Raw genomic sequence first — 144,179 nt, 5'->3', positions numbered from 1 at the left:
TTTGGGTTTTTTGTTTGTTTGTTTGTTTTTTTAAGATTCAGATTTGAATCTGTTGTCTTGCTAAGCTTCTGTCTACAATGCCAGCATCCAATTTGGGTGCCAGTTTGAGTCCCAGTTTGAGTCCCAGTTGTTCCACGTAGATCCAGTTCCCTGTTTATGGCATGGAAAATCAGCGAAAAATGGCTCAAGTTCCTGGGCCCCTGCTTTCACATGAAGGATCCAAAAGAAGCTCCTGGCTCCTGGCTGCAGATCAACTCAGCCTCGGCCACTGAAACCATTTGAACTAGCAAATGAAAGAGCTCTCTCACTCTTTTTTTCTGTCTCTCATTCTCTCTGTAACTCTGCCTTTCAAAAAAAAAAATGAGGCCCCAGTGCAATAGTATAGTGGCTAAATTCTTGCCTTGCACACACTGGGATCCCATATGGGCACCAATTCATGTCCCAGCTGCTCCACGTCCCATCCGGCTCTCTGCTTGTGGCCTGGGAAAGCAGTAGAGGATGATCCAAAGCCTTGGGACCTTGCATGAGAGATATGGAAGAAGCTCTAGGCTCTTGGCTTCAGACTGGGTCAGCTCTGGCTGTTGCATCTACTTGGGGAGTGAGCCAGCAGACAGAAAAACTTTCTGTCTCTCCTTCTCTCTATAAATCTTTCAAGAAGAAAATAAATAAACAAATCTTTTTAAAAATTAAATAGGTTTCTAAAAAATTAAAGTTTGGAGTATATTAACCCTGAGGTGCCTATGAAATATCCATGAATAGATACAAAGAAAGCAACTATATGTTAAGAATAGAGTCTATGCTAAAGGTACAAATTTGAGACTATTCAACAAAGATCTTACATAAAGTCTTAAGAATGGATGAATTAATCTGCAAGGAAAATATTTGGAGAACAGAAGGGGGCAGTTCAAAGACAATCTTTTGAAACTCCAAGACTTGAAAGACACATTAAAAGAAAAGCCATCAAGAAAGAAAGAGATCAGAACTCCCAAAAGGTAGAAGCTGATTGATTGGTCAATCTCAGAAAGTGCCTTTATGGCTGTCTTGTTCCTGATCAACATTACTTCATGTTGTACAAGTCAAGCTATTCCACCTAGACGTGGGGATCTACCCATGCCAGGTAGGTTCAGGAAGCAAGTTGCCTGAATCTGCTGATATCTTGAGTGAGATTAGTTCCATTTGCTTCCTTCCTTTCCTCCTCTCCCCAGTGTGACCCCTCCCTTCCATCATGATCACTTGGGCTCCCAGTTACTTTCCCAATTCCATTTCCCCCCACAACTTCATACCTCAAAGAACCAATACAAACCTAATATGTACAGTGTGACCCAATGTTTTTACAGCAAAACATTTTAAATTCACATGGGAATCATGCAGAAGTCTGAACACACACACACACACACACACAAAGATAAGTAGCAATTATCTCCAGGGATATGATGATGAGTGATTTTATTCCTTTTTTGGAGTAAGGTTTCCCACAATAATACCACTTTTTTAATCAGAGCATTGTTTTATAGTTACAAAGAGCAGTGTGGCTAATAAAATGCTACCAATTCCACTACTAGCAATTATAGTTTATAATACCTTGCACATATTAATTTATTTAATTGTCATACAACCATCAGGAGTGGCACTATCATTACTCTCTGTTTTACAAATTAGGAAATGAAAGCAGAGGAAAATGACTTGTTTGTTCAGAAAGTGGATCGGAGAGTGGAGAGGCAGATACTGAACTCTGTCTGGCTTCAGAGTCCAGTGCTATTAACAATTATTCTACATACACTATAAATCACAGAGTCTATTGGTCTATTATTATATACAAAGCAGTCATTAGTTATAGGTAAGATTTTTGTGTGTTTATTTAAACATCAAAATGAGAAATAGCCTAATTCACATTATTTGGCTAGCAACCCAGAATTTCTCTTCCATGACTGCTACAGTTCCAAAACCAGTCATAGTCCTCATGTGTTCCAATAATAGAGTTGAAAGTGGTTAAAGGCTAAAAGCACTTCACAAACATAAACTATTATTGTTTTAAAACTGTTTCATTTACAGTGCTCAACACACTTTACTATGCCATTTAGCCTCATTGCATCCTGTATATTTACAGAATATACTTATAAAAATACTATGCAGTTTTTTCACTTTATATGCCTTCAATTTTTTTGTCCCATGCAGTAAAAGTGCTTTAGACACACTTTTAGATCTAACAGTTCTAGTCAAATCATGTATACATGGGTTCTTATCACAGCATGAAAAACCTGCTTTGTATTGTCCTTAATCCATGCCAGACAGTATACTAAGCCATATATGATGAGCTTTTCAAGATCACACACTTGCTAAGTAGTGAAAGCAAAATTAAAATCTCCCAAATTTAACGTAGAAGTAGATATTTCAACAATAGCTGGAGACTGCAGCATCCCACATTCAATACAACAAAGAAATCAAAGGTTGAACAACTTTGTAAACTCACTAGTAGCAGAATATTCATTTTGTGCAAATACATAGGGAGTGTTATTCATGAAAGACCATATGCTATGTCATGTAATAGTCCCAATAAATTTTGAGAGACTGAAATCATACAAAGAATATTTTTACAGTGACAGTCAAGTGAACTGGAAAATTCCACACAGAAGGAAGTTGGGGAAAATAAGAAATCTGTGGATATTAATGCATGCAGTCTTAAGCAACCAATGTGTAAAAGAAATATCAAAAAGATCAGATCACGTGGTGAGTACTTGGCACAGCAGTTAAGACATTCCCTGTCTGAGTTCCCATATACAGATAGCAGTACCTGAGTAGAACTCTAGCTCCAAACCCAACTCCAGCTTCCAGCTGCCACATACCATGGGAGATGGTCAATGATAGCTCCAATGGTCCCTGTACCCCACACTGGAAATCTATAGTGAATGTCTGCCTGCAAGCTTCAGACTGAACCACTCTGAGCATTTAGAAAGGAAAGCAACAGATAGGAATTTGATTCTCTCTGTCTCTCTCTCCCTCTCTCCACTCTTTTTCTCCTTCTTTCCACCACTCCCCTTTTAACTCTTTCAAGTACATAAAAATAAATAAATGCATACTTTTCCTTAAAAATTGTAAATACTTTGAGAGCAATAAAAATGAATATGCAGGCCTGGCATGGTGGTCTAGCGGCTAAAGTCCTTGCCTTGAACACGCCAGGATTCCATATGAGCACCGGTTCTAATCCTGGCAGCTCCACTTCCCATCCAACTCCTTGCATGTAGCCTGGGAAAGCAGTCGAGGACAGCCCAATGCTTTGGGACCCTGTACCCGCGTGGGAGACCCGGAAGAAACTCCTGGCTCCTGACTTCAGATTAGTGTAGTTCCGGCCGTTGCAGTCACTTGGGGAGTGAATCATCAGACGGAAGATCTTCCTCTCTGTCTCTCCTCCTCTCTATATATCTGACTTTCCAATACAAATAAATAAATATAGAAAAAAACAAAAAAAATATGCAACATACCAACATCTATAGAATGTCACCATGGCAGTTCTCAAAGGGAAATTTCCATCTGGGCAGGTAAAGGCAGCAGCACCCGAAAGTGCATCCTAACACAGGGTTTGGGGTGGACCAGGCTGCAACATTCACCAGTTCATACAAGGCCACAATGGATGGGGAGACTATGCAGGGCGCTGGCCTTAACACCCACTGGCATGTATGAGATCTGGGTTTGGGGGTGGTTCAAGTGGGGGAACTTGGGAAACTCCCCTACTGGGTTACAACTCTCACTGATGATCACATGGTCCAGGCCTGGGGGTTGGGCAAGCTGAGCAGAGTAGCTCCAATGACTGGCTAATGTGTGGATTGGTTATTGAAGGGGGCAGACTAGACAGGGCTGAGCAAACCTTGGCTCACAAGCAAGTACAGCAATCAGGCTGGAGCACAGGCCATGCCAAGTTAGGCTCTTACACATACTGGTCCGCATGAGCCAGGGACGCCAGGACACAGTATTGAAAGCAAAGGCCAAGACAGGCAAGGGGCTATGTCAAACTGGGTCAGAACAACCACTAGCATGTGCACAATTCATCGCTGGGAACAGGCCTGTTTGGGGAGCTAAGAGGAAAGCCTGGCTGGATTAGGGTTCCCAATGGTGAGTGCAGGGACTGGAGTTGGGGCTGTGTTCTGGTCTGGATATGGCTGCAGTCTCCCTTGGCACAAGTGTGGACTGGAACTGGGCACACCAAGCCAGGCTAATCTCCAGCATCATTTGGTGCTCTGGAGGGACCAGGTTAGATGTAGGATTGACTAGCTGGGACTCTGCTCCTACTTAGCCATGTGTGAGCTGTGTCTGGGTATGGACAAGCCTTGGCTGGGCTGAAACATCCAACAGTAAGAACCGGAATGGGTTGAGGGCCAGTCAGGGAAGGCCACTGTTTCCACCAGGACAGGAGGTAGACTAAGTAGGGCTGGCCCAGGGACCCACCAGTATGCACAAGATCTGGCAGTGGGAGAGGTTCTGATGAAAGAGGCTGGGAAACTCCTCTGTCAGGACACAATCCATGTAGGTGAGTGCAAGAACCATAATAGGGAGCAGCCCAGACCAGCCTAGGGAAAGGTACCCAGTGGCATACATTTGGCACAGGTAAGGGCAGACCGGGCTGAACCAGTTCACATCGCCCGCAGGCAAATTCGAGCACCAGAACAGATGTGGGTCAGGCCAGGTTCGGTCGCAACACATACCAGTACACATTATGGCTGGGATTGGGTGCCTGCTGGGCTGGGCTAGGCTGTAACCCCCACCAGCAGCAGCTGGAATTGGGGATGGGCCATGCCAAGCCTGGCCGGGCCAGGCTACAGCACCCACTGGCAAATGCTGAGGTGAGGGAGGCCATGCCAGACTGGGCCGAAGCGCCCAACCAGACTGGGCTGCAACATCCAACCAGCACACGTTGAGAACCACAGAGGGAAGCGGCAAAGCCTGTAGGGGGAATGTGGAGGGCTCCCCTGCTGGACAGCCTCTCCCACTGAAGAGCATGAGTCGGATTAGGGGCAGATTAGATCCTATCCTACCTGTGGGCCTCATGAGGACTAGATCAGGAAAAGCCAGGCTGCACTGACTGTTCATACTGGTGCAAGCATAAATCAGAGTGGGTGAAGACTGGTTGGACTTTGACGCAGCATTAGCTGGCAGAGGCTGGCACCGGGGGCTAATTCTGTCAAGTTAAACTGCTGAACCACCTGGAGAGTGCATAACCCGGGAGTGGGAGAGGACTGGGAGAGAAAGAGTGGGCTCCTCCCTCTTGGGTTACCACTTCCACTGGAGAGCATGAAAACCAGGACTGGCGCAGTGGTGGTTAGACAGAAGGGCACCCGCCAGCACGTGTGTGGACTGGATAGTAGGACTAGTTGGGTTGAACTAGACTTCAATGCCCACTGACATGTAGGAGAGCTGAATGGGATGTGGGACAGACTGGACTAGTCTGCGGTACATTCTGGCAAGCATGGGAAGCAGGGCAGGGGGTAGGCTTGGTGGGGGTTATTGTGGGTCACTCCCAATAGGCTGCAGCTCCCACTGATTTATGTGAGGGCCGAGTGTGTGCTGGGCAGAATCAGGCTGGACTGTAACACCCATTGGTTCACATGGAAGACAGGGCTGGAAATTGAACTGACCCAGCAATTGCAACCACCAGTATATGCATAAACTGATTGGGGCAACAGACTGTGTCAAACCCTGTACTGGCAAGCACATACAAGAATCTGGTCTGGAATCGTCACCTCAGAAGTTTCTTTGGGGATCCCTCCAACTGAACTGCTGATCTTTAGAACCATTGAGTGCAACTGTCAGAGCCACGCCTCTTCAGAGGCTCAGATGGAGCAGTGGACAGCATATCCAGGTGCACATGGAGGATATGGCAGTCCATCAGAACCTGCAGAGGACACCTGGTACCACAACAGGACAGAGGACAGAACAAATTGATCAACTACCCCAGCCAAGTGCTGGCAGTGAAAATCTGGGCTAACAAAGACAAAGGTAAACTGTGTCAGCGAATTCTGGAGAGATTTCATCGTCCTTGGAATGGCGAGATTGGCAAAAATTCAGAACTGCTGGACTATCAAAACCACTTGAGCAGTGTCCTTGGAGCATGCCCACATTGGGGACCTGGGATGAGTGGGAGGCTGGATGGGACTTCTCCCTTTGTTTCTCCCATGACCTAAGATACAGGGGGAAAAATTGATGATATTAGTGTAGAAACAATGGTCTTACCCACTTTCCTGCAGACCTTGACCCCTTGTGCCCTAATCAACTACGTAAGATTATAAAAAAAATTTAAGAAAAAAAGAAAAAAACAAATAATAATAATGTAGAAACAATGGTCTTACCCACTTTCCTGTAGACCTTGACCCTTTGTGCTCTAATCAACATGTAAAGATTATCAAAATAAAATATAAAAAATGGAAATTCCCAGTTCTAAATGCTTACAAGAAAAAAGAGAAGCCTCAAATTACTTATCTAATTATAAAAATTACACTTAACATTTTCAAATGAATTAATAACAGAGAAATTGATTAAATCAAAGGTTAGTTCTGTGAAGAGATAAAATTGGCAAGCCTTTAGGAAGACTGATTTTAAAAAGGAGGAAGACTCAGATTCCTGAAATCATATTTGAAAGAAGAAGCATTGCTACTAAACATACATAAATATAAGATTATAAGAAAGTATAATCAATGAAATGGATAAATTCTTTTTTTTTAATTATTTATTATTTAACTTCAGTAATTACATTGTATTATGTGACACGATTACATAGATACTTGGGTTCTCCCCACCCCTCCCCAAACCCTCCCACCATGGTGGATTCCTCCACCTAGTTGCATAACCACAGCTCAAGTTCAGTTGAGATTCCCCCATTGCAAGTGTATACCAAACATAAATTCTTAGAAAGAAACAAACTACAAAATTCACTAAAGAAGAATTCCAAAAGCTGAATAGACCTACAACAAACAAAGAAATTGAGTTATCAGGAAACAGTGCTGTGAGAATCAGATCTGGGAGTAGAATCTGCAGGGGAATATGTGGACATACCCATGTGGAACAGCAATCTCCGTTGGCACGCTAAAGAACTGTGGTTGGGAATAGGCCTGGATGGGGTGCTAAGGGAATGCCCCAGCTGAGCTGGAATTCCCATCAGTGAATGCAATGGCCAGAATTGGTGCTTTTTCCTGAACTGAACATGGCTACAGTCTCCCTCGGCATGGGTGTGGCCTGGGTCTGGGCTAGACTCCAACACCCACTGGTACTCATGAGAGTCAGGGTGGGTGTAGAACAGGCTGGTCTAGGTGTTCGCTCCTGTTGAACCATGTGAGAGCTGTGTTGGGGTACAGACCAGGTATGGATGGGATGTAACACCGAACAGTAAGAACCAGAAAGTATATGAGCCAATTGGGCAAGGAAACCATTCGTTCCTGCCAGAACAAGAGGTGGAAAAAGTCAACCTGAGCAGGGACCCACCAGTATGTGCAATACCTGCCACTGGAAGGAGACCAGATAGAGGAGTTTGATTAACTCCTTTGTCAGGCTGCAGTCCCTGCAGGTAAGCAGCGAGCAGCCCTAACCAGATCAGGTTACAGTACCCATTGGCATACATGTAGGTCATGTCAGGGAGCAGGCCAGGCCAGGCCAGGCCAGTTCATAACATCCACTGGCAGATCCAAGAACCAGGATGAGGGATAGAAGGGGCCAAGGTGGGCCGCATCACCAGCCAGTTCACACTCAAGCCAGGACTGGGGATTGACTGGGAAAGGCTAGGCTGCAGCACCAATTATTACAAGCTGGAATTGGGGGCAGGTTGTATCGGATTAGGTTGAAGCACACACCGGTGAATGTCAAGGAATTAGCCATGTCAGTCTGATGGTGGTTGGTATTGGGTCCATAAGTCCCAGGGGTGGGAGGTTCAGCCTGGCCCTGGGTCTCCTGGCCCACATCCTAGGGCCCACCTACACAGTGGGTATTGGGTCCTTGAGCCCTGGAGGTGAGGGGTCTGGTGGGTTCTAGGTCCCAAGGCCGGGGCCATAGGCCTGCCTGCAAGGTGGTTGCTAGATCTGTGAGCCCCAGAGGTAGAAGGCCTGGAGAAGCCTGAGTCTCCTGGCCCATGTTCTAGTGCCCACCTACATGGTGGGTGTTGGGTCCATGAGCCCTGGGGTTGGGGGTCCAGTGGAGCTTGGGTCTCCTTGCCAAGATCCTAGAGTCCAACTATGTAGTAGGTGTTGGTCCGAGAGCCCCAGAGGCTACAGCAGAGTCTGGGTCCCCTGACCCAGGTGATTGGGCCTGACTAGGGGGGTGGCTGGTCTGTCAACTCCAGTGGTGGGGGCTCCCAGTAGAGCCTGGGTCCTCTGGCCAGGCCTGTCTGTGTGGTGGGGGCCAGGTCTGTGAGCCCCAGGCATAGGAAGTCCGGCATGTCCTAAGTTGCATGGCCCAGGGACTTGGATCCACCTACACAGTGGGTCCTAGATCCACAAGTCCCAGGGGTGAGGGGCCAGGAGGGACCTGGGTCTCCTGGTCCAGGTCACTGAGCCCACCTGCATGGTGGGGGCCAGGGCCATGAGCCCTGGAGGTGGGGAGTCTGGTGGGTCTCAGGTCTCATGGCCTGGGGTCTAGGGACTGCCTGCAAAGTGGGTGCTAAACCCATGAACCTCAGCAGTGGGGAGAACTGCCTGGCCCTGGGTCTCCTGACCCAGCTCCTAGGGCCCACCTACATGGTAGCTGTCGGGTCTGTTAGCCCCAGGAGTGGGAGGGTCCAATGGGTCCCAAGTCGCATGGCCCAGGGCCAGGGGCCTGCCTGAGAGGTAGTCGCTGCATCCGTGAACCCCAGGGCATGGCAATGCATGCTGCTTCCTCACAGCATGTCCCAGGTCACCTGGCTCAGGTCCATTAGCCCAACTAGGAGAATTGGTCCTCCTCAGTATAGAGGATGGAGTACTAGACAGCAGACCATGGTGCATATGGAGGACATGGTGGCTTACTGGGGAGTGTAGAGAATATCTGGTACCATAGCAGAGAATGGAGAACAGAACATATGAACAACTACCCCAGCCAAATGATGACAGCAAATATCTAGGTTATTGGAGACTTTTATAAGGTCAATGGTGTCAGCCAATGCACAATGGAAGGGATTCCTTATCCACAGAACAGTGACACATTTTGAAACTATCAAATCTACCTGGGCAGAACCTTCAGACCATGCATCATTGTGACCCTGGGTGATATCGGGTGGCCCTTTCCCATCCTTGGGTACTGGGATGGTTAGGAGGCCGGGTAAGGCCTATCCTCCTATATAACCCATCCCACCAGAAATGGGGAGAAGAAATAGAAAACTTGGAAACAATGATCACATCCGCTTTTCCCTAACCCTTGATCCTTCCCACTCTGATCAATTATGTAAATATCATTTAAAATATATTTTTTAAAAGAAATTTTTCAATTGATAAAGATCTTATGAAAAGCCTGTGATAAAAGATTGAGAGTTTGTCCTAGATAAAGAGTAGGACAGGCTGTACACACGTTACACCAGTACCCAACACTGTAGTAAATTATCTGCTCAGAAGCACCTGCATTGCGAAGGATGGAATGAAATACCTTATGTTTCTATGTACAAGCAAAGAACAACCTAAAAACAAAATGAATAAAACAAAGCCATTCACAAAAGAATCAAACACAAATAAAACACAGATAAAACAAAAGACATGTAATGGGCCCGGTGCCGTGGCATAGCAGCCAAAGTCCTTGCCTTGAACGCGCCAGGATCCCATATGGGCGCCGGTTCTAATCCCAGCAGCCCCGCTTCTCATCCAGCTCCCTGCTTGTGGCCTGGGAAAGCAGTCAAGGACGGCCCAAAGACTTGGGACCCTACACCCATGTGGGAGACCTGGAAGAAGATCCTAGCTCTTGGCATCGGATTGGCACGGCACCGGCCATTGCAGTCACTTGTGGAGTGAATCATCAGACGGAAGATCTTCCTCTCTGTCTCTCCTCCTTTCTGTGTATCTGACTTTACATATCTGACTTTGTATATCTGGTACTCTGGAGGACCAGGGTAGATGTGGGATGGACTAGGCTAGGTCTCTGCCCCTACTTAGCCATGTGTACGCTATATGTGGGTATGGATGAGCCTTGGCTGGGCTAAAACATCTAACAGTAAGAACCAGTTCGGGTTGAAAGCCAGTCAGGAAAAGCCACTGTTCCCACTAGGACAGGTGAACTGAGTAGGGCTGGCATATGGTCCCGCTGGAATGTGCAAAATCTGGCCATTGGGAGAGGTTCTGATGGAGCAGCCTGGACAACTCCTCTGGCAGGACACCGACCCTGCAGGTAAGCACAAGAAACAAGATAGGAAACAGCCCAGAACAGGCCATGGAAAGTTCCTCACTGGTAAATATTTGGCATGGGTCGGGGGCAGACCAGGCTGAATCAGTTCACGTTATCCACTGGCGAATCTGAGCACTAGAACAGAGTGTGGGTGTCAAGCTAGGTTCGGTCGCAACAAAACACCAGTGCACATTACAGAATGCTGAGATGAGGTTGCCTGTACCAGAGGTGACTGCAGAGCCCAACCAGCACACATGAGAACCAGGAAGGGAGGGGGCAGAGCCAGCAGGGGGAATGTGGGGGTGCTCCCCTGCTGGGTGGCTACTCCCACTGGAGAGCATGAGCTGGGATGGGTGAAGACCAGACTAGGCAGAGCTACAACACCTGTGCACCTCATGAGGACTAGATCAGGAAAAGCCAGGCTGGGCTGACCTACCGGTACAAACAAAAATTAGAGTGGGTGAGGGGTGTTTGGGCTTAGCCACAGCATCAGCTGGCAGAAGTTGGCACTGGGGGCTAATTTTGTTAAGTCAAACCACAGACCACCTGGAGAGTGCATAATCCGGGAGTGGGAGTGGCCTGGGAGGGAAATGGTGGGCTCCTCCCTCTTGGGTTACCACTTCCACTGGAGAGCTTGAAAACCAGGACTGGGGCTGGGTGGCTAGACAAAAAGGCACCCAACAACATCTGTGTGTGCTGCATAGTGGAGCTGGTTAGATGGAACTAAGCTTCAATGCCCACTGACATATAGGAGAGCTGAATGGGATGTGGGACAGACTGGACTAGTCTGCTGCACACACTAGCAAGCACGGGAAGCAGGGCAGGGGGCGAGCCTGGTGGGGGTTACTGTGGGTCGCTCCCAATAGGCTGCAGCTCCCACTGGTTTATGTGAGGGCCTAGTGTGTGCTGGGCAGAATCAGGCTGGACTGCAACACCCATTGGTTCACATGGAAGACGGGGCTGGAAACAGAACGGACCCAGCAATTGCAACCACCACCTGATCGGGATGATGGACTATGCTGGACCCTGTACTTGCTAGTACACACAAGAATCTGGTCTGGGAACACCTCAGACAAAGTTTCTTTGGGGATCTCCCCAGTCAAACTGCTGGACTCAGAACCCTAACCATGAAAAGACAGGGGACAGAACAAGTCCATCAACTACCTCAGCCACATGTTGGCAGTAAAAAACAGGGCAAATGGAGACTCTTAAGATGGACTATGTCAATCAGTGGATTCTTCAACGACCTCATCGTGCTTGGAGTGGCAAGATTGGCAGCAATTCATAACCGTTGAACTATCAAAACCACTTGAGCAAGAATCTCGGAGCATGCCCCACATCAGGAACCTGGGGGGGGGGGGGTGGGAAATTGGCTTGGGCTTCTCCCTCATAACCCCCTTTTCCTCAAATACATGAAGGAAACAATGTGGAAATAATAGTCTTACCCACTTTCCTGTAGCCCTTGAACCTTTTTACCCTAATTAACTATGTAAAGATTGCCAAAAATATAATAAAAAATGGAAAAGTTAAAAAAGAAACCTGTCCAAAAAAATAAATAAATCTTAAAAAAAGACTTATAAGAACTGTATATGGAAAACACTAAAATTTCATCAAAATTAATGCAGATATGAATAAATGCATTCACAACATATGTTTATGGATTAGAAGAGTTAAACTGTTAAATCAGCAACACTTCCTGAATTGATCCAAAGATTCAGTTAAGTTACTACGAAATTTCCAAGTATCTGTTTTCACAGAAATGGACAGTTGATCTGAAAATTCTTGTGTAATTAATGGACGTAGAAAAGAAAGAAAAATTATTTGAAAAAGAAGAACAAAGTTGAAAAACATACACTTCCTGACCTTAAGTCCTACTACGAAGCTCCAGCAGCCAACATAATGTATATGTTTGCAAGGAAAGAATCTTGATTGAATTTGAACTGTAATACTGCATCAAGGTGGAGGAATCCACCAGGGGGGAGGAGAGAGGGAGGGGGAGGGGTGGGGGGATTCCCAGAGCCTATGAAACTGTCACATAATGCAAAATAATTAATTAAAAAAAAAAAGACAGATACAGATCAGTGGAATAGAATTGCAAGTCCAAAAATAGTCAATTGGTTTTAGATGACAGTGTCAAGATCATTCAAAGGGTAGAGTACTTTTGTGAACAAATGGCACTGAGACAACTAATGAACTTGAACCTGTACCTCACATTATATACAAACGTAAAAATGGATCAAAGATCAATGTAAGAGATAAAAGTATAAAATGTTTATTCAGGGGGCTATAGCAAAAAATAACAGACTGGATGGCTTTAAATAGTGACCTTTTATTTCTTACAGTTCTAGGGGATTGGAAGTAAAATCAAGGTACCAAGAGATTCAAGGTTTGGACAGAGTTCACTTCCCAGCTCATATACTGCCTTCTTGTTGCTATGCTTTCTCATGGTGGTAGGGGTAAAGGAGTTCTCTGGGTTTTTTTTTTTTATGAGGACACTAAGTTTGCTCATGACCCACCCTACTGTCACGACCCACTCATATCCCAAAGGCCACACTCCCTAAATATCATCACAATGGGATTTAGGATCTCGACATTTAAATTATTATGATCCTGGATGAAACAGATATATTGAACTAGACACTTAGGCTTGATCAAACATTATGCTTTCACTCATTGCAGGACATGATGGGGTGAGCACCTCATGTCACTGCTAAGATGCTGCATGGGATACTTGGATCCATTATCACAGCATGTAAGATCAAGCTCTGGCTCTGCTTCAGACCCTGCTTCCAAAGGAAGCAGCATGTAATGGCTCAAGTACCTGAGTCTGCCACCTACATGGGAAACCAGAACTGAGTTCTAGGCTCCTGGATTCGGTAAGATCCAGCCCCTGCTATGGCTGACTTTGGGAAGCAAACCTGTGGATGAAGAATATCCAGCTTTCTACTCAATATCATGTCAACTAATTCCATAACGTTATAAACTGTTACTGATGTAATGTCGGGGCTTTAATTGATTGGGATGATACTCTGCCGATTCTACCTTCAGACCAGAGATGGTCTCCCCAAGAAACTAATGAACTTATCTGGACAATAAGATGCTAGACTTTATGCTTGGTAGATGCTTGCAATGGAAGAATCTCAACTGATTTTGAACTGTGGTACTGTAATAAGGTTTAGGAATCCACCATGGCGGGGGGGAGGCATGGGGGGGAAACCCAGTGCCTATAAAACTGTGTCACATAATGAAATGTAATCAATAAAAAAAATTGAAGAGGAAAAAAAAAGAATATCCAGCTTTCACACTCTTTTTATAAGATTTATTTATTTTTATTGGAAAGGCAAATTTATAGAAAGGGAAACAGAGAAAAAGAGATCTTCCATCTGCTGGTTCACTCCCCAAACAGACACAATAGCCAAAGCTGAACTGATCTGAAGCCAAGAGCCAGGAGTTTCTTCTGGATTTCCCACATGGGTGCAGGGGCCCAAGGACCTCAGCCAACCTTCACTGCTTTCTCAGGTCATAAACAGGGAACTGGAAGGGAAGTGGAGCAGCCAAGGAGATGAATCAATACCCATATCAGATGCCGACACTTGCAGGTATAGAGTTAGTCTGCTGAGCCACTATGCTGGCCCCATCTCTTTGTTTCTTTTTCTTTCTTTGTCTTTGAATACATTTTGCTTTATTTTATAATCAAGAAAGTAAAGGCACAATCAACAGAATGGGAGAAAATACTTCAAACACTATATTTGATAAGGGTCTAAAATCTAGAAAGAATCTTACAACACAGCAAGACAAATAACCCAACTAAAATTAGGTAAGGAAGTTCAACAGATACTTGTCCAATGAAGATATGTAAGTAGCTAACAACAATGTGAAAATATATAGAATATTACTAATCACCATGGCAATGCAAGTCAAAATTTTAATGGGACATCACTTTATAGATACTAGGGTGGCAAAAGTTGAGAAATAAAGCTGGACAACAAAAATATCTAAGAAAGTTCTTAAGTCAAAAAGAAAAACAGAACAAAAATCACTGAGAATAATAACTATGTAGTAAATATAAAGGAACTATTCCAAGTTCAATTTGTTTTTATTAATAATTTTTCTGTTACTTTTAATATTGATAACATAGTTGAGAGGAATGTACGCCCATGTGGACCTTTGATTAGGGTAGAGGTATGAAGGAAGATGGGTCAGATAAACGTTTCAATTTTATTTTCCTTCAGTGTCCACAGTGGGGAAGGATGGGAAAGAGGTAGGGACGGCACATTCCTTCATATCAAACTATATCAGCAAAGAAAGTTACAAGGGAAAACTTTTCTTAGAGATTTATTTATTTGAATGGCAGAGTTATAGAGAGAGTCAGACAGAAAGAGATCTTCCATCTTTTGATGGACTCCCTAGATGGCTGCACGGACCAGAGTTGGGATTGGCCAAAGCCAAAAGCCAGGAGCTTCTTCCAGCTCTCCCAAGGGGGTGGCTTGAACTGTCTTCCACCATTTCTGCTTCAAGCATTAGCACAGAGGTATATCAGAAGTGGATCAGCAGATACACAAACAAGGCTGCTGGTATTACAGGCAGCTGCTTTACCAGCTATGCCAAAATGCCAGCATAAATAAGACATTTTAAACTAAAAGAAAATTAGAATAGTGCATTAAAACTTGTAAGATAATCCAAAGTAACATTTGGAGGTAAATTTGTAGTTTAAATTTTTGTATTAAAAAAGAAAGTTTCTTATCTTAATTGTCCAGAATTAATTGTTTAAGAACACAACTTTAGGACCCAGAAAAAGAACAAATTAAAAAGTAAATAGGAGGGGAAAAAATAAAGGAAAGCAAAGTAAAATACCAATAAACAAAATTAACAAATGAATCTTTTTTAAAAGGTTCTCAGAACATCAGGATTCCTGAAAATAAGGGATCATATTTAACTTTATGACATCAGTGGCCAGTCCTACATCTGGAATACGTTTCTGTTCAAATGCTTATTAATGTGAACACTGAGACTTAGCCTGTTCATGTATTAACATTCTCAAAAAATAACATGACTTGGGATGACTCTAATACTGAACGGAAAAATTTTTCACAAAGTTTAAAAGAACAAGGAGGTTTCTGAAAAAGCTTTTAAAAAGAAACGAATCCAGTAATTCAATGCCAAACGAATTAAAAAGTGGGACTTGAACTAGAATTTACATACCAATATTCATGGTAGCATTAATTATGAGAGGCAAAATGTGAAAACAAACCACATACTCATCAATAAATGAATGGTCAAGCAAAACATGGAATATTCACGCAAAAGAGTATTACAGGCATTTGGGGAGTAAAGCGGAAGATAGATAATTCATTCTCTCTCTCTCTCCCCTCTTTCTCTTTGAATTTTCAAATTACCTTTCAAATATTTTTTAAAATATTGTAAATCACAACTTTAAACAGCTTTAAATGTTTCATAAAGTATATTCTACAACTTTGAACTCTCCAACTATGCATGCTGAATAAGTTAAATATCTGATTTATCCCATATAGGAAAGTCAGATACACAGAGAGGAGGAGAGAAAAAGAGGAAAATCCTACATCCATTGATTCACTCCTCCAGCAGCCGCAGTGGCTAGAACTGCAACGATGCAAAATCAGGAGCCCAGAGCCTCCCCCATGTTTCCCATGCAGGTGCAGGGTCCCAAGGCTTTCAACCGTCCTCAACTCTTTCCTAGGCCACAAGCAGGGAACTGGATGGGAAGTTGGGATGCCAGTATTAGAACCTGTGCCCGTGCAAGGTGAGGACTTTAGCCCCTAGGCTACCATGCTGGACCTAATTTACCTCAATATAAGCAAAGGCTAATTAGTTACTGCATAAACATATAAAACAGCAAAATAACTAAAATAAAAATCAATGCTGAGTCCTGTATCAATAGTCTATCACGTTACAAAGCATTTGGAGGGCATTGTACATATTGCTCATATTTAGAAGTACTCTGAGTAAGATAAAACTATGTTCTAATAGAATTTGGAATAGCCAAAGAACATATTTGAAAAACACATGCTAGCTTGGCAAGCAAATGAGTATTTGCAAAGCGCATCGAGTCATCCTCTTAAAAGAAACATAATAATGTTAAGAAATATATGAAAAGAAAAATATGAAATATATAATGAAAATTGCAAGTTAGAAGATTAAGTTCTCTAAAGAGTTAAAAAGAAAAAGCTGTAGTCTTTGAGCTTCTACCCTCCACAGCCGTGTCTTCATAAATTTGATTCATTTATAGAGTGTTTTTGATGATAGGCAATTCTTTGTTGAAAGTTAAGTGCTCTTTTATATGAATAAATAAAGAAGGCTTTGGTTTGGACTAATATATTATTCTGACAAATGTTTATTGGAAACCCAATTATGGGTTCATAAATCAAGGTTCTTTGTGATCCATCAGGTGAGCTCACCCATGCCACCAGATGTCACAGTGAATATCAATAGGGTAATTAAAACAAGTCAATGGAATGCTGTTCTTGCTACATAATGTCAGTAGTTAAACAGGAAGAAAAAAGCTAATTATTTTAAATGCACCTTACTGAAAATACTTCTGCAAGATGTGATAACTATATCTTCAAAGAAACAAAAGCATTTTTTAATTCATTATTAGCTTAAAATGGCAAGACCACCTTGGCACACAATCTTCCAAGATAGATGATGTTCAAACATGTCTCACACAAAGCAGAAAATCATCTGTGTATATCCCCTGAGTGAACTATGTCATTACCAGAAGTGAGCATTTCTCTTTATTTTTAGGCTGGCTTTCTTTTCTTTCTTTCTTTCTTTCTTTCTTTTCTTTTCTTCCTTCCTTCCTTTCTTTCTTTCTTTCTTTCTTTCACTTGAAAGGCAGAGTTAAAAAGAGAGAGAGGAAGGAAGAGGGAGATAGGTAAGTCTTCTACCAGCTGGTTTACTCCCCCAAATGGCCACAATGGCTGGAACTGTGCCAGTCTGAAACCAGGAGCCAGAAGCTGTTTCCAGGTCTCCCTCTCAGGTGCACAGGCCTAAGGGTGTTGATCATCCTCCCATTCTGACTGACCTCATCTGCTTGGAAAACTCTATACTGAAAGCTTCATCGTTTACTGCTAAAATTAAAACTGCTGGCAAGACATTTTTGGCAAAAAAACAAATTCATTTTCAAGTGAAAATCAGACTTTTTACTCTATAAAAATGTTTAACTCCCTATATAGTCTTAGTACCACTAACCATGAAGAAGAAACACAGTAAGTCACTTAAAGAAAATAAGCATTCAGGTGTTATAACAAACAGTCAGAAATTTTCTTGACATATGATTATTTAAACCCAGTAAAAGAGAAAAATAAAATCTGAGTGGCTGTAAAACTTAAGAATAGTCTTTTACCAGCACTGCCAAAATGACTAAAATTATCTCATTTTAGACATTTCCGTGTCTATCCCTGACTTAATTTTGCCTTTTATGTAGACAAAGTATCCTTTCCTTTACACAGATAATAGTTTCTTTAAAAAAATCTTAAAAGATTTCTTTAAGATATTTGAGTGCATTTTGCATTGGAAATAGAAACCTTATTTTTCCTGTACAGGAAAGTTCTAAAGGGCTTTTGCTGTTTTTGTTTACACATTACTATTTAGCAATGGGAATTGAAGGATCCCTGCCTGTCAAATTTCTAGACAGACCTCTGGATAATCCATCCCAAACAATCATAAGTAACACAGGCCAGTCCCATTAGAGACTTGTTACTAAGCCAGTCAGGTTAAGAGCTAGTAGAGTAAGGCCACACAAGCAGAGCTCTGCTATTACTCTGTAACTGCACTGCCCAAGACTGCTGGCTTGGCTACAGATGGTAATATAAACAGAGGGTGAATGACAACTTAAAATGCTAGGTGTTGAGCTACCCTAATCTCAAACTAAAGAAATTATGTCATCAAGACTGACTTAAAAGAATAGTGTCCAAATACAGCTGTTGTTAGTGAATGACAAAAATGTTGCTATTGTATCATAGGGCAACATTTACAAGAACTGAACTGGTTCTGAGTTTCCCAGGGCACCTCCCATTCCAAATCATCTGACCATCTTATATAAAAAGGAATTTTGTTTAATTGGGTGCTAAAAGGGTCCTGAATTCCCACAATGACTAAAGAAACTCTCCTGCTGTCTTGCACTGTATAAATCCCCATACTGCAGGCTAGTGAACTGTAGTCAACAACCACTATAAGAAGTGTCCTGACATGATGAAGGGCTCCACTGAGCCACTCTCCAAGGAAACTAGTAAAAGCTATTAAAAAGCAAGTATGTAACGCCTCCATAAATGGAGAAATACCCATTTAACAACAAACAAACAATACTACAAGAGATGATTATTAAGTCAAGCGGTAAGGGTGCTAGTACATCAGAGTACTTGGGTTCAAGGCCAAGCCAGTTTCCTGCTAATGTGGATTCATTTTGTGTAATAAGATACAACAGACATGACCACATTTAAATCACTGGGAATGGGCCAAAGTCCTTGCCTGTATGTGTCAGGATCCATGTCCAGCTGTTCTACTTCTCTTCCAGCTCCCTGCTTATGGCCTGCGAGTGTAACAGAGGACTGCCCAAAGCCTTGGTACCCTGTGCACGCACAGGAGAGCTGGACAAAGAAGCTTCTGGCTTGGAAACAAATCAGTGGACAGATCTTTATCTCCTTCTCACTGTAAATCTGACTTTCCAATCAAAATAAATAAATCTTTTAATTTTTTTTAAAAAATCACTGAGAACTACAAAGAAAACTTGTCACAAACTCTAATAGACATATGTCCATAAAAATGTTCCCAGTCTTTACTACAATATCGTACAGTGTAATTGCTACATGGTAAACTAGTGTAGTGATAACAGTAAAACAAACCAAAGAAATTCTAAAATGATTAGAAAGTGCATAGCTCAGACTTAATAATCATACATATAACACTGGTAAGTTCACACCCTCTTATCACTATTAAATTATAACTTTGAGATTTCAAACTCTACTTGAATTTAGGAACCAAATTATATTCATACCATAGCAGTGACACATGCAAAGACCATTTAATTCAGCATACAAATTACTGAAACAACAAAACTGATATGATCTTCTCAATAGATGCAGAAAATAATTTCATAGCCATTTCATGATAAAACTAATTACTAAATTAGCAATAAGATGGAAAATTTTCAACCTGATAAATGGCCTCTATAAAAAATCTGCAATTAGAGAGCCAGCACCATGGCATAGTGGGTTAAGCTCCTGCCTGAGCACCAGCATCTCATGTGGGTGCTGGCTCCAGTCCCAACTGCTCCACATCTGATCCAACTGCCTGCTTATGGTGGTAGAAGATGTCTCAAGTCCTTGAGCAGTACACCCAATTGGGAGAACCAGAGGAAGCTTGGGGCTCCTGGCTGCAGTTCAGCCCAGCTCCAGCCTGTGCAGCTGTTTGGAAAGTGAACCAGCAAATGGAAGATTCTGTTTTTCCCTCTCTCTGAAACTCGGTCTTTTAAATAAAAATAAATACATATATTTTAAATCTGAATCTGCTATTAGCCACTTAATGAAAAAATGGCTAGTTTTCCTTAAGGCAAGGCACTAGACAGGGATTATCTGTTCTCAACATTCCATTTGACATTGTAATAGAAAAAGAAATGGCTAGTGCTATGGCATAGAGGTAAAACTACCACCTGCAGCACTGGCACCCCATCAAGTTAAGCATTGCTGTACACCTAATCCAGCTCCTTGCTAATATGCCTCATAGAGCAGCAGAAGATGGTACAAGTACTCAGGCCCCTGTATCCACATGGGAGACATGGAAGAAGCTCCTGGCTTCAGATAGGCTCAGCTCCAGGCATTGTAGTCAGCTGGGAAGTGAATCAGCAGATGCAAGATGTCTCTCCCTCTATGTAACTCTGCTTTTCAGATAAAATGAAAATGAAACGTTTTAACAAAGAAAAAACAGAACAGTGTCAAAACTGGACAGAAAGGAGTCAAATAATCTCATTTACAGATGTGATCTTCTATGTAGAAGTCCCAGAGCATAGCTACAAAACTAGTCAAAAATATATAGATAGATATATATATAATAAGTTCAGCAAGATTGAAGGACACTAGCCAAGCTACTGATGTCAGTTTCCAATTCTACTGATATACACAGTATTGAACAATTTGAAAACAAAATTAAAAAAACAAGTCTGTTCAAAAAAGCATCAAAGGGAATAAATACTAAGTATGTTTAACAAAAGTAAAAACTTGAAATTAAAAGGATTATTAAAAGAAATTCTGAAAGTCAAAATGAATGAGCAAACATTCCATTTTCACGAGCTGGAAGAACAATGCTAAGATGATGATACCATCCCTGCTGAGCCACACATTAAGGATCTGCCTACCAGACCCTCAGCTGACTTCTCTATCAAAAGCAATGTGCTAATCTTAAAAGTCATATGAGATTGCAAGGGATTAATACCAGTCCAAATGATCTGATCCTGAAAAAGAAAACAAACCCCTCTACTCTATTTCAAAACTTACTACAAACCAACAATGTAATCAAGACAACACCACCAACACAAGGACAGGCATAGACAACAGTGTGAAATAGAATTACAATTCAAGAAATAAATTCACGTATCTGTGGTCCAGGAAGGGTGTCAGGACCTATTTGCTTTACTCCAAGTCCATGCACTTCAACAATCTCATTCAAAGGCTTATTCACAGAAAGGTCTAGAATAATATTTGACCACATATCTGGACACCATGATCCAGTCAAGTTGATACATAAAATCAGTCATCACAGCAGTGATCCCTAAAGGTGTGGATTTACCCTTGAGGTGATGAAATGTTTTAAAACTGACTGTGGTGATGGTTGAAGTTCAGGAAAAGTTTGATGGTCTTTAGCCTATTTTACATAACATACAAAATATTCAATTGTATACTTTAAAGATAAATTATACAGTATGTAAACTGTATTTCAACAAATTCATTTTCTAAAAAAGAATGGTAGATTACTACCATGGGAATCTATTTACCCACAATTTTCTAAATAACACTCCTCATGTACAGAGCTCTGGAAAAATACAAATCATTCCCTGAGGTGGTGATCAATCAACTAAGCAACAGGTATTTATTAAGACATCCTCGCTCAGTGCTGAATGCATAGACAGCTCTCGGAGGTGCATGCTGACGGACTTGTTCCCTGTCTTCAAAGCGGAATCTGGTGAAAGAGGATTTCCTAAGGAATAATACATACCATATAGACCAAATTCGCTTTCCTATGAGTTCAGAAACAGTAACAGTACTCTGCTGCTAATAGAAACCCTTGGAAACTAAGCAAAGTCCTCTGAAACACAAAGGAATATAATTCTTGTTCCATAAAGGGTTCATACTCTGGTAGCAAGACATACAACCAGATGAAATAAGAATTCTACATAACATTAATATTTAACCTTAAAGCAACCAAAGCTAAGGGGTATTATAGTCTGGAAAAAAAGAAGATAAATAGAATATATCAATAAATATTTAATGTGATGTACCATGCATATAAGTGCATTCATGCATATATACCACATACACATATATACACACACATTCATGCATACTTCCAAAGTCCAGAACACAAACCGTAATTTAAATTTCCTGACCTCACTAATTGGTTACCTTCAACAGCCTGTACAGATTATGTATTCTACATATCAGGAGTAATAGACAGCCATTTTATAAAGAGCTTAGATGTCAGATTTGAATTAATTAAACTCCTTTGCCTCATAATTCCAAATGTTTCATATTATTACTACTTCATACATTTACAATTTTATAAATATCAAATGATATCAAAATAAAGTTTTAAACATTACCTATTCATAAAAGAATGTCAATAACAGAAATTTTCAAGGACACGTAGCAACCTGGCAAACACTACGACACATAGTATCTCACTATCTTTTAACAACAGCTTAAGGAGACTTCATTATACTACTAAAACTATAATCATTATTCTGTACATGCAGAAACTGACTTAGATTACATGGCTCATTAAGGTGACTCAGGTAGTCACGGCAAGTTCACAAATCAAATTTGGGTCTTCGAACTTCGGATAAAAATCTGTACAGCATTATTGAAAATAATTTCTGGGTCAAACCAAGAATTAAGAACACTCAAAAAGACTCTACTGATTGAGAGGGAATTTTTTCAAAAGCAACACTAGCAGCAAAGGCAGCTTTCACGTTCATGCAGGCTGGGCAAAAAAAGAAAAAAATACAATAACGTTCCTGCCAAGCTACATCTTTTGATTTTCCTCTAGTCTAAAGGAATTGGACATCTCTATACTCTGATCATTATATTCTGTGATTTTCTATACTAAATGGATACTCTAAAGAATACTTAAATCCCAATTTCACAAAATAAGAGACAGAAGTATTAAAAAATAGATACTACTTAATAAGTATGGGATTATCTTCATAATAAACTAGATATAATATCAAAACAAAGACCACAAATAGCTCACATCAACACCCCAAACACTTCTGTGTGCAAATGCTCACCTAGAATCCAATTTTGAATTCACTATCATCACTAAGTGAGGTATCAACCAGAGCTAAAGACACATTACTTATCTCTGACCCTCGCATTCCCCAGGACAAGTTTTGCAGTATGTTACAATGGGACCCAGAGTGGTTAGCAAGAACCTAGAAACCCATAAAGTTGCATTTCCAATTGTCTAAGGTTCCATTGCCCTCTAGTGGTTAGTTTGAAATTAGTTATTAACAGGGAGGCTATTCTTCAGAAGTCTAAATTAGCAGTATCAACATCTGTGGATATTCTTAGACATACAAATTTAAAGCACCAACTAAGACCTAATGAAAAGAAACTCTAGGGTTAGGGTCCAGAAACATGTTCCAATGGGTCCTCCACACAATTTCAATGCACGCTGCAGAATGAGGGCCAACAACCTAAAGGAACGTACAGTGTTCATATCTAAAGTAGATGTGAAAGCATAGAGGTGCTTGTGAGTGCTCTTTTAATCAAGATTTATTTATCTATTTTATTTGAAAGGCAGATTTTTAGAAGGAGGAGAGTCAAAGAGAGATCATCCATCTACCGGTTCATTCCTCAAATGGCAGCAATAGCCAGAGGTGAGCTCTGATCTGAAGCAAGGAAACAGAAGCTTCTTTCTAGTCTCCCACATGGGTGCTAGGGTCCAAGGCCTTGGGCCATCCTCTGATGCTTTCCCAGGCCTTAAGCAGAAAGCTGGGTTGGTAGTGAAGCAGCCAGAACACAAATCAGTGCTCATATGCAGTGCTGCCACCTGCAGGCCAAGGATCAGCCAGTTACATCACCACTCCAACTCCTTTATGTATGTCCGTTCATGGTAATATCCCTTACACTTATCCTGTTGTCTTTTCTAAATTTCAAAAGGCATACAGGATAATCTAGAAAAAGATTACAATTTAGTTGGGCAGATTGATAAGCACTATAATACGAAAATTGAAGAATACAAAAATTAAATAGGTAAAAACCAATTAATAAATATCAAAATTCATTTTAGCAGCCCACCAAGACCTATGTACTTATTATTTGGCTATAAAATCAAGTCCGTGTTTATTGGCTGCATGAATATAATAGGATATTCATTATTCAGATCCTGTAGTAATTATTTTCTACCCATTTTTCTGACTCTATATAGTAGATATTATTTTCCACACATTTTTTTCTATCACATAAATTGCTATTTATCACTGCATATATTGTTAAGTATTCAAATTATTGCTGATACACTCACAGCCTACCTTGAAATAAAGTCGAAAAATAACTGGGCAAGAATTTTTAATTGTATTGTGGGAAAATAAAAATAATTTTTAAATCATGCATAAATTTGTATTAGCTCTACGTTGGTTATGATCACTTAACCACTCATCAGATAGTAAAGTATCATCAGATACTATCCACAGAAAGTAAACTGGACTTGAGCTGAAAAAGTCTGAAAGTTGATCTATGTGAACTTTGGCAAGTTGCTTAAAATCTAGGGTCTCAGTTTCCCAGATGAGGAATTGTGATAATAGCAACATCTACATTTCATGGTTTTTGTGAGGATCAAATAAGTAGTGATTAGACAGGATTCAGAGTTAAATAAAAGCAGTTTTACACATCTTACTTAAGCAAACATTGCAGAAAGAATGACAAATATTGCAAAGATCATTAGAAATGGTGTGTATAAAAAAAGGTAGACATCAACCCTTCTGCAAAAAAAAATCTCACAATCACCCACTAATAATACTAGACAAAATATATACAAATTATACAAGATCCTGTAAAGAGGTCAATACATAGAATAGCACTGAATGAGATCAAACACCAGTCAACCTTAGTAGTTTTAAGTCTAGAGGATGGAATGTAGAGTGGTACCGGGAAAATCTCAGTCAGATAACCTAGAGAGCACACTCCATTCGATATATTATCTGCCCAAATCTTTATCCTAAACCTGGCATTTGAAAGGCAAATGTCAGGCAGTCCACTGAGGTCTAAACGGACTATTTATACTTCAGATAAGTCCAAGAAAATAGGCTTATAAATGCAGAAAAGATGAAAATTTAAGAGACAGACCATTAAAAATGAAAGTTCTGGACCATAAAGGATATAGAATCTGAAATAATTTTTGAAATATTGTGATTAAAGATGAAGGAAAAAGTCAACAAACTTAAAAACAAACTCAATCTGAAGGACAGAGAAAACAAATTTGGAAAAAAGCAATCAGCCTCTTGTATCTGTACGATAATATCAATAGATCTAATGCAGATGTAATAGAGTCTGGAAAGAAAATTAAGGGAAAAACAACAGATTAGATGGGAAAAATTATTTGAGTGATCAATAATTCTTTAAAACAAGAAATGCTGAACATAGTCAGTGTTGGGTCCAGGCTGAAGCTGGAAGCTGCAAATTCAATCCAGCTCTCACCCATGGATGACAGGAACCCAATTACTTGAACTCCCATCAGTGCTTCCCAGTATCCACATTTGTGAAAAACTGTAGAACTGGGAATCCAACCCAACTAGTATGATATGCAACGTTGAGAACCTGCTCCCTTTGCTCATTGTTCATTATGTTACTAGAAAATTTATCGCTATTGTTGAGTGGTAAAAGTTCTTTATAAATTCTGGAATAACACCTTATCAAATATAGACAGTGCTCCAAAGTATACAAAAGGCCAATAAGCACATGAAAAGGTGTCCTATTTCACTAATAACTAGGGAAACGCTAAGCCAATCTACAGAGATTCAACCTTACATTCATTTTGGTGGACATTGTATTTTCTTTCTAAAAATGAAATAGTAAGTGTTGGTAACTATATAAAAAAAATAAAACTTTCATGCACTCTAGGGAAAACTGTAAAATGGTATCATCACTGTGGAAAACAGAACAAAGATTCTTCAAAAGATTAAAAATAGGATTATTACATAACCCAGAAATTCCCCTTCTGGGTATAAGAGTAAATCCAAGAGAGTTTAAACAGAATGTCAAAGAGAGAGTTCTCGGGGTTTATTCCTGCCAGCAGGCCCTGAAGACAACCAAGGGGTGAAGTAACAGTGGTCTTTGGCAGCAGAACCACCGGAGACAAACTGGTGAAGGATGTCCAGTCATTGTGAAAAACCACAAGCTTACAGCATTGGAAAAAGAGGAAGGCAGAAGGGCAGTCCCGACAGCACTCCCACCCAACAACGACATTGTAAGTGGCCAGTAGGCATGTCTGGAAGCTGCGCCTCAGGAAATGGGCAGACAGACCATGACTCATGTGAGTACATAAACTAGCACATAAGCTGGAAGCCATGCCTCCGCTGAGTGTGGCCGGCAAATAGGATGTGGGTCGCATTTGCCTTCTTAGAATTGCTGATCAGAAAAGCCCTAGTACAGCCATCCAAAGACAGAGAGACTGGGGTACAGCCCACTGCTCTTGCTGCATGTCCAGTGACAGGCCAGGCTGAAGTCTGTCAGGGATCCCCCAGGGACACTGTGTGCCTATGACCTCTCACATACGCTAAGCAGACAGAGATCCAGGGGTAATCTCCCACAGAGAGTTGCAACTCAGATTCTTTACTGGCTATTCACAATAGCCAAGAAGCAGAAATAACCAAATGCTCAGCGATGGATGAATGGATAAAGAAAATGTGGCATATACATACAATGGAATAATTATCCAGCTTTGAAAAGTATAAAATACTATCACCCACTACAGTGTCTATGAATCTTGTGGATAAAAATAAGAAAAATAACCCAGAACAAAAAAAAAAAGACAAATACTTCATGATTCCACTTCTCTGGGGTATCTAAAGTCATCCAACTCATGGAAGTAGAAGGTAGACTTGTCGCCGATGGGGATAAAGGAAGGAAAAAACAGAGTAGCTGTTCTATGCATAGAGTCTCAATTTCACAAGATGAAAATAGTCTGTTGCACAAATATGAATGTAATTAATACTAAACTGTACACTTAAAAATTATAAGGATGATAACTATATATGGTTTAATAATTTTTAAAACAATGATTGTGATAACTATTTTAGCATAAATATAATATTTATGTATGTATCAGGGATGCATGAATGAGCAAATGTAGAAAACAAGTAAATGATGAAATGTTCAGTCTCTCAAATGCACAATATTCTCTTTTTATTTAACTGAATTGAGTAGTTGATGCAAAGCAGCATAGTAGGTATTCACTAAGAACTGTTTTCTTCTCTCTCCTTTCTCTTTTCTCTCCTTAACCTGTCCTCAAATCAAAATCCATTCACTGAATCAAGACAACAGTGTAAAGAATGAAGTGTTGTGCTCTTCTGTTCCATTTACAGTTCTCTACAACAGGTACAGAAGTGTTAGTTCAGGAACAATGAAAGAAAAGTTGGATAGAAGCTCAATGACAGCCTTCTTTGGGAACCAGATCACTTCTTCTAGTTCAGGCCCAAGATGGCTGCTCTGCCACTCACTCAGTAAGCAAATATCTCAGTACCCAAAGACCTTCAAAATCAAACAAGATTTTTATTTTAACAAAATAAATTAACACTACAATTACTGTATCAGATTTGATCCCAAAGTAAATAAATAAAAAGAAGATAGAACATATATGTACAACATGCATTGTCTTTGCTAATCAGTGAAGTAAATTTTTTTTAATCTTATAAATGAACAGCTTATTCCATCAGGAAATACCTCATTCTACAATATCTTTGAATTGATTTTCCATCAATTTCATCAAATTGTGTTTCTTCAACTCTGTTTGGGTGAAAAATCCCATAATAAACAATAAGACAGGTAATTCCAAGGAGTAGAGAAAGAATTATGGTGATACTAATAGGTATAAAATACTCTGAACTAAAACCATGGAGTGGATAAACCCAGAACACAATCAGTATCCCCAAGGTGGTCAGTACCCTTACACTATAATAACAGGACATTGGACATTTGGTATTCTGTCCCTTAATATTAAAAAATGTAGCAGTAAGAATGAATCCAACAACAATCCTATATAAGAATTCCATACTTAAAGAAGTACAAAACTGAGTTTGCTGCTTAAATGCCCACATTACACCTAAAAGCCAGAGAAGCAGCAATAAAAATAAAGCAATTTTAACATTTAAGAATAGAAGAAGTACAACACTAAGCATCCATGATAACAATGTAAATAACTTGTAAAAGAGATATGTGGCTTTGGCACAGTTTCCCTTAAGCAGATTTTTATCAGGCAAGGACTTTCTTAAAGCTATTTGATAATCAACAGTTGACCAAGACACAGCACAGCAAGAGACCATGATGGACAAATCTACAAAACAAAAAAGAAATGATATGTTACCATGGGAATAGTAACAGCAATGTTGAGCCATTAGATGCAACATATGCCTTATCTGTGTACACATACTCACACGTGTCAGACACTTTAAATTCTTTACCCTTCTAGTCCTCTGAAGTTGGGCTTGAAGAGATATAGTACTTAACCCAAGTCACAGAGCTAGAAAATTACAGATGAGTTTGAAGCTACAACTTTCTGATTCCAAATTTGAAGTACTTAACCACTATATTAGATTGTTTTATAATTATTCTAAATAAACTCACAGCATAAATTTATTGAGCAACTGATAAACTGGAAACTGAATACTCTGGGAGTGAAGAGATAATAGCTTTTCTAGCTATTTTGGCTTTTTACCCCTACTCCAATTAGGTTAGTGTAGGGGTAAAAAGAAAAAAGTTTAAATGAAAATTTGATGTATTAGGCATGAAATGTCAGCAAGCTGAATTTCCCAAACAACAAGATGGAATAACAAAGGAACAAGTGTGTTCTGAAACTTAAAGATTTCTAGGTTTATTTTTCCCCAACAAGTAACATAGAAACAAGTTCATTACCATTCTGATAATGCCAAGTCATTATCAGCCCTACTACCAAGAGGGGGAATATTCAAAAAAAAAGTGGAAGACATTAGAGAATGAGAACAATTTTAGAACAGAATACAGTGGTACTCATTCTGCATTAAGCCTTATTGGAGATCAACGTAATAGGAAAGGCAGTCTTACAATTACTTTTCTATCATTGAAGCTAACAAAGACAGGGGCTTATCAATGGATATTAATGGATATCAAAGTGTATCAGTGGAAATACTTTCTTCATTTTAGTGGTAACACTGGTCTCACTATCTGGATTTCTTTCTTTTATTCATTGATATAAAAATACTTGAAACAAAACATCTATTTGCTTCAAATTATGTTTTTCATGTAACTGGTTTTAATTTATACAAAATTAACATACATAGTTTTTTTTAATAAGACAGTTCTATAAAGCCTGTAAGAAAAATTATGGTTTGCTTTACTGTTCCCCATCCCTCAGTTAGAAATCACTATCAACTCTTACAGCTTTTCTTGACATTTTTGTCATATTTCTAGATAAAGCACACATTATTCTTAATTTAGCAGTTTAGATACTGTTTATCAATTGGCTGTTTGGAAAGAGGAAGACTCCACATATAAACACATAAGTGCATCCTCTTTCCCCTTTGTCTCTCCTCTTATCACCCTAAGAGTAACATCAGTTCTTGATAACATCAATAGTCAATATTTTCTCATCATAATCACCAAAGTACAGCTTCTTTTTAACTGCTAAGCTGCTGACTACAGTGTTTCCTTTAAAAATTCCCAGTTTTCCTGAGGTTAATTGCCTTGTTTCCTAACTTTCTTAGTTGTTTTTCAGTGATACAATCACTATTCGCAAATTTAAATTAACTAATAAATCTAGGTATACATGGGTACATCTATGAGCTTTGTGGCTTTTTCCCTGATAGAATGAAATCTAGGTGCTATAAACCTATTGCTCTTAAGCTTTACTTTTTGGATGTTATCTTTTTAAAAAGGTCTGTTTCATTTTCTTGGAAAGCCTGATTTATACAGAGAAGGAGAGATAGAAGGAAAGATCTTCCTTCCTCTGGTTCACTCCTCAAGTGATTACAACGGCTGGAGCTGGGCCAATCTAAAGCCAGGAGCCAGGAATTTCTTCCAGGTCTCCCACACAGGTGCAGGGTCCCAAGGCTTTGGGTCATCCTCGACTGCTTTCCCAGGCCACAAGCTGGGAGCTGGATGGGAAGCATACATGACACAAGCCAACGCACATATGGGATCCTGGTGAATGCAAGGCCAGGACTTTAGCCACTAGACTACCATACCAGGCCCTATTTTTTTTTTTTCAGGACTTCCCTTCAGCTCTCTTCTGTACTGATTTCTATTTCCTAACTAGCATCTTTCTTTCTTTCTCTGTTCTCATGTTTTGATTAAGACCTCAAGGATAAGCAAAGTTACAAAGAAGTTGCATTTATTTATATTCTTAGATGTTGGGCCCAGTGCAGTGGCCTAGCAGCTAAAGTCCTCACCTTGAACACATCAGGATCCCATATGGGTGCCTGTTCTAATCCCAGCAGTCCCGCTTCCCATCCAGCTCCCTACTTGTGGCCTAGGAAAGCAGTGGACGGCTCAAAGCCTTGGGACGCTACAACCCTACAATTCTTACACTGGGAGACCCAGAGGGGACTCCCTGTTCTTGGCATCGGATCAGCTCAGCTCCGGCCGTTGCAGCTGCTTGGGGAGTGAACCAGAGGATGGAAGATCTTCTTCTCCATCTCTCTCTCCATATATCTGACTTTCCAATAAAAATAAAATAAATCTTAAAAAAATAATAAATACTTAGATGATTTTAAATTATCTTATGTTCTACCTCTTTCATTTTCACATAGAAATTCATTTTTATAGTTTTCTGTATCATTTTCAACTTCAGTATTTATTTCTTTAAAGTAACAGAACAGCTGTTCTGTACTTTGCATCTGGTGATTCCAAAAATCTAAATTCAAAGGGTTCTTTTCTATTTTTACTGGCTATTACTTATATTATCTTATGCTTTTGGCACTGTAAACTACAGTTAACCATTCATCTTCCTTGGAAAATTAGTTGTGAAAATTATTTGAGGACAAAGATAATGTGAGTTCTTCCAGGAGAATTACTGTTTCTAAGGGACATTTCTCCACCTACCACTAAACTGTACACACAGCTTGATTTTTTTGTTAGTTTTTGCCTTCTTTTTGAGATTAACCAGTAAATATGAATTTTTCTTACAAATCTTAGTGTAACTTTTCAAGGACATTTTTTTCCTATCCTATTCTGCCTTAATGCAACATTTCTTGCAGTCTCTTTGAAGTTGAGACTGAGGTAGGTGACACAGAAGAAGTTCCCACATGGGAGGCGCAGAAGAAGTTCCTGGCTCCTGGCCTCAGCCTGGCCCAGCTCCAGCCATTATAGTCATTTGTGGAGTGAACCAGCAGATGAAAGACCTTTTCCTCTTTGTTTCTTCTTCTCTCGGCAACTCAGCCTTTCAAATAAATAAATTAAAAAAAAAAAAACATACCAGAAAGGGTCCAGCACAATGGCTTAACTAGTAATCCTCTATTTGCAAGCACTAGCATCCCATATGAGCAGTGGTTCCTGTACCAGCTGCTCCACTTCCCATCCAGCTTCCTGCCTAAGGCCTGGGAAAGCAGCTGAGGACGGCCCAAAGCCTTGGGATCCTTGCACCCACATGGGGAACCCAGAGGAGGCTCCTTACTCCTGGCCTCAGAACAGCTCAGCTCTGGCCGGTGCTGCCATTTGGGGAGAGAATTAGCAGACAGATGTTTCTCTCTGTATCTCCTTCTCTCCGTAAATCTCCTTTACAATGAAAATAAATATTTTTTGACATAATATGAATAAAAATAAACTCTTTTGACGAAAAAAAAAAAAAAAGGTTTCATTTTAGGGGCAGGCATGTTACACAGACGGTAAGACACTGCGTGGGAAGCCTGCACCCTATGCCAGAGTGCTTGAGTTAATCCTGAGTGTACTTCCATTTCAACTTTCTTCTAATGTATCAGCAGTAACAGTTCAAATATCTAGTGACCCAGATTGAGTTTGGGTTCTTGGCTATTGCAATATTTGGGAAACAAACCAGCAAATGAAATACTTTTTTTTCTCTCTCTCTCCCATTCTCTTCCCCTATGTGTTTCTACCTTTAAAATAAGCAAAACTAAATAAATTAAAATTAAAAAGAAATTCTTACACTGACTGAAGTTTGCTTGATCATGTTCTAGAAAGATGTAGAGCTGAAGAACAAGTTGAGGGCAGCCTTCCAGGTAGGTCTCAAACAGCCTAAGCATGCTCAAATCTGTCACTCTGTCTATAACTTCTTTAAGTGGATCAATTTGTTCTTCCATGGCATTATTAGCTTTGTTGCTATATTTGAAAGCTATGTGGTAACCATTCTTCAAAGCAAACCAATACCTATAAACATGAAAATAAATCTTCAGTCATACGTTCTTTAGAATATCTATGTGATATACCTTACGAGGTAGGACACAAAGATTAGTTACTCCTCACTAAGGTATTGAAGATTTATCCGCACACCCCTCCTAAAACTGTTCTGCACCTCAACTGTTGACATATGCCTTGTTAGAGTTGTAAGTCAATTTAGACTATCCCAAAATCTACCAAGTACAGCAAAATTATCCGTCAACACAATAAACTGCTGAATGCTAAAATGAAAACAGACACAAGACAGCTGAATAGTACCCTATAGCCACTTTAAGGTGTATAGCAGCCAGTTCTGTGTACAAACAAACATTGAAGGGTCAATGAAGTAGTCACAGGATGTGGTTAAGAACTTGCATTTTTTAACATATTTGTTACTCAATACCAAGTCAATTAATTCCAAAATGTTGTAAATTGATGTTGATGTTATGTTGTGGCTTTTAATTGATCAGGATGATATTCTGCCAGCTCTGCTTTCAGACCAGAGATGGTCTCCCCAAGAAACTGTTGAAATTATCTGGACAATAAGATGCTGGACTCTATGCTTGGTATATGGTTGCAACGAAAGAATCTTGACTTAATTTGAACTGTAATACTGCAACAAGGTGGAGGAATCCACCAAGGGGGGAGGGCACAGGGAGGAGTTGGGGGAATCCCAGAGCCAATGAGACAGTGTCACATAATGCAATGTAATCAATAAAAAAAAAAAAAACTACCCCTGATGAACAAAATGCAAAAATCCTTGTCAAAATACTAGAAAACAGAATTCAACAATACATCAGACAGGACCAGGAAGGATTTATCCCTGCCAGGTGTGGATGGTTTAATACACACAAACCATTAAATGCAATATGCCACATTAACAAAATAAACAATAAAAACCACATGATCATCTCAATAGATGCAGAGAAGGCATCTGATAAAATTCAACACCACTTCATGCTAAAAACCCTAGCAAAACCATGAAGAGACTATGTCAGCCACTGGATTCTGAATAGTTTTCATCATGCTTGGAATGGCGAGATTGGCAGCAATACAGTACACTTGAACTATCAAAACTGCTTGAGCAGGACCCTCGGAGCATGCTCCACATCAGGGACCTGGGATGAGTAGGAGGCTGGAGGGGGCTACTCCCTTTGTTTCTCCACTGACCCCAGATACAGGGGGAAAATGATGACAATAGTGTGGAAATAATGGTCTTACCCACTTTTCTATAGCCCTAAACCCTTTGTACCCTAATCAACTAAGTAAGACCATTAAAAAAAAAGCAGGATATGCATAGAAGGAACATTCTACAACACAATCAAAACAACTTATGACCCAATGCCAGCATCATATTGTGACGTCCCACAATAAGCTTTTAGTGTCCCTAAAACTTCCCACTAAGAACTGGAACTAGACAAGGATGTCCTCTATCACCACTGCTATTCAACAATATACTGGAAGTTCTAAAAAGAGCTATTAAGCAAGAAAAAGAAATCAAAGGAACTCAAAATTCAAAAGAGGATGTCAAGTTATCCCTGTTTATAGATGATATAATTCTATACAAAGAAGAACCAAGACTCAACCAAGAGACTATTGGAACTCATAAGAGAATTTGGCATGGTAGCAGGTAACAAGTCAATGATCATAAATCAATGGCCCTAGTATGCACAAATAACTCCATGGTTGAAAAAGAAGTTGTAAGGATGGTCCCTCTCAAAATGGCAGAAAACAACCTTAAATAGCTTACAGTAAAGCTAACCAAAAGACATGAAAGATCTCTAGGAAGAAAATTACAAAACATTTTTTAAAAAATTGAAGAAGACATTAAAAGATGGAGAAATTTAACAAGTTCCTGAATCAGCAGAATCAACATCATCAAAATGTCCATATGACCAAAAGTAGCATACACATTCAATGTGATTCCAATCAAAATTCCAACAACATTCTCAGACCTGGAAAAATTATACAAAAATTCACCTGGAAACGCAAGAGACTACAAATAGTCAAAGATATCTTGGAAAATAAAAATAAAGTTGGAACAATCACAATCCCAAAGCATAAGACGTATTATAAGGCAATGATAATCAAAAGTCTGGCACTGGTACAGAAACAAAGATGATCAATGTATCAGAATAGAAACCACAGAATCAAACCCACACCCATGTACAACCAACTAATCCTCCACAATAGAACTGAAAATAAACCAGGGGAAAAGCCTGGTCTCCAACGAATGCTGTTGGGGCAACAGGATAGAAGCCTGCAGAAGTTAAAATAAAAAAAAAAAAAAACAAGACTCCCACATGTTACATTATACAAAAAATCAGCTCTAAATGGATCAAGGACCTAAATCTGCACCCAGATATCATCAAACAATTAGAAGAAAACATAAGAAGCACTGTACGAAAAACAGGCATTGGAAAATCTTCTTAGTAGTCACCAAAAGCACAGGCTGTCAAATGGATGAAGGACCTAAATCTGCACCCAGATATCATCAAACTACTAGAAGAAAACATAGGAAGCACTCTACAAGAAACAGGCATTGGTAAAGGCTTCTTAGAAAAGTCACCAAAAGCACAGGCTGTCAAAGCCAAAATAAACAAATTGCACTGCATCAAACTACAAAGCTTCTGTACAGAACTGTAAACAAAGAGGTAATCAATAGAATACGAGAAATCCTTTGCACACTATACAACAGACAGGGGACTAATATATAGGATTTATAGAGTCAGAAACACAACAACAAAACAAACCAGTTAAGAAATGGGTGAAGGGGGCCCGGTGGAGTGCCCTACTGGCAGCTAAAGTCCTCGCCTTGAACATGTCAGGATCCCATATGGGCGCCAGTTCTAATCCCGCCAGCTCCACTTCCCATCCAGCTCCCTGCTTGTGGCCTGGGAAAGCAGTCGAGGACGGCCCAAAGCTTTGCAACCCTGCACCCGTGTGGGAGACCTGGAGGAAGTTCCTGGTTCCCGGCTTTGGATCAGCACGACACCGGCCGTTGTGCTCACTTGGGGAGTGACTCATTGGACCGAAGATCTTCCTCTCTGTCTCTCCGCCTCTCTGTATATCTGACTTTGTAATAAAAATAAATAAATCTTTAAAAAAAAAAATGGGTGAAGGAAATAAGCAGACATTTTTCAAAAGAATAAATTCAGATGACTAATAGACAAATGAAAAAAATGTTCAGGCTCCCTAGCATTAAGGGAAATACAAATAAAACCACATTGAGGTTCCACCTAACTCCAGTGAGAATAGCATATATATAGAAATCCAACAATAGCTGCTGGTGAGGATGTGGGCAAACAGCTACCCTACCACAACGCTAATGGGATTGTACACTAGTACAGTCAGTACAGAGAGTGCTTAGACAACTTAAAATTGATCTGCCATATGATTCAGCTATCCTACTCCTGGCAACATGTTCACAAGAAGTGAAACCTACATACAATAAAGCAACCTGTATCTCTATATTCATCGCAGCATAATCCACAATGGCAAAGACATGGAAACAACCCAGATACCCATCGAAAGAGGAATGGATAAAGAAACTGCAGCACATCTACTCTATGGAATAATACTCAGTCATTAGAAAGAATGAAATTCTCCCATTTGCAAGAGAGTGGTCCCAAGAGAGTCCATTAAACTCAATGAAATAAAATCAAATAAAATCTCAAAAGGACAAATACCACGTATTCTCTGATACAGGTGAATCTTCATTTAAATTCAAAATAAACATACACTGCTAAGCACCTATGTACATGTACTCTAATAAGCCAATGTTGTAATGGTGACTAGAGTACTGGTAAAGCATAGAAGCACTACAATATACACCTCTACTCCTGACTAAAAGAAGGAACCCAATAAAACTGCTAAATATACCTTGACAACAAGATACTAGATTCTACCATTGTTTATACCTGCAATGTTATGACACGAGTAAAAATCAGAATGTTGGAATTACGGCTGCAGCTGAAGAACTATACTACTGTAAAACACAGGGGAAAGTGGGCAGGGAGGAAAGGATGGCAGAAAGTCCTATACCTATAAAACCATATAATGGAAAGCATAAATAAATAAGTAAATAAATAAACAAAGTTTTTTTAAAAAGAATACTTAAGACCTATTTACATGAGCAGATGGAAGGAGAAATCCCAGGACCTATGGAACTTAATCATAAAATAAATAAAAAATTTTAAAAGACCTATTTGCATTGTAATTTCTTCACTGTAAAATGTAGTTTTAAGATTCTCAAGGTTGCTTATACCTCTAGGATCATACTACCTAACCATATGTTTAATTCAGTTAAATTAATGATATAAGTATTTTTTAATTGAAGATACCACTCAGCCATTAAAAAGAATGAAATCCTACCATTTCCAAATAGATGGTTCCAAATAGAGACCATTATAATCAGTGAAATAAGCCAATCCCAAAAGGACAAATATCATATGTTCTCATTGTTTTAAGGCAACCTTCATGTAAAATACAAGCTCATGCATATACATAAAGTCATCTAGAGGAACAGTAAAAAAGAGATTATCATATCAAGATGCGAACAAACAAAGTAGTATGAGGCTCTACTTTCAAATCAAACATGGATTCCCAATGAAACTGTTAAACATATCTTGGGCCCGGCGGCATGGCCTAGTGGCTAAAGTCCTCGCCTTGAACGCCCCAGGATCCCATATGGGTGACGGTTCTAATCCTGGCAGCTCCACTTCCCATCCAGCTCCCTGCTTGTGGCCTGGGAAGGCAGTCAAGGACGGCCCAAAGCCTTGGGACCCTGCACCCACATGGGAAAACCCGGAAGAGGTTCCTGGTTCCCGGCTTCAGATCGGCGCACCGGCCCATTGCGGTTCACTTGGGGAGTGAATCATCGGACGGAAGATCTTCCTCTCTGTCTCTCCTCCTCTCTCTGTATATCTGACTTTGTAATAAAAATAAATCTTTTTAAAAAAAACATATCTTGACAACAGGATGCTGGACTTTCTGCCATTGTCCACACCTACAGTGTCAGGATACTCTTAAATAGCAGAATGATGGACTTGTGACTATTGCTGAAGAATTATACCATTGTAATAATAAAGGGGAAAGCAATGGGGAGTAGGAGATTTGGGGATCATGGAGGGGAAATCTCAGATTCTATTGAAACTGTCATAAAATTAATTAATCAGTTTTTTAAAGTATTTTTTAAAAAAACTAGTGCACTCTCAGATTTGCAAGTAATGTGCCATATGCACACAATAAAACAGGTAAAAGTGTTAAAATACAGAAATGTCTTCTTCCTTGTCAAAAAAAGAGAGTACCCATCAGAAGAAGCACATTAATTAGGTAAATGGAAACAACTGTGACGAATCTGGAAAGTTCTAGCAACAATGATTCACATAACCCCTGACAGTGAAGAGCAAGTAACTTTTGCCCTACTTACACGCAGGAGACCTTTGTACATTAGACTAACCAGACACAGAAAGGCAATTACTGTTATATAAAGAGAAGTGTTAATAATCAAAAGTGTATACTCACCTTGTAAGGACTCCCCCTTGCAAGCAATGAAGTAGAAGAAAACAATTCTGAGTTTCTTGGCCTGCTTGCTTTAAATCATCTTTGAACCAAGAATAACTAAAGCACTGGACCACAAATGTTCCAAAAAGCATGGAACTTAATGTTAAAACACCAAAAATATATTGTCCTTCACGGAAAAATTTAACAGATACCCAGATGTCCACAATTAAGTCAGTCATATATATTACAATGCCAAGAACTGACATCATAAAATTGCATTTAGTATATTTCATGATTGTATCAATATGGTTCTTTTTATATATCTACTCCTTTTCTCTGATACAAAAAGAAAAAAGAATACCAGAACAAATATTATTGCTTTTGTTATAGCACCAAACTATATTTTCTGCTCTCTAAATCTATCTAGATGAGTAAATGTTATTAAATCAGAACACCAAAATCAAAGTGACTAATTTTAACTTCTTCTTTAAAATCTCCATCCAAGGTCCAATGTTAGAAGGCTTTGTACAATCTTCTGTTTCAACAATCTTCTTTAAAGATAACACCTAAACTGAAACATATACATAAGTTTTTTAAAAATCATGAGTACATGACCATGACATTTTATCACAGGTCTATTTTAAGAAAAACAATACATTAACACTAAATATAGTTCTCACAGTTTAGGGTAAGTAAAGCTTTAGATCAATACTAGTTGACAATTCCTGTCAGACTCCAGTATTTATCTTCTAAAAACACAACTTACTCTGAGATGCTTATCATAGGATCATTTATATTGGGGGAAAAAAACTGGAAACTACCTAATTGTATAATCAAAAAGAAATGGTAAAGTAAATAATGGCAGATTCATAAAATGGAACATCACAAAGCTTCTAAAATGTATTTAACAAAAAAGCACAATAGCAGTGAACATTCTTCATGTACATTTGACCCAGAAATTCTATCCAATGGTCTAGCTAAGGAAATAATTGTGTGTGTGTGTGTGTGTGTGTGTGTGTGTACACATATTCTTTGCAAAGCCTTTATGACAGCAAAAACTGAAAACTACACAAATGGTGACTGAAAACCCTACCTTAGTAAATTATGATACAGTCATAACAAAGGACACACTATACAAGCTTTATAAATAATGAAGTAACTCTGAACTGACTTCATATAACTTCTAACAATTATGAAGTGCAAAAAAAGAATGCCAGAAATATAAATACAGAATTTATGGATTGAATATGTATGGAGTGGGAAAGGGAGATGGGAGTAAATGCGATTCCAGTCATTTATTCTCTTGAGTTTTTACAGCATACTTATACTCAAACGCTACATAATTTAATATAAAAACAACAGTAACTCATACTTAAGAAGAATTCTAGTGAATTCTCACTACTAATGAAGCCTAACATTCCAAACCATGTATCAGTCACAGGAGCTAAATGTTGCATATGATATGCATACAATATAATTAATATACAATTTGACTCTTACATCAAACTCAGGATCTACACACCACCCTAATGGATTCATTTGAAATTTTTTTTACTTAATCCATTTGAAAGACAGAGTGACAAACAGAGAGAGAGAAAGAGAGATCTTTCATCTGCTGACTCATTTCCCAAATTGCTGCAACACTCAGGGCTGGTCCAGATCAAGGCCAGAGGCCTGTAACTCCTCCAGGTCTCTCATATAGTGGTGGAGGCCCAATTACTTGAGCCATTTCCTGCAGCTTTCCAAGGGAGATCATCAGGGAGCTGGATCAAAAGTGGAGCAGCCAGATTCAAACCAGCATGCAATATGGCACGCCAGAATCAAAGGAAGAAGTTTTACCCACCATACCACAACACTGGCCCTAGAAAAATAATTTTTAAATTTCATTTTTCCTATCCAAAAGTCCATAAATTTCCTGTAGATCTCTTATATTAAAATGAAGGACATAAAGCACAACACAGAGAAGGAATTTAGAAGAAAGAGGTTGTACAGAGAAGTTCTATTTGGTTGAAGTAAGCAAAGGTTAGCTTAGAACCTATGATGTACTATTTTGGGTTCTTGAGATACAAGTATACAAGAAGCAAAAATCCCTGCCCTTGTGGCACTTGCATTTTGGCAGAGAAAGGTAGTCAATTAACAATAAAAGCAATAAATGAGTAAAATAAGTCTTATACTATAAGCTAAAAAGTGCTATGGAGAAAATCCAAAGACGGTGAAAGAGCAGAAGTTGAAATAGAGGCGGTGCCATCCACAAATGGATGCTAATCTTAACTGTGTTGGCCAGGGCAGGACTCACTGAAGAGGTGGCATTTGCATAGTGGGAATCAAATGGAAAAATCTTTGGGGTGAAAAACACAGCTGGTTCCAACGTCAAATGTACGGGGTTTCAGGGATGTCATCCAGCAACAAGTATGATCAGAGATTCCTTACCTTGGTAATACTGGATATGTTTAATGTGTAACCCAATCATGTCCTAAGAGCACTCTAAAAATCTATAATTTTGTAAACTTTAATATCCAGTATTAAAAGCAATTCTGCAAACATAACAGAAGAACAGAGAATAGTAATGGTAGCCAACATTACTGAGTGATTACTACAAACAAAGTGTCTGATATATATAATTTTTTTAATCCTAACAAATCCCTGTGAGATGTATCACTGGCCCTATTTCATAGACTTAAAAACTGAGGCTTAAAGATGTTGAGTAATAAGATGAGTTGCCTCCACTGAATAAAGTCTGTTTGCCTCTAATGCTTGGGTCATAATTACAAAAATCACACATCAATTGAGAAGACAGAAAACCATAATAGCTGTTTGAATATGACACAGGCATATCATTCTGTACATCAGAGACAGACTGATACCACAGAATATTAATCTTTTCTGGAAGGGAATAAAACAAAAGGAGAAAAGCAGTTAGAATTGCAAAGCAGGTAGTGCTAGGCCTTTCTAAGCAAAAAGTCTTTAACTTAATTTCCAAATACTCTTCTCAGAATTGACTCTTCCCCCCATCAGAATCAGCTATATAATGTCCAAAAGGCTAAAACCTGACTAAAATGCAATAGTGCAGCTATATTTTTAATGTGAATAAAGTCTTTAAATGATACTATGATATCTAAGCACTCCATGTGTGCATTTCCTGACTCAGTTCTCACAAACCTTTACCTGGTATGAATAAGGAAAACACCAAGCAGTCCTGAGTTAAATTTTACCAAATGGGAAGAACAACTGCCAAGAAACTGAAATCACATTGGCTCAAAAGAAAGATACAGCAATGTCCACAGTCAGCAGAACACAAAACCCAAAGGAGGAAAGCTGTACAGGAAGCGAACAAACACAGCCACTTTCAGAAAGAGGGTCCTTTCTCTTTAAATAAGCTCCACAGCTGCGTAACTTATACCAAATACAGTTCATCTCTATCCCTCCAGTTCATCATTGCTCCAACACCTCTCAGCAGAAACAATACCACCAACAAAATTATCCTTCACGCGGGACTTCTGACACTTACTAACTTAATAGCACAGTTTCAATTCCATTTCATTCAGAAGCCACACTATCTGAATATCTTACCATCAGCTGAAACACATGAAGGGCTCACTGGACATGACAAAACAGCCACCTAAAGAAATAAAATCTAGGGAATTTTCCCTTCTCCACCAAATGATGTAATACATATAAATTACAGACTTACTTGTCAAATAAGAGTCTCTTCTGGAAAAGTGCAAAGTGCCATCTGATGAATCTTTTTTTTTCTTCACTAGAAGCAAATATAATTAGAAAGTGTAAGTCTTTAAGATCAGACAATAAAATGAAACTGAAATCATGTTAGTCTTCCACGGCCCTTCCTGAGGGCACAGAATCTACCTCACTGAGCACAGCATGTCTCTTCACAGCCATTTCCCTGAGAGGAAGAAATAGCATTGCTCCTTCAAAGGCTGACAAGATTCCATGCTTTCTCTGTATTTGCCAATTAAGTCTAGAGAAAATACAGCTGGTCTCATGGCATATTCAATGGACAAGAGACCCTACCTGAAAAGATGAAATTCTTGAATCTGATATAGTGCTACATATTTTTTAATGCCATTAACCTAGCCATATCTATTTTTCCAGCATGTAACGTGGAACTTTCCAAATCCTATGGCCCAACAGCATATACTTGCTGTTCTCTATCACTCAGATCAATACTGTTGCTTTCATTTTCCAAGCATTAATGGAAGGTTTTTCACAGTCTCTAGAACAACCTCCATCTCTCTGATGAAATTGCATCAATTTTTTAAGATTTTTTTTTGAAAATTACATTCTAAACAGAGGCGTGACAAAGAGAAATATCTTCCATCCAGTAGTTCACTCCCCAAATGGTCACAACACACAGGACGGAGCTGATCTGAAGCCAGGAGCCAGAACTTCTTCCAGGTCTCCCATGCAGGGGCAGGGTCCCAAAGTTTTAGGCTGTCCTCAACTGCTTTCCCAGGCCATAGGAATGAATGATCATAAAGAAACTGAACAGGATGTAAAACTCCCTGATCTTCTTTCTTAAAAGAAGTTAAACTCCCATCACACCAAAAAAATGAGTTTTACAACTTTAGCTTGGATCTCTTTTCTGATCTCAACTCACATACCCAAATGTATAACTATAAACGCCCAGGGTATAAATAGCCATATCCCAAAGCCATGCTCATTATCTATCTTCTGTGCTCCCCTGCTGCATTCTCCTCGGATGACTAAGCAAGTTACTTTTCTTTTTTTTTTAAGATTTATTTTTATTACAAAGCCAGATATACAGAGAGAGGAGGAGAGACAGAGAGGAAGATCTTCCATCCGATGACTCACTCCCCAAGTGAGCCGCAACGGGCCGGTACTCGCCGATCTGAAGCTGGGAACCAGGAACCTCTTCCAGGTCTCCCACGCGGGTGCAGTGTCCCAATGCATTGGGCCGTCCTCGACTGCTTTCCAGGCCACAAGCAGGGAGCTGGATGGGAAGTGGAGCTGCCAGGATTAGAACCGGCGCCCATATGGGATCCCAGGGCGTTCAAGGCGAGGACTTTAGCCACTAGGCCACGCCGCCGGGCCCTAAGCAAGTTACTTTTCAACTATTTATTGGACCCACTTGTTTTCCTCTGTCAAATAAGTGTCTTGGCTATACATTAAGTAAAGTCAAGATGGAAAAACAAAGAAAATTCTAATTTCAAAAGGCAAACAAAAACCAAGAGGTAAGAGAAAAGAGCTGCCCAGAGGTCCACGAAAAGCAGTGCAGTCTGGGAAATCAGTGCTGTAGTTTCCTCTCCAGCGCTCATTGATTTTTTTTTTTCTATCAGGGTTTTAAGGGTTTTTTTTTTTTAAGATTTATTTATTTTTACCTGATTTATACAGAGAAGGAAGATTTAGTCATTTATTTTCTTTTAAGATTTAGTTTATTATTTTTATTAGAAAGCCAGATTTACAGAGAGAAAGAGGAGAGACAGAAAGATCTTCCATCTGCTGGTTCACCCCCCAAGCGGCCACAACAGCTGCAGCTGAGCTGATCTGATCCAAAGCCAGAAGCCAGGAGTTTTTTCTGGGTCCTCCACGGGGGTGCAGGGTCCCAAGGCTTTGGGCTGTCCTGGACTGCTTTCCCAGGCCACAAGCAGGGAGCCAGATGGGAAGTGGAGCAGCTGGGACACAAACCAGTACTCATATGGGATGCCGGCAATAGAAGGTGGAAGATAAGCTTGTTGAGCACAATGCTGGCCCCAGTTTTGGGCTTTGGGGTTTTGGGGGGTTCTTGTTTTGTTTTTGTTTGCTTGATTGTTTGGTAAAGGCAGAGAAAGAGACACACTAAGGAAGAGGTGACTGGGGGAGAAACAGAGACAGATCTTTCATCTGTGGTTCATTCCCAAGTGCTGTCCACGGCCAGCAGTGGTCAAGGCCATAGCCAGGAGCTCAGAACTCAATCCAAGTGTGCATGAATTAGCAGGAAGTTAGATCAGAAGCAGAGTAGTGAGGATTCTAACCAGGTATACCAGTATGGGACACAGCCTCCCAAGCCACTTAACTACTGTGCCAGACATCACAACACTCCAGCAGAGTCGTGAAGGACAAAAAAAAAAAAGGTGGCGGAGAGGCACTCAACCTAGCAGGGTTAGGAATAACCTAGGGCCTCCCACCTGCACATGCACTGGAGTGCCTGGTTTCTGCAAATAGAATTCTGGTTCTGCTTCTGACTCGAGCTTCCAGCTGGTGTGCACCCTGGCCGGCAGCAGTGATGGCTCAGTGGGTGGACCTCCTGCACCCACGCAGGAAATCCGGATCAAATTCTACCCTCCAGGTTGGTCACCTAACCCAGGGCCCAGAGCAGGCATCTGAGGAGTGAACCAGCTGACAGGAACAGGTGCACAATAAACGATGTTTTTAAAAAAGTGGGTTGGGGCCCAGCACAATACCATAGCAGTTAAACCTCTCACCCTGCACGCACCAGGATCCCATATGGGCGCCTATTCTAATCCCGGTATTCCCATTTCCCATTCCAGCTCCCTGCTTGTGGCCTGGGAAAGCAGTCAAGGACAGCCCAAAGCCTTGGGACCCTATCCTGCATGGGAGACCCAGAAGAGGCTCCTGACTCCTGGCTTCAGCCTGGCTCAGCACTGGCCATTGCAGCCACTTGGGGAGTGAACCATCGGACAGAAGATCATTCTATCTCTCCTCCTCTCTGTATATCTGACTTTCCAATAAAACTAAAAAACTTAAAAAAAAAAAAAGAAGTGGGTTGAGATAGTGAATAAATTCCACTTCCCTTCTGAGGTAATTTTGGAAGTAGTATTTACACATAATTGTCATATATAGAAGTGGTTTATCACAGAAGCTGTGCATCTTCTTTTAGGTACCTTTTTCTTTTTAACTTTGTAAATGGGAAGCAACTAGCAATACAGGTCCTTGAGGAACGGACTCAGGATGGATGAAGCAAGTCCCTTCCATCTTGGACATAAAACTCCATAAAACCGGCCTGTTTGGGAAGCTGGATACATGGAGAAACACATCCTCTCCCCGGAGGTCAGAGCTGGTGGAAGGCCGACACACACAAGACACTGAACCCTGGGCCAGTCTCCCAGTCGCCATGTCTACCTATAAAATGGACACAAAAACAGTGCCTGCCGCATCATATCATGTCTTCAGGATTAAAGATGTGTGTGAAAAGCACTTAGCACGCCACTAAGTGTTCAGTAAACATCAGTTAGTCCCATTTACTACAAAAGACAAACAGGGCTGCTCCTCACACACAGACAACCACCAAAGCCTCAACACCTGACAGGAACCCCTTCCCAGGACACAGTCCTCGCTCTCAATGAACTAGCCTCACTCCTGACTGCCTTTCGCCTACGCGACTCCCCACGTTAAAACGTCTCCCATCTACCTGGATGCACTCGCCAGCCTTGCCACAAACTCCCAGCGAGGTACCAGGTTGTTGGAGAACACCACTCGCCAGCCTGTCCTCCCGCCTCCTCAGGCCACGCGCCAGCGAACTCCTTCCCGCCCCCGCCGCGACCGTCTGCGCAAGCGTGCGGCTGTCCGCGCGCCCTCGGGCCCCGCCCCCGGCCCTAGGCCCCGCCCCCGGCTAGCGCCACATCTGTCCCCGCCTACTCCCCAGCGGCCTGGCAGCTCCCGGCCGGCTACCCGCAGGGCCGCATTCGGACTCTGCACCCTGCGGTCAGGCCTGCGGGTCCGTGATCGGCCTCCCGAGTAGGCGACCCGCCGGTGGGCTTACGGGGACGGAGATGACTGCCACGCTGCAGCGTATTGAGCAGCTGTCCAGTCGGGTGGTGCGCGTGTTGGGCTGTAACCCGGGTCCCATGACCCTGCAGGGCACCAACACCTACCTGGTGGGGACCGGCTCCAGGTAAATGTCTCCCCTCGTTCCCTGGCACACACGCCGGCCGCTGGGACCCCCGGAGCCGCCGAAGCCGCGACGGCTTAGCCCGGGGCGGAGCGCTGCGAGCCCGGCGGCTGGGCCCGAGCCGGGCAGGACCAAGCTCTGCGTGCCCAAGCCCGCTTGTGCAAGCTCCGCTCAGCTGTTGCCACCGGATGGTAACCTCTATAACCTAGGGAGAAATCCAGAAAAAGAAGGGTAATCTCACTGTTTTGAAACCGGTTTTCTTTTGCTTGATAGCTGACGCTCGGGAAACCTTGCTTAAATTGTTGTGAAGTTATCCTGTGGATTAAGAGTCCCGGGAAGTGTTTGAAGAGTTTTGCCCAACTTAGTTTTGTTTTGTTTTAGTTTTGTTGGTGTTTTTTGCCTGGAATTTCACTTGCTTGCAAGCCTCGGGTGATAGTGTTGAGGGCATTTCCCCAACCAAGCAGCAGAGGGCAGGTTTTTCTTGCTTTCGCACTGCTTGGGTTCCTGAAACCTCCCACACTCCCAGGACGTGTGGGTAAACAGGCTCTGAGGGTAACCGGGTTTCTGTTCACTTGTGTGGCGTCGTTTGGGTAGTTTTGAAGAGGGAGGGACACCTCTGTTTCTAAGAAGCTGCTTTTTTTTCTCTTTTGCCCAATTGCTTTATTAATGAAATTACGCGGAAATGGGGAGGTTGTTGTACTGCGTAGTAGCAGGGTGCTTCAAGTCCGCAGGTGGGTCCACCTGGGGAGTGAACTAGCAGATGGAAGGTGTGTGTCTGTCTGTGTCCATTTTTCACTTTCAGACAAATCTTGTACAAATCTTAAGAATAATTAGATTTTAAAAATGTTCATTTTGGTGCAAAAAAGTTGAAATGGATGTAGGTTTTTTCATGATAGGCATTTTCCACGACTTTTTGAAAAGCTTCTGTAATCTTTTTTTTAAAGATTGATTTATTTATCTGAAAGGCAGAGAGAGAGGGAGGGACACTGCTTCCTTCCCCCCAGTGAACCATAAGCAGTGGAGCTGGGCCAGGAGCTTCTTCAGGATCTCTAATGTGGGTGCCACCCTGAGCTGATTTCCCAGGCTGTTAGCAAGGAGCCGAATCTGAAGTGAAGCAGCTCAGGATCACCTGAACAGACACACTTCAGTGAGGCCAGCAGGCCAGCGTGTCATGCACCACAGGAAGCAACTTAACCTGCTAGACCACAGTGCTGCTCCTAAGATCCTGTAGTGAGCAGTATCTGTGTAGTACTCGTGCTGGATGATCCCACAGATGGACAACATTCAGAGAAATAAGAAGTTATGTCTGTCCTGAAAGTTCTCAGACTTTATATTCTTGTCATTATTCGCTAAGCAATACAGTATAACAGCTATTCTAGTTTAAGATGATTTAAAATTTATGGGAGGATGTTATAGATAACATGCAAGTACTGTTCCATTCTCTAGAAAGAACTTGAACATCTGAGGATGTGGGTACCTGCAACGATTCCTGGAACCAGTCCCCTGGGGTCACCAAGGGACAACAGTTCCTATTAAGCCATGAATTTAACTGTGCTGTCAAGACGTGACAGCTAATAAAATATAGCTGATTACCAAAAGTACAAGTTGAGGTATGTGCAGTGTTTGCCTTTTTCCAGTATATCATTTTAGGAGCAGCAGAGTTGAAGTACCGTATGCCAGGTAGGCAAAAGGTTAAGTCCAGAGTCAATGAGACATGGCTGGGAAGGCACGTGAACTTTTAACCTGGCTCCCGAATCCAGAATGATGGAAAATCTGGCAGGAAAAGAAAAGAAAAAAAACCTGTATAGTGTGTGCCTTGGCTGGAATTCCTGCTACCCAGTATGTCTATAGGCATTCTTGCTTCATCATGTCCTGTTAAAGAAGTTCTGATGTCAGTATCTACGATAAAAATTGTGTGCAGTCAAAATCACCCTGTGAAGTTATAGGAGAATATGCAATGTTATAGATCAGTGTGCTTACTCTATCAGTTAAACACACCTGTTTTTCTGCCTGCATTGAATACAGATGGCTGCTTCTGTTTAAAAAACCAGATGAAGGAGTTAATGGGCATTTAGAAGCCCATTATGCAATAAGCCCTGTATGCAATATACAGGCTATATCTTTAATCACTAGTCACACTTAACATAGCAGAGTGCTTATAGACACTTAACAGATCTGCAGCTGAGTGGGGGAGGAGCAGATTCATGGTCTTGTACTCACAGAAGTTCATGGGGTGGGATGCTCGGTGTGATCACTCTCTTGCTGAAATTACTTCTTCGTATAGTTGAACTAAAGTCTATGTGATTGAGGTAGAGTAAATTAATCTGCAAATGATTATGTTTTATTGTATAAAGTAAAAGGTAGTTCAATATTGGGTCCAAGTCAGGTGTGCCAAGTTTGGTACCTAGTGCTTCAACTTGTAGTTCAAACTTGATCTTCAGATATGGTAACAGACTGCTTCCCCATGTCTCTGCCTGTGTGACACACAGCCACTTGCTATGCAGTGTTTCCCAAACTGACCTCACGGGCATTCCCACTAGACCAATCCTCCACTCAACGGAGCCATCCCGCAGTTGATCAAGGAAATGCCTAAGTTTCCTCCATGGGATTTTTTTGTTATTATTTTTATTGCTTCCTACCACAAATCCAAGCCATTATGAGCATGCCTTCCTGTCCACTAACACCCAGTCCAAGCCAGCACAACTTTTGCTTGGCCTTCAGCAGAAACCTCATGAATGACTTCTGTATATCTACATTTGTCCCTCTTCAATTCATGCTCCCCCAGGAAACCAGAGTAGTATTTTCAAAATGGAAGTCAGAAGGCCTTGCCTAGCCACCTCCCCCCTGCCTTCTCGGGTTTATCTCAACTCTCTCTTCCACTCCAACCATGCACCTGGCTGAGAGCTTTGGATACAGCACAGGTTGTCAAGGAAATGAGCATTCTCTGTATTTTCTCATGTATATTTTAACTATTAGGATTCTAAGGCTGCTGGATAACTGGTTGCAGCTGGTCTTCATGTTCTGATCCGTTCATGGTTGCTAAAGCACTGCTGGACCTATTGGCTTGCTGTTACTACCGAGGTACGCAATGAGCGTTTGAGTTAATAGCCAAATATTCTAGGATAGCTCCACATTCCTCTTCCGCTCAAAAACCTCACGTAGATCCTAGTTTGAACTTTTCTGTTGAAGTTGTTCATAATTTGGGGGCAGATATTGCATCTGCTAATAGCAAAAGGTAGTCTAATGGAGTGGTGTTAAAATTATGACTGAATACCTAAATTAGAATACTGGCTCCTTTTACTAGCTGTATTACTTGGGACAGGACAGTTTTCTCTCTAAACTAAAGATTTAGTAAAATCTAATTTTCAAAAACAGATCAAAAGCACTTAAATTCTAGCATATGGAAAACAAACAGTGAGCGTTTTTTTCATCACTTATGCTTTCCTCATAACTTCTGGATAACGAAGGTTCATAACTTCTCAGAAAATAACTAACGATTTGATTAGAGTAACAGCAAATTGACAGAAATAACTATCTTGATATAAAGAGGAAGTAGATTCTGTTAACTTTCCATCAATGGAAGAATTTTCTTCTCTAGTCATGTGCCAGATTGTTGTGTGCCCATTATATGTGAAACACTGTGCTCAAGTGAATAAATTGGTCATAGAACTGTACAGGTCCCTTATACTCTTTTCTTGAGCCTTTTATTAACATAGCTTGCCTTTGCCAGATGACCTCCTAAAGTACATTGCCCATGGCCATGAAGAGCAAAGCCGCACAGCCCACACAGAAATGCTATCATCTACCCAATTTCACATTACAGAGAGAATGACTAAAAAAAAAACTGAACAAATTTTTGGCTACTTTCTACCTTATATCTGCAATTTCATGTATGCTGTGTGAAGAGTGATTCTAGGAGCTTACCTAACCAGAGAGGCAGTGAGGGTGCCAAGTGGTGAAGTCACTGGGATTTGCAACTGAACGTCAAATGCTGCTTGCTCATGCTGTATGACCTGGAGCAAATCAGCCTCTCTGGAAACTAGTTTCCCTTTCTGTAAACTAAATAATACCTCCCTAGTGTTGATGTTAGGATCAGGTAATACAAAAGATCCAAATCATTTCAGTTGTTATGTCAATGTAAAATATTAGCAGTGTGACCTTACCCCACTCCCCCAACCCCATGCTAGTTCTAGCTACTACTTTTAGGATTTAGAGCAGCCAGGCAGCCTTCCTCTGTTCTGTATAGATTGTGTTTATTCCAGGACTTCCTCATTTGGAGAGTCCTTCCTTTGCCAAGGCCGGAACAAGGAGGGCTGGGAATTACATTCTGTCTGTCAGAGACTGGCCATCACTCTACCTGCCAGCAGGCAGCAAAGGCATTCTAAAAGATCTGTTTTCACTTCTAATAAATGTTTACAGAGTTTGTTTATTAACCCTATTATTTTGTCAACATGGTATGATCTCACCTTTAAAACATTTACATTCAAAAATTTTATAAAGATTGATTCATTTTGAAAGGCAGACAGCGTTTTCCCTTAGACTAGTGTGACTGCCTGGTCTCTGGTCTCACAAAGGACAGTTTAACACTGTACTTCTGAAGTAAATCTGCTACTCCATGGGACATAGGATGTAGTTAGAGGCTATGGGCCCTACGGCCACTGCCCTCTTTCACTGTCAGAGGCCAGTTTGTTTTCATTGGCTGTAGATCGCAGGGAATATCATTAGGGAAACAAACCGCCCAATATAGAACAGAGAGAGGAGGAAGAAGAAAGAGCTCTTCCACCTACTGAGTCACTCCCCAAATAGCCTCAGGTCCAGGAATGGACCAGAGGTCAGAAACTCCAGCTGTGTTCCCCAAGTAGGTGGCAGGTACCCAAAAACTTGGGCTATCTTATGCTGCTTTCCCCAAGTGCATTAGTGGGATCTACAGATGAAACAGCTTTCCCATGTAGAATGTGGACATAGCAAGTACCAGCTTAACCTGCCATATCAGAGCGCCAGTCCATACTGTGTTGTAATGCTGTGAAAAACGCTGTTTTCTGTAACTTTTGTTAATTTTTTGATCATCACAGCTCATGACCTATTCTATGTAATCTATAAAAACTGATTAATTTGTCAAAATTACACTCTCTTCCAACTTAAATTAGTAAGGTGATACTGTCTCAAACACCATGATAACTTTGGGGACATCCTAAAATGTTGGGAAGGCAGAACAGTTAAAAATACATTACCAATTTCTGCTATCAATATTCTCAGGTTGGAATGGTTATTTTTCCATTTATTTGCAGACAAGTGAACAAGCTACTTAGCTTCTGAATATAAAAACAGAAGATCTGTTGTAAGCAATTGTTAGAAATGCAACTGTTAAAATATATAAAGTCCTTGGAACAATAATATGATTATTATTCATAAATTCAATATTAATGTTCTTACTTATTCAGTCTAAGTTTATTTGAATTTTCTCAAGGACATTCCTTAAGATATACCTATTATATCGGGCCCAGCACAGTGGCCTAGCAGCTAAAGTCCTCACCTTGAACACGCCTGGATCCCATATGGGCAACAGTTCTAACCCCAGCAGCTCCACTTCCCATCCAGCTCCCTGCTTGTAGCCTGGAAAAGCAGTCAAGGACTGCCCAAAGCCTTGGGTTCCTGCACCCGCTTGGGAGACCTGAAGAAAGTTCCTGGTTCCCAGTATTGGATCAGTGCAGCACCGGCCATTGCGCTCACTTGGGGAGTGACTCATCGGACGGAAGATTTTCCTCTCTGTCTCTCCTCCCCTCTGTATATCTGACTTTGCAATAAAAATAAATAAATGTAAAAAAAAAAAGATATACCTATTATAGTTAAACTAAAGTAATGTACACAGATACATCAAAAAGTTCATGAGAAATGGATTTTGCAGGTAAGCTTATTTTGATGCCAAAATATTTTACATTTTTTCTTTTTTTTTTTTTTTTGATACAGTTCCATAGGCTCTGGGATTTCCCTTAACCCTCCTCAAATCCCCCCTGATTTCCCCTGTATTATTATAATGGTATAATTCTTCATAAACAGTCATAACTTCATCATTCTGCTATTTAAGTGTATCCTGACATTGTAGGCATGGACAATGGCAGAGAGTCCAGCATCCTATTATCAAGATGCATGTAATAGTTTCATTGGGAATCCATCTTTGATCTGGAGGTAGAGATGCAAACTGCATTGTATCCTTACATCTGGAAATGATAGCCTCTACTACTTAGTTACTGTACATCCCCATAAATGAAAAGTCACAAAACAAAATCAACAGGAAGTAAAATAGAAATTAACAACACCATTGTGTTAAATAATATGCTACTGAATGACTAATGTGTCCCTGAAACTATGAAAAAGAAAATGAAGAACCTTCTTGAAGAAAATGATGACCTATGTGTCATACAGTATGACCTATGGGTCAGTGAAGAATTTAATATGAGAAAAAAAATATTTTGAAGAAATGAAATGAAAACAAAAATATCAAAATCCATGAGATATAGTTTCCTCTGATCTTTGTTGGTGGAATGTGTCTCCTGTAGGCAACAGATAAATTTGTTTTGTTTTTTTAATCCAGTCTACTATTCTGTGATGCTGAATTGATGAGTTTAAACCAGTTACATTCAAGTGGTAATTTGATCCTGTCATTTTAGCAATGGGCTGTTCATTGTTTGATTTAGTCTTCTGTTGTCATTTTACTTGGATGTTCTCCACATTTGCCTTTGATTTTGGTAGGTGTTATTCCTTCTCTCTATCAAGAGAACATATTTAAGTATCATTTGTAGGGCAGGTCTGGAAGAGACATATTCTTTGAGCTTTTCTTTACTGTAGAAGAATTTTATTTCATTTTCAAAGACAAAGGAAAGCTTGCTGGGTACATTATTCTCCGCTAATAATCTTTTCCTTTTAGAATCTGGAATATGTCACTCCATTCTCTTCAGGCCTGTTTCCTCCAAGAGGTCAGCTGTGAGTCTGATTGGAGTTCTTCTATATGTCAATTGATTTTTTTTTCACATGTACATTTAAGGATCTTTCTCTTATGTTCAAATGAAGAGAGCTTGATTGTCATGTGTCACAGTGAAGGCTGCTTTCAGTGTTTTGTAATGGGAGTTCTATGCCCCTCCTGTATGTTGTTTCCCAATTCTTCCTCCATATTAGGGAAGTGTTTTACATCTTTAAACTCAGCTTCTCTTTCTGCACATTCTGGGACTCCCATAACTCTTATATTTGGCCTTTTAATGGTGTGTCTTCATTCTTGAGTACTTTTTTTTAGCTTGACCCAGCTCTGCTTCCAGATTTTTGATTGTTTCCCCATTGTGACAGAAAAATATCTTCCAATTCTGAGTTTCTTCTGCCTTTCTGTTCTTGAGGCTTTCATTTTTAATGTGCTCCATTATGTCCTTCATTTCCAATAATTCAGCTTGATTTTGTTTCAGTGTTGCTATTTCCTGTGTGACATATTCCTTAAATTCCTGTATGTGCTTCTCACTGTTGATAAAAAGCTTTGTAACAAGTTTTTATGTTCTTTATCCCCTATTTCCTTGATGTATTCCTCAGTTAACTCTGAGGTTGGCAAGAGTTTTTCCTCCTTTGCAGTGAAGTCTTCAATAAAATTCATTGTGCCTCTGTTTCTTCTTTTGCTCTTGGTCATTGTACTTATAGTTAGCAGATTCTTCTCTTTGGGCAGGTTTCTAAATTTTGTCACCCACAGGTCTATATATTTTTTTTATTTGGTACCCAGTTCTTCATTTTTAGTTACTTGTGCCACTCCCTCCAGTAAGTTTCAGGTCTGGGCTCTTATGTTAGACTTCCACCACAGTCTCCGCTTTTAAAAAGTTCATCTAATATGCACATATCATATTCCCAGTAGCCCAGCTCCTGGCTCACCACTCTGTACTTCCTGTGATCCCGTCCTGTGTCTGCACTGTGGCCTGTACAACTTACTCCCACTTCTAGTTTGAGCATTCCCAGGATTAGGGAGATGCCAGGTGTCCTAAATAGCTGGGTTATTGGTGATGCTGATCTTGCCAGAACCTGCTGGCCATTACATCTGAGGGCCACCTGGACCTATTTTGTGTGGGATCTGTAGGATGCCAAAATTGGTACCATGCACAGTTCACTATTGTTCCTCCAGTTCCACAGCCTTTACAATAGTGTGCAAAATGGCATCTGGCATGGCACTGGTGGAATTCTGGATTTGCTGACCACTAGGTCTGGGGGATACCCAGACATATATTGGATGAAACCTATAGGATACCACATCAGTACTGTTTTCCCTGTTGGACCAGTACAATGTGCTGAGCTGGAAATGAGTTCTCTCCTGCATTAGCACATGTACAGCTTGCTGTTGTCCTTCCAGTCCCACAGCCTTTACCTCAATACACAAAATGGCACCCAACGTGACACTGGTGGGAATCTGGACTGTGAAATACCCCCTATTCCTGCACCACCTGCTTGGGGTCTCCTACTTTGTTTGCTTCTGGTCAAATCAAACAATGCTTCGGGACAGGCAGTTCTTTGCCTGGGTTTACCTCCTGAGCTTCTGGTGAACCCCCCTTCCCACCTGGCTATAGGTGGAACTCATATTTCCACTTGCTGATTGCTGCTGGGATATCTGATCATTGCTTCACCACTCCATGTCTCTGCTGCTTGCCCATATCCATCAGTCTCCAGGTGCCCCTCTTCCATTGTCCTATCCTCTCCTATTTCCTGGAATCTGCTCTCTATGTTTCACCCTGACTGATGATTCTCCATCTCTTTAAATGTGTCCTCACTCTATTCCACCATCTTGATTCTTCCATAGATGCCAAAATATTCCAATCATGCATAGTTTCTTCATGATGTGCCTATTACATCAACTTTTTTAAAGCCTTATGTAGCAGATTTTTGATCATGTGCGAAGCAAAACTATGTATGAATTTTGTTAAATTTGAAATAAATTATCTATGTGAGAATTATTCTAATATTACTCTGTTCCAGTGTGTGATTCTCTTCCATTTAATTTTCAGGAGAATCCTCATTGACACTGGAGAGCCAGCAATTCCAGCATATATCAGCTGTTTAAAGCAGGCTCTGGACAAATTCAACACAGCAATCCAGGAAATCATAGTGACTCATTGGCACCAAGATCATTCCGGAGGCATAGGAGACATTTGTGAAAACATCAGTAATGGTAAACATAAAATATCCAATAAGCTCATTAAGAAAAGCTAAGTGTGGGGTATAAATTATTTCATTTACAAAGCTAAATAAGCCATGAACATTTACTAAATAACTTAAATTTTACTTGTAAAATTTGATATGACTCATATATTGTCTCAGCTTTAACAAAGGAGGAAAGGAAGAGTTTCATATTTTGTTGCAAATCCCTTTCTACTTCCAGCTGACCAATTCCCAATGATGAAGTCCTGTTTTAGCTTAATCAGTATACAGTTACTGCTTCAATTTTTTTAAAAGATTTATTCATTTTATTACAGCCAGATATACAGAGAGGAGGAGAGACAGAGAGGAAGATCTTCCGTGCGATGATTCACTCCCCAAGTGAGCTGCAAGGGGGCCGGTGCGCGCCGATCCGAAGCCGGGAACCTGGAACCTCCTCCGGGTCTCCCAAACGGGTGCAGGGTCCCAATGCATTGGGCCGTCCTCAACTGCTTTCCCAGGCCACAAGCAGGGAGCTGGATGGGAAGTGGAGCTGCCGGGATTAGAACCGGCGCCCATGTGGGATCCCAGGGCTTTCAAGACGAGGACTTTAGCTGCTAGGCCACGCCGCCGGGCCCAACTGCTTCAATTTTTAAAAAATTTTTATTTTAACTTTTAAAATTATTATCATCATTCTGTTATACAGTTCCATAGGTCCTGGGATTTCCCCTGCCCCCTTCCATGCTACCGAATTCCTCTATATTATTACTATAGCATAGCTCTTCATAAACAGTCACATGTTTATCATTGCGGACATGGACAATGGCAGAGAGTCCAGCATCCTATTATCAAGATACAGCTAATGGTTTCATTAGTATCCATCTTTGATCTGGAAGTAGAGATGCACACTGCACTGCATCCTCACATCTGGACATGATAATCACCATTACACAGTCACCACACATCCCTCTTAAATGAAAAGCCACAATGCAAAATCAACAACAGGAAGAAAAATAGAAATTTACAATAGCATAAATTTATCAAGAGGTTTTGACAGTTCAACAGTCCTGAATTGTTGGCAATCCCACCACTCCAATCACGATGAAATCTCTTCCGAATCCACTGGCTGCTATAGTCCACCTTAGTGTCTCCATCTGCCCAGATCTTCACTGCCAACGATTGGCTGGGGTAGTTGATAAATTTGTTCTGTCCTCCATCCTTTGCCATGGTATCACGTGTCCTCTGGAGGCTCCAATGGACTGCCATACTCTCCATGTACATTTGAATATGCTGTCCTCTGCTCCATCTGAGCCACTGAGGAGACCCTGCTCTGACACATCCACTCCCACAGTCCATGGAACCTGCAATTCTTTCCATGGTTAGGGTTCTAACTCCAGCAGTTCAGTTGGCAGGGAATTGCCAAAGAAACCTCATCTGAGGCCATCCTAGAACTGATTCTTGTTTGTGTTTGCCAATACAGTTTGCCAATACAGCCTACGCACACACTGGTAGTTGCAGTTGCTGGGTCAGTTCTGTCTCCAGCCTCATGTTTTACACAACCCAATGGGTGTTGGAGCCAACCTGATCCTGACCACCACATACTCAGCCTCCACGCAAACCAGTGGGGGCTGCAGTTTAGTTGGAGCGACCCACAAAAACCCTCCACCAGGCCAGTCCCTGCCCTGGTTCCCATGCTTGCTAGTACAGCAGACTGGTTCCGACTATCCCACATCCCATTCAGCTCTCTGGGCATTGAAGCCCAGTTCATCCCAACCAGCCCCACTATCCATTCCACACTGATGGCAGCAGGTGCCACCAACTGTCTAAGCCATGCCTGCACCTGACAGAATTTGGCTCCTGTGCCAGCATCTGCCAGATGATGCTGCAGCAAAGCCAAATCAATCCACACCAACATGTAACGATTATCAAAACTATAATTAAAAAATGGACAAAAAAATCCACACCGAAACCGGCTTATGCATATACTAAAAGGTACAGTCAGTCCAGCCTGGCTTTTCCCCGATCCAGCTCACATATAGGCCATCGGATATGGCCCTGCCCGGCCTGGTCTGCCCCCATCCCAGCTCTCGTGCTCACCAGTGGGAGTGGTGGCCCAGCAGGAGGGCCCTCGCAGCCCCCTCAAAAGGGCCACCCAAGCACTTGTGAACTATGTTCTCTGCCTTCCCAGGCACATTAACAGGAAGTGAGATCAAAAGTGGAGCAGCCAGAACTCAAACCAACTCTTCAATATGGGTTCCCAATGTTAACAGGTGGTGGCTTAATTCATCACACAACATTGACCCCCAAACGTACTTTAAAGGTTGAAAATCCTAGCTCTGGCTTTGGGACTCCCTTCTAGCACTCAGAGCAAAGCCCTTTTCCTAGCAATCCTTTGGTTTTAGCTACTGTACTTGCTTCTTTAAGTCAGGCACTAGATGGAAACAAGTTTCCTGCTTTGTGTCACTACCTCAACAACACCTGATGTCATCAACATCTGATGTGAATGACTTTCAAATTTTGTGTAGCGAAGGATTCACTAAGGAAACACAAGGCTTTTATATAAGCCTAGAGAGGCATGACGGAACAAAAAGCTCTTTATGGAAGAATATGAAATAGTTCTATCCCACAAAAAAAGCCGCTGTAACTCACCAACTTTCTGTTGTCTCTTAGTACTATAGTCATGTGCAAGTACTAACTGTAAAATTCATTTCTTAAAAGGCTGAATTATCGTTTAATGTATGACTTCACTTATTTTACGTTTTGTGACCAGATTCTGCCTATTGCATTAAAAAGCTCCCACGGAATCCTTATAGAGAAGAAAAGATAGGAAATGGAGAGCAACAATACACTTATGTGAGAGATGGAGATGTGATTAAGACTGAGGGAGCTACTCTAAGGTAAGTGAATGTCCCTTAGCTGGGCAAGGCAAGGGCCCATGTGCATATCATATCCAAATGGGGAGAGGACTGATCCATTAACATTTGGAGTTTTTAAGATTTATTTTATTTTTATTGGAAAGATACATGTTCAGAGAGAAGGAGATACAGAGAGGAAGCTCTTCTATTCACTGGTTCACTCTTCAAGTGGCCACAACGGTCGGAGCTGAGCCAATCCAAACCTAGGAGCCAGGAGCTTCTTCAGGGTCCTAAAGCTTTAGGCCTGCCTCTACTACTTTCCTAGACCATAAGGAGGGAACTGGATGGGAAGTGGGGCAGCCAGGACTAGAACCAGTACCCATAAGGGATCTTGGTGAGGCAGGGATTTAGCCACTGAGCCATCATGCCAGGCCTGATTTATTTATATATGTACATATGGAGAATATCTTAGGAAGGGGACAAGAGAAACGCACAACAAATCTGGTACCATCCTCTACTCCTGAAAGAGAAAACAGACTGCTTGAGAAATGGGTAAAAACCTTTCACCCTATAGGCCTTTTGCTTTGCTTGCTTTGGAGAATTTCGTATGTATTTATTTAAAAGGCAAAGTGACAGAGAGGTAGGAGAGACAGAACTTTTCCATTTACTCCGTATTCCCCAAATGCTGACAGCAGCTGGGGCTGGACAAAGCAAAAGCCAACAGCTCCCATCAGGTCTCCCACTCGATAGAAGACCAGGCACCTAGCCATGGATACATCCTGTGTGTTCCTGCCTTTGCTCATCCTCCCTGTTAGCAGGCATCGCCCCGCCGCCCCACCTGTCTCCCTGATAAATTCCTGTCTGTTTTGACTTCAGGAGCCAGCTCATACATTACTTCCTTCAAGAACCCTTCCACAGCAGAATTAACTACTCCCTTCCTCCTCTAACTTTATATCCTCCGACTTTTATTATTTCATTATGACACTTATTAAATTGTATTGTGGGATTTTGTGTGTATATGTCAGGGAGAGGAGTAGTATAGGTGTCTTAAAACATAATCAGTTCCTTAAATTCACATGATTACTTAACGCCAGTTGCTATGGCAGATCAACTCAAATGAAAAAAAAAATGGCTCAAACTTGAATACATTAATTGTTCAGTCACATAAAGTCCCAAAAAGTGCCCAGCATGGTAACCTAGCAGCTAAAGTCCTCACCTTGCACGTGCCGGCATCCCATATAGGCACTGGTTCCTCTCCCTGTGGCCCCAGTTCCCATCCAGCTCCCTGCTTGTTGCCTGGGAAAGCAGTTGAAGACAGCCCAGTGCCTTGGGACCCTGCACCCGAGTGGGAGACCCAGAAGAGGTTCCGGGCTCCTGGCTTCAGATTGGTGCAGCTCCAGGCATTGTGACCAGTTGGGCAGACAATCAGCGGACGGAAGATCTCCCACTCTGTCTCTCCTTTCTGAACACCTGACTTTCCAATAAAAAAAATAAATTAATAAAGTCCCCAAAAAGCTTCTGATTAACAAGAGGCTCTCCTGCAAGTCGTGACTAGGATTCTTCAATTTCATCATTCCACCTGCCTCAGCATTTGCCTTTCAACATGGTCCTGCTCACCTCCATCCATCCATCAGGTAACATCAAACATGGGAGGTTTATTGCATGGGGCATTGACATAAACCAAGCCTTCTGTTGCATTAGCTGTCAGTTTATCTGTGTGCCATTCCTAGCAATAGTTGAACTCTGTGCCCTGGAAAAATAGAAAATGGATTTAGTAATTTGCTAGGCTTTTTCTGAAACAAATACATGAAAGAATTATCTTTAGATCCTCAGTGCATTGCACATACAAGGCACTGAATATTTAACCTGGATGTAGTAATTTTCTATAAAGAAGTAAGCAGGTAAACAATTGAATGAGAAAGTGAAAAACGCAGCAACAGATCTCTGTGTCCTCTTTCCAATAACCAACTACATCCTCTTCCAACTATGCCAGTAATTGACAAAATGTAATTTACGTATCAGCTATTATCTGGGAAGCTTAAAAAATACTCTTGTTGGGCCCGGCGGCATGGCCTAGCGGCTAAAGTCCTCACCTTGAACGCCCCGGGATCCCATATGGGCGCCGGTTCTATTCCTGGCAGCTCCACTTCCCATCCAGCTCTCTGCTTGTGGCCTGGGGAAACAGTTGAGGACGGCCCAATGCATTGGGACCCTGCACCCGCGTGGGAGACCCAGAAGAGGTTCCAGGTTCCCGGCTTCAGATCGGCGCAGCACTGGCCGTTGTGTTCACTTGGACAGTGAATCATCGGATGGAAGATCTTCCTCTCTGTCTCTCCTCCTCTGTGTATACCTGGCTTTCCAATAATAATAATAAAAAAAATACTCTTGTTGGAAATATAATATCATTTAATATAATTTGCTCATAATACCAAAGAAATACAAACATTAGTACTTCTTCAAAAAGTATTCTTAATGGTACTGAATTCCTTCAATAGCTTACCAGCCCTGGGCCAAATGAATGACAGGGGTAGATGCAATAAGTGATTCATTGAGTGTTCTGCCTCAAACATTTGGGGATTATAATACTGGGTAATTAATCACAGTTATCACAGTCATGGCTAAATGCAGATAAGACACCCACGTCTCACATCCGAGTCTTGGTTTCCACACCCACATTCACCTCTTCTGCTTGCTGTAATGTAAACCCCAAAAGGCAGCAGTGATGGTTCAAGCATGTGGGTCTCTAGCATCCACTTAGGAGACCTACATTGAGCTCCCGGCTTCTGGCTTTGACCTGACCTAGCCCTGGTCATTGCAGTATCTGGGGAGTGAACCAGTAGATGGGAACTCTATATGTGTGTCTGTTTCTCAAATGAAAGAGGAAAAAACAAAAGGAAAGAAGGAATAAATATGCAGCTCTTGGGAGTTAACTGCCAGTGAGGTGAGCACAAGCACATTTTCTAAAACTGTTTTAAAGCATGATGATCTTTATAAAATAAACTCACTGGAGAGCAGCACCCAAGTGATAAAACAAAGCCATGTCAGTGTCTACAGGATCCTCATCTAGCTTCCTATCTCTACCTCCTCCCAAGGATTTCAACATTATCTGAATTCTATTTACATTTTACTGTATTCTAACTAAGATAAACATGAGAGTCTATTTTAAGACATAGACAAACCAGGAAAAAATAAAATATAATCATACATACTCTAAAAATTCCTATTTGTTAATAATCTTAAAATATAAACGCTAATTATGATAAAAAACCTTAATAGAACATTTACTTTCCTTTTGGCCATAATTCCAGTTTCCATTTTTATAAGGTCACTTAAACCAAATTCTAAATATTAACGTCAAGACCTGTTAAGCAAAAATTCCATATATAGAAGGTTAAGATTTGCTGCAGTCTTCAGATATTCATTGTCCAGCTGGTCTTGTCTACTTGCCAGCCTTGCAATAGAGGCAGAAATAATACCCAAGAACCATGTCAAAAGTAGAAATCCACAGTTTTTCAGTACAAATTTGATTCCATTATGACTTTCAGGAATTTTCTAATGAACCAAGTTTAATTTCTTGGAGAAAACATCTGGCAGCTTTTGTTAGCCATCCTGAAGTTTCCAGGACACCTATCCTGTAAAAATCTACCCAGTGACAGAAGTGGCAGAACTAGATGAGTTCTCTGCCTGAGGAATGGGAAGACCACAGCTGCATTTTCTTTAATGTTTAGCAGAATACTTCTGATGCCATTTGCTTTTGCCTCCTGCCTATTCGAGTTCAAAATTAACACAGTTTTATGCAAAGGAAGGCATTAGCCAGCCTGCTAACTGAAGAATTGCACTTTCCGATGCCCTACTTTAAGACATTTTATGGCCATCAGCCTAGAAAATATCAAAGAAAACCATTACTGAATTCTGGTGTGGTTGGGGGAGGAGCAGGTAACAAAGGAGGCATTGCAAGCATGTTGACAGGTCAACAATTTGCAGACTGAAAAGAATGGCCCTCCAAATGAGTTTGCATAGATTAAAAAAAAAAAAAAGAATGGAGTTCTGTTTGTTAATGCATTCTATGTGCTCACAATTTTATTCCTAAGATCGGACACACACCCATATGCAGGTATATATTTTAAACTTGGCTGGCAAAATACCTCCTGGAATTATTTTCATACAACACTGAATACTTTTATTAACAGGTTGCAGCATGTTTAATCAGACAAAAGAAATTATTCCTAATAGCTCTTTAATACCTCACCAGCAGAGCAACTATAATATAGTAATTGTTTGCAATATATAAAGCATGAACTTAGAAGCCATAAAAACATAGCAGTTCTTACTCTAAGGTCAATGCATTTCAGACATAATTGCTCTCATTATGCTAATACCTCCCATTCTCATAACTTACATGTAATACTTCAGTGGGTTCTTTTTAACAGCCGTTACAGTTTCAGTATTTAGGAAAAATATGTGAATTTTTTTTGTCATAGGAGAAATTCTTCAGAGTTATAATTATTTCAGTTCTCTTAAATATTCCCTTTAAAGAGCTTTTGTTAAATGTCTTTTCAGTATCTAGGGAGAAGGGCTTATGAGTTTTCTCCACAGCTTTATTACTATTTTCAGGAAATCTTGTAAGATTGAAACACCTGTATCTTTTTTAAGATTTATTTTATTATTTTTATTGGAAAGTCAGATTTACAGAGCAAAGAAGAGAAAGACAGCAAGATCTATCCTCTGTTCACTCCTCAAGTGGCTACAACAGCCAGAGCTGAACCGATCCAAAGCCAACAGCCAGGAGATTCTTCAGGATCTCCCACATGACAGCAGGGTCCCAAGGCTTTAGGCCGTCCTCTACTGCTTTCCCAGGCCATAAGCAGGGAGCTGGAAAGGAAGCAGAGTAGCCGGGATATGAACCGGCACCTATATGGGACCCTGGCAGTTTAAACTCTTCAAGGCGAGGATTTTGGCCACTAGGCTACCATGCTGGGCCCACCTGTACTTTCTTAATTTTATTGTTCATGTTGTGAAACTGTACTGATTCTTCAGTACAGTTTTTTTTTTATTCTCCTGGTTAAAAGTGTGGGTTAATATTTTATGATAATATTAATGAGACTGAGCAATGTATTAGGATTCTACAGACAAAAGAAGGGGAGGAGATCTATTAGTAGAACTGCTCAAATAATTACAGAGCCTAAGTCCAATGTAGGCCATCTGTTGGGTTGAGAGCCTGGTAAGCTGGTGGCACAACTCATGAAGTCCCAAGGCCTCCAGACCACGGAAGCTGACAGTGCAGCTCCAGTTCATGGCCAGAGGTCCTAGGACTAAAGCAGGGGGTTTGGTGATAGAGAAGTCTCATAGTCTAGGGACCTAGAGTTCTAATGTCCCAGGTCAGGAAAGGAAAGATGTCTTCACTCCAGCAGTACTAAAAGACAGAAAGATTTTATGTTTCCTCTGTCTGTTCTACCTGGGAATCTAGCCAATTAAATGATGGTGGATCTTCAAACATCTGTTCACTATCAAGGCACCACTCTCCTCTGGCTTTCAAAACAAACAAATAAATAAATATATGTATTTATATATTTATATATATATATTAAGATATATATTTATTTATATTTATATGATTTATATATTTATATATTTATAAATATATACTATATTATATATAATTTGTATATATTATGTATATAATATATGCTATATTATACATAATATATAATGTATTCATGTACTATAAATTAAAATAATATATATTGTGTATACGGTGTAATATATATATAATACATTTTTATATTTATATAAATGTATAAGTAAACTTTTATATAAATATGTATATGACAATAGGCAAACTTTTATGAAAGGGAGCCATGACAAAAGATACAAAAGCCACTGGGACTGGGATTTTTGCATTGAGGGAAAAGGCTTATATATATTTTTTAAAGATTTATTTTATTTTTATTGGAAAGTCAGATACACAGGCAACATCTCTGACAAGGGCAAATTCAGAGCTAAGGAATGGGATTGGAGGGTGTGCAGAGAGTCAGTTGGATGGGCAGTTACTAAGAGGAAGCATTAGGGACCAACCAACTTGACAGGATGATTGCTGCAGTCAGGTGTGGGCAACACAGATGCCATGGGTAGGGGATTTTCCCTAAACTGCCTTAGCAAGATTCTTGTTCCAACTGGATTCTACCAGCTCAAGATCAAGCCTAATCGCTATAGAAGGAGTAAGTTTTCTGTTCTTTCTTAGGGTCCCTGACTCTGTCTGAAAATAAAGTTAACAAAGTTTAAAAAGGAATAGAAGTGGTAGGGAGACATACAAATTGTTTTATGCATCTTATATGTCACATGAGCCTTCAGAAATAAAAGAGTCAAGGAATCAGAAAGATTCTGTGTTTGTATGTGAAGTTTGAAGAGGTGGATGCTGGTAGAGAGGGCGAAGTGGACAAAAGCTGTGATCCGATGGTCACTTCCTGGGAAGGGAGGGGTAATAAGGTGAAGAGGGAAGATCTTAGGAAGGCCTACTTCTGTGGATCCCCTGTGTCCGTGTCTTCAGAGGTCAAGATTTCTTTTTGCTGGGCATCTTACATGAGCATCTTCTGATGTGCTTCAGAGGAAAGACAAAGCATTCTCTCTTGTTCTATGACCTGGTTCAGGGGAGAAACTCTGGGAGACTTTCTTGCTTTTGCAATTTTCTCAAATTCCTCAGTTTTCTCACATCCCTTCAGTTCAAAGCATTCGGTATGGCCAGGTGCCATATTTGCATGTGGCAAATCGGGGAAGCCTGACTACTGTTTTGGTCTAAGGAGAGCCTCCTTGTCAATCCCAACTAGGCCATTCCAGTCCTAGATTGTATCTTTGAGTTGTAGAAGTTTTTCTTAAAGTTGGCTGTTTTCTCATCTTCTTGTATTCTGTGCCATTTCCTAGAGTTCCTGTTTCTAGAATTCTGATACACATCATTTTTTCCCTTTTATTTTCTATCATTTTGCCTTTTTAATAATCTTTCTGGGGGCCTGGCAGCGTGGCATAGCAGCTAAAGTCCTCACTTTGAACATGCCAGGATCCCATATGGGAGCCAGTTCTAATCCTGGCAGCTCCACTTCCCATCCAGCTCCCTGCTTGTGGCCTGGGAAAGCAGTCGAGGACGGCCCAATGCTTTGGGACCCTGCACCATGTGGGAGACCCAGAGGAGGTTCCTGGTTCCCGGCTTCGGATCGGCACAGAACCGGCCGTTGCGTTCACTTGGGGAGTAAATCATCGGATGGAAGATCTTCCTCTCTGTCTCTTCTCCTCTCTGTATATCTGACTTTGTAATAAAAATAAATAAATCTTTAAAAAAAATTTAAAAGAAAAAAAAGAAAAAGAATAACCTTTCTGGGTGACTTTTATTAATTTTTCTCTTATTCTTACAGTGTATTTCATTTCTTCCCCCCGCCCCCAGTTTTAATTTTCCAGAGCTCTTTTCAATTCCTTAAATGTTTCTTTTATTCTAGCCATGGTTTTTTTGTTGGTTTGTTTGTTTGTTTCATAGTTGCAATTTCTTCTCTTATCTCACTGAGGCCATTAGAATCTTCCTGGTTTGGGTTTGGGGTTTGGAAAAGTTCCTTGCTTGTAATTTGTTGCCTCCAAATTCCTTTGTTTGCTTGTTTTTTCCCCTGCCGCTAATGTGAGCGGTGTTCTGGGCGTGCTTAGTACTCCTGATTACCTTCTGACATTTCCTAAATGTCTGCTAATAGAAACTACAGAGCCATCAGGGGCTCTCAGAATGTGAGAGAGGTTTTGTGTGGATTGTGCACCTGACTATAGAGCAATCTGGATGAACTTAGTTGGGAAACGTCCAGCATTGACATCTTCAAGGCCTTCCTGCTGAGCTGGTAGCATAACTTAGAAAAGATTCCTAACCTGTTCCTGAGGCAAAGGCCTGCCAGACAGCATTGTGGAAGCTGAGTGTGAAAAGACGGCTTGGGGATACACACATGTTCATGTGATCCAACTCTTCCATCAGTGTTTTACCCTCATCAAAGCAGATTACATCTGGCCTTTCCCTTAGTGGGACTGGGGGCACTTGTCCAACTGCTCACAATGGCAAGGGAATCTGATGATCTGCATGTTAGTTAAACAGACTTTGATCCTTGTGTTTTCTGCTGTTCTTGCTGTTCTCTCTTGCCCCCAATCCTCTGCTCTTCATCTCCAGATTCCTGATACCCCAATGTTGACAGTTTGTGGAATTCTGCAGTATAAATTTGGTTCATTCTCAGCTTTTCCCTTACCATTTTAAATTCAGGTTTCAGCCGTCTCATGTAACTCATATTTCTTTCTCTCTTCTTATTATTTGATGATGTAATCTCTTTTCCCAGCCTTCTCATCCCTGGAAAAAAAAAATCCTTCACTGGTAATTTTGTTAGTGTTTTAGAAGAAAAGAGATGGAAAACTATTCAGTCTACTATTCTAACCATAAGCCTGTGTTCAATTCCTATATAATAAACACAAATATGCAATTATATTTCCCCAAACTCCCAAAATATCCCATTATTACCAAATTGTATTATAAATGTTCTAGGCATGGTGCTCTGCTACAGAGGATTAGGCTGCCTGGTTATGTGGTCATCCTGAATTAGAGCATTGGTTTGAATCCCAGCTGCTCAACTCATTTTTTAATGAAGATTAATTAATTAATTTATTTATTTATTTATTTATATTGGAAAGGCAGATTTACAGGAAGAAGGAAAGACAAAGGGAAAGGTCTTCATCCGCTGGTTCACTACCCAAATGGCCACAGCAGGCAGAGCCTAGCTGGTCCAGAACCAGGAGCTTCTTCCAGGTCTCCCACACAGGTGCAGCGCTGCTTTCTCAGACCATACACAGATACCTAGATAGGAAGTAGAGCATCCAGGAATCCAGGACAGGAACTGGTGCCCATATGTGATGCTGATTGAAGGCAGATTAGCCAATTGAGTTTCTCAGATAAATGTTTTTTTTAAATATTCTAGGCACATAAAAAGTATTGTCAAACTCATAAAAGCCCTGAATATAATGCCTGGAACTTAGAGAGCGATGTATTTCTAAAAGTAACTACTACTAAGTGGCCAGCACTGGGAATATGAAGAAAATGACAGTCTTGTCCTTCAGAAACTCGTAACCTTGTAAGGCAAACTGGTAAACAAAGAAGGAAATAATGGGAAACCTATATAAAAGCAATGTAATCCAAAGTGCAAGAGTGTAACTGGAGCCAGGGTTGTGAAGCAGAGAGGGGTTAAGCTTCTTCTTGCAATGCATCCTATATTGCAGTACATTTTGTATTGCAGCACAGGTTCAGGTCCTGGCTACTCTGCATCCAGTACAGTTTCACTAGATAATACCCAAGTACTTGGGTCCCTGCTGCCCATGTCCTTCCTGCTACCAAGAAGGAATTATAGGCTCCTGGCTCTGGCCTGGCCCAGTCCTGAGTGACCAACCATCTTGGAAGTGAACCAGCTGATGGAGCATGCTCTCTGTCATTCCCTATCTGTTGTTCTGCCTAAATAGATTAGATAATAATAACAATAATAATAATAATAATAATAATACCAAGCTAAACATTGCCAATAGAGAGCAGTAAGTCTGAGAAATCAAAAGAAGCTTTGCAGAGCAAATTATTTAAACAATGTTCTTTGCTTAAGTATAATTATAAAATAAATGTAAGTAAAAATAATAATTCTTTAAATAATTCTCATACTTTAAAATTACTGGAATCAGTTTGCTGAAAAAAAAATTGAAAAAGAGTAACAGAAATAAAAAATATGCTGATTTTTTAGATTGATTTATTTCTTTGGAACCAGTGCCACGGTAGTAGTCTAAGCCTGCTCCTGCAGCACTGGCATTCCATATATGCACTGGTTCAAATCCCGGCTGCTCCATTTCTGATCCAGCTGCTTGCTCATGGCCTGGGAAAGCAGCAGAGTATGGCTCAAGTCCTTGGGCTTCTGTACCCACATGGGAGAACTGTAAGAAATTCCTAGATTTTGGCTTCAAATCAACTCAACTTAGGCCATTGAGACCACTTGGAGAGTGAATGAGCACATGGAAGATATTTGGTATTAAAACAAGACCACAGCTTTGTTTTTTAAATATAAAGTTGCATAGAAAAAAAATGTAATATGTATTCCTAAATAATAAAAGCACCTCCCTGGGGCAGTTGACAGGACTGCTAACTTAATTACCTATGCTTTCTTTGTTTTCCAAATTGGTGGTCCAAACTGCTTATGATTTGTCAAAAAAAAAAGTTTGAGAAACTTAAATTTGCATTTTCATAGTGTTCAATTTGATTTGACTAAAGAATCTTTTAAGGTATATTCAAAAGTATGAGTGATACAGACACACAAAGGCTGAGGTACAGAGAGAAATATCTTCCATCTGCTGATTTACTCCCCAAACAGCCACACCAGCCAGGCTGGACCAAGCTGAAGAAAGAAACCTGGAACTCCATCTGGGTCTCCCACATGGGTGGCAGGGATCCAAGCACTTATTCCATCTTCTTCTTTCCCAGGTGTGTTAGCAGGCAGGACTCAACTAATTTTTCTATCATGGTACTCTGGCATTGCAAGCAGCAGCTTCACCTACCATGCCACCATGATGGCCCCTAAAGATGGAAAATTTTATGATATGACTTTTAGTAGATACAAAGAAAAAGGAGCTTCTAATACCATTTGTGTCTTATCCAGAAGAAGGGATAGAGAATAATTTACTTTTCAAAATTTCTTCTAAGCCCAAGCATTCATAATTGTTATTATTCTCTTCCTTCTTCTGCAGAGTTATATACACGCCTGGCCACACCGATGACCACATGGCTCTGCTCCTGGAAGAGGAAAATGCTATTTTTTCTGGAGATTGCATCCTTGGGGAGGGAACAACTGTCTTTGAAGACCTCTATGATTATATGAAGTCACTAAAAGAGCTACTGAATCTCAAAGCTGCTATCATATATCCAGGTGAGGAATTTTTAAATCCTTTCAAACTGTTGGGTCAAATGATGGGAAGAGCTCCTGTTCGAATTGGCTTGACTCTACTAGCATATATATTCAGCCTTGGAAGTATAAATGTGTGTAAGATAGTTCTTTAAATGACACCACTGAGTCTTACCTAACCACACATATAAACAAAAGGCCAATAGTTACATTCTTAACCTTCTTTAGGAGACAGTTCTATGGCACAGGGCATAAAACCAGCACCTGCAGGTTCCAGTTGCTCCACTCCTGATCCAGCTCCCTGCTCGTGTGCCTGAGAAAGCAGCAGAGGCTAGCCCAAGTGCTTGGACCCCTGCATCCACATGGGAGAGCTGGAGGAAGCTCAGGCCAGCCATTGTGGCCATTTTGAACCAGTAAATGGAAATTCTTTCTCTGTCTCTCCCTGTCTCTGTGTTTCAAACAAATACATAAATTCTTTAAAAAAAAAAACTTTTATGAAGACAGGATTATTTTTCAACATTTATACAGCTTTAATAGCACTGCTAAAGGAAATAAGCTTATACTGCAATAGGAACATAGGAACATCTTTTCCTCCCATCAACCACAGTCTCTTTTGTTAACCTGCTTCCCGTTATGGACCACATGTTAGCTGAGTAACACTGGACCTGAGCTCTAGTGTCTTAACTCACAAGACTGAAGTATCAGTAGCTGCTGCCTCTACCATAAGATAGTGCATTTTATTTCCATTGTTGGGAGAAGAAAAACACACCTGTTGTTTCTATCACGGCACTGTTCCACAATAGGAGTTCCCGGCATCTGAAAAGCCAAGGCAGCAATGGGCACAACAAGGAGGCACAGAAGAAAAGGAGGCTGGGTGCTTAATCCTCTAAAACCTTCTCTCTTGCTACTATCCAAAGAGTCTTGAGAAGATCTGCCAGTCCAATAGCCTAAACGTCTTACACTGTCTCACACGGGCCTACTGCTGAGAGTAGCAAACAGGGAGGCTGGGCATGCACCTTCCTGTTATGACATAAAAGAAACAAACTCTGGTAGCTGATATTAAAGAGGAGTGTGTAAATGAGTGCACTTACGTTTATGCTGTGCAGAAGAGAAGCTGCCTACGACTAAAGGTGCCTGGAGTGTTTGCGTTAGTGACTCCAACAAATGGGAGTCTGTGTCAGTTACATGTCATGGTCATAACTACTGTGTATTCAAGGTGCCATAGGGTTACGAGCAGGAACTCTCTCAGCTGTCCCCCTCCCCAAAATCCCATACGGTAGGTAGTGGTATCCTCACTGTGCAATTAAAGAAGTAAGCTCTGAGAGATTCCAAGACGCCCTAACCACTGCTCAGCTAATGGCGTTTGTGGCCAGCCAAAGTTCATGCTGTGACTTGAGAAGAGGTAATTAAATTTCAGCATAATTTAATCTGGGCAATCAAAATTTCTGAATTCCCAACTTATCAATCCATTATATTCTTAAAATTCTGCTGTCACAGTGGTTAAGAACTTCCAAGTCGGGATGCCATCTCTACCCATTGTTAGCTGTATAGCCATGGACAGGTCATGTACCCTCAGCCATCATACCCACTGCTCAGTCTCTGCTATAAAATCACAGTGGTCCCCCCATGAGCTTCTTGTAATAATATGTATTAATCATGAAGAGTACTGCCTAGCACATTCTGAATACTTATTATTGTTGTGTATGCTGTCTCACTGTTGTTTTCTATTGCAATATTAAATTGTTTTATAGTTTTCAGTGTGTGTAATGGTATTTTATATGGGTTTTATTTTATCCTCTCACGTTTCTGGTATTGTGAATAATTTTTAAATCTCTTATATCTGTATGGCTTTCCAAATAACTTCCATTGTACTTAACATTTTTATAATAATTTTAATTCAGGACATGGCCCAGTAATCCACAATGCTGAAGCTAAAATTCTAGAATACATTTCTCACAGAAATATTCGAGAAGATCAAATTCTTGCTTTACTTCGGGAAAACACTGAGAAATCATTTACAGCAAAGGAGCTTGTAGCAATTATTTACAAGGTAATTTTTGTTTTATTTGTAAATTGCCACAAATATATTATAATGACCAATTTAATAGACTATGGTAAGTGTACATATTCCAGATCAGACCAACTCTTTCCTTTTTAAGATTTAATTATCAGTCTGGAAAGCAGAGATAGAGAGGGAGAGAGAAAAAGAGAGAGAGATTTTCCATTCATTAGTTCACTTCACAAATGATAGCTAAGGCTAGAACCAACCCAAACTAATGCCAGAGCCAGGAATTCCATTTGAATCTCTCACATGGTGCAGAGGCCCAAGTATTTGGAACATCTGCTGCTTTCCCAGACACATTGGCAGGGAGTTAGATGAGAAGTAGAACAACTAGAACTTCAACTAGCACTCATATGGAATGTTGCATTGTTGACAGTGGATTAATCCACTGTGCTCCCAGTACAAGTCTGAATCACATAAAGGACGGGATGAAGCTGTGGACATATTGCCACTGGGGCCCACCAAAAGCTCCATCCAGTGATATTGGACAAGATAGGGTGGCAATTTGAGAGGGGCATGAGAGGGGAAGGGGCACATTGCTTCAGGAAGTGGGTCTGGGGCAAATAAGGATAGAAACCACCAAGGGCTTGTTTGACATGAATGGGATGAATTCTAGGGGATTCCACAGACCAGGCCACTGCAACTGCAGGTAATAAGGGCATTGAGATGGGGTGTATCAGGATGCGGAATCCAGAGGGCCAAGGCACCCACTTGAGCACATGAGAGCTGGAAGAAGAGGCAGATTTGTCACACTGATCACAACACTGCTGGCACTCCTGAGAGCTATGTTCTGGGGCAAATCTGGTAGAGATTCTTTGAATTGGCCCCAACTGGGCCACAGCATGCAATAGTGCACACACAGTCTGGGGCTGGGAATTGCAGCCTCCAGCATATGCACAGGCTGATTGGGGCGAAGGTCTGTGCCGGACTCTGTACTGGAAAGGATACACAAGAATCTGGTCTGAGATCACTTTATGCGAAGTTTATTTGGTGATCCCCCAAATAGAATTGCTGGACTCAGAACCCCAACCATGAACAGAATTGCAGGTTCCATGTGAGTGCGGGTGTCAAAGCTGAGCCTCCTAAGTGGCTCAGATGGAGCAGTGGACAGCATATCCAAATGCACATGGAGGATATGGTAGTATATTGGAGTCCTATGCAGATAGGACACCTGGTACCAGAACAGAGGACAGAACAAATTTGTCAACTACCCCAGCCAAGTACTGGCAGTGAAAATCTGGGCAAGTGGAGACCCTAATGTGGATTATGTCAGCCAGAGGATTCTGAAGAGATTTCATCATGCTAGGACTGGTGAGATTGGCAGCAATTCAGAACTATCGAAACCACTTGAGCAGTGCCCTCAGAGCATGCCCCACACTGGAGACCCTGGGATGGTTGGGAGGGTGGGTGTTTGTCTCTCCCCTTCCCCTAGATACAGGAAGGAAAAATGAGAATGTGGAAACAATGGTCTTCCCACTCTCCTGTAGCCCTTGAACCTTGGAACCCTAATCAATGATGTAAAGATCATCAAAATTAAAAAAAAAAAAATCCGGGGATGGGGTTGGGCCTGGAAGGTATCTTCAGGAACACCCCTGCTAGACTGAAGCACCCACAGGTGCATATGAAAACCAGGACTGGGAGTGGGACTGACCAGGCGCCTGTACCCACCAGTATGTTTTCTGATACAGCAGACAGGCTGAACCTGACCTCCTTCAACAGATCCACAGGAGAGCCAGGACTGAGGACCTCCCAGGAAAGATATCTTAGGGCTTCCCAACTGTACTTATGCTTTCAATCCATGACCTCAGAGAAAATCACATGGACCCGTGGTTGAAACCCAGAGCACATGTTGCAGGACTTGGCCACCTCAGTTACTGACTCCTGCGCAAGAATAAAGAGCCTATGAAAGTGCACACAAAAAAACAAGATAGGCAGCTCATCTAAGTCAACAAAGAACTTTCAGTACCTCATCAAAAAGTCGAAAGTGAGACAGGTTGAACAACACTCTAGACCAGACTCTATAGCAAACACCTAGATCTGTGAACACATACTGAGGTGCACATGATCAACCAACAGACCTTAGAAAGAATTTAATAAACCTCTGGGGCAAATAAGAATAGGAACCACCAAGGGTGGTTCTCAAAATAATCAAGACATTTAAAGTAACACCATTGGAACATTCTTTCCCACATCAGTATCTCTATATATCTGATGACATTAAACAACTGTCTCAGTCCCTGAGTGCTAGTCTAGTCTGACAGCAAGGAGCAGCTCAATCTCCCCAGCCCTCCCTTTTGGACAAAGGAGAGAAGACTGAAATATCTGTGTCTATCTTCCTCCAACCTGATCATCTCCATCCTAATGGAGGCTCACATGGGTGTTTGATATCCTTACTCCTATAATCAGTATTAAATTTTTTTAAAAATTATTAAAAATATAATTTTAAGACTGTTGCTAAAGAACTATAATATTTAATAATATGGGGGATGACAGTAGAAAGGTAAGGGGATTGGGGAGGGTAGAATGGGAAATCATTGAGCCCACAGAACGGTATCATGAAAAAACAAAAATTTAAAAATAATAATAAAAAATACAATTCAAATAAAAATAAATTTTATAAAATATAAAAACAAGTCTTAATCACATAGGCAATGCCATTGTGTAGAGTTGAGACCAGCAGTCTCAACTTAAAAGACACTTAAGTTAAATAAAACATTAATGAGTTTTTACTCTATACCAGTATAGAAGGCTATTCATAGCGTGGGGAAACAGAACTGGAACTATATTTATGGGACAAACACCTTGTGTTATTCACAGGAATATATAAAGAAATACAGAGACCCAAGAAATATGTACAAAGTGAAATTCTTTAGTTAGAGTGGTATTAAAATGTGTTAGACATGGGCAGTGGTTAAGCCAGTTGCTTGGGACTTCCACATCCCGTATTGGAATTTCTGCTTCTAATGCAGCTTCCTGATACTGCACGGAGGGGCAGATGCAGTGTCCCCCTCCTCCCCCTGAGGAAACCAGAATACAGTGCTAGGCTCCTGAACCTTCCCTAGCACTGGGAAGTAAATCAGGGATGGAACATGTCTGTCTCTCTGCTTTTCAAATAAAAAAAATCAATATAAATAAGTTAATTTTTCAACGTATACCATGATGTGGTTAGCTAAACCTCTACCTGAGGCAGCAGCATCCCATATGGGTGCTGGTTCAAGTCCCGGCTGCTCCACTTCCCATCCATTCTGCCTGCTGATGGCCTGAGAGAGTCGAGAATGGCCCAAGTCCTTAGGACCCTGTACCCACGAAGGAGACACTGTAGAAGCTCCTGGCTCCTGTCTTTGGGATGAGCTTAGCTCCAGTTGGAAGACTTCTGTTTCTCCTATTGTAACTCTGCCTTTCAAACAAAAAATAAAAATAATTTTCAAAAAAAGCTTAAATGTTTAACTTTTTTTTTAGGGTTTCAAACTTTATTTTTTTTAATTTTTTATTAAATTTATTCATTAATTACATTGTGTTGTAATTACATAGAATCTGGGATTCTCCCCCCACCCTCCCCCCATGGTGGGTTCCTCCACCTTGTTGCATAACCATAGTTCAAATTCAGTTGAAATTCCCTCTTTGCAAGTATATGCTAAGCATAGAGTCCAACATCTTATACTCCAGTCAAGTCCAACTACTTATTGGGTAGACCCTCTCTGGTCTGAGGGCAGAGTCAGCAGAGTATCATCCAATGTTTAACTTTTAAGTTGAACTTTTTGTTGCATTTTTTTCTTCAAAAGTTTCAAAAATGTTAATGTTTTTCTTTGTGGAAATTTTTTCTCAATCACTTATGTTTTACTTTTAGAACATTCCTGAGACCTTACATAGAATGGCTGAACATAATATCTTTCTTCATTTGAAGAAACTAGAAAAAGAAGGAAAAATATGTAAGTACACTTTCAAATTTTAGGGGTTTTTGTTGTTACTTGCCTATTTTTATTCATATGTGAATAAATGTTTTTATTTATTTATAAGACATTCATGTATTTATTTGAAAGGGAGGATTAGAGAGAGAGCACAATACAAAGAAAGAGATCTTCCAACCACTAATTCACTCCCCATCATGGGTACAGTGGCCAGAGTGGCTGATGCTGACCCAAGCCAGAGCCCGAAACTTGCAGTTCCATCTGGGTTTCCCACATGATGGCAGCAGTCCAGATATTTGGACCGTCTCCCACTGCCATCCCTAGTATTAACACGGAGCTGGATTGCAAGTGGAGTAGCTGCAACTCAAATGAGCACTCCAATTTGGGATGCTAGCATCGTAGAGGGAAGCCACGGTGTCAGCCCATATTAACAGCATTTAAAATACTTTTTTTTTGAAGATTTATTTTTTACTTTTTTTATTTGAAAGGCAAAGTTACAGACAGAAGGAGAAATACAAACATCGTCCATCTGATGGTTCACTTCCATGTGGGTGCAGTAGACCCAAGGACTTGAGCCATCCTCTGCTGCTTGCTCAGGTCATAAACAGGAACCCGCATCAGAAGTAGGACAGCCGACACAGGAATGGGCACTCATATGAGATGCTGGTGCCACAAAGGAAGATTAACCTACTATGCCATGGAGCTGCCTCCCATTTGAAATACTTTAACAGATGCATTATTTTCATTTAGTAAAAATAACACCCTTCAACGTTCACTTAAAAGTGAATATCACTTTGAAGTAGAAGTAATTGGTCCTAGGAAGGTTGATAGCATCAAACCAGTGTACTATACACTGGAAACAAAACTCCACATGACTTAGAATCTCAGTTACTGTTCGAACCCTCAGCCAACCCTCAGAATGACAGTCAAAGGCAGGTCAAGGAAGAGCTGGCCCAGTGGCATTTTTGCAAACTAATTTTTCACCTACAAGCCCCAGCACCCTATTTGAGCGCTGGTTCATATCCAGCCTACTCCACTTCCAATCCAGCTTTCTGTTTGTGGCCTGAGAGGGCAGCAGAGGATGGCCCAAGTTCTTAGGCCCATGCACCTGGCCAGGAGACCCAGAGGAAGCTCCTGGCTTGAATCAGCTCAGCTCTAGTCATTGCAGCCATTTGGGAAGTGAATCATCAGATGAAGACTGATCTGTCTCTCTCTTTCTGTCTCTCTCTCTCTCTCTGCCTTCCAAATAAAAATAATTGTAAAGAAAAGTCAGGGGAGGGCAAGTCAAGAGAAAGATAGCTTCTCTTTTCCCATACCCCAAGATTATGAAGAATTTTTGTGAGCACCCAGAGGTTTTAAGCACTAGTAAAGACAGTAAATTCGAAGATAACAAATCAATAATTCTGTAATTAGTGATAGAAGTTTGACTCTTACAATCAAGGCTAAAAGCTTGAGTTTCATATAGAAGCCTTCCAGCGTCTACACATGTAAAATGACTACTGAGCAACAGAATATGGTACTATAACGTAATGGGCAGCAGTGCCAGCATTCCATATGGGCATAAGTTTGAGTCCTGGCTGTTCCACTTCTTGTCCAACTCCCTGCTACTTTGCCTGGGAGGATGGCCCAGGTGCTTGGGCCTGTACACTCATGTAGAGACCTAGAGGAAGTTTCTGGCGCAGACGGGCTCAGCTCTAGCCAGTGGAGGCCATTGGGGAGTGAACCAGTGGGTTGTTCTCTCTCCTTCCAAGCTGGTAACCCTTTCAAATATATAAGTAAACATTTTTTTTTATTTTTAGTAAGTAAAAATTTTAAAGACAATTATTTTAGAAATGAGTTCTTTTTCTAGCTTTAAGACAACTTAAAATCCAGTATATTTACTTACCCACTGTTAAATTGTACTCTCATTTTCTTTCCACAGTCAGCGACACACGTCCTGGCCAGAAATGGAAAGCTGTTCTTTAATGTCGCATTAATGAAAGTTCTGTTTTATTTTAGAGGATGGTATGTTTTCTTAGCTGTGGATCATTTAGAGAAAATATTAGAGTGTGGAATATATTGAAAAGTATCCTAGATACACATTGAATAATGTCATGTTATTCTAAAATCTATAAATTACACATTGATAATACAGATTTTTATATAACATTAGCCTTACAGATTTTTACCAAAAATTAAGAATCAACAGTTTAGCACTTTTTAGTAATAATCAATGGTAATTACTTTAAAATAATAAAATTTCTATAAGTTAAAATGGCTGTTATTCTTGGAGATTAGTTTTCTGTTACCAATGGTCGGTAATTCTGTTTTCTCTAGCAGCTTCAGTTTACAGTACAGATTTATATGTCTTAAATTTTCCTCAATCTTTGTCTATTATCTGAAGATAATAGCTTTATTTTCATGTTTCTGTAATTTTTGTGATTAAGCATTGGTTCTATAATATTGTATATTTTTTGTAGTGATATCCCACAAATGATTGATAAAAAATCAACTTTTGTTAACTGAAAAATGTAAATTGCACAATTAAAAGTATTATGTGATGAATAATTTGTTGAAGTCCATTAATGTATCCAATATATATATTCCAAATTTGCATTTTATTATATAAACATCAATTTATAAGTGAATTGTATATGAAAAGTCTGTTTTATATTAGAGGATTATAAGAGGCCATTTCTTAGAAGTAGTGGTTTTCTTAGTAGTAGTTACATTCACACGGTAGCCCATTCTTAATTTCCAGGTAAAAGTAACCCAGGATGTAATTAAAGTACAATATAAAAATAAGCTGGGCCCGGCGGCGTGGCCTAGCGGCTAAAGTCCTCGCCTTGAAAGCCCCGGGATCCCATATGGGCGCCGGTTCTAATCCCGGCAGCTCCACTTCCCATCCAGCTCCCTGCTTGTGGCCTGGGAAAGCAGTTGAGGACGGCCCAATGCATTGGGACACTGCACCCGCGTGGGAGACCCGGAAGAGGTTCCAGGTTCCCGGCTTCGGATCGGCGCGCATCGGCCCGTTGCGGCTCACTTGGGGAGTGAAACATCGGACGGAAGAACTTCCTCTCTGTCTCTCCTCCTCTCTGTATATCTGACTTTGTAATAAAAATAAAATATTTAAAAAAAAAATAATAAAAAAAAAATAAGCTAAGGATCCTCAAGAAAGTATTTTGTTTATCCTCCCCCCAAGTAGCTAACACAGAGATTTCTTTGTATTTTAACGACATCTTCATCTCTATCCCCTCTTCCCAAGAATCCCTTGCATTTTCATCATATTCTCATGTCTTAGAAACCTTTTCTATTTCCAATATATATTACAGATAACCATAAACTCAATAACAAAAAACCCTCTCAAAAATGAGCCAAATCCAATTTCCATTTTTCTTCCTGTTATTGAATTTGTGCTGTGGCTTTTCATTTGATGGGATGAAATTCTGCCATCTCTACTTTCAGATCAAAGATGGTCTCCCAATAAAATTGTTGAATTTATCTTGACAGTAGGATGCTGGACTCTCTGCATGGTCCATGCCTGCCCACAGTGATGGAATTATGACTGTTTATGAGCTGTACTACTGTAATAATATGGAAGAATCAATATGGGGGGAAGGGCTTTGGGAGGGTATAGGGGGAATCCCAGAGCCTATGGAACTGTGTCATAAAATGAAATAATAATAATAAAACATAGGAAACTAAAGATTAAATAATATATTAAACAAACAAAAAAAGAGAGAGAGAGCCAAATCCAAGCCATAGTATCCAGTGGCAAAGGCCAAGATGGGGAATGGGCTGTGCTGAGCTAGGTCAGAGCAAACTACTGGCATGCGCAAGAACTGTGGCTAGAAACAGGCCTCGTTGGGGAACTTAGGGAACGCACTGGCTAGGTTGAAGTTTCCACTGGTAAGTGTAAGAGTTGGACTGGGGCCGGTGATTTGGGCTGAACATGACTGCAGTGTACCTTGGCATGGGTGTGGACTGGGTCTGGAGTGCACCAGACTGGGCAAGACTCCTAACATCCACTGGTTTTCATTTCATGAAAGCCAGAGTATGTGTAGAATGGGGTGGGCTAGGTCTCGGCCCCACTGAACCGTGTGAGAGCTGCAACAGGACATGGACCAGGTGTGGCTGGACTATAACACCCAACAGCAAGAACCCAAATGGGTGTGGATTGGTTGGACAAGGTCACTGGTCCTGCCAGAACAGGAGGTGGACTAAGCCTGGGCCAAGAACCCACTGGTGTGCATGAGAGCTGCCACTGGGAGAGACCCGATAGAGGAGCTTGGGGAAGTCCTTTGTCAGGACACAGTCCCTGCAAGTGAGTTCAAAAACCAAGGCAAGGAGCAACCAGACCAGGCCAGGTTACAGTACCCACTGCCTTACGTGTAGCTCTAGTCTGGGGTCAGGCCAGGCTGGACTAGTTCATAACACCCACCGGCAGATGTGAGAACCATCGTAGGATGCAGGACAGGCAGGGTCAGGCCACAGCACCTACCAAGTCACATTTGTGCCAAGATTGGGGGCTGGCTGGGACAACTGGGCAGCAGCACCCACCAGCGCAAGCTGCAGCAGGGGGCAGATGGGGCCAGGTCAGGCTACAGCACTTGGCAGCAAATACCAAGGTAACATGGGCCATGCCAGATTGGGCCATAGCTCCCACCAGCAAACATGAGACCCTGGAAGGAGAGTGTGAACCCTGCAGGGGAGCAATGGGGACTTCTTTGCTGGGCTACTCCTGCTTGTCAGCATGAGAGCTACAGCTGGGGGCAGACCAGGCTGGGCAGTGCTACAACACCTGCTGACCTATATGTGAACTGGGTTAGGGAGAGAGCCAGGCTGGGCCAACTGACTATAGTTACTGGTGCATACATAAGCCAGAGTAAGTACAGGCAGATTGGGCTTTGCTATAGTATCAGCTGGTAGATGCTGGGACTAGGGCAACTTCTGTCAAGCTAGACTGCAGAACCACATGGAGAGTGCAAGATCCGGGGCAGGGAATAGGTCCAGCAGGGAAACTGTGGGCACCTCTCTGATGGACTGCAACTCTCACTGGTGAGTATAAAACCAGGACTGGGATGAGGCCTGGCTAGACAGATGGTGGTACCCGCTGGCATGAGTATGGGTTGGAGGGTGGAGTCAGTTGGGATGAGTTAGGCTTCAGCATCCAATTATGTGTACAAGAACTGAATGGGAGGTGAAATATACCAGACCAGTCCACTGAACATGCTGGCCGGCACAGAAACCAGGGCTGGGGGCTAGCCCAGTGGGGGTTATTGGGGATCACTCTGACTGGGCTGCAGCTCCCAATGGTGTACATGAAGGCCAGGTGTGTAGCAAGCAGAGAGCTGGGCTGGATCACAGCATCTGCTGGTTTGCATAGAGGAGTAGGGGAAGGCGGACAGAACAAATTCATCAACTACCTTAGTGAAGCGTGACATCAAATTTCTGGAAAAGTGGAGACTCTGAGGTGAACTATGCCAGCCAATGGACCTTGGAAGGATTTCCTCATCCTTGGGACTGTGAAATCAACAGCATTTCAGAACTATCAAAACTATTTGAGCAGAACCCTCAGAATATGCTCCGTACTGGGGACCCTGGGAGAACATCAGGTGGCACTTCCCCATTCCGGGGTACTGCGACAGTTGGGAAGCCGGGTGTGGTTGTTCCCCTTATTTCCTCCTTTTCCCCCAGACACAGGAAGAAGAAAAAGACAATGTAGAAACAATGGCCTCACTCACTTTCCCCTAATTCCCGATCCTTCCCACCCTAATCAGCTATGTAAATATCATCAAAAATAATTTTTTTAAAAAAGGGCCAAAAAAATCTTTCCCATTTTCTACAGAAGGTATACAAACATTCAATAAACACATAAAAACTTCAACTTCACTAATCATTCAAGAAATGCAAATCAAAAAACAATAGACCACTTCTTGTTCATTGGGATGGCTGTTTTTTAAAAAGACCAGAAAATATCAAGCGTAAGAGAAACAGAAATTAGAAACCCTTGAGCATTGTGTGTGGGAACATAAACTGATAAAGCCGCAATGGAAAGCAATATGGTGCTTCCTCAAAACCACACAGAAAATTAGTATAGTCTCCAGCTGAGTATGCATTTCCCTCAAATTTGCTTCTTCAGCAGGTATTTGTACACCCATGCTCACAACAGCATTGTTCACAATAGCTAAAAGGTGGAGGCAACCTAATTGCCCATCCAAAGATGAGCAGATAAATTAAATGTGGTACAAACATACGATACATTATTACTCCAAAAAAATTCTGACACATGTGGCCACATAGGGTAAATCTTAAAGACATTATGCTAAGTGAAATAGCTCAGTCACAAAAGAACAAAAACTGTAACTCCTCCTATATGAGACACTCAGAATAATCAAATTAATGGAGGTGGAATGTAGGATAGTGGTTGCCGGAGACTGCACAGAGGGTATTACGGCGTTGTTGTTTGGTGGGTAAGGAATTATGGCTTGGGAAGTTGAAAAAATGAATGATAGTGTTACAGCAATACAATGTGAGTGCATGCAATTCAGAGAAGAATACCTTTAAATATGGTTAAAATGGTAAATTAAAAGACAGGAACTTTGAAGGACATGTTTAAAATGAACAGAGAAACATTAGCCAGTGTGAAACAGAAAGGGCATATTCCAGGAAATAGGAGAAGTCAGAATAACTCAGAGGGGCACCTGTAGACTGAAAGACACAAGAAAGCAATGGACACAAGAGTGTGGTGTTGCAGTGACTGATACCACCACGGCATTCAGCAAGTGGCTCCACCAGCAACCAGGTGGGAAGGGACTTTCACTGCGAGCTTAGGAGGTGAACCCAACCTGCTGGTCTGTTTGATTTGACCAGGGACAAAGACAGAGCAGCAGATCCCAGACAAGCAGTGCAGGAACATGGCGGATATCATAGCCCTGTCTGCCCTCTAGAGCTGAATCAGGGTCGGGCACCATTTTGTTTAAGGAGGCAAAGGGTAGGGACAATACTGCGCATGCACTGGGCAGAGAGTGAACTCATTTCTGACTCAGTGAACTGTAACAATGTGGCATCCTACAGGTTCCACCCAAGACAGGTCCTGGTAGCCTTCAGACCTGATGGCCAGGAGATCAAGAACTCTAGTAGTGGCACATCAGATGCTATTTCTTACAGTGTGGCAAAAGTTTTAAGACTGCAAGGGAAAACACTGAGCTGCACATGTTCTGAGCTGGGAGCAAACTCACTGAGCTCAGTGCATTGCACTGGTCCCACAAAAAAATAATACCGACTATGTCATCGTGCGGGTCAAAATAGGTCCGTGTGGTGCTCAGACCTAACAGCCAACAGGTTCCTGCAAGATTATCACGAACAACAACCTAGCTATATAGATCTCCTGGTCTCTCCCTGATCCTGGGACCTATTCCAATTGGAAGTGGGAGAAAGGTTGCACAGACAACAGTGCAGCCTAGGCAGGTGGAGACTGGTGAGCCAGGAGCTGGGGCTACAGAGACCATGGTGGAAATCTAACATAAGAACCCACATCTGGAACTCACTGGAAGGAGTGGCAAAACTGACTGCAAACAAAGAGCCATGTACCAACTGCAATAAGTAAAACTGAACTGTAGACCTGTGGGTGACACAGCTTAGAAACCTGCCCCAAGGAGAAGAATCTTCTAATCAGAGCAAAAGAAGAGACCAGGAGCAAAAGAAGAGACAGAGGCACAATGAATATTACTGAAAACTCTCCTGCAATGGAGCAAAACGCTTTCCCAACCTCAGAGTTCACTGAGGAAGACATGGAGAAAACGGGGGATACAGAATTCAAAACACTTATTATAAAGCTTCTGATCAACAGCGAGAAACACATACAGTAAGCATTCAAGAAATTTAAGGAATATGTCACATTGGAAATAAATCACATGAAAGCTGATATGTTAGAAATGAAGAATACTGGGCCTGGCATGGTGGCCTAGCAGCTAAAGTCCTCGCCTTGAAAGCACCGAGATCCCATATAGGCGTCAATTCTTATCCTGGCAGCCCCACTTCTGGCCCAGTTCCCTGCTTGTGGCCTGGGAAAGTAGTCGAGTACAGCCCAAAGACTTGGGAACCTGCACCTGCATGAGAGACCCAGAAGAAGCTCCTGGCTCCTGGCTTCAGATTGGCTCAGCTCCAGCCATTGTAGTCACTTGGGGAGTGAATCATCAGACGGAAGATCTTCATCTCTGTCTCTCCTCTCTGTATATCTGACTTTCCAACAAAAACAAATAAATCTTTTTAAAAAAAGAAATGGAGAATACAGTGGAGCAAATTAAATGTACAGTGGAGAGTCTCCAAAATAGAATTAAGGAGGCAGAGAAACAATCTCAGAAAAGGAAGATATTTGCTGTCACCCAGAGGGAAACAAACAAAAAGCTGGAAGCAGAGCTGGGTCAACCTAAAAAAAGTATTCAAGAATTGAAAGACACTATTAAAGGGACAAATATAAGTTATGGGAGACTCAGAAGGTGCAGAAAGAGAAACTGGGATTAAAGGTGTATTCAGGGCCCGGCGGCGTGGCCTAGCAGCTAAAGTCCTCGTCTTGAAAGCCCCGGGATCCCATATGGGCGCCGGTTCTAATCCCGGCAGCTCCACTTCCCATCCAGCTCCCTGTCTGTGGCCTGGGAAAGCAGTCGAGGACGGCCCAAAGCTTTGGGACCCTGCACCCACTTGGGAGACCTGGAAGAGGTTCCAGGTTCCCGGCATCGGATCGGCGTGTACCGTTGCGGCTCACTTGGGGAGTGAAACATCGGATGGAAGATCTTCCTCTCTGTCTCTCCTCCTCCCTGTATATCCGGCTTTCCAATAATAATAAAAATCTTTAAAAAAAAAAAAGGTGTATTCAATGAAAATAAGAAGAGGGCATATCACTAATCTGGGGAAAGAATTGGGAAACAATACAGGAGGAACACAGAACTCCCAAGAGGGTTGACCAAAAGCAATCTTACTTTCATCTCTTCAAAACACTTTCTTTTCATTAAATTCTTCACTGACTCATAGATCATAGAGCAGCATCATTTTCTTCAAGAGGGCTCTAGATTTTCATTTCTTCAGCAACACATTAGTCATTCAGTAGCATGTTATTTAACTTCATGGTGTTTTTAATTTCTTTTTTCTTCCTGTTGTTGATTTTGTTTTGTGGCTTTTCATTTAAGGGGATGTATAGTAACTGTGTAATGGCGACAATCCTATCCAGATGTGAGAATACAATGCAGTATGCATCTCTACTTCCAATCTAAAGATGGACTCCCAGTGAAACTGTTTACTATATCTTGACAATAGAATGCTGGACTCTGCCATCGTCCATGCCCACAATGATGGACCTATGACTGTTTATGAAGAACTATACTATAGTAATAATATAGGGGAACTTAGTTAGGGGGGGAGGAATTGAGGAGCGGATAAGGGAAATCCCAGGGCCTATGGGACTGTATCATAAAATGATAATAATAATAAAAAAGGTAAAAAAACAAAAAAGAGTAACTTTAAGTGTCCTCCTCAATACTACCACCAAATGTGAAACCATCCATATTTCCATTCCATGAGTTGAGTGCATATAAGCAAAATGTAGACAGAAAGAAATCCGAGAGGCCAGTGCAACGGATCAAATGGTTAATCGTCCCCCTTGCAAGCACCACGATCCCATATAGGAGTCAATTCATGTCTCAGGTGCTCCGTTTCCCATCCAGCTCCCTGCTAATGGCCTGGGAAAGAAGCAGAGAATAGCCCAAGTCCTTTTCACTCTGAACCCACATGGGAGATCTGGAAGAAGCTCCTGGCTCCTGGCTTTGGATTGGTTCAGCTCCTGCCATTGCATCCATTTGGAGAGTGAATCAGTAAATGGAAGATCTTTATGTCTCACCTTCTCTCATTAAATGTCCTTCGGGACCAAGGAGGAGAGCTTTCTCTGGTCCGAGCCTGGCTCCAGCTCTGGACCCCCGCTCTCCCTCGCAATGACCATCGGGATCGCTTCGAAAACCCCTCACAGCAAACAAACAATCATACAAACTAAAAAAACCTAAAATAAATAGACAAACAACAGAAAGTAGAGCTTGAAATCTGACAGGAAAGAGCTGGCGTGGATTGGCTCATGCCTCGCTGGATGGGACACAAAGATTAGTTACTCCTCACCATGGTGTTGAGGATTTTCCTGCACACCCCCCCAAAAAAAAAAAATGTTCTGCACCTTAAATGTCGACAAATATCTTGTTAGAGTTACAAGCCAGTCTAGATTATCCTAAAATCTGCCAAGATCAGCAAAATTATACTTCAACACAACAAATGGCTAAATACTAAAATGAAATAGACACAAGACAGCTGAATGGTACCTTATAGCTATTTTTAAGGTATATAGCAGCCGGTCCTGTATATAAACTAATCTCCAGAATATACAAAGAGCTACAAAACAACCAAAATGTCAAAACAAACAAGCCACTCAAGAAATGGGCACGGGAAATGGGCAAACACTTCACAAAGGAACAAACCCAAATGGCAAATAAACATATGAAAAAATGCTCAAGTTCCCTGGCAATAAGGGAAATCCAAATTAAAACATCAATGAGGTACCACCTAACGCCAGTAAGACTGGCCCACATGAATAAAAGCACCAACAACACTTGTTGGCGAGGTTGCGGGGAAAAGGGATCCCTACTCCACTGCTGGTGGGGCTGCAGGCTGGTACAGCCTCTATGGAAATCAGTATGGAGAATATTCAAACAACTCAAAGTCAACATACCGTATGATCCAGCAATAGCACTCCTAGGAATATATCCAGAACAATTGTTTTATGAGAAACCAACATGCACTCCTATGTTCATAGCAGCACAATCAGTAATTGCAAAAACATGGAAGCAACCAAAATGCCCATCAGCAGAGGATTGGATAAGAAAGCTATGGTTCATCTACTCCATGGAATACTACTCAGCTATTAAAAAAAACAAAATGCAGTTCTTTGTGGCCAAATGGGCCAAACTGGAAACCGTAATGCTAAGGGAAATGAGCCAATCACAAAAGGTTAAATACCACATGTTTGCCTTAACTTAAGATGATATGATGTTATGTATAACATGTTATGTTATGTATGTTATATGTTGTATATAAACTAAAATTGAAATGTCAATGAGGTGGTCACAGAAGGTGGTTAAGAACTCGCATTTACTTTTAACATATTGGTTACTCATTACTATGTCACTTAATTCCATAATGATGTAAATTTTTGCTGATGGTATGTTGGAGCTTTCAATTGACTGGGATGATACTCTGCTGGCTCTGTCTTCAGACCAGAAAGGGTATACCTAAGAAGCCGTTGAACTTGACTGGACAATAAGATGCTGGACTCTATGTTTGGTATACGCTTGCAATGGGGGAATCTCAACTGAATTTGAGCTGTGGTTGTGCAACAAAGTGGAGGAATCCACCATGGTGGGAGGGTTTGGGGAGGGGTGGGAGAACCCAAGTACCTATGAAACTGTGTCACATAATACAATGTAATTAATGAATTAAAAATAATAAATAATAAAAAAAGAAATGAAAAAAAAATAAACTAAAATTGAAATGTCAATGAGCTAATCATAGGTTGTGGTTAGGACTTGCTTTTTTTTTTTTTTTTAACATACTGGTTACTCAAAACCATGTCAATTCCATAATATTGCAAATTGCTGTTGATGTTATATTGGGACTCTTAATTGACTGTGATGATATTCTACCAGCTCTAACTTCGGACCAGAAATGGTCTCCCCAAGAAACTGTTCAAGCCATCTGGACAATAAGTAGCTGGACTCTATGCTTGGTATATGTTTGCAAGGAAAGAATCTTGATTGAATTTGAACTGTAATACTGCATCAAGGTGGAGGAATCCACCGGGGGAGGGGAGGGGGGGAGGGATTCCCAGAGCCTATGAAACTGTCACATAATGCAAAATAATTAATAAAAAATCTGCCTTTCCAATAAAAATAAATAAATGCTTAAAAAATCTGATTGTGTGAAAATACAAAGGAGTTTTCCTCTTAATCTGCTTCATCTCCATTCTTTCCTCTCTTTGAATGTAAGTCATTCAGCTGGTCAAGTCAAAAAACATTCTTGAATTCTTGATGCCTCCCTCACTCATCTTATGCCCAATTCTTCACCAAGCACTCACTGCCTGTTTCACCCCCAGAATTTATCCCTACCTCTTATTTCATCAGTGTGCTTTAGTCCAGGCCATATCCTCCTTCCTGAACCAGCAGAGTCAACTTCAACTCAGAGCTCTGTGTCCATTCTTGAAGGAAATTAGGGAACAAAGACAGTAAGTTCCTTTTGAACCAGGAGAATTTCTTATAAATCATGAAATTATGGTCTGAAAGTCATGATCATGCACCTCAGATACTACAGGCTGCAAGTAGATCAATTGGAAGATGGAGTAATAACAGAAGGCTATTAAACCCAGTGGCTTTTGACAGGGTCAAAAACTGAGAGCCTTACCAAAAACTGAGGTATTCATGGATTATATGTTTTGTCCTAGGTACTGGACCAAGCACTGGGAATACAGAAGAGAACAAAACAGTAGCTGTGCTCCTAAAAGAAACTCATGCTAGTTGAGGAGAATTAATCACAATATGCAGTACCAGGAAGTTTGGAGTAAAGGAAGAGAATCTGACCTGGCTTGGTTATAAAACAGCTGCTTAGAGATGTCTGAATTGCATCATGAATAAGTGATAAACAGATGAAATTAGGGATATTTGGGAGATGGGAAGAATTATTCCATTTGGAAAAACTTGTTCATGTGCATGAAGAGATAGGGTCAGGCATCACAGGGAGGGAGAATTAAGGATATGACTAGAAGATATGGTGATTGTAGGTAGAGGGGAGAAAGAAAAAAGAATCTCGTGATAACAAAGAAATCACACAAGAACTCTACATCATCTTTTAGCCCAGCTTCACACAGGCTGGAATGTGATCACTGGCCTTGCCATCACCAGCGCTTCTTATTGGCAGGGATTAAATTCCAAGACCTGCTGTGGAGGGCTGATGCCTCAGATAGCATGAGACTGCCTATGCTCTGCCTATATCCCTGCATTTGTGTTCTATATATACATACCTATGTTAAAGGCTTATAAATTAGGCACAGGCAGAGATTGCAATGACTCACAATAGAGTGGAGAACATTGAATGTGGTCTCTCGAAATGTCCTACTGCACTTTCACACTTTCACTTTAAAAAGTACTGTGTAGCCTCCTCTTTTTGGTATATTCAAATTGTCAGCATCACCACTCCTATGCTCTGAGGTCATTACAAAGTAAAATAAAACTTCACATGAACACAAGTGCTGTAACACCACCCCAGTCAATCTGATCAGCTCAGATGGCTACTAACAGATGAGCAGTGTATACAGTGTGATATGCTGGATAAAGGAGTGGTTCACATCCCAGGCCAGTCACTAGGAAATGCTGCAAGATTTTATCACACTACTCACAGTGAGGTGCAACTTAAAACAAAGGAATTGTTTGTTTCTGGAATGTTCCATTTAATATTTTCCACTAGGAATTGGACAGCAAATCAGGTTCCAGGACAGTTCTATTATTATTTTGTGATCTCCTCAATAGCAAGAGTTTGTCCCCTACCATCATGGTAGTTTTGCTCCTCTGTTTTTGCACTCTGGTCGATTACTTGACCCTCCATTCAATATACTCAGTAGTTCTGTGTGAGTCACAGTTGCTGCTTTCTCATTTTCTGCTTACTCGGGAGTTTCTACCATGTCCTTGTCAACACCTCTAACTCCTCTCTGTACATATGCAGCTTGTTTTGCAGCCAAGTAGCTCTTAGTGGCTCAGATGCAGAACCCTTGTAAAGGGTGTGATTGGTGTAGTTATTCTGTTGGCGAGTTCTCCCGTATTGCCACCACTTTTCATGTTAGCAACCAGTCCTTATGATGACTACAATAGGCTAACCACCTGGACCCCACTGAACAGGCAAGGAGGCAGGGTAGGAATGCTGAATTTGGTCTTTTCAGTACAATGAGGGAAGGAAAAAGCAGAAGGAGTTAAAAGAAGGCCTATTTAAGAATAATACTGAGACACCTGTTGCATCTTGACAGATGGGCATCGAGTAGGAAAAGGGAGGGCTAGAAGGATTTCTGACTTGAATATCCAGGTGAGATGTGGTTGAAAGAGTATAAAAATAGGGCAGGACTCATGCAGAAGGGAGGAAAGATGATTCTGTGATACACGTAAGAGCTTGAAGTAGGAGGGAACATGCAGGAGGTAACTCCTAGACTCTTAGGTATGCGGAACTAGGGCTAAACAGATTGTTACAGATGATAGGCCAACATTATATGAACACATGTAGTGGCATAGTGAGTAGTCATTACTTGCAGCGCTAGCATTCTGTATGAATGCCTGTTTGAGGCCTGGCTGCTACACTGTTGATGCAGCTTTGTGCTAACCCACCTGGAAAAGTAGCATAGTGTGGCTCTAGTCCTTGGTCTCCTGAACTCAGTGCAGATCTGTATGAAGTTCCTGGCTCCTGTATTCAACCTGGCCCAGCTCTGGCATTTGGTTTTTGCTGCCTGCCATTTGGGAACTGAACCAGCAGAGAGAAAATTCTTTCTCCTTCTTTCCCTTTCCCTCTCCCTCTTTTCCTCCTTCCCTCCCTCTTTCCTTCACTCACTCCCTCTCTCTAACCCCACCTTTCAGATAAGTAAATAAATCCTTATAAAAAAGAAAATGACCAAAATCAAGGATTGGATCTCATCAGTGCAACTTCAGATCTCTCACCTCAACCTCACACCAGTGATAGGCTCCTCCATGTGACTGGAGGCATGTAGGCACGTGCAGTTCTGAGCTCCCACGTAACTACCCCATAACAATCAGGAAAAGCTGGTTCTTCCAGCTTTGTCCTTCTTAGGGGAAGGATTCAGCAATTTGCATGGCCAGACTGTACCATCAAGGAACTGCTGTATTTGGCCCCACTTTGCTGTCATGCTTGCACCTGTTCCAGGAGTGGGAGATCAACCCTCAGAAGAAGAGTATGACAGGAAGATTCTGCACTGATTGGTGCCTTCCTGAGTAGCTTTCCTTTTTCCTAATGTGTGTAAAATAGGTAATAAATCAGAATTCTCGACAGTAGCTTACAGAATGACTGGGCCAACTTTGGACAGCTTGAATGTTTTCCATGCAACCCTGAGCATTTTTAAGTCCTAGAGAAGTATTTTTTCCTTTCCAGATTGTCACTTCAAGGAAATGTCAGTGAAGTGGCTAGCACCATGAAAGCTAGACTCCTGGAAAATATGAGAAGATTCAAGTGCCAATGTTCTTAGTTCTGTCCCTGCTCCTTGTCAGTGTCCCTTCCCCTTACAAGTCTCACTGTGCTTGTCAGAACAACGGATCAGAACAAGAGCTGCTGTTGCTTTCTCGGCAGTGGCGAAGCAAGAAAACTCTTTTTCTTTTCCTCTGGGGGTGGTGGCAGCAAGGGCAGAGCTTGGAAGGATATCTTTCTTTTGGCGTGGAAAAAATTCCATGTTAGAATAGAAATCTTCATTGTGAAGATGGTAGTTCAGCTGCATTGGTGGTGGACCTTTGAAAGCAAATTTGGAATCAAAAGTACAGAAGTAGGAGATGGGCATATATGTATATATAAGTCTATTTGCTTATGTGTGCATAAGGTGTCCCTGAAGAAAAGGCCACAAATATCAAACTGACAGCACTGATTACCTCCCAGGAGAATATAGGAGTGGGTGAGTGCTAAAGTATGATACCAGAACCTTTACAATGTATTATCTTATCTTTTTGGAATTTTGAATTCTTTGAATGTCTTACCTATCCAAAATATAAGAAAATATTAAACTCAAAAGACCTGAATCTGTCCAGTAGAATCCAATGAACTACTCCCCCAAAACAGTGGATATAACTGACCTGCCCAGTGGTGAAGTGGAAAGCTGAGCTGCACCCCCTGTCTGCAGAGGGGCTCATGCACAGGGCTGAGTAGAGATGGCAGCTTAGAAGGTCATCAGCATTGAGACAGCACTTGAAGCAGTGAGTAAGAGGAGGCAGCCAGCCATGGGGTGAGCGTACATGAATAGAAGCTAGCAAGGAAAACTGATTGATCGAGGACAAGACAAGCACTGGGGGAGTGGTGTCTGAGAAGGCAAGATCAACGGTATTAAACAAGGACTCTAGCTCAATGTGGTTGATGCTGATTTTAACCACTCTTGGGTTGTATAACATTAAATCCCCAACAGTGCTTACCACACATTTTATTCTGAATGGTTGCTCTTAAGTGCTACATTTTAAAAATTCTGAGCCCCAAACAAACACAAATCAAAAGCTACTCACAGGCCCCGTGAGTAATGCAAGCTGCTAAAGTCCTCACTGTGAATGTACCAGGATCCCATACGGGCAAAGGTTCTAATCCCGGTGGCCCTGTTTCCCATCCAACTCCCTGCTTGTGGCCTGGAAAAGCAGTCAAGGTTGGGCCAAAGCCTTGAGACCGTGCACCCAGGTGGGAGACCTGGAAGAAGCTCCAGACTCCTGGCTTCAGATAGGCTCAGCTCTGGCCATTGCAGTCACTTGGAGAATGAATCCATGGATGAAAGATCTTCCTCTCTGTGTCTCCTCCTCTTTCTATATCTGACTTTGCAATAAAAAAAATAAATAAATCTTTTTTTAAGTGGGTAAGACTATTATTTCCACACTATTATCATCATTTTTCCCCTGTATTTGGGGTCAGGGGAGAAACACAGAGAGAAGCCCCACCCAGCCTTCCACCCATCCCAGGTCTCCGATGAGAGGCACACTCTATGAGTCCTGCTCAAACAGTCTTGATAGTTAAACAGTTCTGAATTGCTGCCAATCTCACTGTTCCAAGCACGATGAAATCTATTCAGAATCGACTGGCTGAAACAGTCTCTTCATGGTTGGGGTTCTGAAATCAGCAGTTCAGTTGAAGAGATCTCCAAAGAAATTTCATTTGAGGTGATCCTAGACCTGATTCTTGAGTGTGCTTGCCAGTACAGGGTCTGGCACCATCCGTCACCCCAATCGGCTTATGCACATGCTGGTCATTGCAGTTGTTGGGTCAGTTCTGTTTCTGACCCTGTCTTCCACATAAACCAATGGTTGTTGCAGTCCAGCCTGATCCTGCCCACTTCATACTCGGCCCTCATGCAAAACCAATGGGAGCTGCAGCCTAGTTGGGGCGACTCCCCATAACCCCCTCCAGACCTGCCCTCTACCCTGGTTCCCATGCTTGCCACTCTGTACTGCAGACTTGTTCAGTCTGCCCACATCCCATTAAGCTCTCATACATGTCAATGGGCATTGAAGCCTAGTTCAACCCAGCCAACCTTACTATCCAGCCCACACACATACTGGCAGGTGCCTTTCTGTCTAGCCACCCCTGTCCCTGTCCTGGTTATCGTGCTCTCCAGTGGGAACGGCAACCCAAGAAGGAGGGGCCCACTATGTTCCTACTAGGCCACTCCCACTCCTTATTATGTACTCTCCAGGTGGTTCTGGAGTTTAACTTGACAGATTTAGCTTTTTAAAGAAGCTATTCACATTTGTAGTTTTTTAAAACATATTAAGCATTAGTCTTCAAAAAATTAATTTTTATTTATGGCAGATGAACCACAGGTTTATTGTTACTTTCTCCCAAGATCCAATGAAAAGTAGGCTGTAGTACTATATATGAAAATCATAGCAAAGACAAAGTGTAAGAGGACACCACAGATATTCTAGCCCAATTCTGAAAGTCAGCAGAGCTAAGGCAGTGATAAAACTGTAAGTTAAAATTGCTGCAGGAGCTAAAAGAGCTAGTCCACCCTAGAAACACCCTGAGAAAATCAGAATTTGAGGTACCAGGTACTGCAGTCGACTGGCATCTAAAAATGGAATTGTTGAAAGACTGATTGCCCAGCACACTCCAAAATCCCCTCCCCAATGCTACACAGTCAGGCCATCACTCCTTCTAGCATGCCAAACAAGAAAATGAAGTTTATTCTTAGAGGTGAATGCAGAGAAATGAGTGTCAGAATAGTCAGTTTCCATTTCCCTTTCTCTAATATACCTAGAAAATTCACTTCCAAAAATATAAAGATGAGATCCAAGAGAATTTATGTCCCTGGGGAGAAAAAGAAATCCCTTCACATGCAGATATATATGGCATCTCCAACATCAGGGCCGCATCACCTGTAAAGAATCCTACAGTTGACAAATGCTCCCAGACACCTACCTATGTATAATAGTTTCCATTCAATAAATCCTAAGCAGAAATCCAAAGGTCATCAGAAATGAAAGCAGAAATGAGAAAGAAGGGAGGAGGAAAAAATATGACTCCAGCAAAGAAATTTTACTTAGTATCCTTGAATAAGAAAAGCATTATCATTCATAAAATAAGAACAGGAAACCATGAAAAATAGTTCTTTAAAAGCTTTGCTTTTATTAAAGATTTACTTTTTACATTTTTGAAAGGCAGAAAGAGAGAATCTAACACCTACTCGTTTACTCCCCAAATGGTGACAATTGCTAGAATGGGACCTGGAGAAGCCAGGACCCTGGCACTCCCTGGAGTCTCCCACATGTGTTGGCTAGGGCTTAAGCACTTGAGCCATCTTCTACTACTTTTCCATGTTCATTTGTAAGAATAGGATCAGAAGCAGAGCATCATGAACCACAAGGGTAGGGGACCTGGCGGGACTTGGGTCTCCTGGCCCAGGGCCCAGGGCCCATCTACTAGGTGAGTGCCATGTTTGTGAGCCCCAGGGGTGGGGGAATCGGCGATGCTTGGAACACCTGGCTCAGGTACTTGGACTCACTTGCAAGAACATGCATTACTTAATGAAAAGGGTGGAGCAGTGGACACAGCCCTATTGTAAAAGGAGACTATGGCAGCACATTTTGTGCTGTAGCAGAATAACAGAACTAACTGGACAACTACTCCAAACAAACAATGACAGCAAAAAATCTCGGTGAACGGAGCCAATGGACATTGGGAGGGTGACATCACCCTCGGATCAGTGAAATCAGCAGTATTCCAGAACTATGCAAAGCACTTGGACAGAACCCTCAGAATATGTACACATTGGGATTCTGGGTTGATAACGAGGTGGCAGTTCCTCACCCCTGGGTACTGGGACATGGTGAAAGTCATGAGTGGTTTCCCCATTTGTCTCTCCGCTTCCCCCAGGAACAAGAAAAAATAGCAAATTTAGAAGCAATGAATTCACCCAATTTTCCCTAAACCTTGATCCTTCCCACCCTGATCAACCATGTAATCACTACTGAGAAGAAGAGGAGGAAGAAGAAGAAGAAGAACAACAACAACAGCAACAACAACAACAACAACCACAACCAGCAGCAGCAGCATTCATATGGTTGCTAGCATCACAGATCAAGCTTAACCTACTGTGCCACAAGTCCAATTCCTAAAAGCTTTGGAAAGTAAAACCACGTAAAAAAAAAAAAACAAACAAAAAATCTGGAAAGCAAAATTAAGATAGTTTTTAGGATTGGTATTGTGGCACATCAGGATAAGCCATTGCCTGGAATGCCACCATCCCACATGAGCACTGGTTCCAGTCCCAGCCTCTCCACTTCCAATCTAGCTTGCTGCTAATACTCCTGGGAAAGCAGCAGATCACCCAGGTGCTTGGATTCCTGACACCATGTAAGAGATCCAGATGGCGTTCCAGGCTCCTGCCTTTGGCTTAACCCAGTCCTGACCATTGTGACTATCTGGGGAGTGAATCCAACCTTTGGAGGGTCTCTTTCTCCGTCCTCGCTCTGTTAATTCTTTCAAATAAATAAAATATATTTCAAAAAAAGTCCCATAAAAAATTGAAGGTTATTCATTTGTAACAAAGACATGTGTATGGATTTCAAAACCTTTTGCAGCAAAATAAATTTATATTTTAATCCTATTTTTCCAAAGGCTTTTTAAAGTACACTCAAGATAAAATACTGTAAGAGGAAACTATGAAACACATTAAGTTAATAGGAAATCCAGGGAAAAAATGACTAAAAAGAGAGAAGTAGAGATCATCAGAGAGAAAAATAAGAACATTTTACAGAATTAGAAGACAATTATCAAAATTGAAAGCATCAAGTTAGCACTGAACAATACAAAAAACACACAGTCATACTACTTTGAAATGGCAGGTTGTTAGGGATAAAGAGGAGCTATTAAAAGAATCTAGGTTTGATGCTGTGGTGGAACTATGGGTTAGTGATCAGAAGCGAACAAGAACACAACAGCATTGGCTTTTTCAATGTAGCAACAGGTAATAGGACTGTGCGCATTATTCATAATGTCTCTAGAAATCTGAGGCAGAAATTATTTTTATAGTAGAAGTCTATAACCAACCAATCAATCATATGTAAATGTAAATCACCTAAAAGGATTTCTGCCATGGTATATTAGTGCTTTTATTTGACCGGGAAGATACTCTGCTGTCTCTGCCCTCAGACCAGAGAGGGTCTACCCAATAAGTAGTTGGACTTGTCTGGACTATAAGATGTTGGACTCTATGCTTGGCAAATACTTGCAAAGAGGGAATTTCAACTGAACTTGAACTATGGTTATGCAGCGGGGTGGAGGAACCCACCATGGGGGGAGGGTAGGGGGAGAATCCCAGATTCTACGTAATTACAACACAATGTAATTAATGAATAAATTTAATAAAAAAATAAAAAATAAAAGGATTTCTGCCACACTTCTCATTAGGGAATTTTTGGATGATGTGCTCCATAAAATAGTAAAAACACACAGCTGAAATAATGAATCCAACATAGAAAAACACCAATGGGAAGATTTGAGACAAAAATGTGTCCAGAGCCTGCTTCAGACTAAAGAAGCAGGGGGGAGTGTTTCAGAGAGACCTCCAGACCAAAATACAGAAGCAAATAATCTGTTTGAGCATGGGCGGAAAGTCACCGGCTACAGTAACCGCAGTTGAGCTGAAACGAAAAGGCTGCACCATAGGAACCCTCTGAAGAGAATTTGATCCAAGTTTCCCTGAATCCAGCAGGGTGCTATTGATAGCCACTGGGAGGAGCCCAGCTTGGTTTTTCAGTGTACCATCACATTGCATAACAACATTGTAGTCAATAACGCCACATCTAGGAATGTGGTCCCCTAAGATTATATCACTGAGTGATGTTGATGCTTCCTGAAAAATGCCTTCACATTCCTCAGGACATCAGAACACACCAGTCATGAGGTGACACATGACAGTAGAAGGTTTTGGAGGTCTCTGGTTCATTCAGATTTCTTTGGCTGGGAGTGCTGTTGGAATTTCGGATTCCATAACTATTTTAAAGAGAGTAGGCGCCGGCTTCATTTCTCCGAGACTTCACCCAAGTCACCCACAGATACGCCAGCACTGAACAGACAGGTTATTTATTCATTTTTACTAGTATTTTCAAGAAGTTTAGGATAACCATAAAGAAATCAGTCTCTGGAGAAAAAAAAATGCTTGGAAATTAACATTCACCTGGAAAAACATGTTGCTACAAATCAGTTGGTTCCAGAAAACATGTTGCAGCAATTCAGGATACATATACATGACCTTATATTATGTACAATTATAGTTATCCACGATATCTTTGGCACTTGTATTAAGTAAAATAGATTTCTACCAAAAGACTATTTAGTTTTAACAGAATTCTAAAAGATATAATCCACTGGTCCAGTGCAGTAGCCTACTGGCTAAAGTTCTTGCCTTGCACACTCTGGGATCCCATATGGGTGCTGGTTCTAATCCTGGCAGCCCAACTTCCCATCCAGCTCTCTGCTTGTGGCCTGGGAAAGAAATCCAGCATGGCCCACAGCCTTGAGACCCTACACCCGTGTGGGAGACCTAGAAGAGGCTCCGGGCTCCTGGCTTCAGATTGGCTCAGCTCCAGCAGTTGTGGAAGATCCTCCTCTCTGTCTCTCCTCCTCACTGTATATCTGACTTTTTACTAAAATATATATATATATTAAATATTTTTTAAAAGGTGTACTCCACTAAATATAAACATCTTCCTTTTGGGTAAGACTTGCATCTCCATTAGCTGCATTTGATACACCTGTGCAATGGATGCATCTAGCACCTTCCCAAGGGTTGAAAAACAGTCTCTGGGAGAAGCACCCTAGTCTTATCCCACAGATGTCTTCCTGGCCCACGTCACAGAAGTAGACTAACTTCACTTTCTTCCCCTACTTAGTCTTCAAGAATGCCTACTGTACATAGTAGATTTCAAGATTTGAGAAGTAAATCGGAACACACCCTGGAATATCATGAAGCTTCCAACATCTCAGTACATAAGTGCTTGCCAGAACCACATCCATCACTGTCAGCTGGGGCACTGATTACCAGGCAAAGCCCTGGGCCGCCCCCTGTGCACTGGATCTAAATCTCTCAAGAAGGCCCAGAGGTAGAATTTTTTCATTCAACTCAGATGATTCTTTTTTCTTTCAACAGATTTCTAACTTAATATTGGACAATTGATTTTTATTTTACAAAAGGTCAGTGGGAGACACAGATATATTAAATGTCTACCTGCTTTATTTGCTTTGAGTTTTTTTTTTTAATGCTATGGAAGATGCTATTTAACTATTTCATGCACTTCCATGAAAATAGATTTCACAGCTGGAAAAAGTTCTCCTCTTCTATGAACCGATATATTTATTCTATTAGATCACTGCTTGTCAGATTTGACTCATGATCAGAATCAACTCAGAAACTCTGCAGTCAGCCCCAGCCTCCCAGCTGCCAAACAGTCTCAGAAACTCGACTCAGGACGACCTTGCTAATTCGCTGTGTTCGTTTAGCACTAGCTTCCTGGAAGCTAGTCTTACAGCACTTCATTCTTGGAATTCAGTTCTTCAATTATTTCCATTTCTTCCTCCATTTTATGACTTGCCTCATTCAGTGTGTTTTTAACAAGCTTCAACTTTGGAGGATTTAACTTGTAATAATAATGACCTTTGGACCAGCACATTCCTTACAATAGCATTTAAGCACAAAATAAAATCAGTTATTGGGATTTTAAAGTGAGAGAATATTGTGGACTTTTAAAAGTTTCACTTTTAAACTGAAGGTTTTGTGGGGAAACCAGTGTCTGAAAGTCTGCTGGAAATAACTGCCATCAGACACCACACAGACAATGAAGTGCCTTGGATTTGGGCACCTCAGGATTAAACACGTTGCTCGTCTTGGTTCGACTCCACCACTGCCACTGCTAACCCATTTTAGCACTGTTCACCATTGTCACCTTGCTGAATGACTTCCAAATGTATGCTTCAGCCTGACTCACTTCACCTAAGCTAAATCTTTGGCTGCAACGAGTTTCCACCTGGCTGTCACTCACAGTCTGCCATCAATGGGAGGAAACCCAGTACAGGCAAAACCCAGCTCTCCAGCGCATCCACACTCATGTTCCTGACCGCCTCCTTTCCCCATCTGACCGTCTGAGGAACAGTGTCATCCTTCTCCCTCGGCCCATGCTCAGACGATCCTATTTCTTATAAACCCACTTCCACAGAGTGCTGCTGTGTTGACACTGTCATTTGCGGGTGTAATTAGAAGGCAGTTTGAGAACCAAAGAAAAAACTGATAGGTCTGTGTTGGTGCTCAGAGGCGTGATGAGTAGCCTAGGAAATGAACTTCATTTTTCTTCCCAAAACTTTTTTTAAGATTTATTTATTTTCATTGGAAAGGCAGATGTACAGAGAGGAAAAGACATAGAGGAAGATCTTTCATTCGCTGAGTCACTCCCCAAGTGGCCACAACGGACGAAGCTGAGCCAATTCGAAGCCAGGAGCCCAAAGCCTCCCCTGGGTCTCCCACATGGGCAGTTCCCTACTGCTTTCCCAGACCACAAGCAGGGAACTGGATGGGAAGAGGGGCCACCAGGACACAAACCAGAGCCCATTTGGGATCCGGGCACATGCAAGGCAAAGACTTTGCCTGCTAGGCTACAGCACCGGGCTCTTCACCCAAACTTCATAAGATAAAATATTAACATTCTGAGTTGGCACTGTGGCATAATATCCTAACCCTCCACTTGTGGCACCATCATCTCATTTTGGCACCATTTCGAGTCCCCACTGCTGCATGTCCAATCCAGCTCCCTGCTTGTGGACTGGGAAAGCAGTAGAGGACAGCCTGAAGCCTCGGGGCCTGAACCCATGTGGGAGACCCGGATAGAAGCTCCTGGCTCTTGGCTTTGAATCAGCTCAGCCCTGGCTATTGCAGCCATTTGAAGAATAAACCAGCAGGTGGAAGATCTCTCTGTCTCTCCTTCTGTCTCCGTAAAAATCTGTCTTTCCAATAAATATAAATAAATCTTAAAAGATTCACATCTTTCAACCTTAGAATTAATATGTGTAAAACCTTATTACCGTTATATTGATCTTTGCGTCATCATTTGAAATAGTACATTTTGTTGTTCTTGCATAATATAAAGTTAAAATCAATAAATGTATATCAATAGTGCCGGGGAATTAAAATAATTTTTCTTTGCGCTGTTAGCTTTGCTTGAGAGTGCTTGAGTAGTTGCAAATAAGCAAAAGAATCCTTGGCTACCACTCTCAGCCCTTGGTTCTTCTAGGAGCTGAGTCATATATCATTTTGAGGGGCTTCAAGATGTGCACTTAGTTCTACCATGCACAGATTCCCTAAAGCACAATTGTAGGAGCAGCATATAGTGCAAACGGATGTGCTCTGTGCTTAGTTGTCCTCCAGCCAAAGTGATCCTCCAAGCAGCCTCACGGGCAGAGGTCACTGACTGTCAGGGACCGTACGAGGCATCCTCAGGAGCTGCTGCTGACCCTGTGATGTGCTAGCCTCCGCAGGGACCAGTTAACCTGCCCCCTTGTCCTGTATGTTCACGAGAACTAGGACTTCTCTGAAAACACAGCTGACTCCGCTCAGTCCTCTCCATCTCCAACTGCCCAGGCTATTTCACAAGTCCACCCTACTATACATTTCCGAAGTCACTGGCCTTTGATTCAATAACAATTCATTCCCTGTATTCTTCCTGTTCCTTTGGGTTCATTTTGCTGTGGGATTTTCTTCCCTGATCCCTACCCTTGACTTCCAGAACCTGTCCACCAGGTTCTGGAGGACATCTGTGATGGCTCATGTTCTGAATTGCCTAATATGCCTTCCTCTACGCCTTCCAGTCGGACCCACCTTACCCACAGGAAAAGCATGTAATGAGGATGCATTGTATTAACTAACCCAGGAACGTGATCTTGGCTCTGTTTCAAATGAAGAAATGGAGGTTCAGTAAAATAACTTGTTTAAGTTTAAAACAGCTGTTGAGTTTTAATTCCCTAGATGAGAAACGCAAATTTCATCCTATCAAGCTGTAACATTTTACTAACAAGTACAGATGGTATTTTGTAGCTTCTCATTAGTGTAAGTGAAATAACTACAAGGAAATATGTGAATTCCTGTGACAACATAAAATAACCAGCGTTAGTTGTGTGACAATCCCTACAGGAAAACCGGCGAACTATTCAACACTAAAGGTAATTCACTGAGTTCTGCAGATGAATTCATGGGATAAATATTACCAAGCTGAGTGCACCACAATGACGCAGGGGGAGAGGGGAGGCCAAAATGAGAGAAATTAATTATATATCTATGACTACGGATTTCTTAAAATATTCCATTTATATTTATATGGTAGGTTTACAGAGAGAGAAAGGAAAACCAGAGAGAGGAGAGTCTAAATCCACTGGTTCATTCCCTAAATGATTGCCATAGCTGGAGACAGGAACCACTTCCTGGTCTTCCACAGAGGTGGACAGTTCCAAGACATAGGCTATCCTCCGCTGCTTTCCCAGGCGACAGGCAGGGAGCTGGATGGGAACCAGATGCAGGACATGAACCAGATGCTGATGCCACAGGGTGGATTAGCCTGCTGCACTATTACACTAGCCCCAAACTTTTCAGTTTAAAGTATGACAACAAATTATCATGGGTTTACTTTCCATTCTTTATAATTTATTGAGTGGATTTGTTACATTTTCCAAAAAAAATATTTATTTATTTACTTGTTTATTTATTTATTTGAAAGGCAGAGTGACAGAGAGTCTTGCATCTGCTGGTTTACTCCCTAAACGGGTGTCTCAGCTGATGATGGTCCAGCTTGATGCCAGGTGCCCAAAACTTCATGTAGGTCTGGTGGTTGGGCCACTTCCTGCTGCTTTCCCAGGCACATTCGCAGGGACCTAGAACCATGACATTAGCAGGACTGAAGCTGACTCTCCAATGCAGGGTGCAGGCATCACAGAAGAGGTTTAACCTATTGCACCATAATGACAGCCCTGGCAGATTTAGTTCTTTTTTTTTTCCTCTTAAGATTTTATTGGTCAACTTCCGGCAGGCAGCTACCTTGCTGCCTGCCGGGGGGCCTTGGGATGGCCTCGCCTCAAGCCTGGGAACACACAGTAGCTACCACGTACACGTGGGGAGCTGCTCCCAGATTTGCCGGAACCTCGATGGCTACCCCTTTTCTGGGTGAGTCCCGGGGGTCTGTGTAGCGAGTCTGGGCCTCCCCTACTGCTCGCCATGTGGCTTGAGCTGGGGGGAGGAGCCAGGAAGGGTGGGACTGGGGCCCAAGGACTTGAACTTCCGGCAGGCAGCTACCTTGCTGCCTGCCGGGGGGCCTTGGGATGGCCTCGCCTCAAGCCTGGGAACACACAGTAGCTACCACGTACACGTGGGGAGCTTCTCCAGGGCGGCCAGCGCACCATTTGGCGCCAGGCTCCGCCTGCTGGCCGCCCGGCCAGAGAGTTTTTGACTTTTGGTTCATTGACCTGCTGCCTGGGAGGCTCCCTCCTGAACCCATAGTGCTTGGGGCATGAAGCACTGTGCTTGCTAGTAACCTGATCTCTGAACACCTCAAAGTCTCTTTGGGGATCCCTTCAATCAAAATGGAGGAAACAGAATGCTGGCAATGAGGGAATCCCAAATGAACTTGAGGCTTGCAGCTAATGCTCCTCAGAACAACCACGGGCAGGTGTGTGATTTACGGCTAGAAACAGGCCCAATTGGGGAGGTAAGGGGACACCACAACTGGGATGAGGCTCCCACCAAGGAGTGTATGTGCTGGAATGGGGGCTGCGTTCTATCTAGGAAACAGTTGTAGTCACCCTAGGCACTAGTGTGGGCTGGGATTGGATGCACCAGGCCGGTTCAGATCCCAACACCATCTGGTGTTATGGAGAACCAGGGTAGATGTGGGACTGACTAGGCTGGGTCTCACTCCTCTTCTAAGCCATGTGTGAGCTGTATGTGGGTATGGACGAGCCATGGCTGGGCTGAAACATCCAACATCAAGAACCAGAATGGGGTGAAAGCCAGCCAGGAAAAACCACTGTTCCTGCTAGGACAGGAGGTGAATTGAGTAGGGTTGGCTCAAGAACCCCCTGGCAAGCGCAAAATCTGGCATTGGGAGGGGTTCTGATGGAGGAGCCTGGGCAACTCCTCTGGCAGGACACAGTCCCTGCAGGTAAGCGCAAGAAGCATGATAGGAAACAGCCCAGAATAGGCCATGGAAAGTTTCCCACTAGCATACATTCGGCATGGGTCAGGAGCAGACCAGGCTGAATCAGTTCATGTCAACCACTGGCAAATCCGATCGCCAGAACAGAGTGTGGGATGGGCCGGGTTTGGTTGCGTCACAACCAGTACACATTATGGAATGCCAGGGCGTGGCTGCCTGTACTGGATGTGAATGCAGCACCCATCTAGCACACGTGAGATCCAGGAAGGAAGGGGCAGAGCTGGCGGGGGGATTAAGGGGCTGGTCCCCTCACCAGACAGCTACTCCCACTGGAGAGCATGGGCTGGGATAGAGACAGACCCGACCAAGCAAGGCTATAACACCTGTGCGCTGCATGTGGACTAGATCAGGGCCGCAGCATCAGCTGGCAGAAGCTGGCACTGGGGACTAATTCTGTCGAGTCAAATCTCAGGACCACCTAAAGAGTGCATAAACCGGGACAGAGAGACCTGGGAGGGAAAAAGTGGGTTCCCCCTTCTTGGGTCACTATTCCCGTGGGAGGGCATGAAAACTAGGATGGGGGCTGGGATGGCTAGATAGAGAGGCACTCAACAACATCTGTGAGGGCTGGATGGTTGAGTTGGTTAGATAGAACTAAGCTTTAATACCCATTGACAAGTACCAGAGCCAAATGGGATGGGGGACAGACTGGTCTTCTGCTACACATACTGGCAAACCAGGGTAGGGGGCGGGCTTGGTGGGGGTTATTGTGGGTCGCCCCTACTAGGCTGCAGCTCCCACTGGTTGATGTAAGGGCCGAACCAGACTGGACTGCAACACCCATTGGTTCCAGTGCAACTCGGGACTGAAAACAGAACCAACCCAGCAATTGCAACCACCAGCTGATCGGGGTGATGGACTGTGCCGGGCCCTGTGCTTGCTAGAACATATAAGAATCTAGTCTGGGAATACCTCAAAGTATCTTTGGAGATCTCCCCAATCGAACTGCTGGACTCAGAACTCTAACCAAGAAAAAACAGAAGACAGAACAGGACAATCATTCATCTCAGCTATATGTTGGCAGCAAATTATGGGGCAAACGGAGACTTTATGATGGACCATATCAATTGGTGGACGACCTCATCGAGCGAAACTGGCAGCGATTCATAACTGCAGAACTATTAACACCACTCGAGCACATATCTCAGAGCATGCCCCACATCCGGGACTTAGGGTGGGCGGGAAACCGGGTGGGGCTTCTCCCTCAATATCCCCCTTTACCTCAGATACGTGATGGAAACAATATGGACATAATAGCATTACCCACTTTCCTATCCCCCTAAACCTTTTTTTTCCTTCTTTTTCCTTTAACTGTAATTAACTATGTAAAGATTGTCAACAACAATACAATAAAAAGAAAAAAAATTATAAAAAAAAAAGAAAAAAAAAGAAAAAAAAGATTTTATTGGAAAGACAGGTTTGTTACAGAGAGAAGGAGATAAAAAAAAAAAAAAGATTTTCTATCTGCTGGTTTGCTCCCCAGTTGGCTGTAATGACCAGAGCTGATCTGAGCTGAAGCCAAAACCCAGGAGCTTCTTCTGGGTTTCCCACATGGGTGCAGGGTCCAAAGGCTTTGGGCCTCCCTCTACTGCTTTCCCAGGTCATAAACAGGGAGCTGGATGGAAAGTGGATCAGCCAGGACTAGAACGGGTGCCCATATGGTATATGCCGGTGCTTACAGGCAAACGGAGAGCCAATGGAGCCCTTGCATCAGCCCCAGCAGATTTGTTCTCACCACAGTTCTCAGCACCCTGAGCAAATGATTTTCTTTTCTAGCTCTCTCTCCATTTTTTTTCAGTGTGCAAAGCAGGATTTATTTAAGAGAATAAAAGAAAGGTCTCATGCCATAGCAACAGGAGGGAGCTCCAAGGAAGGAAAGACCCAAGACAATGGTGAAAATGGTGTCTTTCATGCACCATCTTGAGAGGGGGTTCAAATGAGTCACTCAAAAAGTGTAAAAAACAAACACCTCATTCATAATGGGCAACAATGTCTATCACCTTATCCAGAACAAATGATTTTCTTCTTTCCTAATTGTCAAGAACTTTCACCATTTCACCTAAAGGAAGCATCTCCTGTTTTATTTCATCTATTTATTATTTATTTATTGTGATCTAAACTTTCAGCATCACTTGTCTTATGCTTTGGGACCTTTATTAATTAAAATACATGTGACTTAAACATGAGCACTGTGAGACATGACCCCTGAGTGACTATTGGGTGTCAAAACAATGTGAATAGGCCAGGCAAAGGGAAGGTTCCCATCCAAGGGGGACAGTAAGAGGTGGCACAAATTTCCATCAAAAAGCTCAGAGGACGCACAGATCCACAGACAGCTTGAGCTTTTGCAGAGTGAGTCAGGCTGAAGCATACATTTGGAAGTCATTCAGCAAGGTGACAATGGTGAACAGTGCTAAAATGGGTTAGCAGTGGCAGTAGTGGAGTCGAACCAAGACGAGCAACGTGTTTAATCCTGAGGTGCCCATATCCAAGGCACTTCATTGTCTGTGTGGTGTCTGATGGCAGTTATTTCCAGCAGACTTTCAGACACTGGTTTCCCCACAAAATCTCCACAAACGTTGCTGGTGAAACACTGATGTATGTAAAAGATGGATGGTGGAGTTTGTTTTGTTTTTTAACTCAATATTCTCACTTTAAAATCCCAATAACTGATTTTATTTTGGGCTTAAATGCTATTGCAAGAAGGTCATTATTATTAAAAGTTATTTCTTCCAAAGTTGAAATTCATTAAAAACACTAAGTAATAAAATGAGAAAAGAGAATTCTAAGAAAAAATATTGTAGCACTAGCTTCTAAAAGAAGCTGAAGCAGAAAGTCAACAGACCAATGAAATTTTGTTTGAAATTATTATACAACCCAACCCAGCCTTCCCTTGAGATCGCTCTGATAGATTACACAGGTAGAGGCCGGCTCGGTAGTCTAGTGGCTAAAGTCCTCACCTCGCATGCACTGGGATACCATCTGGGCACCGGTTCTAATCCTGGCAACATTGTTTCCCATCCAGCTCCCTGCTTGTGGCCTGGGAAAGCAAAAGAGGACAGCCCAAGCCTTGGGACCCTGTACTCATGTGCAGGGGAACCTCCGGGCTCCTGGGGCTGGGATCAGCTCAGCTCCGGCTGTTGTGGCCACTTGGGGAGTGACTCAGCAGATGGAAGATCTTCCTCTCTGTTTCTCCTCCTCTCTGTATATCAGACTTTCCAATTAAAAAAAAATAAATAAATCTTTAAAAAAAGAAATGCACATGTGTTGAGGCTTATACACAATGGAAAAAAAACTGATGCCATGTTGGAACAAAAGGCACACACTAAAGAGAGTTATAGGGAGAATTCAGAGTTCAAACCACTGGTTCTACTTTTCAAGATCCATACTGATTCCTAACCCTTTTCTGCTAATTCTTTTAATTTTGCATCTAATATATCCCCTTTTCAGTCTCTTTCAATTAAAACACACCTATATTTTTAGAAGACAGTTTAAAGAGAATTATACGGGTCACACAGTGGCCCAACATGCTAATGGTCCATCTGCCAGTACCAGCATGCCCCATTCTGGTGACAGTTCATTATTTTGCCTTCTCCACTTCCAATCCAGCTTCCTGCTTATGGCCTGAGTATAGAAGATGTAGATATACAAAGCAAAGGCTGGCCCAAGGCCCTGGGACCCTGCATCTGTGTGGGAGACCTGGAAGAAGCTCCCAGCTCCTTGCTTTGGATCAGCTCATCTCAGCCCACTACAGCCATTTCGGGAGTGAACCAGCAGATGGAAGATCTCTGTGTGCCTCTGCCTCTCCATCTCTCTCTGAATTCTGCCTTCAAATAATTTTTTTTAATTGCAGAAAAAAAATTGGCTTTTACTTCTGCCACTATCTTCTTACTTCCTATTCTTTCTAAACCCACTGCAGTTAGCCATTTGTTCCAACCAGCTCAAAGAAAGCACTCTGCAAGGCCACTCATTACCTTCATATTCATCAAGGTCCTAACAGAAGCAATACTATATATAAAATGTGTAATTCAGGACTCTAGCTTATGAGCAAGATAATCAACGATAAGGAATGGTACAACTAGGCATGCATTTCCTACAGCAGTTAAGTTGCCTCTTGGTTTGTTCACATGCTTTATCAGATGCCTGTTTTGAGTACTGGTCCCTTCACTTTCAGAACAGCTTCCTGCTAATATGTATCATGGGAGGCAGCAGGTGATGGTTCAGATAAATGAGTTCCTACTACCCGCATTGGAGACAGAGACTAAGTAAGTACCAGGCTCCTGACTTTACCTGGTCCAGCCCTACCTATGTGAACATTTGGGAGTGATGCCTCTCTTTCTCTCTTTCTTTCTTTCTCTCTCTCTCTCTCTCTCTCTCTCTCTCTCCCCCACCCTGTTTCTTCTTCTCTCTCCCTCTCTATATCTATGTATCAATGTGTATTTCTCTGCCTTTAAAAAATTTTAAAAAAAAACATTTTAAGCCAACAACAGGATGCATGAAGAAGCAAGAGGCAGGAGTAGTTAGTAGATCCCAACAAAGAGCTGTGAGGAGAGGACCTCCTGATAGAAGTGAGACTGTGCGTGGGATACACCAGTGCACAGTGGCAGCCAGTGTTACCTGACTGAGCCCAGCAATGGCCCAAGGACATTGCCTGTCCAGTGTGGGAACCTTCCTGGGTAGTTTGCGTTAAGTCTCCCACTGCAGCAGCTGAAACTTTCTTATCTCAGTCTGAGCTTCTTCCTGCCAATCTGCTTCCCCTGCTTTCACAAATATGAAGCCTAGCTTGTATTCTGAAGTCTTCCCCTGCTGTTTCTCTCCACCCTTCCTTTTCACAAGTGTTACCACCAATGCATCTCGTCTACTTCTAACTCTGTCTTCACCATCAGTTTCCTGGACAGCCCGACTGACACAACCACAAAAGCTCCTCTAGCTGACCATCTTATTTAAGCAACTGAAAGAAGACATGCGGGTATTGCTCTTAAAAGAACCCCCAAGAAATGACATCTTAAGGTGTGAAGAGGCCAGCATGAGCCTTCACACAGATGTCAGTGAAAAATGCATTTCCAGACGACCTAGAACACATCCATGTTGCCTGCACTGAGTCTTTGAAAGCACCTCTCCCATTGGAACATGCTTCCTCTGCATCTTCCAGTCCACATCTGTGTTTCAAGAACAAAGACAAAGGCTGTCTTGTTCACAACAATATCCTTTGTATTCAGGATTTACTTGGAACATTGCAAGTAAATATGCGGGCACTTCAAACAGTTCCTGGAAAAATAGAATTAGAAGATAAGTTTATTTTGACACAAAAATTATGAAATCAATGAACTCTTTTCATAATACATGTTTTCCATGAACTTTTTGAAGACCTAGTACCTAAAATGAATAAACTTGTAAAACTGTATTTTGAGGGGCCCGGCGCAATAGCGTAATGGTTAAGGTCCTCGCCTTGAACACACCAAGATCCCATATGAGCGCTGGTTCTAATCCCAGCGGCCCTGCTTCCCATCCAATTCCCTGCTTGTGGCCTGGGAAAGCAGTCAAGGACGGTCCAAAGCCATGGGACCCTGCACCCGCGTGGGAGACCTGGAAGAGCTCCTGGCTCCTGGCTTCAGATTGGTTCAGCTCTGGCCGTTGCGGCTCACTTGGGGAGTGAATCATTGGATGGAAGATCTTCCTCTCTGTCTCTCCTCTTTGTATATCCGCCTTTCCAATAAAAAAATTTTTGTTAAAAAAAAACTGCATTTTGATTCATTTTCTAATTTGTTTTTGAGGTTTCCTTTTCAATTCATGTAAAGTCTTTTTTACTTTTTCAACAAATACTGAGCACTGAAAGGTTAACATTATACTATCAACCAGTGTAAGACACAATGGTAAGACTTCCAGGACCCGGTGTAGCGGTATAGTGGCTAAAGTCCTAACGTTACACACGCTAGCATCCCATATGGGCATCAGTTCGTGTCCACTTACCATCCAGTTCCCTGCTTGTAGCCTGGAATTCCTAAGGGGGCACTAGTGTACTGTGAAAATAACTTGTAAATATTTAGAATACCACATAATAATTGCTAAATTGAAGTGATACAAAACACAATTGAATCATCATGACCAACATGTAAGAATCAAAACTATAAAATTCCTACAGGGAAGTACAAGAATAAGTTTTTGTGATCTTGGGATAATGATAAACTATAGTTAAGTTATACTCCCTCAAACCTAAAAACTTTTGTGCTTTAAAAGACATCAACAAAAAAGATAACTCAAAGACTAGGAGACAATATTTTCAGGTCATATAACTGATAGGAGATTGGTATAGAAGATGTATTTTTAAAATTTAAGCATTTATTTATTTGTTTATTTATAAGGCAGAGTTAGAAGGAGAGAAAGAGATATCTTCTATTGTCTGGTTCACTCCTCAAAAGGCCGCAGCAGCTAGACCTGAGTGCCAGGAGCTTCTTCAGGGTCTCCCATGTGGGTGCAGGAGACTAGTGACTCGGGTCAGCCATTGTTGTTTCTCCCAGGCCATTAGCAAGATGCTGGGTTGAAGTGGAACCCATGGGACTCAAATGGCACCCATATGAGTTGCTGCCTCCACAGGCAAGCGTTTATACTGATACACCATGGTGCTGGCCCCTAGAATGTATTTTTTTAACCCCTTACAACTCAGTAAAATTTCTAAAAATTTTCCAACTCAGAAAATGGTAAAAATTTTGAATAGATATTTTTCCAAAGAAGATAAACAGATGACTCTCAGGGAATCCCTCTAGTGGGGGTGGCGACTCAAGTTGTGACAACCAGGCTAAGAATAATTTGGGATGGAGGGGATACAGAGGCAAGATGAATCAATGCACTTTATTGGATTTTTCTGGGGTAACATACCAATTTGCAGGGCAAGCAGGTAGACAAAAGTTACTAGTTAACTAAACAATAGCATACAAGCTACTCCAATGATAGGTCACAAGGGATTTGGGGAACAATCACTAGGTCTCAGGCAACAGGATAAGTAAACATGAGTTACAGGATCCAATACTAGTAAACAAACAGATCTAACTAGAAAAGGAATTTAACAGAACTTTGTAATCAGATATGTTCATGCCACAATCACTAAAGGAAAAGGAAGATGATAATGAAGAAGCCTCACACCTGTCCATGCACACTTTGTCAACAAAGTGACCCAAAATCTCAGCAGGAAGTCTGCCTTCTGCAAAATTCTGTCTGTAGAGAATATTTGAGATTCGGGGTTCTGTGGACATTTGGTGGTTTGGTTCAGGGGCGCACTCTCCACAATTAACAGATCTTCCACAAATGACTAAAAAATATATGAAATGGCTCGTAGTCAACACTATCAAGCATCAAGGAAATACAAACCAAAGTCACAGAAAGTATTTCTTATCAAGATAGATAAAATTACTAGGCAGATGCAAAGGAATTTGGACAAATTGCTGGTAAGGTCCAGTCACTTTGAAAACTAATCTTTAACTTCTTCAAAAGTAAAAGATAAATCTCACTGTCAGAATATACTCTAAAAAATTGAAAACAGGTGTTCAAATAAAACCCTGAACATAAATGTTCATAATACACAGAACAGTCAAGACAGAAAAAAACCAAGTGTCCATCAACTGACGAATGATGAAATAAAATGTGACATATTCATCCAACAGAATATCATTTGGCCATAAAACTCAACAAATACTGATACATATTCCAACATGGCTGGCCCTCGGAAACATTGCCTTAAGTGAAAAAAGGCAGTCACAAAAGAAAACTTCTGATTCCATTTACATGAAATGTCCAAAATAGAGAGAGAGGAATCGCAAGTAGATTAAAATAGATTAATGGCTGCCAAGGGCTGCCAGTGATGTCAGAGAAATAGAGCATGCCTGATCATGACAAAAATGCTCTAAATTAGATTATCATGGTTGGAAAATGTTGTAAAAACACTAAAAATGATCAAATTGTACAATTTAAATAGGTAAGTTATTTGCTACAAATTTTATCTCAATAAAACGATCTTAAAAGTACAATTGAATCAGGACTGCCGTGATGGAAAAGTGAGTTAATCTTCTACCTGTGGTGCCATCATCCCATTGGGGTGTCAGTCCATGTCTTGGTTCCTCCACTTCCAACCCAGCTCCCTGCTTATGACTCAGCAAAGCGGCAGAAGATGGGTCAAGTTCTTGAGCCTCTGCACCGATCCGGGAGTTCCAGAAAGAAGCTCCTGGCTCTTGGTTTTGAATGAGCTCAGCTTCAGTGGTTTGGGCCATTTGAGGATTAAACCAGTGATAGATTTCTCTTTCTTTCCTCTGTAAAATCTGCTTTTCAAATAAAGAAATAAACCTTTAAAAAGGGGACGAAAGATTTTAGGTCAATCCTAGAATTGAATGGTTTCAAAGTGGGCACATGTTGGGCCTGGCATGGCAGCCTAGTGGTTAAAGCTCTCACCTTGCATGCACCAGGATCCCGTATGGGTGCTGGTTCATGTCCCAGCTGCTCCACTGCATGTGGAGATCCCTGCTTCTGGCTTGGGAAAGCAGCAGGGGGACGGCCCAGAGCCTTGGGACCCTGTAATCACATGAAAGACCCAGAAGAAGTTCCTGGCTTCAGATTGGCTCAGCTCTGGCCATTGCAGCCATTTAGGGAGTGAGCCTGAGGAAGGAAGATCTTTCTGTCTCTCTTCTCTGTAGACCTGCCTTTACAATAAAAATAAATACATCTTAACAAAGAGGGCACGTGTAAATGGAACTTGAGGGGAGGGTAGACATCTTCCGGGGGGTATATGAGAATACTGCAGCCAGCAGCAGCAGCGAGCATAAAGGCAGGGGAGCCCCTGAGCAGCAAGCACAGGGCTCTGTGCACTGTGTGAGGAGTCGGCAATGCCGGTGGAATCGCACAGAAGCCGGGCTCAAGTCTGCATAGGCAGGAACCAGAGGCAAGAGGCTCCCAGTGACGCTGTCTTTCCACAGAGAAGGGAAAACAATGTTCGTCTTGTTAGAGGTATCATTCTGGGCTGAGAATTGGAAATCGATTTGGAAGGAAGTAAAACTAGCTATTGCCCAGAGAAGAGAAAAATAACAAAAGGCCACTTTATGTTTATAGAGCCCTAACTTTCCTTCGATCATCTCATGTTAAGTGTTCATGTTTGTATTTCCATGGGTTCCACTTTGTGCAGCCATGTGGCTTGATCCCTTACCTCTCCCAGGTCTTCAGGAAAATACTCTCTCCTCCATGGGGCAGATGTTGTGCAGTGGGTTAAGCCACTGTCTGAGACACCCACACCCCATATCCCAGTGTCTGAGGCTTACTTCCCGCCCATCTTCTGGCTGGTGTGCACTCTTCGAGTAACAGGTAAATGGTTCAAGTTCTTTGGTTCCTGCCATCTCCACAGGAGACCTGGCTGGAGATCCTAGCTCCTAGTTTCAGCCTGGCTACTCCCTGGCTAATGCAGGCATTTGGGAAGCGAACCAGCAGATGGAAGCTATATCTCTCACTCTTGTTCTCCCTTTCACAAAAATAACATTTTTTAGAAAATCTGTAAGAAAAAAAAAAAACCTCATTCTTACAACACTAAGTGATTCCACCAGAGTTGTATTATCCTAGGCAAGTATTATCTTTTGGGGTTGGGGAGGAGCTGGGGAATGGCGAGGGTGGGGAGGCAGGGAGGATTCGAATCACCTGATGTAGTGAGTGCAAAGATGCTGGCAGGGCCCCACGTGGGATGACTTAGGTTCTAGATTTTGCAAATGTGTAAACAGTGATGCAATTCACCAAGAAAAGAATGAAGGGCTCCTAGCTTGGGCAGAAGGATGCACAGGAACATAGAATCCACGGTCCTATTTCACCATCTCCTTGGACTACTGAAAAATTGTTAACACAAAATGTGAAGTAAGTAAACCGTCATTTTCAGCCTGAAGCCCAGCAGAGGTGCGGATTGGAACGGACTGGGATAGGGAAGGGTTTTTGTTGTGGTTGCAGTTATTTGCTTTATAAAGCCAGTGACGTCTTAAAGAATAGGGAAAAGCTCCCAAGGCATGTTAAAATTAACCCTGAGGTGATTTTTAAAGGCAATTGGTAGCCGGGAAAATGTCCTCCGTGTATTCAGAACACATACACACGTCACCTGGGCCTCCGGCACTCGGCTTCAAGAACCGACCATCCTCCGGGTGTCAGCAGGATTCGCCACGCGAGCCGGTGATGGCAGGAGGGCGGCAAGGCATGCCTGCCGGCGTGCGCACACCGCGCGCCGCCGCCCTCGGAGCCGCGGCGGCTTCGAGAAGCTCGCGCCTCAAACGACCGCCAATCCCCCCCACCCCCTTCTCGGCCTGGCCCGGAGCAAGGGGCGTCCCTTTCGCTGCCGCCGCTCCGACCCGCCGGCCGCCGACCTCCGGCCCACAAGTGGCGCTGTGGGCTCGCCGGAGCGGCACGCGAGAGCGTCGTCTGCCTGGTGCGCATGCTCACCGCTGCTGCTGGCTCACTTTTTTTTTTTTTTTTTTTTTTTTGTTTTTCCGGGCGGCCCCGGCGGCTGCGTACTGGTTGTGGGATGGGAAGTGAAGCCCCGGCGAGCGGCTGCGGCGGGGCTGTGAGCAGCAGCCGAGGGGCGGCGGCGGCGAGTCCGTGAGCGGCAGCTGCGAAGAGCGGAGCCCGGGCGGAGCACCTGCAGGCACGGGCGGCGGCCGCACCATGGCGATTCGCAAGAAGAGCACCAAGAGCCCCCCGGTCCTGAGCCACGAATTCATCGTGCAGAATCACGCGGACATCGTCTCTTGTGTGGCGATGGTCTTCCTGCTGGGGCTCATGTTCGAGGTGAGCCCAGCTCGGGGACCGCAGGGTAAAGGGGTGTGCGGGACAAGGTGCGGGCCTGCCCTTGCTCGCCCGCCGGCCTCCGAGGCCCCCGGCTTCCCCGGAGGTGCCCCCCGGTCCGCCCCCCGAGCCCCCCGGCTCGGGCCAGCACCCCCGGGGGTGCCGGAGAGCGTGGGGGCCCCGGTGTCGCCCCCCGGCCCGTCCCTGCCGCGCCCCCGGGGGTGCCGGGGAGTGTGGGGGCCCCGGCGTCGCCCCCCGGCCCGCCCCCGCCGAGCCCCCCGGCTGCGGCCAGCTCCCCCGGGGTTACCGGGGAGTGTGGCGGGGCCCCCGGCGTCAACCGCCGCCGAGCCCCCCGGCTCGGGCCAGCTCCCCCGGGGGTGCTGGGGAGCGTGGGGGGGCCCGGAGTCGCCCCCCAGCCCGCCCCCGCCCGCCGGCCGCGCCGCGCAGTTCCTGGTTCCCGCGAAGGGTTACGTGGCAGCCGGCGAGGGGCTGGCGGGCGGGGGCGGCCCCTGCGTGCTGGCTCGGGCCGGGTGGGCGGAATCCGGGGGTGCGAGGACGTGGCCCAGCGGACACCCCCCCCCCACACACACACACCCCAATGCCGCCGCAGGCCCCAAGTGACGACCGGGGGCTGGTGGGGAGAGGGAGGGACCCTGCTCAGACCCGGGCTGGAGGCGAGGCGGGCGTCTCGCTGCCTACTTGAAGGGCGGTGGCCGCTGGGCACCCTGAAAGCACGCTCGACTCGTGGCGTTCTGGTCTTCAACCGATGTTCTTCCCGGACAGTTACCGAACTTTGTGCCTCCCACCCGCGAGCAACCGGGGGCTGCTAGGTCGAAGGAGGTGCAGAGAGTCAGGCAAAGGAGTGATTCCGTTTCCCGAAGCAGCAGCCTGTCAGGAGTGTGTAAATTCTCTTCCCACATCTCCCTTGTTTTGATGACTTCTTTAACAGCTGTTGAATGTGGGTAATAAACTTTGCAAAGTGAACCTGTAACCGCCTCCCTTCCCCCCCCCCCCATCCCCCAGTACATACAGCCATTCCTTTTCTTTTTTTCACCTTTTTTTATTTTTCCCTGCAGCCCTTGTGTCCTAACAGACTTTTGCGTATTTTTCTCGGTCTCCTTCTTCCCGGCTTGTTGCCTTGGCAAAGGTAGACAGTTACTCTTTTTTTCTTTTTTTAAGCAAATAATATTCCCAGTGCCTGCCATAGTACCTGGGCCATGTAGAATGTGCTAAATAAATGAGTGGAGTGAAAAATCCTTAAAACGAATGGAACAAAGCTACTGGTGCCCAAAAGATGATTTGTTTTTAGTGTAACTTTTTTTTAATGTTACAAGTGGGTAGCATTTCACAGTATTTTCACTTCTCTTCAATCGAGTTTTTCGATGGCTAGATATAGATACTTTTTGTTCCTGTTAGTTTCCTATCTGTTACTGAAACCCCGGCTGAAGAGGTGGCAGGTACAGAGTCGAAGGGAGGGCAGAAGGAAACACGTTGCCAGCTTCATGTTAAGCCGGGTGATCGTGCTTCTTTCCCGGGTGATTCAAATTTTCTGATACGGGGATGTTTGTATAGACTTCATCCATAATCCAAGGTCTAAAATGCTGTAAAATCCCAACCTTTGAGGTCATTGTGTCAGTGCTTCCAAGTTTACTATTTGGGCAGGTGTTCCCCCCCCCCCTTCCTCTGGAATGCTTGGGATCCAGGCTGCTCTGGCTCCTGACTCTCGATTCTGCTAATGTGGACCCTTGGGGGCTGCACTTATGGCTCAACAATTGCGTTCCTGTCACCTGTGGGAGAGAATTGGCCCTAGTTTTCAGCTTCTGGCTTCAGCACCTTGCGACTGGCCTTTAGGGAGTGAATCAGCAGAGAGGAGTGCTGGGGCTCGCTCTTTTTCTAACTTCAAATGAAAAAAAAATGGAGATTTCTGATGAAGGATATCCTTTTTCTTAAAAAAATAAAAAGGTTGTTTTTATTTGAAAGGTAGAGTTATGGAGAAAAGGAGAGATGGGGCAGAGATGTTCCATCTGCTGGTTCATTCCCCAAATGACCACAGTGGCTGCAGTTTAGCAAGCCAGGAACTTCTTCCAGGTCTCCCACATGGGTTCAGGGTTGCAAGGACCTGAGCCATCTTCCACTGCTTTTTTTTTTAGGCCAAAATCAGAAGTGTAGCAGCCACGACATGAGTTGGTGGTGTCCATATGGGATGCTGGCACCTCATGGGGAACCTTCATGTACTCTGCCCCAAGGATGCCCACGTGTGGTATCTTTTGTACTGGGCTTCTTACAGGCACTGCTGGCAAGGATCAGCGGTTACAGTATGAAGGTATCTGACAGTTTACACAGCAGTGTAAGGATGTCTGGCTAACCTTAAAAGGCTAAACATTTGTACAGTTTCTGAATCTGCTAGTTACATGCTTTCTGTTTTGAAACTAAAAAGTAATACTTTGTTTTTGTGATGCTGTACTTTCAGCAGTTTTGTGTAACTTGCCATGACCCATCTCATGTGGTAAGAATTCCTGACTTTAAAAAAAAGGAGGGAGCACACTCTTGCCTGCAAGACGTATTTGCAATGCTTTCAGTGATAGGTAATAGAAATCAGAAGTTCTGACACTCAGAAAGGATAGAGCTTTGTGTCTATGTAGCATTTAATATTCCTTTATCAGGTTTCTAGGGAAGCTTACCACCTACACCCCCCCTTATGGGGTTAAAGACTTTTTTTAACTGAATAGATTTTTTTGCCTTTGTGTAAATCTATAAAATTTGTGTATCTAGACACAATAAAAATGCGAACCAGAAGCTTTTAAAGTCAGTTCAAAGAGTAATGCCAAAGTAGTACAAGGAAGAAGGAAGTTTATACAGGTTCTTGAGTTTTAAGAGTCTAAAATGTGTTATCTACACTAGATTAGTTTTGCTATTTATAAAAACCACACTTGAATCTCAAAAGTCAACATAGGATTGCAGTATTTGTGCCAAATAATAGTATAGTTAGTGTCTGCAAAACTGGCAAGCCTTTTCTATAAGTGTTTTGAAGAAATGTCAGAATTTATGGTAAAATTAACAAAGAAATAACTGTAATGATTGACCAAAATGAAGAAGCAATGTTATTATACCAAAACGCATATCTTCTGAAATTAAAGGGATCCAAGTTCAAGTTAGAGCTCTCTGGCCTAGGACACTTCAGCATTTAGGTCTACTTATTTATAAAGTGGGACCCATGAAGTTACTCTGTGGACTGAGGAAGACTGCTCGTGTATGAGATCTAGTTCAATGTTTGGTTTATAAGAGACGTACAGTAAGTAATAGCTAGTATTATCCCCTGGAAAATTGTCCAAGTTGGGAAATAAAAGCATTTTTTAATATGAAAGAAGAGCCCGACAACATGTAGAAAGATTATTTTACTTAAAAGATTGAGAAAGAAATGTACAGTCTATTGCCAAGAAATGGAAGAGTTTGAATTCTAGGGAATGTTATATTATCAGGATTTACTTAACGGATTTTGAAGCTAGAGTTTACTAAGGTATCTGTCCACTTACTACAAAGTGTGATGTGTAATTAGTGGCTCGACATTTGAGTTGGGAAATTTTTAATGGTCTAAAAATGTAAAGCTGGTGGAGCTGTGGGATGAGCACGCGCGAGAGAGCAGGGTTCAGGCGCGTGATGCTTCTTTGGGAAGGGGGGATTTTCTGGTAAGCTGGTGGGGAGGTAGAGTTCACATTGAGCACTAGTTGTCACCTTTCGGGAAGTCAGTGTGTGTAGTGTAACCACACCTTCCTGTTAACACATACAAATAGTTAACATCTTCATCTATTGAGAAGAACTACAAAAAAACTCCCACCAATGAGTGACTACATAATTAAAGATACGGTGTGCTGATATAACTTAGCATACAACACTGACATAGACCATTAGTGTCATAACTCCTATCTAAAGTCTCATTTTTCTTCTCACAAAGGGAGAGCAGTGGTGTAAATGTCCCGAACTATAATAAACACTGTCATTTTTACTTTTGAGTGTGTGCATAAATTTCTGCAGCATATTTGCTTTCTAAACTGTATCTTGGTATTAATTGTGATGCTACATTTTGTTGGCTAGAGTGTAGGACTCCAGAAGCCTAGAAATGGGAAGAAGGGTGATGACTGGTTTAATTTTTCATTAAGCTTTTTGGGGTATATAGTTTGTATTTTTCCTCTTTTCATTCTGCCAAACCAGCTGAGGGCAAGGTTTTGTTATTTGAAATCCTAGCACAAACATACAATCCAATTTTTGTTGCTTTTAGAATTTAATACTAAATTTATCTTTGAATTTCACGTGTTCGTGAAGGACTCTAACTACAAGTTTCCATAGTTGTGATAGCAGTGACTTCATGCTGCAAACTAGAAACGGGTGGGGCGGGGCAGAGGGGAGGGGCAGAGAGAGAGTGTATGTGTGTTTCTTTAGACAGTCTAAACAAAGATATAAAAACTGAATGATGTTTAGTAATCAACCTTATTGAAAGTAATTACATGAAAATAATGTTGCCATAGAAACTGATGCCAGCCTCCTACTCTAATGCGAATCCTTGGGAATGACCAACATTGTAGCAGTAGCTGTACTAGCTTTTTCCATTCACGTGCTGGTGCAGGGTGCCTCATTTCAGCCTCTCACCTCAGTGTTCATGTCCTGGGCTTTATCATACACGTCTAATTTATTTTCAGAACCTCAATTCCACAGAGTAGAGGCACAAGCTGCATTTTGTTTACCTCCTTCGTTCTGCTTAGATGCCAGTCTTCTCCCTAGTTGATTGTTTTACGGTGCTTTTCCTTTTCTGCAGTGTGTCAGCCACTGTACTGCTTTGCTTTTCTCCCCACAGGTTTTGCTCACCTGCAACAGTCTTTCCTTATCTGTTCCAAGACCCCCATAGTGGTTATCTAAAACTACAGCTGGCACCAAGCACTGTCTGTAGAATACCTGTGTGCCTGTGGTAAAGTTTAATTGAAAAATTAGGCACAGGGAGATTATCAATTATGAATCATAATAATAAAACAGAAAAATTATAACCAGGTACTACAATAAAAGGTGAGTGTGTTCAACATCTCATTGTAGTGCATTCACCATTTTGGGGATGATGGAAGATGCCACTGTACCTTCATGATGAGCTGCAAGGAGGTAGTGATGTAGGCGTTGTGACATGGTATTTGGTTGCTCTGTAAGGGTAGTCCCAGCAGTTCCGACTGACTGACTCCAGGCGGGTAGCATATACAGCCCGGGTATCTTGGACAAAAGGGATGATTTCTGTAACATGCTCCATGGGATGAGGAAGATTTCACCATACTACTCAGAGTGGCATGCAATTAGAAAATTACAATTTGTTTATCTTCTGCAATTTTCCATGTAATGTTTTCAGATTACAGTGAGTGAAACTGTGGAAGATGAAGCCGTGGGTGAGAGAGCTGCCTTTCCATTCCGCTCGTGTCTGTGCCTGCTGCGGGTTAGCAGTCAGTCGCTTGTGCTGATGCATGGAGAGTCAGAGGTTCTAGTGTCCGAAATAAGTAATAGCTAGTGATCTTTGTCATTTTTCCCTGACCAACTCCTTTCCCTAAAGGAATTACAGAAGTACTCAGTATTTCTCCCTAGGCTGAAAAAGTGAAATTGCTTTTTCCTCCCAGGGAAAATAGTTTTTCAAATGCAGATTTCTTCAGTTTCCTGCCCTTAGAGTTTACCTGTCTCTCTATCTCATCTTCCTAATCTGAAATTTAAAAAACAGCCCCAAATCTGAGTGCCTCCATCACACCACACACGAAATGTTCCACGTATGGCTCCATGTTGTGGCTCACGAAAGAAGTTGTACAGAACTACTTTCAGGCCATATTGAGTAAGATGCTTATAAGATGAACCAAATGAAATTCCTGTTTTGAGTCTTCCCCCAAAATACTTCATTATGTAAATGCAGATTTTCCAAAATCCAAGAAATCTTAAATTTTAGTCCCAAGCATTTAGGGTAAGGAATACTCACTCAACCTTTATTACCTGTTTCCCAGTCTTAAAAAGGAAACATTGTTCAAAGGTACTCTGTTCTTTGAATTTCATTCCCTACCAAGACCTGAGACCTTCCATCCTTATCACCCCCTCGTTTCTCCTTCTTCCCTGTTGCCCCAGTACAAACTCAGTCACTTCCAGCCCAAAAATACCATACAGATCTGGACCTGACATTTACGAGACACTACTTTGTCTCTCTTGGGTTCCTTTCTTTATTTATATATATACTTTTTTTTTTACATTTTTATCAACATTTATACATTTTATTTGCTTATTTATTTGAAAGAACAACAGAGGGGGAGAGAGACATTTTATGGCCACCACAGCAAGACTTGGTCCAGGTCAGAGCTAAGAACTCCATCTGTGTCTTCTACATGGGCGGTAGCAGGGGTCCAAGGACTTGAACCATCTTCCGCATTTACCCAGGTGCATGGCAGCAGGGCTGGATTGGACTTGAATGGTGCGCCTATGTTGGATGCAGGCATGGCAGGTGGCTTTCCTTGCTGCAACCACCTTCATTGTAATCATTCAGACTGTGACCAATGATGATTGCTTAAATTATCCAGTCTGGTGCCCTCTCTGCCACATCCCTTTTAAAAACTTTATGAACCGCACCTTTTGAAACCTTCACTTCTTGGCTTTTAAGATGCCAGGCTGCCTTTGTTCTCTTTGTATCTCTGATGATTTTTTTCTTTCTCACTTTTGAGAACTTGAAGTTTTGGCTTTGCTTTGCTGTGTCAGCAGATTTGATGTCTTCTATGTGGATACTGTGCCCTTGAGTATGTGATTTGCGAACTTACACGTCTCGTTCCTGTCTGTAAATAGATCCTTTCTAATATTTAATCTAAGGTGGATTCTACCCCCTCAGTTCTAGACCTAGATTTTTAGCTGCCGCCTGTGCATCACAGAAGATTCTTTGTGTCAAACTCAAATTTCTTTTCACTTAAAACCTGCTATTCACCTGTATTCTGAGCTTTTATTAATTATATCACTTTTCACCCGATTGTCCAAACTATCAACATCAGTGGATCATGTTTAGCCCTTTCTTCTCACTTTCTAAGCTTTATTCTGCCTAGCAGTACCTCTCTCTGTCCCATCACCACTGCTTCAGTCAAAGCTTATTATATTTCATGTGGTGTCCTGCAAAAATATTATACTTGGCTCGCTTACTTAGTCCAGTTTGAATTTTATCTGGAATTTATTTATTTATTCATTCATTAACGTTGACCAATTACTTCATGTGCCAAGCCTCATGCTGGGTTCTGTTCCCAGCTCTTAGGGAGCTTATTTTCTAAGGGGTGAGGCAAAAATTGCTAATACATTTACCCCCAAGGCATGCATGTGCAGGAAAGGAATGCTGTTCTCTGCTCCAACAGGGAATGACCCAGTCTGGAAAGATGAGAAGGCTTCCCTGTACAGTGTGCTTGGCTTGAGATCTACAGGTTCTGCCGTGCACAGACCCTTTGGTAGGAAATGTGGGGGACAAGAAGCGATCTAACAGAGAGTGGTACAGGTCAAGGAGAAAGAGTCCAAGCAGAAAGAATTTGTAGGCCACACGAGCCTGGAAAGGTGGGAATCGAGTCCGGGGGTTTAGGCAGTAAGTTGCCTGTGTGGTAAATGAGCCAAGATCCCTGTGGCTGCCATGCAGAGAATGGATTCCAGGGGCCAAGGGACTCTGGGGGACACAGCCCAAAGTCTTTCTACAAGGCAGAAATAAACTTTTCCTTCCTCAAACTCTCCAGTGGTGCTAAAATAAAGCCTAAACCACCTAGCTCAACAGTGTCCTTTCCAGCGTTGTATAAGGTTTTCTACACTTTTCTACCACTCCCTGGTGTATGCTGAAGGCCTAGCCTGATGTTTATAGCTACTTGACCTTTGCACTCTTGGTTGTTTTTAAAAGATTTTATTTATTTACTTGATAATCCGAGTTACAGAGAGAGAATCTTCCATCCGCTAGTCCACTCCCTACATGGCAACAAGGGCCAAACCTAGGCCAAGCCACAGCCAGGATCCAGGAGCTACATCTGCTTCTCCCACATGGATGGAAGAGGCCCAGACACTTGGACCATCTTCTGCTGTTTTCCCTGGGTTGGAAATGAAACAACATTGAAATGGCATGCCACTGTCACATGCAGCAACTCTACCTGCAGTGTAGGTCTTGACCAACCTTTGCATTTCTCTAGATGAGCCTGCAGAACCTCTTTTTCAACAAGACATGACTCAGCTCCACTTTGCCCAAGAAGTCTTTCCAGAACAGACTGCATTCCTTGCGCCGGCAAAGAAACAGAAATGCAGAAAGTCACCATTGATCCTGTGTTCTCATGGCATAAGTTATCGGCATTGACTGCGTTCCACATTACAGTGCATTTCCCTGTCCCTGGGACATAGCTGAGCGTCTTGTCATCAAGGGCTCTGGCATTTGTTTTGTTTTCTCCGGTGTTGTCTAGCACTGTGCCTGCTGGCCTACAGATGTTAAAGAGGAGTGAGGACTTTTTTCTCTTCTGACTTTCACTAACCCAGTTCAGTAGCACACCTGTGGACACCCTCGGTGCCATGAATGTGAGAGGTTAATACAAACACCACAGATCATGGGATCCATTCTCTTACTAACCAGTTGTTTTATTATTTTAGATTGTCTTGACAGGAACTTTGTGTTAAGTGTTTAGATAGGTCTAGAACAGACAGTCATTAAATGTCAAATCACTGTTTATGGAACTCCAGGGAGGTATCATGTGAAGTTAGGGATGAATTACACCATCTCATCTGAAGTGCAGCAAATACTTTGTGAGAAAAAATAAAGAATGGCTGATAACTTATGCTAGCTGCCAATTTTCTGTAATCAGGAGTTCTCACTGTGTCTGACAGGTGCTCCAGTGCTGGTGGTTCTCAGATCTGGGGCAGCTGGTAATGTCTTTGCCTTAGGTCTCTGTGGTAGAAGGCCACACTGACTTGATTTTATTTTTCTTTCTAGATAACAGCAAAGGCTTCTATTATTTTTGTTACTCTTCAGTACAATGTGACCCTCCCTGCAACAGGTAGGTACTTTTTTATTAAGAATTTTCTATTTTAAGTAGTTCAAACAGAAATTTACACAAATCCCAGGTTCTGTATTAATCTTCAGCAGATCTCTTCCATGGTTAAGCTAAAGGTTATTTGTATTATTTTTGTAATGCAAGATCTGATGGTTTCAGTTGACTTCATCCTATATTTTGTATGAACATTAGTTTTACATATTGAGTATTTATTACATGATTTCATCAAAGGACTTGAAATTCTATCAAAGAACCTTTTATGTTGGCTCCTCTGCCCTCCGATCTTTGCTGAAGAAAATTCTAGGAGTAAAAATTTTAGATTTCTTTAAAGTGTCGTCGTTCTGTCAAGCCTTCTGTAAATGCAGTATATTCAACGTTCGGTTTCTCTGACTTGTAAGTTACAGTTTGACCCTGTTACGATCCTTTGGAGTTCATTTTATTTTCACTTTCTGTTGCGGAAAAAAAAGTTGGTTTAGAGGCAGTTATTTGGATTAGAAAGAATGTCAGGGAACTTGAGAAATTATCTGGTAACAGTATATTAACTGTGTTTTTCATCTATTTAAATTTTTTCTAAGTCATGCTCCGTGAAAATCAGGTTGTTTTTTGCAAAATAATTGTAGTTGAATATGATAATAAGATTAACAAGCCTGGGTAAGAGATAGGAGGTATTTGAGTATTGATGAACTAATAATATTCAGGTAGTGAATCTACCCACGTGTTTTCTACTTCAAATGTAATGTTGAATTGGGTTTTTGTTTAGCTATATGTGATTTTACAAATATTGGTTATTGACTTTGATATCAACCTGAAAAAAACCCTACAATGCTGTCCTTTTTATTTACCTGAAATGCAGAGGGAGGAGAAGAAGAGACAGAGAAAAATCTCCCCATCCATTCATTATTTCATTCCCCAGATGCCCGTAACAATGAGGGCTGGGTCAGGCTGAGCCCAGGAACCAGGAACTCAATCTGGGTTTCCTACATAGGTGGCAGGGCCCCCACCACTTGAACCATCACCTGCTGCCTGTGAGGTGCATGTTGGTGGGAAACTGGCATTTTACAGGAAGTAGCCCACATAGCCTCCTAACCACTGTGCCAAATGTGTACCCCGTTGGCCTGAAATTTGAATATGCCAGCCAAGAGCATTTGTTTTAGCTAAATGGTCCCTGTCAACTAGAGTTTGAGAACAGTATGGTACGGCAATTTGCAAGTATTTTGCTTAAGATTTGTTTTGAACAAAATGTATTAATTGCAAGGATTAAAAACAATTTTAAGTGATGCGTGTCCCTATCTCAAGATCCTCTCCAAACTAAATCAGATACAAGTCAATCAGTTTTTCCATCTGAATCTTAATATAGTATCTACTTTGAAAGTAGAGATGGGAAATTTTGAATTTTTTGGTAAGGCGGGCAAATAGGCTAATTGCAATTTTATCAATGTGATCTATAACCCTGGGATAATAACCAATTTATAAAATATTACCCCCCCCCCCGTTTTTTGGTCATTGATGGCTGTGACTAACATGTGTCAAGTCTTTGTAAGTAATTTCTGAAGTTTTATATTTCTAGACAGTCTCTTCCTCCATTGCCATTGCCCCCTAAGATTCAAAATATCCAACAACTAAGTGTGTTTGTGTGTAACTTTTTTAGGTTAGTTTTCCTTCGTTTGTTTCCATAACTGTGTTGTACTCGGTGCCGTTTTTATAATCTTACGTATATTTTTGTGTATGTGTGTCCTTTTTGGCCTTTAGAAGAACAAGCTGCTGAATCAGCATCCCTTTATCACTATGGTATCAAAGATTTGGCTACAGTTTTCTTCTACATGCTAGTGGCGATAATTATTCATGCCATAATTCAAGAGTATGTGTTGGATGTAAGTATTCAATCTCAGAAATCTATATTTTGTAAAGTACCAGTTCCCCCTGGTATGATAGTCTATATATGTATATATATGTATGTAAGCACATATATTTTATTCTTCATTACTTATGGCTGTTTTTACTTTTAGAAAATTAATAGGCGAATGCACTTCTCCAAAACGAAACACAGCAAGTTTAATGAATCTGGTCAACTTAGTGCATTCTACCTTTTTGCTTGTGTTTGGGGCACATTCATTCTAATCTCTGTAAGTATGTCCCTCTAATATTATTCTCTTTTGTCACATAAAAATTGGAATTCTACTGATAAACTATTATTAATAAAGAGATTTCGTGGTAAACTTCTCTCTCGTTTTTATGCAGCAAAAGCAAAAAAAAATTTACATTACAGTTTCAGAAAGTTTTACTCGTGTTTTGATGCTCTGTTTCGTGTATCTAGTAGTCATTTACAGACACTGCTGTAACAGCAGAAAGGATATCAGTGATGCGCTTTACTAGGTTACATGAATTACAGTGTTTCCAGTCCTTTCTACTTTAAGCCATCTAAAAATATGGCTTTTCTGTTAGGTGATCAAGCCCTTCGTTATGTCACTTTAGATAATGAAGACATCAACTTTAATATTAGCAGTAATAAACCCTCAGATTTATACGGCACCTGTATAGTTACATACTTTGTTAGGCACATAATTTTTTTTTTTAATCAGCATGTCGGAGATGAATAGCAGGCTAAGAAATCTCCCAGAGTACAACACTTTGCTGCTTTAATTAGACTTGACAAATATATCAGAATGTAAACTTAAGTTTAAATTAAAAAAAAATGTATTAACAGTTCCACTTCTGTTGGAAAAGTTTACTAAGATGTTTTCTGTTGTTGGCTATGCCATAATTCTCACTGAAACAGACCTGACGGCCTAAGGAAGAGCTGGGCAGTGTTTTGTGCACGTGATTCATACGCCGAGGCTGCACTCTGAGCCTGCCTCTCCAGTCAGTTGCTGTCCTTTCCTTAGCTGTTTCCCTGCTCACCCACACCAGAAGCCGTCTCCTGTGGTTGCCGTTACCCTGCCGTGTGCCGCTGCTGTGTAGTCCTTGTTTCGCGTTTGCTTGTATGTCTGTGTGTTTTTTATTCTACTGGACTGAAAGATTTTTTTGAACACCAGAAATGATTTTTTATTTTGCTTTCTGTCTCTCACATGGATTTTCACTTCATTAAGTAAGCAATTCAAATTGAATTGAAAATAACTAATATGTTTGACGTTAGTTGACTCTTTGGTACCTGCACAGAGAAACAAATGTTAAGGAATGAAAATACTGTATTATTTTCTGAGAAATTTGCATTACGTTCTGGATTAATTTTTATCTTTTTTTCTTAGGAAAACTACATCTCAGACCCAACTATCTTGTGGAGGGCTTATCCCCATAGCCTGATGACGTAAGTCATGTAATTTATGCAGGGTTTTTATGTCTGTAGTCTTTTCAACGTCTTGGTTAGCGTGAGAGAGCCAATTTTAACAGTAATCTCAGCTGAGTACTCCATCTTACGTTGCTCTCCTTTCTCCTCTGAAGGACCCCATCTTCCTTCTGTTGCTCCTTTTCTTTGCATAATATATGCACTTTGTCCCCAGTGCATTTTCATGCCTGCCTTACTTTCTGCTATAAGCTTTCAAGCCTAGGGACTATTTCTTCTGTCCCACCCAATTTCTTTCCTTTTTTTTTCTAAGATATATTTTTTATTTATTTTTTTTTTATTGGAAAGTCAGATATACATAGAGGAGGGGAGAGAGAGAGGAAGATCTTCTATCTTTTGATTCAGTCCCCAAGCGGCCGCAAAGGCTGGAGCCACACCGATCCGAAGCTGGGAGCCCGGAGCCTCTTCCAGGTCTTCTACGCGAGTGTAGAATCCCAAGGCTTTGGGCCATCCTCTGCTGCTCTCCCAGGCCAGAAGCAGGGAGCTGGATGGGAAGTGGAGCTGCCGGGATCAGAACCAGTGCCTTTTTTTTTTTTTTTTTTTTTTTTGGAAAGGCAGATCAGATTTACAGAAAGAAGGAAAGAGAGAAATTTAAGATGTTCCATCCACTGGTTCACTGCCCAAATGGCCACAGTGGCTGGAGCTGAACCGATCTGAAGCCAGAAGCTTCCTCTGGGTCTCCCACACAGGTTCAGGGTCCCAAAGCTTTGGGCTATCTTTCACAGCTTTTCCCAGGCCACAAGCAGAGAGCTGGATTGGAAGTAGAACAGCCAGGACATAAACTGACACCCATATGGGATCCCAGCATTTGTAAGGTGAGGATTTAGCCTATAAGCTATTCCATCAGGCCAGGCCTGCCCACTGTATTTCTGTACTGTGCTGTCAGTAGTCCAGTGATTACAAAATCATTCCAAGAATTTCCTCATTGCTGAAGCCTAGCTCTGGTACTACTGGTCCACATTAATTTTCCTTGGTATGTTATCTCCGTTGGCCTTGTGTATCCCAAAATGCCTCATTTTGGCATATATTTTGTCTTGTTCTATAGTTGGATCATATTTTTATCCAACAATATTATAATATATGTTAGTGGCAGAAGGAACTATCTCTTTTTATTCTGTGTACTTTGTTACGCCAGGTAAGTTGTAGGTGTCCATAATCATCTTCTGTGTTTCCTATGTGGTGGTTACGGGAGTGTATGCACTTGAGTGGTATTCTGCTGCTTTTTCCAGGCCATTAGCAGGGAGCTGGGTCAGAAATGAACCAGTGCCCATATAGATGTCTGGATCTCAAGCAGTGCCTCTACCCACTATACCGCAATGCCAGCCCCCGTTCTCTGATTTAAAAAAAAAAATTGTACTAACTCAGTGAATTTTATCAGGCCATCTGTTTTCAACTTCATAAGGAGAGGGAAAAGGAAGCTTAAAGGGGAAGTGGGAAGGCTAGAGAGATACCAAGATACTTTAAAAAGTTCATTATAATAAAAAGTAAAAATAAGTATATTTTGATTTTAAAAAGCAGATTTTTAAATACATGCATAGGGCTGATATACAAAAAGTTTATGGAAAATGTTTTGGAAAAATATGCATGGATTTCAAAAATGTTTTACAGCCAAATGGATATTTGAAAATCTGCTTTTTTTAGACTTGGAAATAGTCTATAAATGTCTACAAGCAAAGTAGGAAACTTGATTCTAAATTGATTAGGATTTATCTCCTGAGGAACTCTTGTGTGCTTTTTTTTTCTTTTTAAGATTTATTTTTATTAGGCAGATTTACAGAGAGAGAAAGGGAGAGATCTAACATTCATTGGTTTGCTCCTCACATGGCCACAATGGTCAGTGCAAAGCCAGTTCGCAAAGCCAGGAACCAGGAGTTTCTTCCAGGTCTCCCAAGTGGGTCTAGGGGTTCAAGGGCTTGAGCCATAAGGCACTGCTTTCCCACTCTGTAAGCAGGAAGTGGGGCCAGTGGGACTTGAAGCAGCACCCATATGGGATGTCAGTGCTATAGTCAGGAGGCTTGTTCTACTAGTACACTGCTTCCCCCACCTCTCCTCTACACCCATCACGCCCCGCACCTCCCCTACCCCAGCCCTTCTTGCCCTGCCTCTATTTGTTTGGAATTCTCTGCATGTTCCATCCAGATGGAATTACTACATTCCCCTAAGAAAAATGCCAGAAAATACTTCAAATTGGGATTATTCCCATTTCAGGTGATCACTAATCTATGTGCTTTAATTCTATGTCGGCCTTTTTGGCTTCCTGTCCTCATTTTGAGGAAGTCTCATAGTTCTTTGGGTGATGTTTGCTGCCTTTCCAGTAGTCAGTGAGACATGCTGATCAGTACTTAATGACTGCTGGGGTTCCAGTGCACCCACCTAGGATCTGTGTGAACAGCTTGCCTGCTGTGAGTTTAGGGGAGAAGGGGTGTGTGCAGGATGGGATGATGGTGGCAGTGTCCCAAGGAGACAAGAGCTCTTACAGGTGCGCAGTGAATTGTGGGGTAATGGTAACACAGAGGCTGCTACTTATTATATCCTGATGCCCAGTATTCGTTTACTTTTTTTCTTTAAAAATATGCTTTAAATGCATTTTTTTTTTTCACTTTCTTGTCTTGTGCAGGTTTCAAATGAAGTTTTTCTACATATCACAGTTGGCTTACTGGTTTCATGCGTTTCCTGAACTTTACTTCCAGAAAACCAAAAAAGTAAGCTGGAAATTATTGAAAAGTGTTTCTGAAATTAACTGTTCTTCATGTTGTTGCCTTCCCTCCTACTTTCTCACTTTGACCCTTTCCTTTTATTATTCCAGCACCACCCTTTCCTAAAAACTAAAACTTCCAAGTATTTTTTGAAAAAAACCCTTTGTGTATTTTAATTTAGAGGTAAATCATCTGTGGTTGACATGCTAATAATTCATTTTAAAATTGTTAGGACATTCTAAATTAAAGTAAAATTTAAACAAAAATTTTTAAAGGTGATTTTAGTTTCATCATACTGATATTCTTTGCAATATATTTCACTATTGAGACGAAAAAGATCAGTCCGTTTACTCTACAGCTAGCAGTATGGTGGGCCCGATCCCAAAGAAAGCTTCAGCATTGGGAAAAAGAAAATCATAGTTAAATATTCACCAAGTTAGCCTCTCCTGAGGGGGTGGGGCCTTCCTGTTTTGGCCTGTGGAAAAGGTGTTTGAGCAAATGAGTAAACTACTGGAGCCTTGAACCAGCCGCCTTTCTGGGCACTTCTGAAGTCAGGCTTTGGGTTCCCAAAAGTCAGCTTTGTGTCCTTTAACAGGCTCTTTCCTCTGAAACCTGTCCTGGCTTCTGTTTGTTATAAACTACCAAAGCCGCTTGCATAATGATCTGAGAGTTTGTCCCAGCTATTCCACCTCTTCTCTAGACTCTCTTCCTTCTCTTGAACTTCATGTATATCAGTATTCTCTAATTTGATTCCTTATGTGAAGTTTCATTTATTATTTCAAAGGAAGAGTAATAGAAACCGAAATCTTCCTGTGACTGGTTCACTGCCTGAAATCCAGCAACAGCCAGAGCTTGGCCAGGCCAGAGCCACGAGGCAGGAGCCATGTGGGAGGCAGGGACTCAGCTAGTCAGGGCATCATCTGCTACCTCCCAGACTGGTTAGCAGGAAGCTGGACCAGAATGAGGTGCTTCCGGGTGAGACACAGGCATCCCAAGAGCACCTTAGTATCTACCCCTTCTGTAATTTTATAATCCAACATACCAGTTGTTTTTCCTGAAATAGCTTTGTCCTCTAACAAAAGATCAGGCATTGTGAAGAAATAAATCCTCATATATGTAATGTTATATGGGATTTACTTCAAAAAGTTTTGGAAGAGAGGAAAGAGGGAAGAGATATAGATGAAGCAAATGTAGTCATTTGTTAGAAGCTAAGGCTAGGTTCTCAGACTATGAGGACTCAGTATGCTCTGTTACATTGTGTGTGTGCGTGCCCGTTTGTGTGTGTGTAAATTAAGCACATTTTTTCAGAAGCCTATTTTGAGAAGCCATCCTAATAAGTGCAACAGCCTATCCAGTGACCAGTTTATCTCTGCTTTTCCCAAAGCTACAGAGTATTTGTCTGTGTCCTGTGGTCACTTCCCGGTTTTGCCATTGATTTGCTATTGGCTTGTGTCTGCAGCCAATGATGTCCGCTAGGATTAAGAAACAGCACCACATCAGAAAATAGTGCTGTGTGCCATGGCAGGCAGTCTTTTTTTTTTTTTTTTTTTTTTTTAACAAAATACAATGTCTGACCAAGTTGATTATAACGATTCAGATGAAGATCCTTCTAGGCCAAAGACAGTTTTCCAGTAATCCTTCCCTGGTTAGTAAGCTCCTGTTGTAAATCCTAGTTGTGTTAAAGCTGTACTGCCCAAAACTGTAGCTTCTAGACAACATATGACTAATTATCATTAAATGAAAACAAGGTGAACTACTTTGGGCACTCTAGGCATGCTTCAGGCGCCCCTGGACCACATTTGTGGGGGATGATAGTTTGGACAGGAGAGCTGTAGGACATTTCGGTCATTGCAGTATTACACAGTGCTACTTACTGTGTAACAGTTTCTTGATGTGGCTGAAATGTTTTAAGCTTTCATTAGGTGTTTGTGTACCAGTGGGCATAACACCTGTCAGTTTCATTGTTAGTCCATGTGTAAATCCCATTCACTGACTGTGGTAACTTCTAAGGGACATTTCAAAATAATTGTTCATTTCAGTTCCTGAAGCTCTCTCTTATCAGCTTCTGCCAGATGGCATTTCTCCAGAAATGCAATCTAATTTTTATGGAATAATTTACATAAGTTAAAACTTAACTGAAACTATTTTTTAACACCTACATATGACAGTTGAAAGTAACTGTTTCAAGTAATTAGCATAATTTGAAAGTAGCAGCTGCATATGTGTTAAACAGTTTCTTAAAATTTACTCTATGAAATTATTTTTGGAAGAATTCTTAACTGGAAGAAATCAGTGCAGGGGCTGTTTTGAACCAGCTCTGCAGACAGAGGAGGCAGGGCATACTCTTTGCAATTCAAGAGGTATATTAGTCACAGATGACTTAATTGTTTTTAAGTAAGAAAATTCAAAGTACGTGCACTATCTACTTTAATAGGAGCAGCTCTCCACTTTGCCCATGAGAAGATTTAAAATACCATTTCTCCACTGACTTGAATAAATGAACTTTTAGGGAAGCCATGAAATAGCCAAGTGTTTTATTTCTGATATTCTATTTTTGTTTCATTATGTTTACATATAGTTGCATATGATATAAGTTTTAAATTAGAATGTTTGTTAACCCATTCCTGCTTCATAAAAGCTATTGATACTGTTCATTTGCAGGTTGGGTATTAATATCTGTCATTTATCACTTTTTGAAGTTACCTAGCTAAGTTTTTCCAGAGTGTATCATCTTTTCTTATATCTTACTGATTCCCTTATTAGGTATTTAAAAACATTTTATTTTCTTTAGATGATTTACTTATTTCAAAGGCAGAATTAGGGAGACAGCACCAGAGATCTTCCGTTCTGTGGTTCATTCCCTGCTACAGCCAGGCGAGGCAAACTGAGAGCCTGGAACTCCCATGTTGTTCTCCCACTTGAGTGGCAGGGAACCAAGTACTTAGACCATCTTCTGCTGCTTTGCCCAGGTGCATTAGCAGGAAGCTGGATTAGAAGTAGAGCAGCTGGGACTCAAGCAGGTATCCATGTGGGATTTTGACATCGTAAGTAGTAGCTTAACTTACTGTGCTACAACTCTGTTCCCCAAAGTTATTTTCTTGTAACAATAGAAATTTATTAAAGTAGTAGCATGTTGCTGGATTTCCACATTTTTTTGCCATAATAAATTTATTTTTTAGCTTCTTTTCCACACAAGTCATACCTGGTGACACGTCTGTATCTGTAGTATGTGAGATCACATTGGTAATACCATGCATTTTCTGAAATTATTACAACAGAAGAGAGTTGTTCGTGCCTAAACTTCAGCATGCTATCTCCATGCCTTTTCTCTTGCTGTCTTTCATTCTGTAAGGAAAATATTTCATTAGAAGTTTGAAAGTGATGTGACTTGATCGTAAGACCACTTATTTTTAGAGCTAATTCTGGCTCATTTTAGAAGAACCCACGTAAACCTGGTATCATGCCTTCAGAATGTTCCCGAAGTTTCGTGCCATGTATTACTGCTACTGAGGTTGTCTCATGTTCTACTTTTTCAACAATTTTTGTGCTTGTCTTACCAGAAAAAGTTCTTCATTTCAAAACTAGACATGAAAATCGTTACTGTTTCTTAGACTATCTGGTGAAAAAACTCTGTCCTAATGAAGGGAACACATGGCCGACCACAAGGGTCCTGGGCTCCACTGTGCTAGACACAGGAGATGAGTGTGATGAGATTCTAGAGGAAAGCAGCTTGGTTGGTCACCAGCAGCAGATCGTTTTAATCATCATAATTAATAGTTATAGTACTAACAAGGCTAATGTAAATCTTACGGGAGTGGGGGAGGTGGTGGGGTGTGTGTGTATAAGACTTCCAGAAGCATAGGGAATAGGAATGAGGTATAGGCTTTTCATCAGTTAACAGCCATTTGGTCAGCTTATGTTGGTAAAATTTTATTTTAAAAGACATTTTTCTGAAACCCAAAATGAAAAAAAAATACATCATAATTCAGTATATGTTTTGGTATGTAAATTCTGGAATAGGGGTCAGCCTAGTGGCAGAGCAAGTAAAGTTACCACCTGCAGTGCTGACCTCCCATTTTGGCACCAGTTCATGTCTCAGCTTTCCACTTTGACCCAGCTCCCTGCTAATGTGCATGCAAAGGCAACAGAAGATATCTCAAGTGCCTGGACTGCAGCAGACATGTGGGAGATCTGGGTGAAGCTCCTGGCTCAGCCCTGACCAGTGCAGCCACTTGGGGAGTGAACTATAACCCTTCCAAATAAAAAGGCTAGTAAAATCTTCATGAGAGAGTGTGCTGTGCACTCTGCAATATTTTGTTTTATTTCATAGTTTAAAAGATGCTTTTGGGCCCAGCGCAGTAGCCTAGTGGCTAAAGTTCTTGCCTTGCACGCACCAGAATCCCTTATGGACACTGATTCATATCCTGGCTGCTTCACTTCCCATCCAACTCCCTGCCTGTAACCTGGGAAAGCAGTCCAGGACAGCCCAAAGCCTTGGGATCCTGCACCCATGTGGGAGACCCAGAAGATGCCCCTGGCTCCTAGCTTTGGATCAGCTCAGCTCTGGCCATTGTGGCCCACTTGGGGAGTGAACCAGCAGATAGAAGATCTTTCCCTCTGTCTCTCCTACTTTCTGTATATCTGACTTTCCAATTAAAATCTTTTTAAAACAAGCTGCTGGTATGACCCCTAACTTGATGTCATGGTGGGTCTTAGTATTTTTAAAAGCACTGTTTTTAGGGCCAGCGCTGTGATACAGCAAGTGAAGCTGCCACCTGCACGGCCAGCATACCATATGGACACGTTTGACTGATGGCTGCTCTGCTTCCAGTCCAGCTCCCTAGTGCGCCTGAGAAAGCAGCAGAGGACAACCCAAGTGGTTGGGCCTCCGAACCAATATGGGCGACCCTGAAGAAGCTTCTGGCTTCAGACCTGCTCAGCCTCGGCCATTGTAACCACCTCGGGAGGGAAGCAGCAAATAAGATTCTCTCTGAGTCTCCCTTTGTTTCTCCCTTCCTTCTGTAAATTTAGCCTTTCAAGGAAATAAAAAAATCATGGGGGCAGGGGTACAATTTTTATATAACTGGGCTAGCTAAGAGTTTTGAGAGAAAACAAAAATAAAATTTAGATACTTCAGATTCCAGAGGAATTCAGGAGAAAAGGATATATAACTAGACGGTATTGTAAGTAAGAAGATAAAATTTTAATTCTGACAATGAAGGGACTAACACATACCTAAAAAATATTAGCACTATTTCATGTAAACAAAGACAGCATACTTCTAATTAGCGGACAATATTAGAAGGGCTTTAAACTCAGTAAATAAGTATGCTTATTAAAATTTTATTAATATTGAATAGAAAAAAAACTTAGATCTTTTTTTAAAAAAGATTTGTTTTGTTTTTATTGGAAAGTCAAATTTACAGAGAGAAGGAGAGACACAGGGAAAGACCTTCCAACCACTGGCTCCCTCCCCACGTGGCTGCAACAGCCAGAGCTAAGCTGATCCCAAGGCAGGAGCCAAAAGTTTCTTCTGGGTCTCCCATGTGGGTGCAGGGTTCAAAGACTTAGGGCCATCCTTGATTGATTCCCATGCTACAGGCAGGGAGCTGGATGGGAAGTGAAGCAGCCAGGATACAAACTGGTACCCATATGGGATCTCGGTGCATGTAAGGTGAGGATTAGCATCTAGGCTACTGTGCTGGGCCCAGATTTTTCTTTTAATATTTACTTATTTATTAGAAAGGTAGAATTAAAGACATACACACACACAGATTTTCCATTCACTGGTTCACTCCCCAAATGGCCATAATGGCTAGAGCTAGGGCGGTTAAAAGCCAGAAACTTCTTCCAGGTGTCCCCCATGGGTCATAAGGAGCCTGACCACTTGGGGCATCTTCTGCAGCTGTCCCAGACACATTAGCAGGGAGCTGGATCACAAGTGGGTCAGCTAGGACTTGAAGCAGCGCCCGTAAGGGATGCTGGCACTGCAGGCTCCCACCTTTACCTGCTAAGCCATGACACCTGCTCCACTACCATGGCGCTTAACCCTAAAAAGGATTTTTGTTTGTCTAATTGAAGCAAAGCCAGCTCCTCACTCTGAACAGCTGAAGGAGCTGAGACCTGCAAAGGTCCAGTGCATTCTGAAGCATATGGCTGGTAAGGCATTGGGTGGGCCGGTCGGGCGGTCAGGCCTGGTTCACTTTCTCCTAGAACTGTTTCAGTGCGCTTTGATCTATGATGTACATTTCTCCTTGCAGGAAGACGTTCCCCGTCAGCTTGTCTACATTGGCCTTTACCTCTTTCACATTGCTGGAGCTTATCTTTTGAAGTAAGTTGGACTCTCTCTGGGGTGTGTTAAGTGGGTTGATCAGGTAATATGCTAATCTGTCCTCATTGATAATTTTCCCACTCTTAAGTGTATGTGTGTATGTGTTTTTTTAACAGCTTGAATCATCTGGGACTTGTTCTTCTGGTGCTGCATTATTTTGTTGAATTTCTTTTCCATATTTCCCGCCTGTTTTATTTTAGTGACGAAAAGTATCAGAAAGGGTAAGTTAAGCATATCCAGTCTAGCAGGTAATTAATGTCAGTATGTGAATTGCTAAGGTTCTTGCTCTTTGCAGTTAGATTACTTTTTAAGCTATTTGTAGCATTTTTAATAGAATAAGACTATTTAAAAATTCAGAGTTGGTATTTTACACCCAAAAATAGTCTGTCTCTGGTGAAAAGATGCTGTGTTGGAGTTTGCAGTTTTCAGGGGGCTGGGGATTTTCTAACTCCTGCCTTACTTGTGTGTTTTGCTGCTGGAGAAGAAATGATAGAGAAGATACTTTAGAAAAAACTGGAATCCCTCATTGTACTTGAACATCCTTTTCTTTATAGCACAGCTTTTATTTTGATCAGAATTTTCCAAATATTGTCCAGAATTCCAGTAGTTCTAACGGTACTTCCACATCGTGCAAAAAGAGATGAAGTTAAAATACAAATGAGCATATTTCTCTGCCGGGTATCTTAGAACTTTAAATGGGCTAACAGGTTTTCCACGTCTTCAGTGTGCAATATATGTAGCATTTCCCAAACATTTGTAGAATCTTTTGCAGCATGGTAAGAAGAAAAGTTATGTTTTGACATTCATTAACTGTAACCTGTTATACATTTCAAGCCCTGGAAGAAAGGAACTTGACTGTTCTAAACAAATGATAATGAAATGGAAATCCTGATTGCTGTGAATTTATCCATTCGTGCACATTGTTTTCTGTAAATATATACATTTTTTGCTTGGTTGAAGTATGAAACTTCTGGGATCTTTAAAAAATGCATTTGTTTAGTGGTAGTCTAATTTCTGATAGAGTATTTTTTGCTTCATAGTTTTATGAAATGGATTTTTGACATTTTTCCTTACAGATTTTCTCTGTGGGCAGTTCTTTTTGTTTTGGGAAGACTTCTGACATTGATTCTCTCCGTGCTCACTGTCGGTTTTGGCCTTGCAAGAGCAGAGAACCAGAAGCTGGATTTCAGCACGGGGAACTTCAATGTGCTGGCTGTAAGGTACGGCTGCCAGGGCCTTTTCTTCACTTGATGCTGCTGTACAGTGTATGTTACCAATTTCTCTAGGATGTGACTCATCTAACAGGGATAAATAGACTCATTTCATTTTATTTTCACACCTGTTACAGTTTTATAAAACATTTTATTTTCACTTCTGGAATAAGTTATTAATGTAATGAGTGTAATCTTGTCAAGAGGTGCGGTAACTGTCATATTAGGATCCAGACTACTTTGTGGCCTTTTCTGTGTACACCCTGATTTTTCATTTGTTTAATACTTGTCAGGATCGCTGTTCTGGCATCCATTTGCATCACCCAGGCATTCATGATGTGGAAGTTCATCAATTTCCAGCTTCGGCGGTGGAGAGAACATTCTACTTTTCAGGCACCAGTTGTGAAGAAGAAACCAGCAGTGACTAAGGGCAGGGCTTCTAGAAAAGGAACAGGTTTGTATTCAGCGGTCAGTGTTTTATAATCACTGGGATAAAAAATATCAAGCAAAACAATGCCTGGAGGCAGATGTTAAGGCACAGAACTTACCCACTGTTCAGGACACACTTGATCCCACAGCAGAGTTCCTGTGATCTACTATGATATTACTGTCTTCTCTCCCTCCCTCTCTCTGTTACTACTATCTTCTTTTTCTCCCTCTCTCTCTCTGTGCCTTTCAAATATAAAAAAAAAAATCATGCTGAGATTGGGGGGTCGAATTGTTGTAGGGTATTTATTATTGATTTTCTAAATATTATAAAAAGTTATTCTATTTTTTAGCAAAATTATAGATATAATAACCTCAGGATTCCATGGTTAAATGATTCCATGGGGGAGTTGAGTCAGTAACTGCCTTCAGCTGGATGGGAAGAATTTTGTCTTTCAGCTTAAAAGGCAGAACATCGAAGAGAGGGGTGTGGAGAGATCTTCGTCACTGGCTCACCTCCCAATTGGTCGTAACAGCTAGGGCTCAGCCAGGTCAAAGTCAAACTTCAGCCAAGTTTCCCCAAGGATGATGAGGTCCCAGGCATGTGGGTCATCATCTGCTGACTTGCGAGACGCATTAACAGAAATCAAACAGCCTGGTCTCGAGCCAGCATCACTGCACTAGGAGTACTGGTGTTGCAAGCCATGACTTAATGCACTGCACCACAGCCCCGCTCCCTAGAGTCTTCTTTATGGGAAGGCTTTTAGCTACACATTCCCAGGTAATAGAATTATTCAGATACTCTACTTCGTTGCCTATTTTTTTGGTAAATTGTTTCTCAGGTTAGTTGTTTTATATAAATTTGCAAGTGTATTTGCATCGATCTATTTATAATGTCTTTTTGTTACCCATGCTTGCAGGTCAATATTTTATTTGGGTTAGGGCATATACCCTCAGTATTCCTTTTAGCAAGTTCTGAATTATCATTCAGTTCAAACTGTTTTGTAATTCCAGTTGTGATTTCTTAGTGGACTCCAAGATTATTTGGAACTGCATTGTTTAATTTGCAAAGCTTGGTCGTGTACTGGTTTCCTTTGTTACTGCCTGTGATTAAAAGAACATCCTCTGAATGATATCAGTTGCATAAAATTTGTTAAGACTTTCATCACAGTTCCATCTAGATCCAGTTTTGGTAAATGTTTCTGTTGAACTTAAAGGATTTAAATTCTGCTTTTGCAAGTTTTGCTTTGCATTGTTTGAAGATGCTCTTAGCTCCATCAAATTTTCAGACTGTAATTATTTCCCATTTAATATTTCCTTTCTTTGTTATCAGTTCTCCATTTTGTCTGAATTTACAACTGCCATGCTAGCTTTCTTTTGGGTAAAATATTATAACGTCGTATCTTGAAAAGCAAAGTAACTGAGAGAGAAAGAGATACATTCCATCAACTGGTTCATATCTCAAATACTCACAACAGCTAGGGCTGGGCCAGGCTGAAGTTCCGGAGCCAGGAACTCCATCCAGGACTTCCAATTTGGGCAAGGACCCAAGTACTTGACTCAAATAGATTTGCTGCCTACCAGTTTATGCACTGGCAGGAAGCTGGATTGGAGGTAGAGACAGAACTTGATTGTGGGTATCTTAAGAGGTAACTTGACACACTGCATGAGCCCTGCCCCATTAAGCCACTGCGGGTAACAATAGCATCTCATACTTGTTTGCCATTGAGCTGCCTGCTAATGTCTTGAAAAGGCTGAACCCACATTGGGGAAGCCATGGTGGGTGGAGTTCCTAGCCATTACAGTTCTTTTGGGGGAGGGAGCCAACAGATGGGCGATAGTGTGTGTTTTCTGTTTCTGCTTCCATCTCCCATTCAAGTAAATAACTAAATCTTTAAGATTTTTGAATTTAATTTGATGCCTTGAGTTCCTTGTGGTTAATGTGCTTTCAGATTTTGATTGGTTAAATATTAGTAAATATTAAGTAAATATTAGTAAAGATTAAGCATCAGGAAATGTATTTCATGCTGGTATGTATGGAATTTTAAGAAAAGATTTATTTATTTTTATTGGAAAGGCAGATTTACAGAGAGAAGGAGAGACACAGAGAAAGATCTTCCATCAGCTGGTTAACTACCCAAGTGGCCCACAATGGCCAGAGCTAAGCCAATCTGAAGCCAGGAACCAGGAGCATCTTCTTGGTCTCCCACTTGGATGCAGGATCCCAAGGCTTTGGGCTATCCTCGACTGCTTTCCCAGGCCACAAGCAGGGAGCTGGAAGGGAAGTGGAACAGCTGGGACACTATGGGCACCCATATGGGATTCTGGTGCATGCAAGGCAAAGACTTTAGCCATTATTGCTCTGGGCCAGAGTATATATGGAATTTGAGATTTTTTTTTTCCCAAAGATAACTTTGTATGCAAAGATGATTGCTTGCATTCATTCATAAAGGATGATAACACTGATCCTTTTATTTTTTTCAGAAAATGGTGTAAATGGAACAGTGACTTCAAATGGAGCCGACTCTCCCCGTAATAGAAAAGAGAAATCTTCATAATGAATGATAAACTAATTGATTAATGTCCCCAAAGAAATCTGCTTTTTACTATAACTTTCAGCACTAGATATTTTTCTGTTCTTTGGAAATACAGTTTGTGCTCTTTGATTCTTGCTGTTGTACTGTTTCATGCATTTTTTAAAGGGTGTTTGAGGGGAGGGGGATTACTGTGAGTGAAAATATACTTTAGCTCAGACTAAGCTACTTGCCTTCAAAATAGTTTAGGGACCACCACCATATTTTATTTGGTTTTATATCTTTGAACATTTTTATAATGATTTCGAGAAAAAACTATCCCACATATCAGTGATACAGTTTCTTGCTCTCACCAGTTTTTTATATTATCAAGGTGACCTGTTCTAACAAGGTCATATTTTTTAGGTTATCTTTCAGGGCAAAATGGAAATACCATAAAGTTGGATGTCAAACTTTAATATGTTTTCAGTGTCCTCTAATTTTTAGGAATTTTTGTAGCATTTACACCTGAAAAAAAAAAAAAGGATTTGTAAAGATCACAAAAATAATTGTGTGCTTTATTTTATAGTTAGTGGTTGTTAGTGTTACATGCCCAGTTACCAAAACAAAACAAATACTAATGATTACAACATGTGGAGATTATTGCCCTATATATTGAATGAAAACAATATAACAGTATTTGTGAAACAAAATCATTCTTGTGCATTTTCAACACTTGTAAGCTGGAACTCAAACTATTTAGTATGAAGAGTAAATACTTATATAGCCCTTTTTGATAATGTTTGTTAATGATTCTTAATGGGGCTTGTCATAAGTTTGATATGCATAGCATCTTAGAAAAATATTGTTTAACATACAAACCCTTTTAAGAAATAATACATACTTGATTTATATCTATAAAAAATGTCAGGTAAATATATTTGGAAAACATTTAATGCACTAACTTTAAAGAATTTGAAAATTCAGGTGGATAGTCTTACAAAAGACAATGCTTTATGTTATAGCTAGCTTTGATCTCATCTCTGTGTATAAAACATATTTTTGGATAAATATATATATATATATTTGTAACTCTACACAAAGGCTCTAAGCAGCATTTGAGTCAAACACTTGGTTCCCTTTTCTATAATGAGTCTTTGAAGCCCTTAGAGCTCTCCTTGGTTGGTTGGTTGGTTGTCGTTCTAGTACATACAGTCCCCCTTTCGGTGTGGCTGTCGCGTTACCCATTTCTCAATTCTGTCACCAGCTAACGTTTGTGCCATGTTTAGTGTAAAAGTTACAGACCTCTCAGGTCTGGGTTTAAGTTGCCATGCTGCTAGAAAGTTGTGCTTTCTGTTTCCAGCTGTTTACCTACTTCCTGGAAAAACTAGTAGCTCTCTGTAGCATTATGGAGTTTCAGTGGAACCAAATTTTTTGCCTTTAAAAACTGGCATTATATTGAACTGTACATTGAGAAATCAATCAGAATAAAAATTTTTACTTTGACAAGCTGCATCCTGGACATTTCCTTTGTTAGCATTGATGCTGTGTGGGACGTCTTTGCCTAGTGGTGTGCTCTGCAAAATAATAATGATAAATAAAAACAAGGTAAATCAGTTCCACAAAATACTTAACAGAGGCTACTACAGGAAAAGTGATTGTAACCAGCAAATCCAGAGACTGTTGGGTTAGACGCATTTTAAAAGTTTTTCTTTCCTACAGGACTGTTAAGTGATATGCAAATGTGTTTTCTAGTACACCAAGGATTTTGGAACCAAGATACTTCTCACACTTGTATTATATAACATTTACTAGGAGTTTAACAAAAGGGGAAAGAAAGCATTAGTATGAAGTTATTACTTTATAAGACACATAGAAATGGTCTAATTATAAACCCTAAATGCTCGTCACCTGCTTGCAGTCGCCTTGAGTGAAGTCTGTCTTCCCCAGCTCGCAGGTGGCACAGAAGCCGTCACTATCACTTGGGCTCGTTCCGGTCAGACATCAAAGCCTATGGGAATCGTGTAGGACTGTAGAGCACAGCAGCTGCATCGGAGTGATCTTGAACTGGTTGTCTTCCATTCTGGGCTCTGAGATTTCCTTCTGCAACATGTCTGCTTGCTCTGTTGTGGTCCATGTAAATGCATAAGAGATTTTAACCACCTTAAAAATCAAGCAGTCTTTTTTTAAAGGACTTATTTGAAAGGCAAAGTTACATGAGGGACAGATCTACCATCCGCTGAGTCAATCCAAAGCCAGGAGCTACTTTTGGGTCTCCCCTGTAGGTACAATGGCTAAAGGACTTGGGCCATCTGCTGCATTCCTACGCCGTAAGCAGGAAGCTGAATTTAAAGTGTAACAGCTAGAAAATGGACTGGTACCTCTCCCCACCCTTGGTGCTGCAGGCAGAGGCTTAGCCTAGTATGCCACTGGCCCCAAACTTAAGCATTCTTAATAAAGAAAATCCTTGAGTTCAAAAGTGAATCCTGGGATAAAGCTTATATAGGTGGAAAGATGGGAAAATGGTTTCGTGTACAGATGTGATTAGCAGTAGCCTGGTGATACGTGTTATCTCCATGGTGTCACCTAATGTTTTTATTGAAAACTAGTTCTGCTTGTCCACTTGTTTACACCAATAAAAACTGTTTTTGGGCCTGGCGGCGTGGCCTAGCGGCTAAGGTCCTTGCTTTGAACGCGCCAGGATCCCATACGGGCGCCAGTTCTAATCCCGGCAGCTCCACTTCCCATTCAGCTCCCTGCTTGTGGCCTGGGAAAGCAGGTGAGGACGGCCCAATGCATTGGGACCCTGCACCCGCGTGGGAGACCCGGAAGAGGTTCCAGGTTCCCTGCTTTGGATCGGCGCGCACCGGCCGTTGCAGCTCACTTGGGGAGTGAATCATCGGACGGAAGATCTTCCTCTCTGTCTCTCCTCCTCTCTGTATATCTGACTGTAGCGGGATAAATAAATCTTTAAAAAAAAAAAAAAAACTTTTTAAGATTAACACCAATCACCTGTTTACATCTCTGGAAGTAACTATAGAAAGTTCTAGAGTGTAATACTTAAACTGATGTATTTCTTAAAAATCTTAAGATAGATTCAATTGAGAATTGTTGCCCAGTAAACCTCAACAAGGACAGACTTGAACATACATGTCAGTGCATAACAAGTGTTGGCAGGAAGAGTTAAGATTCCATTTGGGAGCCCAAGAAGAGTGAAGGGGTGACCGTTTAGGTAGTTTAGAATGGGCCTGGGGGAAAGAACCAGCATTTGGGTAGCAGTTAAGATGCCAACATCTTGTGTCAGTGCTGGGTACAAGACCTGGCTGGCTGCATTTCTGGTTCCAGGTTCCTATTCATGTGTGTCCCCAACAGGACAGCAGATGATGGCTAAAGTGCTTGAGTGAACTCCATCCACTTACAGGCATTTGAGTAGCAAACTAGTGGATGGAAGATAGATTCTGTTACCTGCATTGCTTTTTTTTTTTTTTTTTTAAGATTTCTTTTTATTAGAAAGGCAGCTTTACAGAGTAAAGGAGAGACAGAGTGAAAGATCTTCCATCTGCTGCTTCACTCCAGAAGTGGCCACAACAGCTGGAGCTGAGCCGATCCAAAACCGGGAGCCAAAAGCTTCTATTGGGTCTCCCACATGGGTGCGGAGTCCCAAGGCTTTGGGCTGTGCTTGACTGCTTTCCCAGGCCACGGAAGGGACGTGGAATCACCAGGATATGAACCAGCACCCATATGGCATCCCGGGCCTGCAAGGAAAGGACTTTAGCCACTAGGCTACTGCACTGGGCCCCTCAGCATTGCTTTAAAGCTACCAGCCCTTCACAGAAGGCTGTGCATCTCCGTGGTGCTGTTTTGTGCAGAATACCCACTGTTTACAAAGACAAGTCGACTCTGTGTTTATCTCAGTGTGAGCTGTTTTACAAAAAGTTGTGTTAGGTGGGCCCAGCACAATAGTGCAGTGGTTAAAGGCCTCGCCTTGCATGCGCTGGGATCCCATATGGGCGCTGGTTGTAATCCCGGCAGCTCCACTTCCCATCCAGCTCCCTGCTTGTGGCCTGGGAAAGCAGTCTGAGATGGCCCAAAGCCTTGGGACCCTGCACCTGCGTGAGAGACCTGGGGGAAGAGCTCCAGCTCCTGCTCCTGGCTCCTGGCTTCAAATTGGCTCAGCTCTGGCCATTGTGCTCACTTGGGGAGTGAACCATCGGACAGAGGATCTTCTGTCTCTCCTCCTCTCTGGATATCCGTCTTTCCAATAAAATAAATAAATCTTTTTTTAAAAGTGTGATAGGTACCCACGTGGTACACATTGATCAGCTTTGTGAGTATTGTGTGGGGAAAGGGTAAACCAATGCATCTACCTTAACTCTTATAAAAAGATGCTAATCCCCTTGTTGGAAGCTGAGATCAAAGATGCTAGGTGTCCTGAAAGCAAGTTTAAGACAACTTGGAGAGGCTGCAGTCCATGACAGTCTCATTCATGACCACACAATTTTGTGGGTTTTTTTTTTTTATGATTTCTTTATTTTTATTGGAAACTCACATATACAGAGAGGAAGAGAGACAGGGAGATTTTCTGTCTGATGGTTCACTGTCCGATGGTGCATGCAAGGCGAGGACCTTAACCACTATGCTATCGCGCTGGGCCCGACCACACAATTTTTATTTCATTGGAGTGAAAAAAGATCCAAACTCTAACCCAGTGATGAATAATCCAATTGATTTCTTTTTTAAAAAGTGTTATTGTTAATATTGTTTACATAGTTGAGAGAGATGCGTATCCATGTGAGCCTCCCATTAGGGTGTGGGGGGTCGAGGTATGAAGGAAGGTGAGTGGGAGAGATGTTTCAATTTTTTTTCTTCTGTGTCCAAAGGGCGGGAGAGGAGGGGCCCACTCCTTGCTGTCAAACTACGTCAGTACCCAGGGATGGGGGATGGTCCTTTGATAACACCTTAGAGACTCCGAGGTGGGGAAGAATGTGCCAAGGGTGTTACTTGAGTGATTTTGATAGTTCTCATACGCTGTCAGCTTCATTGCACCAGGGTTAAGAAAATCATTCCAAGGTCTATTGGCTGACCAAGTCCACCTCAGTTGCATCCGTAGACCCAGAAATATGGTGCAAACCTTAGCCAGCAAAGTGGGCCAACGTGTTCTGCTTTTTTCCATTCTCTGATGAAGCACTGAATACCCTATATGAGCTGGCTCATATCCACTATGTACATCTAGGCATGCTATCCACAAAACAGGCCTCAGCAGCTGAGGAGGTTCAGTTGCAATAAGTGGACCCCGATGTCGTACCACAAATCCTATGATTATCCCTATGGCTGGGGTTGAGTCCAACCATCTATTTTGGGAGTTCCCCAAAAACCCTCACCTGGGGTGACCTCAGACTTGACTCTTGTGCGCACCAGCCAGTACAGGGTCAGGCTTGGTCTGTCACCTGCACCAGCCAATGCACATACTGGTGAATAGCTGCCTGCTCAATTCTGTCCCCAGACCAGTCTCTCATGTGAACTGATGCTGGGACAGGTGCTGCAGCCTATCCCAGCTCAGCCTGCCACATGTGGTCTTCATGCACACCAGTTAGTGCTGTAGCCTAGTTGGGGCAACCTCCCATAACTCCAACCTGGGCCGTCCCTGGCCCAAGTTTTTGTGTGTGCCAGCCTGTGTTGCAGGCTAGCCTGAGCCATGCTGCATTCCATCTGGCTCACATGCACACCCATGGGTGCTGCAGTTTAGCTCAGCCTAATCTGCCTCCAGATTCAGCCCACACTTATTCCAATGTGTGCTGTTGCCTTGACCTCCCTGTCCTGTCCCCAGCCCTGGCTCTCACGC

At 41.8% G+C, this 144,179-nt stretch overlaps 3 protein-coding genes across 3 annotated transcripts; 2 read left to right on the top strand and 1 right to left on the bottom strand.

Annotated features, from left to right (window-relative positions):
• Positions 1-27,268: 27,268 nt before the first annotated feature.
• XKR9 (XK related 9) lies at positions 27,269-41,378 on the bottom strand. Its single transcript, XM_004588037.2, has 4 exons — positions 41,347-41,378; positions 37,677-38,226; positions 31,921-32,141; positions 27,269-28,119 (listed from the first exon to the last, which is right to left on the bottom strand). Exons 2-4 carry the CDS (start codon positions 37,946-37,948, stop codon positions 27,491-27,493), a joined length of 1,122 nt encoding a protein of 373 aa, XP_004588094.2. The 5' UTR covers positions 37,949-38,226; positions 41,347-41,378; the 3' UTR covers positions 27,269-27,490.
• Positions 41,379-45,310: 3,932 nt separating this feature from the next.
• Positions 45,311-77,142, top strand: LACTB2 (lactamase beta 2). The gene is made up of 7 exons (XM_004588036.3): positions 45,311-45,525; positions 54,546-54,709; positions 57,446-57,572; positions 68,310-68,488; positions 70,366-70,514; positions 74,374-74,455; positions 76,356-77,142. The coding sequence occupies exons 1-7, from the start codon at positions 45,404-45,406 to the stop codon at positions 76,397-76,399; spliced, it is 867 nt and encodes a 288-aa protein (XP_004588093.1). The 5' UTR covers positions 45,311-45,403; the 3' UTR covers positions 76,400-77,142.
• Positions 77,143-112,464: 35,322 nt separating this feature from the next.
• TRAM1 (translocation associated membrane protein 1) lies at positions 112,465-138,972 on the top strand. Its single transcript, XM_004588034.3, has 11 exons — positions 112,465-112,776; positions 121,760-121,823; positions 123,570-123,691; positions 123,827-123,943; positions 125,066-125,124; positions 127,778-127,862; positions 134,117-134,187; positions 134,304-134,408; positions 135,264-135,407; positions 135,692-135,852; positions 138,309-138,972. Exons 1-11 carry the CDS (start codon positions 112,654-112,656, stop codon positions 138,380-138,382), a joined length of 1,125 nt encoding a protein of 374 aa, XP_004588091.2. The 5' UTR covers positions 112,465-112,653; the 3' UTR covers positions 138,383-138,972.
• Positions 138,973-144,179: the final 5,207 nt, after the last annotated feature.

Source organism: Ochotona princeps, chromosome 9 (genome assembly GCF_030435755.1).
Source record: "Ochotona princeps isolate mOchPri1 chromosome 9, mOchPri1.hap1, whole genome shotgun sequence".
In the NCBI taxonomy this organism is placed as follows: domain Eukaryota; kingdom Metazoa; phylum Chordata; class Mammalia; order Lagomorpha; family Ochotonidae; genus Ochotona; species Ochotona princeps.
This window is presented reverse-complemented; position numbering and strand designations above follow the sequence as displayed.

Excerpts from the sequence above, each read along its gene's own strand:
- XKR9 (XM_004588037.2), bottom strand. The coding sequence starts at position 37,948 with ATGAAATATACTAAATGCAATTTTATGATGTCAGTTCTTGGCATTGTA. Across the intron at positions 32,142-37,676 it reads CAAGGGGGAGTCCTTACAAG|GTATTGGTTTGCTTTGAAGA; the intron begins GTGAGTATACAC and ends TCATGTTTATAG. Across the intron at positions 28,120-31,920 it reads TCAAGCAAACTTCAGTCAGT|ATTTGTCCATCATGGTCTCT; the intron begins GTAAGAATTTCT and ends TTTGTTTTGTAG.
- LACTB2 (XM_004588036.3), top strand. The coding sequence starts at position 45,404 with ATGACTGCCACGCTGCAGCGTATTGAGCAGCTGTCCAGTCGGGTGGTG. Across the intron at positions 45,526-54,545 it reads CTGGTGGGGACCGGCTCCAG|GAGAATCCTCATTGACACTG; the intron begins GTAAATGTCTCC and ends TTTAATTTTCAG. Across the intron at positions 54,710-57,445 it reads TTGTGAAAACATCAGTAATG|ATTCTGCCTATTGCATTAAA; the intron begins GTAAACATAAAA and ends TTTTGTGACCAG.
- TRAM1 (XM_004588034.3), top strand. The coding sequence starts at position 112,654 with ATGGCGATTCGCAAGAAGAGCACCAAGAGCCCCCCGGTCCTGAGCCAC. Across the intron at positions 112,777-121,759 it reads TGCTGGGGCTCATGTTCGAG|ATAACAGCAAAGGCTTCTAT; the intron begins GTGAGCCCAGCT and ends TTTTCTTTCTAG. Across the intron at positions 125,125-127,777 it reads TATCCCCATAGCCTGATGAC|GTTTCAAATGAAGTTTTTCT; the intron begins GTAAGTCATGTA and ends TGTCTTGTGCAG.